Source organism: Vanellus vanellus, assembly GCF_965231255.1.
Source record: "Vanellus vanellus genome assembly, chromosome: 10".
In the NCBI taxonomy this organism is placed as follows: Eukaryota; Metazoa; Chordata; class Aves; order Charadriiformes; family Charadriidae; genus Vanellus; species Vanellus vanellus.
In genome coordinates, this window is record NC_138915.1 from 2,570,778 (window position 1) to 2,697,444 (window position 126,667).

Sequence of the window (126,667 nt, forward strand, 5' to 3'; positions counted from 1 at the left end):
AAAGGGTAAAACCGAGAGAAGTACCACCTGCCGCGCCGACAGGCGGGCGGGAAGCGCCCTCCTTCCCTCAGCAGCCCGGGGAAGGGCGGGGGGCAGTGAGGAGCAGCACTAACCCCCGCGGTGCGCGGGAAGAGGCGCGCACACCTAAGGCGAGGCGGCGGCGGCAGCAGCGGCGGCCTCCTGTCAGCGGGGCCGGCCACAAATCCTCCTTCGCTTGCACCGCCTCCGGAGAAACAGCGACAGGGGACACCCGCATCCTCCCGGCGGGCAGGCGGAAAAAGCTGAGGAACTGCCCCCTCCCACCCGCGTCTCCTCAGCGGGCGGGCGGGAAAACTGAGGAACTACCCCCACCGCACAGCGCGCGCTCCCCTCAACGCTCTACACAGACGCACGCGCCGCGCGCCAGCACCACTGCGCTTGCGCATTGGCCTCCCGCCGCCGCGGGCGGATCGGGGCTCCGCCCCTATCTCCCGGCGCGCAGTGCGCAGGCGCGCGGTGAGGAGGCGCGGGGGGGAGGGGTTGAGATGAGTGTACTACTCCCCAATATGGCGGACTTCGACACTATCTATGAGCTGGAGGAGGAGGAGGAGGAGGAGGAGTCGTCCGAGCCTGTGGTGCGGAGCCAGGAGCTGCCCCGGCCCCGCGATGCGCCGGATCCCGTAGCGGTACGGGGCGCCGGGCACATCACCGTGTAAGGAGTGGGGGCTGGCGGCGGGCAGGAGGCAGCGTGACAGGCCGGTGTGGTGTGGTGTGGTGTGGTGTGGCGGGGCGGGGGCGGTGGAGGCCGGGCGGGAGCTCCGCGCTGCCGGCGGGCACCGTGCTGCAGGGGACAGGGGTTGCCCCGCTGGCGGTGCCGGGAAGGGGTGAGGACCCCCAGGAGGCCGGAGCACCGTCCCTTTTTGCCCCGAGCATCCCCTCCCCCGCGGAGGCAGCTGCCCGCCTTACCGCGATCCGCACCTCTGCTCCCCCCTCCCCGTCCCCCCCCGCCTGTTTTGTGAGAGGAGTTTTGCTTTTAACGTGTTCAAAACGGGAAACTTGGCGTTTTCCAGTAGCTCGAGGCAAGCCAAAGTCATGAATGAACAGCTGAAGTTCCGCTGGCTGCTCGGTGCAGGCGCAGCAGCTAATCAGCCCTGACAGTCCTGGGTGTACTTCTTTTTCCAAACAATCTGTTAGATAAAAAAATTAAAAAGGAAACGCCACACGGTGTGCGAGGATGAGCAGCCTGTTCAGACGATTTCCCTGTGACCCTGCTCTGCCCCAGCCGAGCCGCGGAGCCCCCACGCTGCACTGCAGAGGAGGCACATGGCGGTGCTGGAGTTTATCTGCTCCAAACTAAGTTGTGAGTTTGGTTTAGGTTTAAGTGTTCTTGTCATTGGAACACAGCAAGAGCCAGAATGTTTGCTAGTCAGTTAAAAAGTTGGAGCAGAAGATGAGCAGACTGTGTGACCTTACAGGTAATATTTACTTGTAGGGATTTTCTTAATATTCCTAGTCCTGTAAGTAGAGGAATCAATATAACAAAGTGCATCCATAACAAGTTGTTGGTTGTTACATTCATTTTCATGTCAGGGAGGGACATACTGAAATTTTTGTATTGCAGAGATCCATCAAGCTTGTGTTGCTTTGGGTCTATCTCTGGATTGCATAAAAGAATGCACATTTCTCTCTGTAAATAGGCGTCGCGTGATCTAGCTATGTGCAGCAAAATCACTGGGTGGGGAAGGCTCTCTCATCCTAAGAGAACTAATGTTGGATTTGATACTGTGTCTGTCATGTAAGTCTAAATCAGGTTTGAATTGAGCTAGTGCCAGTGGAGAGTTGCTCTGCTGCACCGCAGTCTACTTGCTTGTGTTGATGGAATTTCCTTCAGTCCTGACCCCAAATAGCATGTGGCCTGACTAAAAGAGGCATGTAACACAAGCAAAATGATCAGAATACCACCTACCCATCTTATTAGTTACCTGGTTTTAAGCACTAAACTGGAAAAAAATGTTACACATTTATTTACTTTGTCTGCTGTGATGCTTTTTGTGTATTAGTGATGTTCCTTAAAGTTCCTTCTTGGCTCCAGCATCTTTTGGGGATGGGCAGGAGCATCTCCAAGAACGCTGTCAACTAGTGATGTCTACATCAAAAGAAAGCAATACTTGTAAGTGATGTGGAAATCATGAGCTAGTGTATGTGCCCTTGTAACTACCTGAACTGAATTTCCATCCACCTTATTTTCCCTTTCTTCTATTCCTCCCAGCTTTCTTCCTGTAACAAGTATACCTACCTGAATGGTAGCAGGCAGCTTTCATCAATTCATGACATATTTTTAAATCTCCTTATATTAATAAAAGCAGTTAGTGGATGTTACCAATAAAATGTGAATAAACCCTGGACACAGTAGTATGTCATTATAAATGACATATTTATTAAATGGGAAATATTTTGCTTCCTAAAGAGTTTCTGGTTAGTATGTATCAGCCCTGAAATTCTGTCACTTTTTGATCACACAGATGCTGCTGCTTTTGAAATCAATTGGCTTCAGAAGCAGCCTGCTCTAGTTACTGAAGTGAGATACGTCATCAAGTAAAACTTGTGTTTGTTTTCTGAATCTGTCTGGAACATTGCTAATAACTTCTATCCTGACAAGTCAGACACTCTATTAAAAAAAAAAAAAAAAAAAGAGTTATTTTTAAGAAGCCATTGTTTTCCTTGGATTTTTGTTTCAGATGCCTTCTGTTCCTCATCTGACACTGGCCTTCTTGGATACTTTTGGTGTATAGAGAAGGGATAATTCTCTACTTCCAGGGTCATCTTCTGGTCCAGCTTTTTATGTACAGTAAAATTCCCAAGTTAGTAGATTCAAACTGTGTATTAGTTTCTTGCATGAGAGTTTTTGTCTGATGACCTTGTCAGTGAGCTGCTGACCCTAACAGAGTTCTACTGCAGTATCCAACAGTGCTAAATATAAATTCCAAGAATCTTCTGAGGGTTTTTAGCAGCGTCTTGCTTTTTCCCCTGGCTGTTTTGCTAACCCTTTTACCCCTGTGCATGGTAAGAGTGATCACGTAAAGTATATTTGTTTTATTTTACTCACAGAGAGAGAGAAAGTATGTGAAAGAGGTTAGCAAAATTTACGCTCATCAACGCTCTTTCACTCTAGAAGATTCTTTGAAAAAATGAACTATCAGTCATATTTATTGTTTTCAGAAAGCTTTTGAATTTTAGCAGAGAAATTACTAGGACCTAGTAAATGCCTTTTCTTTGCTTCTGAAATTCCATGTTAATGAATTATAAACCCATTGTTCACTGTTTCTTGCATAGTCAGTGTGACTCTGGTTGGTGTATCAACATAAACATTTTTAGTGAAGACTGAGTCATATGCCTACCAAAGCAACTGCAATAACTTTCAAAACAGAGCTGTAAACAAACTGACTTGATTATAAGTTTTTATTTACTGGATGTAATTTTTCCATCTCATTAAGTCCATGTAGATAAATAGTAATGAAATAGCCATTAAGCATATTTTTGCCCTTAGTATACAGCTTGTGATTTCTGCTTAAGTCTTCAAACCTCCTAGTTTGGGATACAACTTAACTATTGTTATTCCATTATATTTTCTGTAGGAGTGCCGCAGGGACCCACAGTCCAAGCGCTAATGAAAAGCACATTGTCATCAGTTGGGGAAGGCAGGGAAGAGCCGTGTGCTCTCAGTTGTGATAAGATGACATTTGATTATTGTCTGATACTACTCCATCTTCCGCATATTTAAAATAGCAGATTCCACATATTTGAAATAGCAAATGACCGTAGCCTTCCACTAGTTACTAAAAGCTTAGTTTTCTAAAACATCATCCATGAGTAAAGATGCTCTTCAGTAGTTCTATTGGCTTCATAGGAAAAGGTCCTAGACTAGGAAGAGAAATGTTAGGTGTTCAAGGAGATTTCTGCTCAGGGCTCTTGATGAATATCTTATTTATTCTTTAATGCTGGACAAAGCTTAGATAATACCTCATAAAGAATAGTATGTAGGGTCTGAGTTTGTCTGTTCAAGGTAGGTTAAATGTAGCCTGGGTTAGGTGTGGGGAAGGGAGCCGTGCTGAGAGGAGGTTGGAGAGCCTGTTGTACGAGCATTGACTGAATGGGTTTAGCTTGAGAGTCTAGTAAGACTGATTACTATGTATAAATACAGTAGTGGGATAAAGGAGAATGAAGTGCTATGTAAGTCAAAAGAAAAAAGGTAAAGCACCTGTAGATATGTCTGTTCTAGATATGAGAAAGTGTTCCACATCTTCCTGTTGTGTTCTGGGGACAGGAAATCTCACTTCCTTATGCTTTGTGAACTAACAGAAAGAATTTGTTAACATGATACCTGTTGCAGGTGGGGTCTGCAACTGATGATTCAGGGCGTTCGTTTCAGTCTTTAATTTGAGGGATTTATGAATATATCTTATTACAGCTCCCTATGAGAAGATGTCTTCTCCCCACTTTACAAATGGGGGAAAATAAGATGATGGGACTTTCTGATGCCAGGCATTAAGGCAGGGAAAGAGACAGAAGAACTAGAAAGTGAGTTCATCCTAGTTCTGTTCCAGTGTTGTTGCCTACAGTAAAGCGTGCCTTGCTTTTAGAGATATTTGTCATCCAGCGAGAAAATTGCAACCAAAGTATATGGGTGACTTACCTGAATTTCTAAATGTTAGACTTTGAGCAGCTTTCAGTGAGGAGTCTGAGAACTAGCCCAGTCACCACCAACGGATGTTTTAAATGATTTAAAGGACAGGTAGTGCGATTTATTTTACATAATGATTTTTAATATACTGAATTTTAGAAGACTTCATTGGCCAAATCATGCTAGATCATTAGTCTGTTGTAGAAGGTCTAATGAAGTTACTTATCTCTTAATCAAGACTTTAGGTCTTAAGAATATTTAATGTAAAAAAGTTGTAACACTGCAGTGATTTTTGCAAAGTTGCTTGCAAACCTGTAGAACTATATAACATTCTGCTTTAACATTTCTTAAAAAAATGGATGTGTTTTTATTTGGTTCTTGAACTCCCACCCAGCCCTGTCTAATAGGAGTTCAATGTTTCTGAACAATGGGTTAAATAATCATGAGGATAGTCTGTAAAACTTCTAGAGATGCTTTAGTAAAACTGTGCTAAAGGCCATCAGTGATGCTGACTAAATGTGGTGTTATAATGTAGCACAGTCCTGTTTTCAGGATGGTCAAAACCTTTTATATTCTTTTAGCCATTTGCAGGTGTTACTGTAAAAGATTTCTGTAAATGAGGTTTCCTGGATGTGCAATAACTGAATGGAATGTTCTGGCAACTGATAAGTTTTAGGATTTAAATATGTTTCATGATGTTATCAGGCTTCAAATTTGAAGTAATAAAATATATTGTGGTCTTTTATTCTTAATAGATCTAAATCAGAAAGCGCTAATTTATGTTATTCTTTATGGGGATCAGTGGTGCAGTAGAAATTTTAATGAGTATGTGTGACCAGTGAGATAAAAGAAACTACCTATGTCTTAGATTACAAATTGTTGAGGGTCAGAAGGGTATTCTGGGGAAATGTTAGTATATGTTTGCAATTTTTTTTTTTCTTTTGCTGTTTCCTAGGCATCTGTAGTGGCCACTGTAAGAGTCAGTGTTCTGGGCTAGGTGGACGTTTGGCGTGATTTAGTGAAATTAGTTTGTTGTATGGGTAGAGTAAATAATTCTGCAGTATTACCTGAACTGTTCCACAGTTCACTTCTTATATTGTCTGATTGCTACAACTTTGTGATCAATTCAGATAGTTTCATTGCTGATATACAGAAAAGTTCATATTCCTCAGAACAAGCTTGTGTGTGTGCTTCTTATTGTTAGTCTTTTCTGGATTTTTTTAAAGACTGAAGAGACGACCTCATTGCTCTTCAAGCTTCCTTAAAAATAAATATATAGTGTAACAAAAGTTGGAAGATTTCAGCTTAAAAAGAAAAGCTACAAATACAAAATGTGGAGGCTCAATTGCCAGATTACATTCACAGAGAAGGGAAATGTGCTTATGTTAGTAACCTTTGCATTTGCCTAGAATCTTACTGTTTTTACTGCTTGTTTTTGTAGCACTAATTTACCATCATGGCTTTCCAGTTCACTTGACTATGCGGTAGCCCGTGCTGTGCTGATGTTCAGTTCACTCACGTTCACTTCTAGAAACTTTTCAGTGAAAATATGTTGAATGGAACAAACACAAATAGGTGGCAATTGGTTGTAATGCTTAGGATAGCTTAAGAGGCAAAGATTGAGAAACACTTAAGATCTACTCTTTGGGAGTTTTTTTAATGTTTTACACAACTACTGCTCCAGTACGCTACTCTTTACAAGAGTCAAGGCTCTGATTTACATTAGCCATTAAAGAATTTGATTGCACTTCACCAGTATTCTTGACAACCATTTTAGTTAGCTTACTGGATTTCTAAAGACAGCACAAGTTCTTTTATTATGCTTCTCTCTTCTTTAAGGTTTATTTTACATTTTTGTGTACTTCTAAACAAGTTACATTGCCAAGTTTGGATATCTGAATTGTTATGCTGTATGTATTATATAGTGATAGGAGACTGATGACATTTCAGCAATACCAGTATTTGTCCAGGTGACCAGTAAGGAGTACTGCAGGTGTCGATTTGACTGAAAGCAAATACTCTCTCTCCAAAGAGTTTGTTTCTACAATAAATATTACAATACCAAATGTGTTTGTGCTCCTTTTTCTGGCTGTGATCCTTGTTTTTGGTTTGTTTGTTTGGTTTTTTTTTTTTTTTTTTGAACAAAAATACTCCGGAGATGGTTTAGCAGAGCTGACAGTGAACTTGATGTACAGTATATTTAACTTTAGAGACTTAACATTAAGCTCTGTTCAAATGTAAAGGTTGTAGCTGAGAGGCCAGCTGCTGTTGTATTTTGTTAAATTACTGAATTGCAAAGGTTAAAGATTTCAATTAAGGTAGAGGGGATGGAAGATCAGAGTTCTTGTTCTGTGGAAGCTAGCAGGTTTAGCATCGGAGCTTAGTTAACTTCTTGCCTACTTACATGCTTTAAATAACATCAAAAAGTCAAGTCAGCCTGCACTGTCAGTATCCTGCTGATCTACAACACCCACTTTTTGGAAATTTCAGTTGGTTCAGTAGTTTTGGAGCTGGTGGTAACACAGGTTTAGTAGCAAAGTCTAGCTCCCTGGAGGTTTCACTGGTTAGAATGAAGACTTGCCTCTTGCTCAAAAACAAGAACACTTCAATGAAGAATAGTCACAGCGATACCTAAGACTTAATTTTCTTGAAGTTCATAGTTGTTTTAAAACTGTTCTTTGTGTCGGCTCTTACGTGTTTTGCATGAGATAGTTTAACTTAGCCCAATGCAATTTTTTAAAACTATAGGGTTATAAATTTCTAAGATGATGATGAAGGGGTTCCTTGTAACTAGCTTTATCTGTTGCATGTGAATAAATTGCATGAGTAAGAAAAATAGCAGTAAAAGGGTTATTGAGCCTAGTAAAACTGGAATTTAATAGCTGGAGGTTTGTTTTTTTTTTCTTAAAGCAAAGATTGAAACTTCCTGCTATCCAGTCATAAAATAATTTTTGTGCTTTTAGACACTCGAAGGTATTGAAGTAAGGCAACAAGCTAGATTTCTCTGTCTTGTAACTGACCATATGAATGATACACAAGACCTTATATAAACTTAGATTGAAAGCTAATGAAATAATGTAAATATAAGGGCAAAAGAAATTAATAGTTTCTTTTTTTTTTTAAAAGTACAAAATCTATTACATTTTCTTATTAAGGGAAAAAAAATAAGTTAGGTGGAATATATTTTGTTTGTCTCTTTTGTTTTCAAGGTTTGGCTTGAGCAACAAGTTTGATACAGAATTTCCTTCTGTTCTGACAGGGAAGGTAAGTGTGAGATTAAACTGTTCTTTTAAACGGAAAGATGAGTGCATCCAGTGGGTTCTGTGTTACAAGTACCTGCTGGTGAATCCACCGAGCAGTGCAGGCCAGCGCTGCACTGCGGGCTGTTGAATTAACTCTGCCCTGTGTCGACGAGCTGGTTGGCGACCAGTCCCTACAGTGTACTTGAAACAAGAAAAAATTATTTGTGGTGGTTGCTATAATTATTGATGTTCTAAACACAGCAAAGCTCAACATGGCATTGTACTGGTTTCATGCAGGCAATCACAATAAAGAGTCACTTAACCTTGCTTTATCTGGAGTTTATGCTACCTCCTGTGTGAATTAATTTATTTCAAATACTAGACCTCTGTTTTTAGTATGTCTGTCAAGCCTTGAGTTTCTCTGGAAGAGAATCTGTTTTATCTGAAGCTTTAAGGAAGAAAACAATATAGTGTTAAATCTACAAATTAGGTAGGCTTTTAGTATATTTTCAGATATATAGTAATTTTTCATTTCTGAAAAGTAGCGGTGACAAGTCTCTTGCTCTCTCTGGAGTCCTGTCATCTTACTAAATGCAAGTTTCATAACTATTCCTTTGTAGCTAGTAATTAACGAAATCTTGTAACAAAATTCTTGGTTATGGTTTTAAATTATTTTCATAATTGTATTTTTTTAGACTTAAATTTTTAATTCTTTTTGATTTTTTTTTTCTTTCTGCTATTTCACTCTCTGGTGCTTTTCTTTTGCTTCATTTTATATCCCCCTTGTGTATCTTTTCCAGAATTTGTGAGAAAAAAGTTTATTACTTTCTCTAGTGTCATACCATACAGTTACACTACCTCTGCAGCCTCTTGCAGTAGCTGTTGAGTGATATTAACAAGATACAAAAATGCAGCTGGGTGGTGTCTCCTGGTTCTGCCAAATCCATCTGGGGTTTTTCTCCTTCATATTCACCCCAGAGTAAATGAATAAAATACTTGTGTTGAATTTGTTCAGCTTTTTTGTGCGAATGAAAAGCAGGTTGCTATTTGGATTTTTTGATCGTTTAAAAGACAGCCTGGGAACTCTGGCCTTGCTTCAGAATCTCACTGAGCTCCAAAGGAAAAGTCTTACTGATTCCGTAGTGTCTAATGTGAGGGCTGGTGATAACACCATTTGCATTGTGCTGCTTCACATGTCTGAAGTTTATTCTTTTCTGCGAAGCTCTTTCCAGTCTCTGAAAAGCCCCAGCATGCCTTTTGGAAATAACAATTCTTACGTTCTTTAAGTCAAGTTGTAGTTTGTTATAAATAAGCTTATAGAAAATACCTAGCAGGAAATGTTAAAAATTAATTTGGTTATATAATTTCATCTCTTTCTATCTCTCTAAAATATGTATTAGAAAAACAAAACAAACCCAACCTCCCACACCTACACTTTTTAATACAAGCATCAATGCCTGACATGTTTGCCACTTGATTGTCTTCCTCCTGTTAAATACGCAGTGAACAAAGATTAATTTAAATTTCGGTTGACTGCTTGGACTCAATTTAGCAAAGAGAGTAAAGAGGAAATTCTTCTACTTGGCATTTACCCTTCTTGTTCCATAGATCTAATTAGTGACGACATAAATCACAGTGGAGATTTGCTGTATATAGGTATGCTTCTTCTGGTAAGAATCTTGATATCCTGTTATCTTTTTCTCATATGTGGATTTGAGGGGCTTTTTGAGTAAGAAGACCTTGAAAATATGTGTGAGGGGAAAACACCAATCAAATGAGATAGTAAACACATTTTTCTTACTGCCTGCCACATGCTGCCATGGAAGACGTTAAAAACAAGCTGTGGGTTTTTTGGTTTTTAATACTTTCAAAATTGCAAGAAATAAATAAACTGCTTCTTCCTGTTGTTATGGCAGTCAGTCACGTTTATCCTTATTGAAAATGAAAACTCTCTTTTTTTTTCAGTAAGAAGGTTTTCTTCAAATACCCTGAATAAATAATTCACAATAATAAGCACTGTAGTCAATTGATACACTTTAAAATCTTCTACTGTTCTTAAAATACAAATTTTTACTTTTTATGAAATCACAATTTATGAATAGCATAGTGACTGTTTATATTAACAGTTAGTGATTAAAATGTTTGCTATGAACTTGCATTAGTACATAGCCAGTACAAGGCAATGTCATACTTTATTCAGAATGTCTGTGTTACATTGAGTTTAATGGCTTTGTTGTCCACTGTGAATTGATATTAATAACATATCCCATCTGCTAATGGAGTGTAAAAGATGAAACCATTAGGTGGGGTTGATGGATTTCTCTATGGTATTGCTTTTCTTCTTAATAAATAAAAAGGATGAAAATCTACCCAATGCATGATAAAAGTCCTAAATAGGTAAAACTATCTAGCTACACCTTTCTCCCAGAAGTACTAACTTGTTGGCTTTATGCCACTGTGTAGTCTTAGGAATTTACTGAAGCTTTCTGACCCTCATTTTGCCCATCTACATAATGATGATTCCATTAATTTTCTTTTTTAAAAATCTGAAATACCCCTCCTTCACCCACCTCCCTCTACCCCCTCGTCTCCCAGTTTTTACAGAGTCTGGATAGTTACTGTAAATTAGCCTAGAGTTAATTTACATGCATGTAATTACATCTTAAACATTTAATTGAGACATCTTTGTTGCTTTTTTGGGGGAGACGTGAATGTGTATATTTGAGGATAAAACATAGACAAGAAAACAATAAAGAAAAGGAAAATTAGGTCAGATGTTGGGCCTAGCTAATTCAGCTAGGTTGACTTAATGTTTATCTTACAGGATGAGCCACAAGATTCACTAGTTTTGTAAATACTGAGCTGGGCTTTCAAACCGCATTCTTTTCAACGGAATATTGTGAGAAAAGATTTCATTACATTTAATCAGAGGCGATATTTAACTTTTAATAATGTGATTGGACTTTGGCCTAAATTTAAATTCTGGCTAAATTTGAGTTCTGTGTGCTTCAGTTTTATAGGATTATTAATTCTTTTAAAACAAGCATTTAAAAGCTTTTAACAAAATACTGTTCGTGATCTATGACACAATAGCACATGCTGCTCCAGGTGACAAGAAAATGATGGAGGCAGTGAACCTTAAGGAAGAAAGTGGAGTTTCCTGCCCTGATCTGAAAGCAATAAGGGTCCTATACAGGGATTACTGTGCGGTGCAGGGAAATGTAAGCCATAAAATGTACTCTTGGTATTGTGATCCCATTGCAACATGTGATTGATAGGGTTTGTGATCATGATGATTGAAGGAGAAAGATCAGGCCTGCTGGGCTCTCCTTGCTCTCTTCCTGTGTTTGTAGATTCTCTTGCATCCTGTTGTAAAATATTATGACACCCCCTCCTTTCCTTTTATGTTTTTTTTTTTTCCCCCTCACTTAAAGACCTTAAAGGAACTAATGTCTCTTTACAAGGTGTACTGCACAGCCAGGAGCTATGTACTTACCTCATTCTTTTCAAGACCCAGACAGAAACTCTCCGAGAAACTTTCAAAATTACTCAAAACTAGACTTTCTTAGGGAGCTTTCTTTGTGCAGGAGGCACTGTTAATTCTGTTTGAAATACATCAGGCATTTCATATTGACTTTTCAATATCTGTACCTGCAAGAAAGGTGAGATTTAAAATTATGCCAGAAAATCATCAAAATTCTTTGACTGTTTCGTCTGGATACTATTTTATTATCAAATTAGAACAGTTATTTTATTTACAGATATTTCATTCTTTGTCACTGTCTGACAATGCTGAACTGTTACTGAGCTGTAAACAGAGCAACGGAACTGTGTTTTGCTTCTCTTTATCACAGAATGAGGCTTATCTTGGTCACCATTTCCTTTAGTTTCAAATGAAGATGTCATTGACTGGCAGTAATATTTATTGTAATTACATCTCCTAAAGGGAGAAATATATCCATCTTAAGTAGTTTCATCTTATGTTGCAGCTAAGAGATTCAGCTTTATGTGGAATTATTTGGTGCACTAGCAGGTAGTAGTGGTGCTTTCATAGTACTGTATTAAGGTGAGCATCATACCGAAATTTCTGAAGTAGAAATGTTCTCTGTTTCTTGGTGGCATCCGAAGTTGGTGTCTAGTTTAGTCATTTGCAGTGCTGTGTTCTACAGGAAGGCAGTAATTCAAAATCATTCTTATAAAACAGCATCGAACTGTTAACCTGATGTGAACAGGGACTCCCTTAAAAGTAGCACAGAAATAGGGAATCTCGCCATCCTGGTGCTTTCTTACCAGCTTCCAAATGTTTCTGCCAGCTGCGATCTGGGAATCTGGTTGACTTCTTTTCATGTTGGATGTTAGCACTGATGATGAGGTTTCTTCATGTTAAACTGAATTCTAGACCGAGTGATTCCATTGTCTTTGGCAGGTTTGTACAGCTGTATTTTGGGGTTGGGGGGTGGTGTTGTCAAGGTCCAGTAAACTTTGTGTCTAACAGAAAAGGAAACAGTCTCTCTTCTTTGTGGGATTCATTGCAAAAGTACTAATGGGGTCAAGAAGAAAAAACACTTTTTTTTTCGTCTTTCAAATAATTTTTTTGTCTTTCAAATAAACAGGTGGAAAGATACGTGTACAAATTTCAAAAGACTTATCAAAGAAAGTGCCATTTGGATATATCAAAATGTTAGGAACGTGTGAATTTCCTTAAGAGTTGAGATTGCTAATTTGTTAATGTACGTAATCCCAATTTACTTTGAAGCATGTCCGACTGCAGAAGCGGTACGATGTTACTTGTAGGGCATACAACCAACCCAGGTGTACTTTACTACAAAACATTCTCCCACATTGAAGATGAAATGGGCTTGCTCACGTGCATCTGATAGCTGTTATATCCTAAATACAAGAGCTGGCATTGGCACAGAGATCTGTAAAACCTTCTGTTTCAGACACATGCAAGTACAGGCTGGTTTGCCACATTACAATGTGACTTTTTTTCTTTTCATTGCGAATGTGCAATATGTGGGATCTCTGTTTCTTTTTGTCGTTTTCTTTCTTTCTTTCTTTTTTTTTTTTTTTTTAAACTAAGGTGTGTATTGTAAAAATATATTTAAATGTTGATGTTCTGGTCAGTCAGAAGAAAATTTTTTTACTTGCTCCATTTGTATATGTAAAAAGCATTACAAGACAGTCTATTTAATATAGTGGGGAGCATGTATAATTGCAAAAGAAATACTTTTTGTGTACTTATTAATTGCAGCTATAAAATAATCACGATGTTAAATTATGCTCTTACATTGCTAGCTGTTGGCCTGGCTTGTGTACAAGCCCAGATGACCTCTGACTCTGTACTGTGTGGTGATCTGAATGGCCAGGAAACAGATGTTGTATTTATTTACTCACTTTCCTGCCATGTTTTAATGAATTTAGCTCTTGTGAATAGGCGGAGGTAGCAGAATCGGGTCCTCTCCGTTTCCTGTCCCGTAGTTTTGCTCCTTTGGTGAAAGGAGTCTTTGTCATTAAATTAATGCTTTTGTTATTGTTGCCACTCTTGTTTGCAGAATCAAATGAAGAGAGTTGGGCTTGCTGGGTTGGAAGGATTAGGTAGTAGTTGCGCAGCTTTGTATACAGACTGATTCTGGGGGGGTTTCTTCAACATGGCAAGGAGTTAGGAGTTTTTTTTTTTTTTTTTTTGAGGAGTTGTGCCTGACTGCTCAAGTCTTTTGAAGTTGGATCTGATTATTCTGCTCTGTGCGTTCGAGTGCTGGATTGTGTTGCAGTTAAGAGTGCCATCTTGGAGTCAATACCACAAATCCATATTTGACTTGTCAGATAGAAATTATTTAGATTCTGTAGAGAGATGAGGGATTTGGGGCATGTAAATAGGTAAGTGCTCTCACACTTCTGTAAGAACCATGCTGCTATTGGAGAAAGGAGCTTATTTCTGATTGAAAATGTGGTTTTCCACTGTGACTCTGCAGTGGCAATATATAGAAAACAGTATTTTGAGTAAGCTTTGCTGAATATTCCTTAATTTAAATAAGTTCTTTTTGAACAGCTAGGCTTTATTCCTAACCCTGTACAAGATGCGTTTCTTTGCCTGGCATATAATCCAGTTTATGTCTCTCCAGGCTTCCCTGGTGTAGGATGCTGCCACAAGTGCAGTTGTGGCCTCGTGTCAATATGGCCCACTTCAGGAATTCATTTGTGGGCAGAAGTCCACCTTCACCCAGGCACGGTGTAGACTTGCATTGCTATGAAATTAATTTGGACAGTATTATACTTTTTTTCTATGTGACACACAAGTGTTTTTACTACGAAGCTGCCCCACATTACCTTGGAAACCAGTTATCTGTCATTCTTCCTTTTTTTTTTTTTTTTTTTTGGTCAGCGTAGCCAGTGCATAGGTTGCACAGCTGTGTTGCACTTCTAGTTTTGTTTGGGACCACTATGTTATCATGAGAATCAATTTATTAATGGTCCAATAAATAAGGCTGTTCATGTAAGTGATGTTTAGCTTTTTAATGCAAGTTTTGCAAAGCATGTACCATAAATGAATTTGTTACAGGAAAGTGACTTTTTGTGCTCACAGTGCTTTAGAAGATGGGGTTAAGTTGTATACCGGTATTACGTTTCATTTACATTTTAACCTGCAAAGGCAATTATTGAGAAAATACACCTGTAATGGCTTTCCACTGAAGTTCAGCAGTTCTATTGCAGGTTGCCCCAGAAGAATTCAAGACCAGCATCAGTCGTGTGAACGCCTGTTTAAGAAAGAATCTCCCCGTCAACGTAAAATGGCTGCTCTGTGGCTGTCTGTGCTGCTGCTGCACGCTGGGCTGTAGCCTGTGGCCTGTAGTCTGTCTTAACAAAAGAGTAAGTACATGTTTTATTCTTTTTACTCTATTTATTTTGCAATTACTGGTAACATTAAATAACGTTTAATAGTATCATCCCTATTTCAAAACCCTTTTTTTATCTCGCTTGCATTCAGACGGTTATTCTGCTTTCCATTCCATAGAAAATCAACAAAATATGTTTGTTAATGCAGTAAATGGTACCAAATTACCAATTGAATTAATAGCCTTAGGAATAGGTGATCCCATCTCAGTTTGAAGAACAGGATGGAGTATATGATAACCTAAATTTCCAGGATTTCTAAAGGTCTAAGAATTGAATTAAATGAGTGCAGAACTGGACATTGACCTTCAAAGACTGCCTGAACTGGAGTGAAAATTACTTTTCCTCTTCACACATACCCCTCACACCCCAGAATAAATATTTTTTTTTTAATTAAAAATCACTATTTTGTCTGTAACAGTTACTATAACATTTCTGAGCTGTGGTTTATTTGACATATCCTACTGTGCTGCTTCTGTTAAGAAAAAACACAAATTTGTTTTCTATTAGGGAAGTTTAAAGACTTCCATTTATTTATTTTCAACAGAAAGTTGACAATTCTTGTAATTGGGTCCAAAGTAATAATTCTGAAAAGCACTTTAGCAATATCAAGTAAACATGATCTGAATTACCTGTATGGTTTACATTTAGAATTGATTTATCACAGCAGTAAATGTTTAGGAAATACATAAATAGGTATAGCGTAATGATGTTTTTTGCAGCTACGTAGTTTGTAAGACTTAAAGCCATAAAATCTTATTATCCACGAATGTAATTAGTATGTAGGTGCACTAGAAAAAAAAAACTTCAATTATAGGAAAAGATCTTAAGTAAAAATCTGTTAAAAAGTAATACTTCTGGCTTTTGAGAGTTTTTGATCTTTAATAAAACAAACTGAAAGGAAACCCAAGCAATAGGCATTGCTTTTAAGAGAAAATGAAGCAGAAGTGTTTTGCCAAACTTTCCAACTTGCTCAAAAAAATAAGTTGCATTGACTAGCATTGAGGTTTTGGTCAAAAAAAAAAATTAAATGCACTAAAGGCATAATATGTTAACTTGTTGAACTGGTAATCCCTGAAGCCTGTATCACTAAAAAGTTACAGAACTTGTTTTAGCTGCTTTTGACGGCCTTTATAAATGTTCTTATTGCAGAGGAATATGCTTGAGATATTTATAATACAGTTTTGACTTACTTTTTAGACTAGAAGATCAATTCAGAAGTTATTAGAATGGGAAAATAACAGACTATATCATAAGGTAAGAAAAGTTGTAGTGCTTGTTTTTTTCAGCTTTAAGAATAGCAAGTTGGTTGGGTTGGTTTTTCTTTTTCGTAATTGGCATGTAGGAATTTTACAGCCTTGTTATAATTCCACACTTTATGCTGATCTTAACCGTGTGTCTGAAGTGTTCTGGATCATAATAATTTGATACTGCTAATGGTTGTTACGCAACTCATCAAAACAGTGCTGTGGTATGCATTAATCCTTTGATAATTATTTTCTTAGCTTGGTTTGCACTGGAAGCTGAGTAAAAGGAAATGTGAAACTAGCAATATGATGGAATACGTAAGTATTACTTCTGTAACTTATTTGGTGTTCAACATAACTGTGATTTTACAGAGAAAATCCTTAACTCACTAGACTGTCACCTATCCAAAAAAATCTCTCGCAAAAACGTGCGGTTGTGTTTGACATACACTCGTGCAGGCCACTGTCAACAAGTGCAGCCATGGCATATATTGGGACTTAGAAATTGTCACCACTAAACATATTTTCTCTTTGTAACAACTCTGCGCCTGCACTGCAGATACGCTGGGTTTGGCCTGTGATTTGTAATGATGGAGACCCACTGGGACTTTCCCACACCAGCCCATAGTTCTTTTAATGCTTATCCACCTTTTCATTGGTACTCATAATTACATTGATTCAAAGTCTTTGTGCAGAAATATTGCATTTTTAGTAGTGTGGGTTTTGTCTGGATTTTTTTTTCCTTTTTTGCTAGCTCTGAATATCATGAAGTTTTAACCAAGATACACATTCCATTTAGGAAGGCGGAATTCAAACTATTTCTGCGGTCCTACTACTCCCCCATCCACTTTCATGTATAGCCGTGAAGATTGTGTAAGCTTGGAGAAAAGAGATAGTCACCCCAAAAAAGACAAGCATGCAGAAACCCTGTATTTAGAAATTACTGAAATCTCTGCTTTGTTACTCTGGGAAATATTCCCTTCCTACAGAGTATCTCAGATATGTTTAGTCTTATGTACTAGCTAATGTTGCATGGAAATTGTGCTGAAGGTTTGAACTTTTTTGGTTACTGTCGTCTTTTCTTGTTTTTTTTTCCCTTCTTCAACAGGTAATATTAATAGAGTTCTTACCAAAATATCCCATATTTCGACCTGACTGAGGAACAGCATTTGGTCTTTCATGTTACCTGTCATTTTCTACCCTTAGTGCCTTGTAGATGATTTTGGAAAGAAGATGGTCTACTTTGCTGTGACTTAAAAATGTTCTTCAGTAGAATATCTTCCTTGCTATGTTACTTTCTTTTGTTAAGAAGAGAACAATTTGCACATTTTTTTTATGTTAAATGAGGCTTCTATGTTGCACTCTGAATTTTTAACATTGACAATAACTGATATAGTTGCCACTAGGGATCTAACATCAGTGCTGCTTAAACTTCTTCTGAGCATGCTGCCTTATTAATTTCTGTATTTGCTGTCCTTATACCTGCCTCCTAATGCTGTGTCATACTATATTTCATTCTAAATGTCACAATCCTATAAACCCTCAGTAGAAATGTCCAGGTAAGCATCTAGTAGTAATGATTTTAGTATAACTTGCTTGCATAGGACTTGCAATCAACAGCACTGGTTTTGTCCTGCACTTTGCAAAATCATCATTTACGTTAGGGGGTTAATTATTTTACCCACTATGGATTTGTAAATATTGACTCTTTGCATAATGTAAAGTGTGGTATGCCAAGGTTTACAGAATGTAATATAGCTCTTATTCTATTGCCAACAGTCCGACATCGTTTTATTCATTACATTTGCTAGTATCCCTCGGATTGTATAGACCCATTCACATGCTGTTTTTATGGTAAAGCCATAATCAGTTTGTACATACTATCAGATGTGTAGGGCTCAGTTGCACTTTGTTTAGTAAATGGATGAAAAATACATAGCATTTCTGGTTTGGGGTTGGTTTTTTTTTTGGTGGGTTTTGGTTTTTATTTTAAGTATTTCAGGTGTTGTTTGTAGCACCTGAAATAGGAAGCTTAAATACTGTCCATCTTTGAAAAAGTTACATTGTGGAATAGATGGCGGCTGCTATTAGCAAAATATCCTAAAGACTCTTTCTAAGTTAGGAATATACGGATGTCAAGTTTTGTTTTGTTTTGAAGTAATGAAAAAAATGTTTCTTAATTGGAGACTTTCTACTACGGAAAAAAAAATTGGAACAGCCAAATCAAAGCTGAGGTAATGCTTTTGTTATTTTTGTAGTGTGACAGTACTTCAACATCTTATCAGTTAAGTGACACGGCATCCTTTCCAGTGGGAATAAATTTTATCTAAATCAGAGTAGTGTTTCAAAATACGCTGATGGGAAGAAGTGGATCAGTTGAAAGGGTTCATGCATATGTTTTGGCGTTCAGGCACAGTCTGAATAGCCACACATGCCTTGTGGATTTCGTGGGTATTTTTGGATTCTTCCCTGTTTGCCTGATCTCAAGAAGGGAAGTAATTGTAGAAAAACTTCCTGTAATGGTTGGCCTAAGCAAGACTACTTGATAATAGTAAGCAAATGAAAATTGATGCAGGTTCCCTTCCTTTCCTCACTAAAAATAAGAAATCAGAGAACAACCAGCAGATGACTGAGTATCATCAGCAAGTTGTGATGAATATCATCAGAAGTGTCCAGGCATTTCTTTGCAGCAACTTGACTCCTTGCAACATCATCCCAAGTTGCTTTTTAGTTTCAGGGCAACTCGGGATTTCCTCTGAATGTATTTGTATCTTTTCAGTATGCAATATTGTATTAAAATATAGTATTTGTAAGACCATTGCATTCTAATCACTGTAGTAGGTCAGATTCCTTGTATGCAGTGTTTACAGAAGGCCAGTTTTATGCAAGTTGTTACTTCGAATCAAATTTCGTGCTATTCTTACTGTACCGCTGAGGAGTGTCAGACTCCAGCGCTCGCAGTAGTTTCCAATCGCAGACTGATGCATCATATTCTGAAATCCATATATGTAGTGCAGAGGTTTCACTTGACTGGTAGATTGGTGACAATTAAGTGTGTAATTGCATTTGTAACATAATGAATAAAAAACTACTGTGGCGTTTGAATCTAACATAAGCTACACCTTGCAACTCAGATTTCTATCACAGAACCAAGCAAAGAGTTCTCTCCAATTTATTTTTTTTAGGATGAGTGTTAACTGAAAGCAGAGAAAGTACTTAATGGCAGAAAAATGCAGTGTAAACCAAAACTGCAATAGCACACCCAATTCTATGTATTTCCCTTACAAATAAGATTCTGGAGTAAATGAAGGGAGCATAGCTTAATTAACAAAACAATAGAAGTTTCTTACTGTTATGCCAGAACTTTGTTAGTAATTTTCTTTTTTTGTGTAAGAAACTCAAGAAATCTCAGCATGTTCTTATCTTCTTCTTCATGTCGCTGTATTTTCAAAATGTTCTTTTCCAACTGAGCAAAGAGGCAAGCCGAGTGAGAGTTCTCATAATTGCCAGCGGTGAACACTGAGCAGTCTTCAGTCTCACTGCTAACAGAAATCCTCTTCAGTCTGTGCTGACTTCATTGTATTCAGTTCAGAATTTCTCAACCTGATTTGTCTCGTTTCCGTGAAGTGCTGTGCCAAGCTGAGGGAGTACCCCGAGCTCTGGGAGCCCTCAGTCCCTCTGGGCTGCTCCCTGCCCGCCCCATGCTGCGATACAACCAGCGATCCAAGGCAAAACAAGATCTCGGCTTTGCTTCCCCACCCTTATCCCTTTGTCCCCCTCCCATGGCATGGGCTGCTCTGCCCGCAGCAGATTGTCTGCCCCTGGGTTTCTCCTGGGCACCGCGAGGCACTTAAGCACAGAGTATTAAAGTTTACATTTTAAGTGTATAAATTCTATACATTTTACTTTCTCCTTAATTGTTGATTGTGTAGTCTTCAAACCACGAAAGGGTCTCTTCTTTTTCTGTTTTAATAGACATTTAAATATGTGGCCATAAAGCAACTAGTAAAGAGTATGAGCGCCAAACCTGTCATTTCAGTAAGCTCCATGTTTTAATAAGTAGATAAATTTGCATTAAAATGCAAAACCAGCACACAGTATTATATTTGCATCTGAAAGACACAGGTTCCATAGCTCATTTAAAGATGAAGGCAGCTGTAAGTACTGCTGTGAACTCTGTGCACTTCTGTTCTGCCTACAGGTTCTTTTTTGCCTGGGCTATCCTTTGCTTTAATACTAAAAAAAAATATCAGCAGATACTTATATCTCACAAGACTGAAAATCTCATTTTTGACCATAAGTCGGCATGAATTGGTGGGTATTTGTTAATTGGAGAAAGAACGTGTAGCAATATAACAGAGATTAATGTTGGCAAAGTGTAGTGGAAGTGGTAAAGAAAGTGCCTTGACTGGTTCATTACAAGAGAAAACGTGCAGAGAGTAAGAAGAAAAGGGAACTAGTAACTAACAGCAGTGTGAGTTTGCAGCAGATTTTTAAGAGCAGTTACCGTCTACCAAATCAGTGTTTAATTTTTCATATAGAGATGTTGACACTAACTTTCCTTTCTAGCTTTTATCTAGGAAATATTTGGGGTTGTATCTAGTAAGTTTTGTATCTGAGGAATATTGAAGAATACTGGCAGAGCAGCAAAGCTCTTCCCTACTGATTCCCCACCTGCATCTGTGAAGTTGTTTTACCGTAGGAGGAGGAAAAAAAAGTGTTCCAAGACCTGCCCAGGCAAGTCTAGGAAGTGTGGATTCAGTTGTAGATGGGCGACTTCAAAACAGAAAATATTTTTGCTCGATCTGGTGTGGTCTTGATAAATAATTAAAAAAAAAAAAGTTCCTCTGCTTTCTTTGATAGGTACAAAACTCCATATGCAAAACCACAAATATATGTTTATTGTTGTCCCGCTATGACAGTTTACTACATTTACTTGTCAACACCCTACCATTGGAGCAATAAAAATGTCAAGCTATTAATATTCAATGTAAATAATGTATCATTTTAGTAAGTAATGTTATGTGATTCTTCTGCCATTTTTTTTTTGTTTTCTGCTTTTGGTGTTCTCACGGTGTTGTTACATTACTTGTACTGCTTAAGAAAAGTGGTTTTGTTTAAGCTGTATGAAACTTTGTGTTCTTAACATTTTTATTCTGTTTACAAGTGAACAGCCACTTTTTTAATAGGACCTCACACCTTGAGAGTTTTCTCCTTTTTTTTGGTTGTTTTTTTTTTATTTTTTATTAAAATAAAATTCTAACTGAGCTTGCTTTCTACAATTTACTGCACTGGCTTGTGCCATTAAAAGAAGCTGGAAGTCAGATATGCTTAATCACTTTGAGACATTTTTCTGTAATTAAATTTAAAGATGAAAACCTTTCAATAGTGCGATGTGTTTATGGGGTAAAAAAAAAGTCTTTTCTATCTCTCTGTGTAGCAGCGTGCTGATCAGCTGCGAATGGAAGGGCAAGAGTGTGTTTTCTTTATGTACGGGTTTTCTTTAGAGAGACATTTCTGATCCTGCCAGATCAGGTCCTTGCACTGGGAGTCTGGGTACGGGTTGGCTGGTTTAAAGAACAAGACTTGGAAAGCTTAGGAAGGCTTTCCAAAAAAGAAAGCTGTGGAACGATCATCACATTTAGTCTTGCAGAGAATATGTTTGGTTGGCTTACAGACCCTCTGTTGTAAGGACTTCTGTAGGAATCTCTTGCAGCAGCGTTCCTCTTGGAAAAGCAGAGGGTTTTCTCCTCTGCTACTGGAGTTGCACCTCACAGGGAGCCTAACCCGAGCGTGGATAGTGTGTGCGTTCATGAAATAAATCGTTGCCTTATGTAGAGGATTGTGAACATAGGACTACGCAGCCTTTTGTGTGTGTGCTAACAGGCCAGCTTTGTAGCTGTGAAAGCAGGACTTAAAATTAAAGCCTTCGGCTCATCCCCGAGGGGAAAATACTGCATTCCTGAAATGGGCACGTGCAATGTTTTTGTTGAAAGTCGGTGTCCTCAGTTGTTTTGGACAAACAGAGGAGCATCTGGGTGGATGTGCTGTTTAAGCATGGAACTGTTGCTGAATATTGTTTGAGAAATTTAGAGAACGTTACGGTGGTTTTAGGCCAACTACAGGAACATTGGGCTGAGTCATGATGTTAATCCCCTGTTAGGATTTATTAGCTGTAATTGCCTAGACTACTAGCAACGGTCCATTTTAAGAATATTTGGGATTTGGCCCCCGACTACTACTAGTTTTAGAACTGTTTGGTAGTGAAGCTTACCATAATGTCTGTGCCAGTGCATTTATGATGCTATACATCTGTCTTGTCAGTATTGTTCTTCAGCATAAATAGCTGAAGTGTTCCAGCTGGGTTTATTTTTCTAGTTAAGCTTATAGAGACTTAAACCCTTTAGTCTTCATTTGCTAGACAAAACGAAACATTAGTCTCCTCTCAAAAGCAAAGTTCTCTGGTTCTGATCTTCCTGCTCGCATTTATTCCAGTTTGAATTAATTTTCCTTGAATTGGGGTGACCAGAAAGAATCAGATATCCCAGATAACGGCTAACGCACCGTGCATTTCAATGTAGATAGTTCCCTCGCTTCTGTGAAAATAATGCGATCCATTAAATTTGAAGGATCGCATTTGTCTCCTTCATGGCTGTATCATATTTCTGATTCACAGCCATTCTGTGATAAATTTGGGACCTCTCTTCAGTCACTTCTACTTTATACAAGCTCCCAACAGACACTCTCATTATTAGTCCCATCAGTCCAGACTCATCATTTGACACTTTATACTGTTGAATTTCTCAATACTTCTAATTAGAGTGGTCCTCCCAATCCTCCAACTCTTCTCGTATATGTGCACCCATTCCTCCTGTAAAACAAATTTTGTCACTGACTGATTCCATCTGCAAAGTTAACAAAAATGGTTTTACTAAAAATATTAGTTCCAAGATCGATGCCTGAATTCTGCTTGAAGTTTCCTAAAAGCCCTTTTACTTAGTCCCTTACCTGATTTAAATCTTTATTATTTCTCCATCCAACCAAACCAGTGATTTCCTTGTTGTAGTTTATCTGGTACAGTAACCTGTTTGGGCTTTGTTGATTTACACCTGTTTATTTTGTAAATATGTGAACAGGGCAGATTTGGGTCTAGGCTAAACCACTGAATTTTCTGCATTTTCTGTAATCACTGGATCTGTTTAGAGGATTATCCTTTTAATATATTCACATTTTCTTTCACATCCTTTATGTAAATGTATGATCATAGTAGCCTTCTTTTGAAGAGTAAATTTAAGATTTCTGCAGGAAATAGATTTATGTATTTAAGTTCACTGATAACAAATACAACCTGAGATTTCAGCTAGAAAAAAAAACACTTTTTAAGAACACTCCAGGTCACATGGGATGTCCAAAATGGTAATAAAATGCACTCAACACGCCTAGTGGTTGTGATGGGTGCCCAATTTGAGATGTTTGAAGCCATATGACCTGCAGAATGTGATCTGTTAGAATTTTCTGCAAACAGCACAATGGCTGAGTGCATACAATGGCTCTGAGTGCCCAAATAATAATGGGGATGGCCAGGAGAAACCATGGCAATACGGTGCAGCTCAACAGTGCAGGGCAGCTCATAAACTTAATTCCATGCTAGTTCCCTACATACCTGAATGTTTCATCCTTCAAAGACAAATTTAGTTTCACTTTAAAATGACACTCTGTTGGAAATCTGTAGCCACAGAGGGTCAGTCCACATCTTAATCTGAGCTAGATTATGAAGTGCAAAGTTGTAAATGGAAAACTAAGACGTCAGTTATCCTAACTGCTGTTTCCATCAAAGTACAGATAAGTTCCTTTCAAATCTAATTTAATCCCCTTTGGGTTTTATTTTTTTTTAGATAATTCTCAAGTGTTTGTAAGGTTCAAGTGCTGTTATGAGACCATCTGAAAAAAAAAACAAACAACTAAACACACCAACAACTATTGTGAAATCTGTTAATAGGCAACGAGTAATTGGCCACTGCTGAGGCTTTTCCTATGAGTGGCAATTTTCCATCTCAGTGTGAGTTTATATGAAACCATTGGTAGTGTATAACCAGGGCATCTCAGGGGTCGACTCTCAATATACTTTGGGGGTCCTGTGGAACAGTTGGAAGATTTTAATTCCTATTCCAGTTGCTACAGTGAGCTTTTGTTCAGCATTTCTTCCCACCTGTAGCAGAAAGCAGGGAACAACGTGGAGGAATGGATCGTAACCACACTTGAACCACAAAGAGAAGAGACTCTTCCAAGGTAACTTTTTTATAAGGTATTTTTTGTCATTGTTGATTGCATAGGAAAGGTACTTGCTTTGTGATTTTTTTTTTTTATAATTTCTGGTAGCATTGCATCGAGTAGTGCTGAAAAATCACATTGCTCTAATTTTTCATGTAGTACTGGTGGAATTAAGAGCTTTGAAGCTCAGAGAGTACTAACTGGTACAGCTACTCTAAAGCAGAAGCTACCAGATGGCTTTGAATTGCAGAAGAGTAAGCATCAGGCGCTACGTCTTCAGGGTGTAAAAATGTTAGATTCACTTACAAGCTGCAAAGCCAGAGATGGGTCATGTAAATCCCACCCAAAAAGCACTGAACTCTTCTATAGCGCCACCAACTGTTTTGTGAACACTGAGAGAACAGCTGTTAGGATTTGGGTAAACGAACATTATGTAGCAGCATTATTTGCCTCCAGTCACTTCCAAAAACCTCTTTGGAAATCCTGCGGGATTCCTCCAGCCCTGGGGGAGCTCCTCGGTGGGAGGCACATGAGCGTCGGGCAGGAGAGCCACAACGGCTGTTAGTGTTCATCCACTCCCTGCACCGAGCTAATTTCAGCAACAAACTGCACAACCTCAGTCTTACCTGACTCACTGTGAAAGGTTGAAGAAAGTTTTGATATTTTAGAAATGTGACATCCACTTTGCCAGATGGCGCCATCGTAAGAGGCGGGCACTCGGCTCCGCTTGGGAAGGGGGCGTTAAGCCAAGCCTGTGGCGCGCCTCGGGTCCTGCCTGGGCTGCGCACCACACAGATCACGGAATCACAGTTTCAGAGTTGGAAGGGACCTCTAGAGATCACCCAGCCCCACTCCCCTGCCAAAGCAGGGCTGCCCGGAACACATCCCTCAGGACTGCATCCAGGCGGGGCTTGAACATCTCCAGGGAAGGGACTCCCCCCCCCTCCCTGGGCAGCCTCTGCCGGTGCTCTGTCACCCGAACCGTAAAGAACTGTTTCCGTGTATTTGAACGGAACTTCCCGTGTTCCAACTTGTGCCCATTGCCCCTCGTCCTGTCACTGGGAACCACTGAAAAGAGCCTGGCTCCATCCTCCTTCAGCCCACCCTTGAGATACTTGTACGCCATAATAAGGTCTCCCCTCAGCCTTCTCTTCTCCAGGCTAAAGAGTCCCAGCGCTCTCAGCCTTTCCTCATAAGGCAGATGCTCCAATCCCTCAGTCATCTTAGTTGCCCTTCGCTGGACTCGCTCCAGCAGTTCCCTGTCCCTCTTGAACTGGGGAGCCCAGAACTGGACACAGTATTCCAGTTGTGGCCTCACCAGTGCAGAGTAGAGGGGGAGAATGACCTCCCTCGCCCTACTGGCCATACTCTTCCCTGTGCAGCCCAGGATTCCATTGGCCTTTTTGGCGACAAGGGCACATTGCTGGGCCATGGATAATTTACTGTCTACCAGGACCCCCAGATCCTTCTCCTCAGAGCTACTTCCCAGCAGGTCCGCCCCTAACCTATACTGGTGCTGTCAGCGACACCTGCGACAGAAACACGACAGACTTACTGCTTTGGTTGTCGGCGACAGTGGAGCCCGGCGCGGGCGGTTCACGTGCCGGTGGGCTCTCAGGACACGCACGGCTGGAGCCTGACCGGGAGATGGAAGTCGGCATATGCCGCCGGCAACCATCTCGTCTGGCTGCGGGGCAGCGACTGGGGCAGCCTCCGCCGCCGGTGGTCCCGGTCCCGGTCCCGCCGGGGGTGCGGTGCAGCGGCGGCCCCCCCGAAGGGGCCCGTAACCGCGCTCCCGCCCTTCCCGCCGCTCCCCTGGCGCATGCGCCTTCAGCGCCGCGCATGCGCAGCCGCCGGCCCGTCCTGCGCCGCGTCGGTGGCCCTGGGCCCGGTGCCTTTTGTAACGGCGGGGCGGGTGGCGCTAAGGCCCGGCGGCGGCTTCCGCGCCCAGGCCGGGGGGTCTCGCCCTCCTCCGCGCCTCCCTTCCCATCCCCCTCTCCCCTCTCCCCGCCCGCTGCAGCCAAAGAAAGAGCAATGGCGGCGCGTTAGTCAGGCGTCCTCGGCGCGGCCCGGCGGCTGCGGACCTCCCCGCCCCGTGCCCACCGCAGCGGATGCGCGCCTCGCCTCAGGCCCCGGCGGGAGCTTAGCGGGGCCCCGGCGGCCGCCGCCGCTTCTTCTCCTCCTCCTTCTCCTCCTCCTCCTGCTGCCGCCGGCGCGGGGGAGGGCGGGCAGCTCGGGGCGCCGCGCTCCCCTCAGCCCCGCGGCGCGGCGGCCATGGCCACCGAGCTGGAGCCGCCGGCGGCTGGCGCCGTGCCGGGCGCGGCGCCGCTGGAGGCGGAGGAGGACGAGGAGCACTGGCTCTACGGGGGTAGGTACCACCTCAGGCCTCGTCCCGGGCCGGGCCCGGTGGGGGGTGGGGGGGAAGGCGAAACACCCCGCCGCCCCCCTTACCCCCCGTAGCATCTTCCCGCCGGTCCCGCCTCACGGGCTGGGAGCGCGGGTGTCCCCTCGTCCCCTCCCGCCGCGGGGTGCGGGGCCTCTGCCCGGTGCGGGGTGCCGCAGGGAGGGGGCCGCCGCTTTAGCTGCCTGAGGGGGGGTTATTGGGGGGGTGGGGACGGGTTATTGTCCTTTCAACAACACCACCGTGAGGCAAAGAGGTTAACGGGATGCTTTGTTACAATTTCGCTTTCCTCATCACCCAAATCTTACTAACCTGACTGATGCAGGTGAACCCCTGGGCCAACAGGGGACTGGGGGTTGTGCCTAGGAAAAAGTGTAGGGCTCTATTTAAACCTCTTTGTCCTCCATGTAGTCTTTCCAATTGAATACTTTTATGTTTCTTCTTCACTGGTACCTTAACAGCTGATTTCAGTTCCTTTGCCTTTACTCCTTCTGCTCTGAGGCTTTGGATGTGTATTTTGAATTTTGTTCCATGTCAGTGGTGTGAGACTTCAATTCTGCAGACAGGTTTTGTTTGTTGGTTTATGTTGGATTTTTTTTTTTTAAAGTTATTCTATTTCTAGTTGGACTTTGATGAAAAGAGAACATGGGGGTTATAGTGCCTTGGCAATACTATGTATTTTTGTAGCTGTGACACGTTTTGTGCTTAAATTTAGCTCTTTTTTTCTTCCACTTGAATAATTTTCTTTTTCTTTATTATTACTGTTTTTGCAGATGACACCACTGGTAAGCAAGAAGATGGACCAATTTCTGGGTGAGTCCAGAGACTGTTTATTCATTACAAAAATACATGCTGCAAAGATCAAGCCACATTGAGCACATGAATGCTGTAGACCAATGCTGTTGCCAGAAACAGCAGCTGATCCTTTTCCCATCCCATGGGGTCATCCCCAGCCGCTGTGCTTGGGCTGGCCCAGCATTTATGGGTTTAGAAGGTGAACTAGATTGGTCAAATGATTTGACTTAAAACTAACTTTTAACTGTTTTTTCCCCTCTCCCCAATTATATTAAATCAGATCTGTTTCCCAGTTTAATTCCCTGGGACAAATGGTGCCTTGAGGATTGGCCTTTGTGCTGGCCTGGCAGTGGTAAAACTGTGGCCTGTGCTTTAGCCTGGAAAAGCCAGAAACCTTGAGCCTAGGTTAAATTCTTGACATGATCAAATCAACAAATTATATGAGATCTGTGAAGTACATGGTTTGGGTAAGACTTACGGATAAAAGCATTGGGGATAACTTCATGATCAGTTTTGCTTTCTGTGTATGGAACGCATTGTCTGTCCTTGATTATAATTCCCCAATATTTGTAGCAGTGTGTTTTGCACCAGCAGAATTTTCTATCAGCGGAAACACTGTCTGTTTGCCATTCTTAAATGTAACGTGGTTTTCAGAAGACTTGATCTTCACTGGACTTCTGTGTGCTCAGCACCTTCAAAAGTTCAGTTTAATGCTTATTGTCCTTTAAGTTCATTGTGAATTCAGCATCTGGAATTTCCGAGATTGTTAGGAAACTGTCCTACTTCTGTAATAAGTATCCTGTGCTTAGGGAATATGAAAACTTGTTGAAAACCAAGTTTTAGGCAGACTTGGTGAATTGTTACCTAAAAACATCAAATATGAACTTTTCGTTTAGATAGAAATTTACTGCTAACCTGCATAAATCTCTTGTTCCTTGTCGCTTTCATCTGAAGGTAGTGTTACTTTACAAGCAGGATTAAAAATCTGAATTTCCAGCAACAGTCTCAAATAACCACAAGATGCGTGAAGGAAAAGTATTAGTGGCCATGCTAGCTCTCCTTTTTTTCTTTCTTTCTTTTTTCCCCCTTCTTGGTTTTGTTCCTTTTCTTTGTTGCACAATGAGAATCTTGCTGAATGAAGAGCTGTGGGGTGTTTTAAGAAAAATGACTCTTTGTTTGCTATGTTGTCGACGCCTGCAGCTCCAGGGATACATTGCTGCCATGTCTGGAGTATTTGTCTCTACCCATGAAACAGATGTCAGTGTTGGGCAGGATGCAGTATCTGTTAACATTCTCTAGCCTAAAGGATGCATTGAATACCAGCAGGCTGTGCGGGATGCTGTTAATGTCAACAACACACAGGGTTATAGTGGCATTCTGCGGAAATTAAAATAGCTGTGACATTGTTTTGCATGCAGATGATGGCTGTAGACCTGTCAGGTTGTTCATTCCTGGGAAGCAAACAGGTTAGGGAAAGACTGTTACTTAGCAAATGTTTATTTGAACTCAGATTCATAAATTTTAATGCACACCCACAGATACTTCATGTGACTTGAAGCTGAAGGTAATACTTGTCACTCTTCCTTAATTCAGTCATCTTGGATTCTTAAGAAAATTCTGGGCTTGAGGTCAATGTTAAGAGTTGCTTGGATTTGGGAAAAAAATGCAAAAAGTTTTGGAGCTGTCTGTAAGATTTTCTCCAGTTCTACATCTTTTGGTCCTTATGTAATAGCCTATGTTTGCAATTTCGAAATACTTTTAGAGGCTGATTTTTCCCTTAGACATCCTGCTACTTCTTATAACTTAAAGCGTCTTCAGCTGTCACCTCTGGAACTTGGTGCAAATGGGACCTGTGCTTCCCTGGTTAGCTGCTGAACCTTCATCCCTTCTTTTTGATCTTGTCTTGATCATTGAATTTCTTTATATGTGGGGCTTTTCTAATGTGGGAGTTTCAGTAACTGCTCAAATTGTTCTGTGTTCTTTTTTATGCTCAATAGCTCCTTTATGAGTTGTGTTAGTGTGATCTTTTGATTTTCTTGTTTGGTGGCTCCTTTCCTGCTGCCTCTGAAACGGCTTTAATCTGACCAGTGTTTGGGTTCTGTTAGGTGTTACGTATGTGTCTTTTTGAAGATAATCTTGTGTATGTTTATTATCCGACACGGGGTTTTAAATTAATAGCAACGTCTCCACAAGATACTGATGGAGAATTTGGTTTCCTGGGTTATTCTAATTGTCTCTTTTGAAAAGCCAGAATTATTCTGCAGTTCTACTAGGTTTTACCTATGACATCAAAGAAAAATGATCTCTCTTTGCATTTTCGTTTTATAACACTTGGCATTCTGTTTTCTAGCATGTGTATACCAATTTGACTTTCTTGCTTGGCCAATGCAATAAACAATGTTGACATATGTATGAACTCTTTAATTGAAGGTAAATCTGAACCTGACCATTGCTGCATTAGTACAAATTCGTAATGAACAAGAAGATTGGGTGGATAATTTATCTGTCTTTTCTTCTTTGAATTTTAACTACTTGTTAATGTAAACTATTTGTAGAAACAGTAAAATCGCTTTTTCCTTAATTTCTACAGGAGGGATGCCCTTACTGGTAACTAAATATAGGTATAATTATTAGCATCCTTAAGGACAAGGTGAAGTTTTGCTTATTATGTTTTATTCCTATCAGTTGTGATTGTGCTGAACCAAAGGTGAAAGTTATTACAGCTGCCACTTCTGTATTAGCTGTTGAGTGGTGTTTGGCCTGGCAGCCGTGCTGTCTGTCAGGCACTTGTTGGAAGCGCTAAACTGATTCTTTCCAACACAAGCAAAGCCAAGCAAGGTTGATTGATATTTTTTTGTTGTTGTGTAGTTAAGCTAACTGCCAGCAGAATAAACACACTACATGAATAAAGCCATTATATGAAAGTCACCTGAATGGATGCTTTAGAAATGTTTATAGGTGAACCTCTAGATTGGGCTTATCCGCTTTCTTTTATCTGTCACGTTTACTAGACACGCAGAGTCTTCTCATCCTTTGCAAGATGCTCCTCAGGAGAACCGGCCTGTCGGCAATGAAGACCGAGAGATGTCGCAACATGTATGTGTTCCGCTGCAAATGGTAGACATAGTTATTTTTGTGCTTCTCAATACTCATGGATAAAAAGATGTAAGTGTAAAGATGCTGGTACTGCCTAGTAAGTTACATTTGTAGTGTAAGAGTGTGCTGATAGTCAATTCCCAGTGCTAACTACAGCAACAGGCTTCTCTTTTCAGCCTGCCTTGTGCAGCGGGTAGTGAACCCTCATCTAAGTACTGCTTATGCCCACTGAAGAGGCAGACGAGGGCCTCTGATGCTGTAGCCTGTCAGGAAAAGCAGAACATGGTGTTACCTCCAGCTCAATACTTAGTATGACTTCTGAAGGGTCAGTGAAATACAGGAAACGCTGGGATAGAAAGCCCCGAAGTGCTGGGAATCAGTTTTGATTCAGTCTCAGACCTTGCAGAATGCGATCCAGTGGCTCAGTGCTGAAAGCGTAGGAGCAGGCTTGCTTTTCCACCCCCTTTTCCTCTAGTCTTTTTGACGGGTTTATTTTCTGCCACTGTGGTATGTCAAGAGGGTTCACACAGAGTTCTGACATACCCATGTGTCGTGGAAAAGGAGGGAGGGTTAGAAACACCTTCCTCATACCATTTTGTAGTGGTGACGTGTTAGTTCAGCTCATGCACCTTGTGGAGCTGCACTGCTGGATCTCTGGAAGACTTCCTTTGCTTTTTTGCCCCAGCAGTGGTGCTGTGCTGGAGCTGAATCACCAGCTGTAAAGTTCTTATGTGAAGTTAAGTGACTTGGGGACTGATTGGGCTAAATAAGCCAAGCTGAGCTCCTCAGCACCTTCCTACCACAGAAGCTGTGGTGAGAGAATATTAGCTCCAAGGTTCTCGGATGAAGCCTGATGAATGTATTTTGGTGGTTTTTATTTGTGATGGACTCATGAAGCAGATGTGTCAGAAAAGCCCTAGCTCTTTCAAAAAGAGTAGGAAAGAGGAACTGTGGGACATGATGAAATTCTTAGAACGGAGTTAAACCTTCCCCACCTTCAGGAATCTTATCCTGATTCTCATGTAGGGTCACTTCTTCAAAGGACACAACAGTTTCATTGTGCGTACCTCTCCATTTGTGTTGAAGTCTGGTTACTTTCATGGCTTTTGCCTCCAGAGACAACTTTGTATAGCTGTGGAGAGCAGTAGAACGTTATGTCTTTACATCAGCATCATTGTTTCTAACAGTCCTTCATCATACAAGCTTTGTGAGATTTGTCTTACTGTCTGGGGTAGTTTATCAGTTTTATGTATTAATGAGCTCCTGTGTGCTTTTATTGTTGCTAGGCCCTTCCAAGTGGTGAAGATGATGAAGATGACAGTGATAGCGACAGTGATGATGATGACGTGAAAGTTACTATTGGCAACATTAAAACGGGAGCACCATCGTACATGTATGTATTGCGGATTATGGTGTCGATGTTTGGTCAGAGGTAGCTCTAGCACGTTGATTGGGATTGAAAGTGAGGATGAGAGCTGGTCTGTCTTCTGGGAGACATGGGAGTAATGGCTAGAAGACTGGAATGGGGTTAGAAGATGATGGGCAGCTTTGTCCTGCAATTGCTTGTTGGAGAATCCATCTATAAAATAGGAATGATAATCTATGGGTCTGCTGTTGGAAAATTAACCAAATAATTACTGTGCTTCATCAGGCAAATCAAAGGTGGGACATTACATTTAATTCATCATCTGTGAAAACACCAAGAACCAATATCTGTATTGATAAGAATTTGCATAAACTGTGAATTAACTAATTTCCAGCTGTCTTGCTTTCTCATGATTCAGAAATGGTGAGGTTGGATTTGCAAATCAGGAAATTATGTCACTGACTTAAAAGTCTACCTAATTTGCATTGAATAAAAATAATAAGACAGCGTTTTTGCTTGCTGCTAGCAGCCTTCCTCTTAAGGAAGCGACTTATGTGTGCTTTGCAGCATATTCAAATTTTTCCAGTTTATGGATAATTTCCTCCTTCTCTTGTTGTAGAGGTGGTTTCAGCCTGATGAATTACTCTGCATAGCAATGCTCCATCCGTTGGCAGCTCACTAGATTTTGCAGACATCCGTTTCGAAATCTGCGTCTTCTACCTTTCCCTTCTCATTCTGTGGGCAGCTGTGTGGGCAGCTATGATTTCCATGTCGTTCAGTTCCATTTAATCACTAAGTACGTTCCTGGGCAGAATGGTAACTACCACTCTTTGAAGTAACCTTTCCCTTCATGTGCAAGACAATCCTCTTGTGTTCTGTTGTTGGCCAGTAAATACATTTGCTGCGTTTCTGTAGGGTTAAAGAAACTTATGTGGCAAATGAATCTCACTTTGAAGATGTTGAGACTTGGTGCTAAAAATTGTAGAGAGGCATGAATAAACCCAAGTGAACTAAGCATCTTCTGATGGATGTCAGGGCCTGAATATATTTTGCATGAAAATCTTCAACCAAGTAACTTGTTCAAATACCAACGTAGTGATTCTTTTCCATATAGGGGAACTCCTATGAATCTAAACTTAAAAACGGGTAGAGGCTATGGAGCATCTGCTTCAGGTATTGCTGTTATTTTTATCCTTCACCTTTTGCAGTATTTGACTTAATGTGGCACTGACGGCTGGAGCAGCTGCAAATCTTGGTCTCTGGAAGGATATAAAATTAGTGCATCTTATTTAAACTAGGAATAGTAAGTGCATTTCCTAAAGATAAGCGCTCCTAAGACAGTCTGAGGGTCCAGGGTGCAATGGAACGATTTAATTACCTGTCACGTACATTGGTTATTACATTGCTTATTACTTTTATGGTAAGAAAATAAGAGTATTTCTAAACTATATTGTTGCACTGGAGCCAACCATTCTAAATTGCCTGGAGAAGAACTTTAACACTGTGGTCGGTATACTGAGCTACTTGCAGTGTAAGATACTAAAAGAAACAAACTCTGGCCTTGAATATCGACTATGCATATTTCTGCAGCTGAAATTTTCCCCATCATTCAGTTTAGTTTATACTGTATATTGAGACTTGAATTCTGTCCTTCCTCATATGTGAGACTGTTTTCATGGGTTTCATATGCTTCTTTCCATTAATTTCTTTATGCAAATGACTTATCTCCTGATTCAGAAAATAAGAACAAATTTCCCTTGAAGATTCTGTACCTGACTGATTTTTCTGACTCCAGTTAGTACACGGTCTACTTAAGACTGATCCTGAAAAAATCTCTTGTTATGAGAAAATGTGTGCATCTTCAGAGGGAAAAATACTTTGCCTGGGGAGAAAAATATTTTTTTTTTATTTGGGGTAAATCTCATGCATGCTCTAATAATTTACTCCATTTGTCTGTAGTACTGATCTGGGTTGAATTTGCTTCTCTGCTGTTCGACTGCAAGTGCAGTGTACCCTGGCTATTTATTTATAGAGTGACTGAAGTAATTTTTAGCAAAAAGTTGGTTGTGGTTACCTACATGCTGTAAAGCCAGCAATGATTTCACAGTAGTGCTTTATTTTTGACTGGAGTAATTTGCTCAGCAAATTAGTGGATTAAAGGCATTGCATTAAAAGTAGTAACAGTTTCTCTCTCTCCAAAGCCAAGTTGCAGCCCAAAGGTATTGACTTAGATGCCGCAGGGAATATAAATGGATTGCCTGTTATAGAAGTGGATTTAGATTCATTTGAAGACAAACCATGGAGGAAACCAGGTGGGGCCTCACAGTTTTTTGTGGTAAATATTTTCTGCAGTTTTAGTTGTCTCTCTCTAATTTCACGTGTAACTTCTGTCCATGTATTGCTGCCAGGGAACAGGGAAGTCAGAACAATGCGTGTTGCTCAGTCTCTGGTGCCTGTTTAGGCAATCACTGACATTTACTGATTGATCAAGCCATGCTTCTCCAATAGAATTGGGTTGCATTTACTCTATCTAACTTCCCTAAAGGGAACATCTTATTTTTAATGTTCTATTTTATTAATTTCCTAGTTCCAGAAAATATTGCACTGATATCAATACGATAATATTTCTTGGCTTTAAAGTCAATTGGGTAGGATGGAGATTTGGTTGTTGATGCTGTGTGGTCCCCTCTGCACGTGCAGCAGCTTGCTCATTCTGTCTCACCATGACCAAGCTCAGTCATCGCCACGCACCCTTCTCATTCGGGTCCTGGGGCTGTCCACACTTCTGCAGGAAACTTCCCCTTGCAGAGGGCAGCGGTGGTGAGAATTGCCACGTGAGCACATGTTGGGATAGGAAAGCTGTCCTTTTGTGTTGAATTCTCCTGCTCCAAACAATTGAATAAAAGGAAGGAAACCACTGTCTACTCTGGCAGGAAAAGCGAGGATTTTTCTTTTGGAAAAACTGCATTGCTTAATTCTTAGCTAGATTCTGCCCCTAGGTGCATAACTATGAGTGAGCGGTCCCCACTTATTTCTTCTGGACAGTATTATCTAGACTGTCCAGACAAATAGTACTTTGCACAGCAGGTTTTAATGTGTACATGGTCACAGCAGGTTTTAATGTGTACATGGTCTCTCTCATCTTCCTGATTAGTATTAGGGAGATTTCTACTCGGAAGCAGCTCTTGCATGACAGCTGTAGGATGCTACAAATAAACTGTTTTTCATCTGAATTTGATACAAAAGTAAATGAAGGAACCAAAGAGGTCCAAATTTTTGCTGTGCTACTCATAAAACATGCTATGATGAAATGTTAACCAAAGCAAAAAATCCACTTGCCTCTTCTCAGAAATAATTCGTCTCCCCACCAGCTCCTGTACTTTATTTATCTTTCAGAAATTTTGCTGTGCTAAGTAGTGCTTTTATAAAGTTGTCTGTGGTGTGTTTTTGGTATCTCTTGCCCATCTGAAATGAAGGGTATCAGAGTAGATAGCAGTGCTAATAGCTACATTGACGTGCCATGGTATCACACCAGCACTAAAGCGCTCTGTGACGAGTAGTAGCTGGTACAGACATAGTAGAAAACATGGCCTTTATTCTGCGGGGGATTTCCCATTGATTGTGAAATGAGAAAGAGGGGGACTGGGAAGAAAATAAGTTAGAAGGAAAAGAATGAAGTGAAGTTCAGAGATAAAGCGTGAAAATCATTGTGGTGACATTCCTGGACCAAAATGAAGCCAGTTAGTCTTAAAACAGCGTTGAGGTACGACCACAGGGAAGACGCCTGCAGAGTTTATTTTAGATGTTAAGTTTATTTTAGATGGCAGGTAGCTTATTACTCAACAGTCTTTCAGGTGTATATCCTTTACAGTTAATTGTTCAGCAAGTTGGTATCTCTTTAAGTGAGGGAGAGGAAGAAGACATACGATGTGGAAGAACTGATAGAGGGCTGAAATATAGGCTGATAAAATAGATATGTAAATGTCACGTTGCTGAGTCTGTGTTGGTGAAATTTGCATATTTGGGTGGTACAACAGGAAGGGCGGCCTACCTAGAAGATAAACTTAAACCTCGCTGTATAGATCCAAGCTCAGCATGGTCAAAGTGTTTTGCGTAGCCCTTATGTATCAGCTCCTTGTTTTAGAATTGGTCTCTCTAGGAACACCTTTGCAAGGGGGATGTTGGAGGGCCGCCATCCAAGGGAGAAGCTTTGTATCGCTTCCTGCCGTGAGGTGTGCTCTGCAGAGTTGGTTGCAGCTATGTCTGTCCCTCTGCATCTACGTTTTCTTGGCAAGCAGTTTGTGGCCACCTCTCTTACTCAGAAGTGCTCATGCTGGGTTGGCACATTTCGCAGAAGACTTTCAAAGTAAGATAACAATCTTGGAAAGCTATAGTTAAGATCCTGACTGAGCTGTAATTACTTGTGTAGTTTGAGACGTATCAATAAAAAACTTCCACTTTAGCTCTGTTTCACAAAATGGGCGAGTCCCAGAATCTCTTCTCAAAACACTAAAGGCAGTGATGATCAGGAGTGGAACGTCTTGGCTTAGCTCTGCCAAGAAAAAGCTTCCGTGGCACCATCCCATTTTTGTGGTAGTAGCTGGAACTGTCATTCCTGCGCTCGCCCCAGCACTCAACTCATTCGGACGGTTGCAAGAAACCATTCTGAAAAAAATGCGGTTGGTGAATAAATGGTTGGAGGCATCTCTTTCAGTAGCCTGCATGTGTGCTGTATTCTACGTCCCAAATGGTCCCACTGCTGTTCAGGCTGTAGTCGCCGTCCCACCGAAAGATGCAGCCATCTCCCCTGTGGCACATAGAGGCTTTCTGATGAAATGAAATGGAGAGTAAGCTGTGCTCTTTAGGAGATTTCTGTTTTCTTAACTCTTCATTTAAGCAGTTGAAGGACAATTTGAGAATGCAAGTCTGCTAGAATCCCTGTGTTAACTTCTACTCCCTTTCCCAGGTGCTGATCTTTCTGATTACTTTAATTACGGCTTCAACGAAGAAACATGGAAAGCTTATTGTGAAAAGCAGCGACGGCTTCAGCTTGGACTGGATCCTGCTCCTCCCATCAGCACTGAAAATAAAATCACGGTAGGTGACGTGTTACTCTTGCATATGGCTACAATAAAACTGGGACTTGTTTTTGTAATCACAGAGATGAGAGTGTAAGAGCAGAAGATATCTTAATACCTAACTGTTCTGTGTTCCTTTCAGTGATGAGAAATACAAAAATGTGTCTCTAAAGGTTAGATCTCTCTACTAAAAATCTTTATTCTGTGGAACGAACCATTCCAGCTGCCTGGCAGGTTTGAACCACTGCAGAAGCAAGACTTGAGTGAATTTCCAGTTGGCTTTGAGGCTGCTCAGCTTATAGTACTCAGGGGTGCCTGTTTGGAAGATCCTGTGGGTGTGAGAAGTGCAGAGAGAGGAGTTGGGTATCCATGGCTGTTTTGCTTCTTGCCGTTGACTGTTGCAGTTGTGTGGCTGCTTTTTGTGTTTGGAGACTGCTTTGGCCATCAACCTTTGCAGAAGTCCATCAGGTGGCCAAGAGCTGTTAATCAGAACTTTGGCCAAAGAGTCAATACAGCAAGTATTACTATTTCCAGTTTGGACTTAAGGACTAGGTGAAAAAGGATGCGAGGTCATTAAACTTTTGGGAGTTAAACGGGAGACAGCGGACAGCAGGCTGAGGCTGAAATAGCCAGCTAGTTTACGGAAATGTCTGCCACCTTGACTGAAGGATAGGTTGCTTGTTTGCAGGAGCACTGTGATTCTTCCTCAGGGGAGCCCTTTTCCTTTGCAGAGGGTTAATCTTCAATGCTACATTCAGTTGAAAGTAAGGGCATTAAACCTTTGTGTTATATATCACCTTCCATAGGTTCAGCAAGGAAGAACAGGAAATGCTGAAAAAGAAGTGGAAAACAACATCATCAAAACAGAATTCAAAACAGACTTCTTGGCTCTGGTGGGAGGACGGATGAAGGCTGGGCCTCCTCCTAATAGGTAAGAAATGATGCAGACATAAAGCCTGGGTGCACTGTGTTCTTTATAGGGGTGGCTGGAATCTACCTGCGCCATATCTGAATCTCCTCAAGCCCGAAACAGAAAAAGCTTTTAAACTTTACAGGAAGCTACTGTGGTCACTCATTAACTATCATCTTCATTTACCTCTCCTTGGTGATATCTTCAGTATAGTGCTGTGCAGGGAGGGAAACCTGTGTCCCAGCTGAAAGGATTAATAAAAACAAGGCAAACACCTCAGTGTTGAGAGCTTACATTGCTGGCTGCTTGTGCTTACTTGGCTTATTCTTACTCCCACGATGTTAATCTTTGCATCCTTAACTTGAAGTGGATTATATGTTTGGCAGCTGATAAGAGGAGCTATTGGTTTCTGAACCTGTATGCTACGCTGCTTGATGCCTGCTAATTAGTTCTTTTCTCCAATGAGAGAGAGTATCCACAACACTGGACAAAGCAAAACAATTGAGTCATTTTGATTGGCAGCCTCTGCTGGGAAAACCGCTTTGACCTTATGAGGTTGATATTTTTTTATCAAAAGCTTCAGAAAAACAAAGCTATGTGAAACCAGAAGAGCCAGAGCTTTGGGATCTGGGTGTTTCTGTTGCTTTATTCACATTACATCTTTTGCACACCTGTCATGCAGAAATCAGTCTTTCACTCCAACTTTCCACTTTGTCTGAGAAGAGAGCCAACTATATGTTTCAAGTATAAGCTTTAAAGCTCTACTTTGTCTGTTTGCATTTAAGCACTTTGCTGGCATTTCTGTCCCCCTTCGTAGTGCCATCAAATCAGGTTTGATTCCAGCTGTTATGCGTATTTCATGAGATTTTTTTAAAATTTACACCACTGCAAATGAGGTGATGTTCTGGCAGCAGAGCTTTTTGTCAGGACCAGAACAAGTATCTTCGTACATTGCAGCAGCATTAAAACCATGGGCTTAGCAATGAGTTGTGAGCAGATTTCACTGAGAAGACTTTTTCTTGCCAACTAGTCATCATTTTTATATCCACTTTGACTGAATTTCCTACTAAGATAGAAAATTCTGCAGTCTAATTTGAAAAAGTGCTGACATTTTTCTGTCCTAACTGCAGGAAAACATGTCTAAGGCCATATTTACACAAACCAACTGTTGCATGAATATATGAGGAGGGATTCTTAAACTTCAGTTGCGGGTGCTTCTCTCTTGCAAACCTTTACTTGTGATGACCTTACAACAAGGTCCTATAAAATCATTCTTCCCCTAAGAGTGACCTGGATATAGAGATATAAAAGAACATGGAAAATTGTAGGTTCTGTGACTGATTTCCACTGGTGCATAGACAGCACTGTTTCTTGGCTGCATCAGTTTTGGTTTGTTTTTTTTTTTTTCTATGGATCTAGCCTTGATTTCATTGAAGGCAGTGGCAAAACTTTTGGCTTTAACAGAAACAGTAGACCCCAGGGAGGTGGATTAGAAAGTGTCCGAGAATCCGATTTGTAAATAATTTCAGTGGTATCAGCAACGCTTGGAAGATTGGACAGAAAGTAAGAGAAATCTGGGCTCATAACATTAAGGGCTCCTCCTGATAAATATTCTCCACTTTCTCTGAGCCTGATCTGGGAATGATTATTCAAATCTAGAGAGTGAGTAAAGGATTTCAGCTCTGAACCAGTGTGCAATCTGTGTTATTACACCTGTCTGTGGTGAGTTGTTGGATCGTGTTTCTGGGTGTTCAGAGAGACCTAACTCACCCCTGCATGCAAAGCTCACGTTGAAATGAAAAAGGACTTCTCATTCACCTCTTGATCAATATGAGTGCTGCCTCTAGAGATTTTTCCCTGGTGGAAAAGAGTGTATGAGAGAAGTCTGTCTATTAGCAGGGAAAACTGCTCTTGCTAATGTCTTTGAGCCTAAAAAGATGCGTCTACTTTGTACCAGGAAGCTGGGTGGGACAATTGATGTGATCGGTGGCCAGGCAGGCACAATTAGGAGAGTAGAAGGAAGACGACGTGATAAACATGCCTCTGAGGAAAACCCAATTCAGGTAAATGTTTTGTGCGTCTTGACAAATTTCTGATTTTATTGTACTTCCGGTGAACCCTGAGCAAATGTCTGTGTGTTCCTCACCTCCCATGTCCCTGTTTCTGTCCGCAAAGCAGTAGGTAGTATATCAGCTCTGTCGAGGCATATGCATGTATCATTTCCCTTCTGCAGGTTGAATTAACTTCTGTGTTAAAAGCTTTGTCTTGCTAGGAGCTAGGGGCTGTCCTTTGAAGACTAGCCTTCCCGTCTGAATGGTAAGGCCCAAGTTCCTTTTCTCATCAGCTCTCCCAAAGTATTCCTTGCCATGCGTAGCTGGGACGCTCTTATACGAAGATTCCCACCCCTTTACTGTCGGGTGGGAATCTCCGGTTCTGCAGTGGAGGACATCCACTTGGGGCTGGTGTTTCTTTTTACTTTGAAGTAACATTTAGTCTAAGCATTGTTAGATGCAGCCCACACTTCAGACTAGGGATGGGCTGAGCCTGTGTTACTGGATCTTGTCCCGTAAAAGAAATAAGAGCCTGGGGTTTAAAACTGGGCTCAGTTCTGATCTTGCATGTCCAGTCTATGACCATAATGTTCCGGTTTGCTTCTAGATAGGAAGGTGCAATGTGTAGGGTTTGAGGACCATCTGCTGAGAACTATTCTCTCTTAACCACCTTCTTCCTACCAACCACTCCTAACTCACAAAAAAAAAAAAAACCAACAAAATATGGAACCTCTTCCCTGTCTAGGTGCAATTCCTGGTTTTGTTTTTACGTGTTTTTTGTTGTCTGCTTAGTTTTGTAGTGGTCAGTTTTCCAAATTTTGCCAACAATGGCCCAAAAAAAAAGAGTTTGCCTAAGAGAAAGAATTTACTGGGAAATGGTTGTTGTTCCTTCCACTTACAAGCACTGATACCTGTATTTCCAGGTCATTCTGGTATCTCTGCATACTGATCATTACTTCAGCAACAGTGGGTATGTGACCTGCTTTTGTCAGACAGATGTGAATCCTGTCTTCCTTTGACCTACATGGGCACAATCCAGAGCAGAATTTGGCCTCTTGCTGCCCTCAGGAAAGTTAAACTGGGTTCAAAGAAAAAGGAAGCACTACTGTGTCACCCTCAAATATGGCAGCTTTTAATCTGAAGCCGGTATCACCGGCAGTTCCCATGAACAAAAGGTGTTTATAACACTGAAATGTCAGCTGTCTTGCACAGTTGCCTGCACAGCTAGAATCTAATCTCGCTGCTCTTCTGTGTGAGAGAAGATACCTTGCTAAGCACATTGATCTCATTGAAGATATCCCTGCTCGTTGCAGGGGAGGTTGGACTCAATGACCTTTAAAGGTCCCTTCCAACCCAAACTATTCTATGATTGCTTTGAGCAACCTTCCTTCCTCCCCAAACGATGGTATCCCCCGGGTACACCATAGCCCGGTCTTTCCAGGTATCACAGTGCTGCCTGTTTTGGTGATGTGCTCCCTCTGTGCCAGCACAGTGAGGTCCTCGCTGCAGGAGCAAAGAGGTTAAAATGCTCTCTTCTCGTTCCTCTGCCTTCTAAGGTCCTTGGAGACCACGGAAGTAAGCCACAACCCCCACAGCAGCCCCAGCAGCCATCACAGCCCCAACAGCCACCTCAGCAACAGCCGTTTGCACCACCAGCAGGCCCACCGCCTCCCCCGCTCGCTGGGCCACCTCCACCACACTTCCTCCACCCTCCTCCACCAGTTACTTCTGTTCCACCTCCCCTGCATCCTCCAGGTATGTGTTCGCACAGCAATACATGGGAGTCTGAGGCTGCAAGTTAGGACGTCCCAGGCTTGGAGCAAATCAAAGGTTTAATCGTTAAATGCTATGGGACAATCAAGCAATTGGGTAACAGGTCCTCAGTGTCAGTGTCTGTTCAGTGTCTCCATCAGCCTATTTAACATTTGTCCATGAATACTTTAAAAATGGCAGCTGTTTTTTGGAGAAAAAAGAAAAAAAAGGCTTTGTTTCTGTGAGAGAGCCTTTGGGTACTATTGATCCACTTGCTTTATTGATAAATGGAAAGAAATGGGTTCTTGTTTATCAGTGGAGGAAGCTAAGAACACAAGCATTGCTATCCCGTGGCAGATCAGCAGGGTGTTTAGTTCAGGATCCTGTCTGGCTACGACTGATTGAAAATGTTTTAAGGGTGATGCTGGAATGGGCAATTCTGCAACAGAAGCTCTAACAAACAACTTTCCTCCTAATCTGGGTCAGTTCTTGTTTGGTTTATGCCTTAAATACCAAGACCTGTATCTTTGTGTTTGTTTCTGTGCGTTTTATTGTACCAGCTGCCACTGCAGGATGATTCTTACTGCTCCTACAAGAGTCCAGTGTCCAGTGCAGACATTAAAGCAGTGCTTCATTTTAAAAGGAAAATACAAAAAATATAAATGAGGTCTTTACCGTGGGTTTCTAGTCCGTTGGGTGTGGTCAGTCCTCAGCATTGGCAAGGTTGTGTGCTGTGATCAATAACCAGATGGGTTTGTGTTGTGCTGAGAGCGCTTGACACTTGAGAAGACACTGAGATAAGTCTTGGGTCCGCAGAAATGGCCTTTGCCTCTGCAGTTACAGACTGAGTCCTGAAATCTATTGAGATAGCAGAGGTAAAATTTCTATTTTTTTTCTACTTTATCTTGAGCACCACAATACAGAACAGTTTCACTGTCTCTTTTGTGCATGTCATAACTCAGGTTCCACAAAGTTTCTTAATGCATCTGCAACACGGAGGCCAGTAGTACCCTTTCAGAGCATCGGGCAAAATGGGGCAACACTGGTAGAGAGAGCAAAGAACTTTGTAACTGAAGAGGCCAAATACGCATACTCATGCAGCGTTTTCCAGGGGGCATAGGGTCGTTTTTCTGTTGACCCTTTTCAGTGCAAGTTCACAGACATGCTGGCCGTGGCCTAAGGCACATTTTTCTGTCTTCACTTCCTACTAAGTCTGCGCATCTTCTGATCTGACGTGAGCCATGTCTGTGCCCGTGTTCGTTCTGGCTTAAATAATGCATCGAGGTTGAAGCGAAGGCCACACTCTGGGCAAAAAGTTTTTTTAAAAAAAAAAAAAAAAACACAACAAACCAACCAACAACAAAAAAGCAAAAGGACTCACTGGTGTCTGCAGCAGGTTCTCCTCTCCAGCTCCTTCAGCTCTTCTAAAGGCCAAATCCATTGTTTGTTTGTTGACACTTGGAAAAATGAATTCTCTAGTGTGAGCAGCAACATTTAAAATTATAATCTAAAGGTAAAGAGATCATCATTGTGGGAGAATTATATAGTTGGTATGCTAGTTACCTAGTTTTCCCCAATTTTTCTGCTGATCTGTTTGCTCAAATATGTGAAATTATTCAAAAGTCTGCTTTGGGGTTTAGCTTGAGGTACAGACATGACAATGTTTTACCTGTTGTCCTCACTCATTTTCCTTCCCTGTTTATTTCCATAGGTCTGCCGCCACCCGGTCCTATTCCAGGTAGGTGTTAACTTGCTCTTAGTAACAGCAGTGATTCTGAACACAGAGATGGCCCTATCTGAGCATTTGGATTAAGTAACATGAGATAGGATGACACCAAGACCCATTTTAGAGCATGATTAATTTAAGGTAAATAAACGCCAATGCAGTCTCGAACTCCAGCTGCTTATCTTGTAGTCTGGACCTAAATAATAACCTGTAGGGCTTCTTAATACTATCTTTTGTCTCTGAAGACCAATCTAGAAAGTGAAATGGAGATCTTCAGATGGCAAAAACCACTTACTTAGATTCAAAATGGTTTAGTTCTTGTTATGGCATTTGCATAGCAAAAGTCTGAGTGACAAATTGGTGCTTTGCGTAGGAATTTGGAGTGTGAGACTGAGCAGAACAAATGCCATTTCCATCAGAAGCTGTTGCTCCCCAGTGTGCAGTGAAGATGGTGAATACTAATAAAGAAATATAACAACCAATCTTATGCATAAGTTCAGGACCCCACTAATTCAGAGCTACCGTAAAACTGAGTTTCCTCTAGCTGTAATTTTTTTTCTTCTACTGGAAATTTTGCCTAGTCCGGGGAAAACAAATGTAGCTGTTTGTGTAGTAGACCATTTGGAGCGATATTTCTGACCAGATGCCCAACATCTGAAGATCCAAGGCTGATGGTGACTGTGTATATGCAGTCAGGCCACTGCCTCTGTCTTCTACTGTACGCTTGAATCATGTATTTGCCACATGTCTGCACCCAGAGCACTTTGGACTTGATGTGCTTGTCCTCACCATGTGCCAGACATGTTGGACTTGATTCACAGCTTTTGTGTCCATGCTTTTGTGTTCACGCTCTGCCCTGGGCTTCCCAAATGGAAGTATGGAAAACCTACGCTAGCTGGGCTGTCCCTCAGACTGAGAAAATTCCTGCTGTGCTTGTTAAAATGTCACTTTTCATGCTCCTCTCAATGTACAAGAATATCGCAGAGCTGGTTTTCGTTGTTGTACCAGAAGGAACCTGCTCATAGCAAGCTTGGATTTAGAAGAACTATGTTGTAGTGAAACTAGATGCAAACTGGTCTTGACTGCAGACATTGCAGGGCCCAGTTGCTAGTCAGGTGTGTTTAGATTGAAGTTGTTTGGAAGGAACAAGGTGGACAAAATGACCAGGCTCTTGCAAAGAACTTCCACTCCAGGTAACTGGGTTGGAAAGGGAGATGAGGGAGAATACCTGCTAATTATGATAATGATGATGATCCACCACCATTCGAGTTAGGTGCTTATAACAGTAGTATTTTGCAGTACTTGGGCTTGGTGGGCAAGTGTGACTGAAGTGCTGTAGGCATTGCGTTTTATTGGAAGATCTTAGGAAAAGGAGGGGGGGGGAAAAAAGCATCTAATAGTGACATGTCCCCCAACTTGTTTGCAGCGTAGACGTCCACTAGCTGAGCTGCACACTTCAGGCTACCTCCTTCTGCAGTGAGATGCTTCTAGGGAGGGGTTCTCCTGACCCATTTCAGGTGTTCACAGTAAAAGCTGATGAATTATCCCCCAGTTTCATTGACTATGCTGGCTTGATCACCATTGACTTGAAAAGGAACCTGAAGATGCTAGCTTCGATCTAAATGACTGCAGTTAGTCAGATGATTCCTGTCCCCTATAGCAGTACAGTTTGCTCCTTGTTTTGGTTTAAACAGAGGAATTTTTATGCAAAGTCAAGCCAATGGGTGGTTAGTGTGTTCTTGCTGGCACTGGTAACTGCCTGTAGAAAAAATGGTTGCTTTTAGTTATCCTGGATACAAGTTAAAGAAGTTCCCTTACCAGCAGTCAGCACCTCCTCACTTTCAGATTGGTCAAGGTTGAGGACTTTGGCCTCCAAGGCTTATGTCACTTCTGGAAGTAGCCTTCATAAACTTCTTAATTCTGCTTTCTTGAAGATACTGCCTTGTAATTTTTGTATAATAACTCTTCACGTGTTTGACATTGAGCCCATTTTTAAACTGTCAGACCTGTCAGACAACTCTCTGCATCGTTGCTGCTGTGTCTTCTCATGATTTTTAAATGTGTATGTGCTCAGAAAATTGGCTTAATTTAAAAACAAAAGCAGGTGAATTCTATGTCACATGCTTTGTAAGAGACAAAGGTACTCATTTTAATCAATGGAGCAATAAAACTTTTGTATAGTTGCAGTGTCTGCATCCCCAGAATCACTCTTCTGTGTTCCATAGGACTGTAAGGGTTAATGTTTACTCCTTAACAAATCTTCTGTGTAAGATGAATAAGCCAAAACAGAAGGTGGTTCATCCTTTGTTTTTCCTTCCCTACCCCTACAGAACTAACATAGCTGTAGGGTTTTAATTTTCGTAGGAGATACAACCCTGAAGGAAAAATATTCCATTTCCAACAGGGCCTTGTTTAGAGTAAAAAGATGCTTTAACTGCTTTTAACTGTAACCAGCAATGAAGCCTTGTTCCTCGTGGAAAGCTGCGAGATCTTTGTGATGACTTTATGCTTCTGTGTCTAGGGTTGTTCCCGCCTCCTCTGGCACCACCACCAGCTCTCCTCATTCCAACCTTGGATGGGTAAGACCACACCTGGGCTGAGCCATGGGTACAGCTCCTCTGTAGTGAGGAATGGAGGAGAGGTCTGAAATCAGTGCTAGTAATTCTTAGTCTGGTCTTGGATCGTGGTGGGGGGTGAGAGCAGAGGCCAGAGGGAATCCTCTTGTGTTTTGTCAAAATCTTGGTTTGTCATATTCATGACACAGGAAGGAGTCAATAAAATCTAGGCGTGTGCTTAGGTCTAGTGCAGAGTAGTCAATAGCATGTTGTTACTCCAGATGTTTTCTATAAAGATTCTGCAGGTACTTTGTAAGTGCTGGTTATGTCCCAGGAAGACTGCCTGATTTACAGAAGGGGTTACAGCCATTTCGGAAGCTGTGGCAAAGCAATCGCACCTGTGTGCATTTCTGAGCGTTTGCAATGCAAAGTGAAAAAGATTCGCTGAAACTGTGGGTTTCTCATGAGGATCTCCCACAGACCTTCAGACAAAGATTGGGTAAACTTGCAGCACGGACACAGCTGTAAGGGGTCACTGATGTCAGTAACTTGCATCCTTTTCTCTCTCTCTCCAAAGCCAGCCAGCCAGCTACAATAACAGGCAGCCTCCTCCGTTTGGCTACAACTCCGCAGGTGAGCACCGAAGATAACAGTCAAACCGCTTATATCTCTGTTCTCTGGTATTTGGGAGTTTAGGCTTTCCTTAAGCTGATGGACATCGTGCTTGCTTTAACTTTAGGGTCTTTGTGCCCCAAACTATCCCAGTGACTAGACACGCATGCTGAGTTTGGCTACACCATAAAGTGTTCAGAAAGATGAATGTTTTGCAGCAACGGTGAATGCAGTTTTGTAGTTGAGCACTAAGCCTCAGATCACTGTTTGCAGTGCAGATACCCAGCAACAGAGAAGCTTCCCTGTGTGCCCCAGCAGCATGTTCCTGTGCTTGTTTGCACTCATACTTGCTCACACTCACTCATGTTCTCTTGATGTTCCCCCACCCTCAAGGACAAGCACAACCATCATCTTCCATCTCCTCCCTGAGCTTTTGGATGCCCTCCTCCCCCACTTTGTCATCTTCCTTGCCTACAGGCACATGCAGGAATTTGTCTCCTTTTGTTTTGGAATGGAAGAGGCAGTGCCAGAATTCCAGCAGGTTTCCTTCCCTGTTGCCGCTCTGCCAGCAGTGCCTATGTCCTCTCCCATTTCCTTAGTGGATTGAAACTTGTCTCAGTGGAGACCTTAGAGTCCACCTATAGAGCATGCCCTATACAGCAGAACCTATAGAGGGCAAGAGCTGGGGCAGTGCATAGCCCTTGCAGTAACGTGCCAGGGAGATTTTGCAGCGACGTCTGTAAATGTCTGGTCTCGCTTGCGTCTTCCTCAGGGAAGAGGTGTTCTTGTGTTCTTAGCAAACTGCTGAAAGTATAAAGGGAGAGTTGAGGACAGGAGGGAGCTGCTCTCCTTGGATGCAGCTGTACCTCCAGAGGGTGTCTTTGGAAAGGGAGGAACAGAGAGGATGCTGTTAATGCTTCAGATGAACAAGGATTCTGCTTTCTCACTGCAGATTCAGGTTTCATCAGCTACCCACCCATCTCCACGTCCCACACGCCCTGGGTGACGACGGTGGACAAAGGCACAAGCAGTTCCAGCAGCAGCCATTGGGAATACTCAGGCTCGAGGCGCGAGAGAGAGCGGGAGCGGGAAAGGGAAAGGGAGAGGGAGAGAGACAGAGACCGCACTCCGACCACTAGTGAATACAACAAGTGAGTGCTGGTTTTCAGCAGCTTCTGCTCACAGCTATTCAGTAGGGAGCTCTGGCCTTGCCCGGGAGCGCAAGAAGGTGTTTGGTCAAGGTCAGTTTAATTTTCTGAAATGTCTGGGGAAACGATACTTTGGATCAATAACTAGAGGACAAACTAGGAGCTGATGTCACTGACTGATTTCCTGTGTCTGTTTTTTCTGTTTAAATCCAGCAGAACCAGTTACACTTGCTCTCCCACCTGTAATGTGAGGCCAGTAAGTGAAATAGCCCCTCTCTGTTTACTAGGTATTTCACAGCTCAGTGCAAAACGTTGGCCATAGAAGCTGCTGCTTCTTGTCTTCTAAATGCAACTGTCAGATCAAAGGAGAAACCACCCATGCTTTGCTCAGCTCTCCTGTAGAGGCTTTCAGGGCAAGGAGTGCCATTCACCAGGAGTCAGCCATGAAATGTAAATCCTTAACCAAGCGTTTCTGCGAGCAGTGCTGGAGACAACCACCTTGGTGGGAACTGATGTGATCTCAGGCGACAGCAATGCTGGGAGCCCTTGGGAAAGGAGGCTTTCAACCTCCCAGCGTTGATCTAGAGAGCTAAAGTGAAGGCTAGGCTGCAAAGACGCTTTCTAAACCCATCACTTTTTTCTTCTGTCACAGGCAGCGTCAGTGTTTTGCAGGCTTCAGGCTCAGAAATACCAATAGTCATTCAAAACATGATCAGAATGCGCATTCCTGGCAGAGGGGTGCTGTCTGCCCGGAACTCCCCAGCCCAGGGGGTGTGCAAACAGGGCAACATCTTCCTAACCTTTTGTTTTTTTCCTCTTCCCTTTTTTTTTTTTTTTTCTCCTCCCTTACAAGCTTGTGGGCACTGTGGGTGGAAGGGGGAGGAACAGAACAGAAGACAAATTTGCTACGGTTTGAAGGGCTCAGACTCCCACGCTTCCTGAGCAGGTTCCTGCTGCAGCCAAGTCCTGTGACCAGCACTCCTGAGCACATTGTTAGCGTTTCTGGGCGCTTTCGAGCGTGCTGACCTCTGAGATCATGCGTGCCAAAGCAGGGCAAGTAGTCGTGCTCAGCGGAGTCCTTTGGAGCGCTCCCAGATGATGATATTGGACATTTGTCTAGCTTGTTTCCATGAGTGTTAGGACAATATTTCAGACTTCCTTTCTCTCAGAGTCTGAATATTGTTTTTCACAGTGGAACTTGTTAACCCTTTAGATTTTTGGCTTTCAGGAGTTGAACAGGGACAATGAGACATAGAGGGGAGTGTGGGATGTGTCTGAATTTGGGGTACATCACACCCCTCCTGTATGCGGACTGAACGAGGTGCCTTGAGCAGAGAGCTGGGTGTAGGCAGAACGACCGTGTCATCTGTATTTGCAATATGAATTTTTGAACTCGTAGAGAAGAAAATAGTCCCTTAGTGTAACTCACACAAAAGAATTAAAGGTTATCTGGGACAATAGTGTTATGAGGTAAAATCCAGCACTAGGGGAGGCAAAATGATGAGAGGAGCGTGTTTCTTTTGGTTTTGAACAAGGTAGCTGGATGTCTTGGACATACTCCAGAAGGATTGTGAGGGCAGAAATCCCTGAGACGTTGGCCACGTGCCTGCTGCTAAGGTACTCCCTTGGCAAATCCAGAGAACAAATTTTGTAAACCCTTTGCCTTGAGAGGCCAGGAGAAAGCCGTGATATTCAGCTGTCTGGGCTCGTGAGCTATGCCATAGGCAAATGGAGATGTTATTTCACTGTGGTTGGAAACTGGGATTGGGTTGCAGCTTGGGTCCAATAAGCAGCAGCAGTAGCTTATTGTTACAGGTTTTTTCAGGAGCATCACAAATGCCTCAGCCTGTTGGTAGAGTTAGAGGTGATAGATTTTGTTGATGAGGATGGGGTTCTACAGTCAAGTAAACATGGCTCCTGACTTTCAGGTCCATGAGTGGTGTGTTCATCTGCCTCACTTCTCCTTTCTCTTCTCAAGTGATGATGAACGATACCGCTACTACAGCCGAGAGCGCAGCTATGACTTTGAGCGTGACTACCGCCGGAGTCGAGATCGCAGCAGGGAGCGAGAGGATCGTCACCGAGAGCGCAGGCACAGAGACAAAGAGGAGAGCAGCAAGCATAAGTCTTCAAGACGGTAAGAGCTGTGTAGGGTTGAACTGGGCTGTTGATGGGGACACCCCTTAGCTGCAGACAAGAAGGTTGATGTTCTCAGGGTGAACTGTCGCCCCAGGTCATACTGGCTTCCTGTGACCTGACTGTAACAGGGAGAGGAGTCCTTAGTGTTTGTATGCTCTCAGTGGGGCAGCTGGCAGGATGTCGAATCACTGCCAGAGAAATGGCAGCACTGATTAACAAAGGACAGGTTAACCTGTGCTAAACATCACCTCAGAGCGGCATAGCTCATGCTGCTCAGAAAGTGCACACAAAGGAAAATGCAAAACCATAACAGAAGCAGCAAGTTTCAGTATTCTGTGCTCTGTGCAGAGGAGAAGAGCTTTCTTCAGCCTGTAATCTGAAATTCCCTCTTGGAGCAAGAGGTTGAGCACTGCATGATCAGAGCTCTGTGCCCAGTCCTGCCAATAGTGAGGTTGGTGATGATCTGGATGAAGGTGAAACACTTTCGGAGCAGAGCAGGATGTCCTAAAATTCCAGCTTTTCTGGAGAAAGTGTATTCACCACAGATGATCTTCCTGTGAGAGCATTCTTCTAGCAAAGTAACAGGTCTGGCCTCTGGTCTGAGGCAGTGCTCTGTTGCTGTGCCAGTTTACATCCTGGTAATGACTTGAGCAGACTTGTGCTTTTTTTTTTTGTTTTGGTGCTTCAACTTACTTCCTTCTTTCAGATGAAATTCATGTCAGCTTTGTAGGTAATTACCTTTATTTTGAAATCAGAAAAACTCCTACATAGTGACTGGAGGCAAAAGGCTCTTCTCATCCTTAAGGAGATGAATACATTTTCAAGAAGGGACTGATTGCTGAAGGGTTGGGAACAAAGTGATGGGAAGAAAGACCAGGACTGTAATCAGAATTGAACACAAAACAAATAGAAGCCGAGCTGATACCAGACTAACAAGCCAATAGCTTTAAGGGTTATTTCTCAACTTCCTCTACTCGGAATTAAAATCTAGTGTCAGATACCCAACTGCACAAACAGGATGGAATTCACCAAAGCAGTGTCAGAATTTGCTGGAGAGCTCAATTTACAGAACTGGGCTACAGCACGAGGTGGGAACAAGGTGACTTTTCCTCTGCTCCTGAAAGCCCACGCAGATGCTCTGTGTCTTGCTCAAAGGGGCAGGCTGGGAAGTGTTTGTTAAAGCAAATGGAGGAATACTTTTTGTTTAAGGCCACTTGGAGTGCATATCGGAGTCCCTGCTTGAGGCGCTTTGAGATTTGAGCCTGTTCAAGGCATTTGCAGGAAGATGAAAGAGTTTCATTGTAGTTTCCAGTTTACTGCAAATTGGCCAGTCTGAAGGAAATCACTGACGCTCGTTTAAATATTAAAGGACTGTCGCATTGTTCAGCAGAAACCACTTCCACATTGCTGTCCACAAGGTGGCTGAAGAAGTGTTGAGGAGAGGCAGCAGCCTTATTTTTTTTTCTTTTGTGTTTTGGTTTTTTTTTTCCTTTTAATAACTATGAAACCATTTATTATACAAGTCAGAAAATTACTTGAAGCCAGGAGCTTTTTAGCCAGGGCTTCAGTGGTTCAGCCAGTTTAGGTGTCTCTACTGCTAAACTGGTATTCCAGCTGTGGTAAGAATTTGTCTCTACACCCGGCTCTGTCCCCACTCGCGGAGCTGTGTGTCTGTACTGTGTGACCATACATCCTCCTGTGATAAATTTAATCTGCTTTTTCCCCCCGTACTCTGTGCTGTGTTTTAATTCTGCCACCTTCACAGCACAGTCAGCTCGAGAGAGCTCACTTGGTTTTCAGTCTGTGAGGAGAAACAATTGTGTGTTTGAGAAACAGCAGAAAATCTCCCAGGAGGGGCCAAGAACCAGACTGGGCAAAACCAGAGCTCCCCACTTCCCGCTTTCCCTGATGGGAGACAGAGGCGGATCTCAGGGTGTGGGGTTGCGTCGGGCACGCTGTGCATACGCGGTGCAGCTGCCGGGGTCAGTGGTGCAGGGCTCAGAGGCATCTGCAACCTACTCAGAACTACTTCTGGCTGGGATTTCTCCCGTGTCACAGAAGTCCTGTCTAAACGTCCACAGCTGTCCAGCTGCATCTGGATGACCGTTCTGGGTGAGGAGACAGAGGAGTTCTAAAGCATAAAGCTAGTGAAGTGCCAGGTCATTTATGAGCAAGCAAAAGTAGAAATGGGATCTGCCTTCTGTTAGGAAACCCACATTTCCCTAGCTATGTTGATGCCTTTCTGGCCTCTAGTCCAGGGATTTCCCCAAGGTGTTCAGAGGCATGGAAGTTTCAAACACCTCTCAGATTTAGGACTCCTTCATAGTAAAGCTTTTGAGATGTGTCAGAATTGTTAGAGCTCCCTTAGGAGTGGGAAGGACGCAGAAATGTTGCTTATAAAAACTATCCAAAAATTATTCAGAGGTCTGTGTAGTCTGCCACCTGCCTAGAACTGTGTGCGGATGCAGCTTGTGGTGTAAAGCAATCACCTCCAGCAGTTTGCATAACCTGCCCTTGGTTCAGCCACGTGTGATATCAGATCGTCCCAAATAAACACCACGAAGCCTTTCAATGGCACCAATGGCACCGTGATGCCCACAGCACTTCTGATCTGTCTCCTGTTTATTCTAGATCAAAGCGCTCTGTCCCCGCGCATGCTGTAGAGTCACTGCCTGTGGGTCTCTTCTGTGGCAGAGCCGTGCTGATGCACGCTCTGATCGAACTTCCTTCTCCCCTTTCTTCCCCACCACAGCAAGCAGCACGAGAGCGAGGAGGGAGAGAGTCATCGGCGTCACAAGCACAAAAAGAACAAGCGTAGCAAAGAGGAGAAGGAGGCCAGTGAGGACGGTGCCCAGGAGGGAGAGGAACAGGATGCCAAGGAGTGACCCGGGCCCACCGTCAGCCCTCGGGAGGAACGTACTCCTGTTGAACCAGCATGGCATTGGTGATGTTTTGTTGGGGGGTGGGTGGGTTGATTTTTTTATTTTTATTTTTTCCAAGGGATGAGAGGCTGACTCTGGGTGAGCAGTGAGGCACGTGGCAGTGGTTTGAGAGCTGAGGCTGCACATGCAGTTAAACTTTTTTTTTTTTTTTTTTATACAAGACAAAATACAGCAGTACTAGTATACAAAGCACTGAGCTACTCTACTCATAAACATCCCTAGGGAGAACTTTGTTGTATCAGATCCTATGGTTTCTGATGGAAGATGGCTTCAGCTGAAACTAACACATTTAGGTAATAGTTTTTGTCTATTTTTTTTCGTCATCATCATTCCTTTTTGAGAAATAGGACAGTAAGTGCGACTTGAAAATTATTGTCCAAAGAAAAGTGTGATTTAGATCGCGAGAGCCAGCTTAGAGTCTGGCTTCTAGTAGTGAAAAGTCTCATCCCCAATAAATTTCTTTATAGCTACAAAGATATCTTCTGATTTCTCTGTTGCCAGCCAGGCAGCGTGTGAGGAGGAACTGCTTTTACTGGTGGGTCACAAGATTCTGCTTTGGTCTGACAGCTTTGAGAAGCCGTCGTGTGTGTTTGCACAGGGTGTGCAAAGACTCCAAACCTAGTTTTTTCTTATCCACCACAAAAATAGTTCTGTCGTATATTACACCTATAAGTGGCAAACCAACAGAAGACCCTTAGTAAGAGCATGAGTTTCTCTTTAATTCGTTTTGACTTTTTTTTTTTTTATTTTTAAACTAAAGAGTTGAGCTGAGTAATCCAGCCCAGTTAGAGAACATGAAGTCCCACCTAGCAGTTTGCCCTCGTGGGGTTGGCTTATTTCTATTTGGTTATCACCAACACTCCTGTGCAATGCATTCCTTCCCCCTAGATCTCACAATAAATTCAGCCAAATTCCAAAGTTTGTTTGGACTTAGTGTTGGTTGGGGAGGGTGGCAACAGAGATGTTTCAGGGGTGGAGGGAAGAACAGGGGAAATAATTTTGAGGGGTTTTGGTATGTCTAGTAATTAGGATACTGCACTCCTGTTTGTGTGAGTCCATGAGTGTCTCATTTTTAAGTATCTTCAACTACTTTGACTTGTTATTTAAAACTGTCTTAAATATTTGCCCTAAAATCTTATGGTTCTGAAATGTTATGGGGTTTTTTTATTGTAATTTTGCAAGTCTGAGTGTCCTGTGAAGCTTCCAACCTTAGACACTTGAGCCAGTATAGCACTACGATAACATTTTATATGCTATGATGGTGCATTTGAAAGTCATTAACTGCAAAACCTGTGGGGAGAAGAAAAAAAGAGTGGGGAGTTTGATTGTTTTTTGTTTTTAATGCAGTGCTTTAAATGTGCTTTGGATTCATGGGAGAGGTGTGTGTGGTGGGGAGGTGTATGCTGAACCGGAGTTAAAGGGCAGGGCCTGGAAGCAGGATTCAAAGTATTCCTCCTTCTGCAGCTGTGGCAGAGTTCTGGTAGAACACCACAGTTTGGGACCATCTATCATCAGTCGCCAGTGTGGATGTGGGTTGAGAGCAGTGGTGCTTCGCTGGGGGACAAGCTGCAGGAATCCCAGCTCCGGGCATCGCACAGGTGGAATGAGGGGAAACCTCCTGGCATGCTTCTCCTGGGGTCTGGGTGGTGGGTTCCAGCTGTGATTGCCCGAGAGCTTTCAGGATCTTGGGTTGAACTTGCTTTTATCCAGTTGTGGCATGGTGTGGGCGGAGGAGAAATCAAACCAAAACTGGCGAGAAGGATTCAAGAGTAGTTGGTACGTGTCCCTGGAGACACAAATTTCTGCAGTGCAATGGCAAATGTGCCCACCCTCCACTGCCAGAGCACAGGCTCACGCACATGACGTGGGAGTGTCAGGTGGGAGAGGGGCCAAGCATCCTTGCCTGTGCCTCCGTAACGAGCCTGGATTCGGTAACTATGAAATCTGGTTTTGTTTGTTTTTTTTTTCCAGAACAGGAACTCAGATTGCTAGGGCAGCTAGCACCAGAGGAAAGGCCAGGCAGCGCCCCCTAGACCATTCTGAACTGGTTTTTGGCTATCTTGAACTGGGGGGGAATGCTGGCAGTAGTTTTACGCTAAGGTAAGTCTAGGGTTTGGCCCCCCATCAGTCCTGCTGCTTCCATTTTTGCACACTCAGGTGGATGTGGTGCCTCTCCAAGGGGGGATAGAGCTATTCTACATTCACCCCACTAGTCTCTTGCTTTGGTTGTGGAGGTGACAGAAGCTACTCCACCTGTAAATAGGCATAATTAATGGTGATCACATCCAGTCTGCACTCCTCTGCACCTGGGTGCATTGATGGTGGTGGCGGAGAGGGGACAGAGAATCTTGTACTGATGAGTCAGCACTGCAAATTCCTCTTGTGGTTCTTGAACGTTTTTATGGACAGCCCCAAGTCCCTCACTGATGGTAGCAGGCTTATGCTGCCAGAAGTTCTGGTGAATTTAAGGGAATTTAGCTGTGAATTTAAGGGAAAGAGTTTGAAATGGTTTTATTTTACTGAAATAAATAGAGGTGAAATGTTTGCCTTTAATGTGTTAGAGAAGTCTAAAGGTGAGGCTTTGGAAATAATCTTTACTTGTGTCAGGTAACTACTGCAGGTTTCATGGTTGTCTTCCCTGGGGAATACTGAATGGTGACTAATGATTCTCGCAAGAGGCCGGTTCTTGAGCTGGTGGCATCAGTACTTGTACTGGACCAAAGCTGGAGATGTGCGTGACTGAGTGCAGGATGCCCCAGGTGCCGAGTATCGCTGAGGGTGAACTTCACAGCCCGAGCTGAGCGCTTACACAAGTCTTGTTACCCAAGCACCAGCCAGCTTCAGGTGGAGAGGAGGTGTAAGGTGTCTTGGGGAACCTCTGGCAGGTCCTTCAGCTCCTGACACTGTGAAACGGGCACAGCATTAAGGAGGAGAGAGGCTAACTTCCTTACGGTTGTGCAGCATACAGTTAATGGCAACGATGCCTTTCTCCCAGCCCATCAGATGCTGCCATTCCAGTCAGGGAATGTTTTGTGCTGCCTGCACTGCGGTGGTAGAAATCACACCAAAAGCTAACTAAGTCCCCAGCCTGGACACGCAGTTCCTCTGGGAGCAATGGTGGCAGCTCCAGCATTGCTGTAGTCGCTGAGCTGTGCAGCACGCTGAATCAGGGAGTTAAGCCTCATTGAATAAAGCTTTATTTATTCCCTGGATTAGCGTTTCAGTCCAGTCAATTCTGAGCCCCTCACGGGGCTGCACTCACGGGCTGCAGCCAGCCTCGCAGACAGGGGAAGGCTATGGGGAATTTACTCTTGTTCAGTTTTTTTCACCAGTCACAGCCATAGCTCCTTTCCTGGGAGAAGCAGAAGACATTTACCCTCTTTCCTGCCTCACAAAGTCAGTTTCTCAGAGAAGTGTCTGTTGTTGAGATGACCTATTCTGGTGGCATTAGCCGATACACTAGAAGGAAAGGTTAAAAAAACCACCCATAATACATGTTTTTCAGTCATATTACAATAATTTATAAAGGCATAAAAAGAAATTCCACATCTATTAACAAGCTGATCTTGGAGACAATACTTAAATTACTAGGACCTTTTGGTGAAGTTGAAGGCACCTTGAAACGAGATGGAGTAATAGTAAAAATCACACTGCCTTCTGCAGCATCCTCTTCACTTAAACCGTCTGACCGCCAGCTGCATGGCTTTTTCCCACTGTACTTTATACAAGCAACATTTGGTACTACTCACTGGGAATTGCCCTCTCTCTATCTACATAAATATTTACTGTTCCATACCAGGCACAGATTCTGCACATTGATTGGAAAGAGACAAAAATTCCTTCAGGTTTTCCTGTTCCTTTGTGTCAGAGAGAGGTCGAGTGACTAGTTTTCCACAGGCACCTTTCTGACTTCTGAATTATTTGGCTCTCAGCATTCAGTAGGAAAAACAGGGGGGTAAAAAGGCCCCAGAGCCCAGCTGGCCACGCACTTGTTTCCGCTGTCAAAGTCCACAGCGGTATTTATCAACCAAAGAGGCCACACCGTGTGCCAGGGAAACTTTTGTGAGGATTGAATCCTAAGCCATTTCTGTATAATAGGCTCTGCTAACAGGCCCTGCTATCTACTGCCTTAAGCTAACAGCCAAAGGAAGTGAAGTCACTCTATGTACACGACTAAGTCACCTAGTGAGGAACAGTTCTACTCAGCAGCAATTAATAGCTAATTAAGAAGTAGCCAGCCCTAAGAAAAGCACTGCTGAAGACAATGATGGGCACTTACCTGCAGCCAGTTTACTTCAACAAGGAATTAAACATTCATTCCAGGTAGCATTTTGGCAGGGGGGAGAAACTTGTTGGATTCTTATAATCTGAGCTGGCCCCATAAAAGCTACAGCAGAGGCAGCGTAAGAGGGAAGATCTCAGCGCAACGTGGTTTGAGGAAGACTCGTCATTTCTCCTGCTCATTAACAGCCTTCTAAAAAAGGAGGGAATTACTTCGTATGGAGTCTCCAGGCAGGAATTTAGCAAGGTGTCATAGGTCAGACCAACCTGCCATGGCTTCAGTTCTTTTATTCTGAATTGTAACTACGCAGTGGATTTGAACTGAAGCCAAACCGGGCACGCTGTCCTGGAGGTGGCTTACTTCATACAGTTGGTACCATGTGGCTGAGGCAGCCACCATCAAAGGAAAAAAGTCCCTCCTCATGTTTAGATGGAACTGTGTTCGAGTTTGTGCCCATTACCTCTTGTTCTATCTCTGGGCACCACTGAAAAAAGACTGGTCCCATCCACCTGGCACCCTCCTTTTAAGTATTTATAAGCAGTGATAAGATCCCCCCTCAGTCTCCTTTTCTCTAGACTAAAAAGACCCAAGTCCCTCAGCCTTTTCAAGTGTCAGGTACCTCCTCTTCCCCCTGCCTTAACTCTGCATCTGATCACTGGGAAACTGATAAAAATAAGCCAGCATCCTGGGACAGAGGTTCTTGTAACTAGCCTGTTTGCCTAAACCATCTGCCTTCTGTGGGAAAACCTGGTCATTTTATCAAGTCATAAAACTGGGGAAACCAAGCTGAGGAAGGGGATGAAAATTAAACAAATTCCTTGTCTCTGGCTACTGAGACAGATGCACTCAAGTCCTGAACCAAACTAGCGGTAGTTTGATTCAGGCTCCAAAGGAGGTTAAGGCCTAAGTCATATGTGGCCCGAGAACTTCTCTAGTTCCAATATATGCTGTGAAAACCCCCAAAGGAGCAGTGACACAGTGAGCATCGATGCATATGAACTTGGAACACCGATCATGCGATTAGCACGTGAGCAGTGGGTGGCTTTTCCACAACTCACTTATCAAGAAACAAAGAAAGTTGTGTGTGTACAAGGAGTCTCATGCATACCTTTTCCACAACAGCATGTAATTTGACTACAAGCCAACCGCTTTATCCCATAAATATGACAGCCTGAGTGAGCCGCCTTTGAGCTCTCCCTGCCGAGCAGCTGGCTGCGCGGCAGTGATCTCCCCTTGAGCTGGGACGCCTCTCAAGGTTGCTCCTTGAGGCAGAGAGACTTTTTACCAATGGCAGGTCTTTGGTAAGTGACCAGTATTGTGCATAACTTTGTATTACCATAACTGATTTGTGTCTTGGTAACGTTGAATCATTGTTACATCCTTTGTATGGTAAGTGGGAGAGTGAACCTTGCCCTTGCACTTTTACAACATCATATTTTCAGTGAAACCACTTTTGCTGATACCACTGACAGAGGTTCTTTAAGCAGTCTAAATCACCGATTCACGACAAATCAGCATAGTCAGCAGGATCCTAAATCAGGATTAGTGACAAATAGGCATGTTCGGCAGCATCCTAAGTCAGGATTCGCAACAGCTGCCTGGTGATAGGACCTTCATACAAGCCAACACAGCTTCACCACACTAACCTAGCAGCTCTTCAGCTGTCAGCTGAGAGTTACAGTTGGTTTTTCAACATTCTTTAGGTTTCAGTAACCTAAAAATATCAAGACTAGGGGCTATAGGAACTGCTTAATTAGGTCCACATCCTTATAGTTTTATTAGTGGCTTCTAAAAGCTCGTATAAAATGACTCAGTGTCCAAGAATGGCAGTCAGATCAGTAGCAGAACTGTATTAGACCAGCAGGGGAAATTGGACAGTCATGCCTGTTTTAACCTGTTCAAAATAATAAATGGCAAACAGAGCTAAAATTGAGGAAAGCGCCTCAAAGGCAATTTGTAGAGGAACACTGGAAGAAGAGCTTTCTCTGCAACACCAATTCTAGAGAGCTTTAATGAGCCCAGGAAGCTACAACAACTGTTCAGATTAACCATTACTTTGAATCCAATGACCTGATTTGTGGATAACTTCAGCACTGTAAAGAAATGTTCTCCGAAAAGGAAGCTAAAAGTCTTCCATGGCAATACACTGTGTAGCAAGAGTTCAGCATTCCCTTGTTTTATCTGTTCCATGTTTAGCTTTGTGTGATGGCCAACTGATACCTGATGCTGTTGTGCGTTTTACTTGAGCTTTCACACGAGGCTTCCCGGCCAGGACACCACAGTAAGCGTGACTTTGTTCCTTTGCTCCTTCAGCATTGGGATTAGTTCCGAGTTGCTCATTCCTATTGCGGGCACTCCATTTACTGCTACTATTTCATCTCCACACCTAATCAGAAGACAGGAAACATGCTTGTCAGGACTTAATTATTGTTAACACTGCACCCCAGGACCCCCAAGGTCATCTCGCCCACCCTCAGCCAAGATGGTCAACTCTTTGTTGAAGCAACTTTTTCACTAGATGAAATATTAGGGGCAAGGAATGGATGCAAGCAGAGTAAGTGGTTGCTGTCAGAGGCTGGCTTCTGAGTCAAAGAGGGCAAGGGAAAAGGAGGACATGGCTGGCACTTCAGTGACACAGCAGTGAAGGTCACCAGTGGGAAAAGTTACAGAAAACACATTTGTGCTGATAAACACACTCATCACCAAGGTTGCTCCTACAGCTACTTCACTAGCAATCATGGAGGTGAAGTGCTCACGACGCTGCAGTGTGCTGTCACGCTGTAGCTCAATACAATAGAGGTTTCAGAGTCCTGCCTGATCTGCCCACCTCTATGGCACGCCCGGCTATCTATCTTCTGCGTGGTTGTACCATTCAGCTGCGATGATGTGAGGCACAGAAGCCAACCAGCTGCCTTCCCTGTGTCTAATGGGGAGAGTGCATTGCTGCCCTAGCCCTCAAACAGGAGCCCAGCTGACCCCAGTCCACCCCCTAAGGCCATGACCAGGTGTGTTCTCTACGCTGTTTTCAGGGGAGCAAAGCTCAGCTCCCTATACCGAAACTACGTCCCCTGCAAGACCACAGCCTCACTTATTTTTTACAGTCCTGCACTTGAGGCCTGTGGCACGCTTGCCGAGGAGCCAGTTCTGTGGGTTCCCAGAGAGAACACTGCAAGAAAGTTCTGTGGGGTCATCTGGCTCCGCTATTCACACCTCCAGTCGCTTCAATCGCTAACAAACAGGTCAGCAAAGCTCGTTTTACGTTTCCTGCATAAGAGGGCTTTTGTTGCTGCCATTGGGATACTTTTCCTAATCCAGGGGATTTTATACTCTGGAGCCTCCAAGATTCATCTCAAACATCCCCTTTCTACTTTTATCTTATTAGTCAATTAAAACCTTTACAGCGTTGTAAAATGTAACTGTTAATTCCTTTTAGTTGCACCTTTATAAAGAAATTAAAACATTCATTAATATAGGACTTGGTTTGTTACACTTTGTTACGACTTTGATAACAGTATTAACTGCACAAATGAGTGTCTAAGAATTAGAAGTCATTAACTTTTAGCTCACTCGTTAAAAGGGTAAAAGGCAGCCCCTCGGTAAAACAGTGCATGCTGACGTAAGTACCAATAGTTTCTGACACAGACACCAGAGACCCGCAAGGCAGCTTATACGTACTTCAGTTTCCTGTCTCGGAAGGCGGGAGTCCCCGGCACTATGGTTTTGATGAAGAATGGCTGGTTTCCTTTGCTTTCCTCAAAGCCTCCAACAATGCTGAAGCCCCAGCTTTCCAGGTTACCTTTGCTAAGGACAATATCTTGACAGCAGTGAAGGTGGCTGTGAAGACAGGCACAGTCAAAACCAGAGAAAGCTGATGAGTATGTTTCAAGGAAAACTACCTAACCAGAAAATTATGTTTTCCCTTGTGGAAAGTGCAGCTATGTAACAGCCTCATGTTTATTTTCTTTATTTAAGAACTTGAGGTAACCCCTTTGCAGGGCACATTACAGGGATAATTCTCAAATCTGAAGATGCCAGTCCATTAGAAATCTTTTCTCAGTATTGTCAGTGCTAGTTTAAGAGTTAACAGAAAATTACCATTCTCTAAAGGGGTTTGTGACCTGAAGGATTCGTTAATAACTTTATTAATTCTACTAACGAACATGCACAGTACTGGTGACAAAACCAAATTAATCATGAACAGCGGTTACATGCAGTGCAATATATGAGAATCAGCTTTTTTTATTCCATCTGTATGCTACATGCTTGGTACAATGAAGGCATTCAGCAGCTCTGTATCACTGATGGAAAGCAAACATTTGAGGTATGGCAACCTTTTGTCTACTAACTACCATGTCGGAATACAAAAGGTCTTTCCTGCAGGACCTACACCCAGGATTGCTGTGTACAGTAAGATATCAGACTCCTCGGGGAGAGATCACAGACCACTGTTTTTGAATGCCAGCCACTGAGGTGTCTTCTCCTTAAGCCTGGGGTACGCTGCAGTGCTCGGGCTGCCTTGGAGAATGTGATCTATAAGCGCTAACAACACTTGCTCCTTGAGTTTATAGCACAAGACATGCAAAGCCTCTGCAAGGCGTCTGAAAAGGCGTGGCAGGAGCACAGGCAAGCAGCTCATGTTCTCTGGCTTACAGTCAGGTTATATTCTGGAACCGAGGTGTTGCCAGAGCTACTCTGTGTGAAACTGCCACTGATCACCCCACTGAGGTATTCCAGCAGCTAAACTTTTCCTAATAAACGTTTTTGCCTCGAGGGCTTTGCTTGAGCAGCTTGCAGCTGAGTTTCAGATTTCAAAAGCCTTCTCAGTTAGCTTCTCACTAGGAGAAAGATCCAATTATCTGCTTTCAAACTGTAATTTACTTTTGTGTGAGTTCACACACAAACACTGGAAGACCCAGCTCTAGCTTACTGATGGTTTTCATCTACTGGTACCACACAAGTGTAAAAACACAGCTATGAGAAATGTATGTGGCAGCTAGTGTAAATAAATTGCCCAGAGAGCAAGAGTGGTAGCACTACGTCACCATACAACATAAATAAAAGCATTAGACACATTCTCCGAGACTTGGAAAAGGCTGGCTGCTAGAAATCAGTTTTCCATATAAAAAGGGGTTTTAGGAAGAGAAACATTAATTTACTATAGTGGAAAATGACTGTGGGAAAAGAACTTCAGACTCCGCAGAAAGTAAAGGTGTGAGTTTTATTCTGACAAACACCCTGCTGAGTTTGCAGTTCTGCAAACTTTCAGAGTTTGTGGAGTGTGTCGCTCCAGTGGGGCCATGGCAGGGAGCACCTAACTGTTGCAGCGAAAGCTCAGACTTCGCGGAGACTGGCTTCAGCTACACCTCAAGGAAGAAGGCAGAAGGAAAACTCCTTTCTACCCCCGGAGAATTACCCATAATTTTTTTTTAATTTTTTTACTGTGCACAGCGATCACTTTCAAGAGTCAAAGCTTTTACAGATAAAAGGTAAATCAGTCTGTAAACTTGGTATTTCTAGTATCTTTAGGATTCAGTGTGCAGTGAATTAGGACACATACCCGCTTCAAATCAGCATTTTGATATGGTATTTTATATTATCAGTAGCTGGTATTGATTTAACATAATACTATGAAGAAATCAAGTAAAGCTCCTATCCTGTCTTCTGTGACACATGGATGCAACTACTTATTGCTGCTGAACGTTTATCGTTGCCACTCTAACTAACCTGGAACACTCACCGCCACTGATTACTAACAAAGCAAAGAATGGAGGAGGAGTAAATTTAGGACAGTAGAGGTACCCACAGTTGTATTACAAAAATGCAAGAAAGATACCAGCCACCTGGTTCAGTATAGCTGATACCTCAGCTGCCTGAGGTTACATGGAATAGTATTACTACACTGTCCCTCTTATAGACATATTTGTATCTTTATTGGAAGTGTGCAGCACTGGCCATGGTGAGAGGTGGAAGATGCTCCAAGCTTACATACCAAGTGCTGCGCTGTGAAAGTAGCCTAAGGAGCACAAGGAAGCACTTTTAGGAAGAATGTGACCAAGATGCTCATGTTATTCCCTCTGTTACCCAGGGTCCCAAGAAAGGTACAGGACCAGGGCTGTCCGTCTCTCTCCTAAAACATTTCCACAACAGTAATCTGGCACATAACCCAAGTTCTGCAAGATGGACTACAGGGGCTCCAAGTTTCAGAAACCACATCACCAAGTGTGCTGAGATGACAGACAGTATTTGACATTAACAGAAAACCATAGATACAAGAATCAAGGCTAGAATTAAACACTGTGGGCTAAAGTGTTGTAACGACTAAATACACTTCCCTAGCCTTGAGCACTAACTTCAGCTCCAGTCTTTCAGCATAAAGTTCAACTTCAAACTAGAAAGAAATACACGGGTTTCCTCTAAGTAGCAAAGGATATTTCTGCTGGGTTGTAGTAGTAATTGGAAAAAAGAAGCTGAAGAAACCCGAAATCACACACGCGATCAGCAATAAACTTTAAATTTTCACACTGTACTGCAAAATGTTTTAGCATACTGAGGCTATGCCTACTCTAGCAGGGCAGCCCAAAAGGAACAGATCTGAGTGAAACAACTGGTGCAAGGACACAAGGTCTAGTTTTGGTACAGTACGGGGGATTTTCTGTAATCTAGTGTTAGTGTGGTACACACAGGGTCTGTTTGTGCCAGAGTGCAATAGGCATTCCTCTGCAGCACTCCTGGTTTAGTCCCATTCAAAAGGAACCCTGTTTGTGTGGGTCAAGACCCCTCTGCAATGTGAGCCAAAATACAGCAAGCAGGGACAACTGGGATCCTCACTTCAACTGCACATTCCTGAGCCAAACTGAAATGGTTGTGTAGAGGCACCCTGACCCAGGTGACGAACAAGGGTGCCTTTTCTTTCAGTTTACAGATTCTGAAGCAATAATTAAAAAGAATCTGATTGTGCCAACCATGATGTCAAATATAAATACCTCGCTTAGCTGAAAGGCAGATTCCTAGTGGCTTTAGGGAAACCGTTCATTCTGTGGATGACCAGCTAGTTGCTACCAGGTCTTACTGTGAGCAGATGGGAAAAATGAGTGAGGAAGAACAAAATTTACTGCCATTTTTATTACTGGAAACAAGAAGGAAGATTTTATCAGATCCTGAAATGAAATAACCTTGCTTTGTGCCTCCTAACCACCCTCCAAGAACGGCAGACAAATTCAGGTTCCTCAACTCGGGTCAGAGTAAGAAAGGAAGGCTGAAGAGCAGAAAGAGCATCTGAAATCATTGCTCCTTGCTTCAGTAGCAAGTCAAATGAAGAGGAGCCAACATTAATACCAGCAGCAAAAGAATTTCCAGTAACGTATTAAATAGGAGATTAATGTCAGTGTACTCTTGAAATGAAGGCAGGCGACCAGTGAGCAAAGAGTGGACTCCAGTCCCTGTAGCGGAAAGTGTGGTGAAGCTGCAAGCCACCAGACATCCAAGCAAACTGGAAAAGGAAGAAGGGAGAAAGTACAGCCAGGTTTTGCCTTGCTATACTTCACTCCAGGAGCACCCATGAGGAACAAACACGAGCCAGCATCTGAGGGTTTGTACTCAAGTCTGGGCTACCCAGGTGCGGCTCAGGCTAGTTCATACTGGGCCTGCACAGAGCAGACAGGCTGATTCCCTGGGAGAGCAGAGGGAACCGGTAGGACGGTGCTGAATACAGGCCAAGTTACTGTTGCTCGAGACACAAAAGCTACTTTCCTTGGGCTGTTTTGCTTAGCATTTACTGGCTGCTAAGTAACATGAGGGTAACGTAGCAGAGGCTTTGTTAGTATTTCTTCTTTCAGGTGCCCCAAGAAACAAGGCTGTAAAAAATTCGAGCTTCCCACAGAAGGGTTTGGCTTTATTGTTCCACGTGCATATCCTGCACGATCCTTCTCCAGTCAGCTGGAATGAGAACAGACCCTGCCTTTCACAGCTGAATGTATTTTGATGAAACTACAAAAGTAAGCAAACCAGAAGTTCACCTTTCCAGGAAGGAGAGAGAAATTCAAGCTTTCAAAACCCCAACCCTGTCATCTGGAACTTAGCACAGATATTAGCAGCAACGTGGTAAGTCTATGGTCCAAAGCTTTACAGCAGGAAAACTCAACTATTCAGAATCATTTCTGCTTCATGCAAAGACGACACAATTACAACAACAAAAAAGAATTAGACAGAAAGAATGGCTGTCCCTAACTGAGATGATCAGATTAGAAACTATAAAACAGCACAGGTATCTGTTGGCTTATGTTATGCAATCCAGAAAGACCAGAGTGATTTCGGTTAAAGATACAGTCCCTGCTAAAATATCAATGTTGACTATATGTCAACTCAGTGGCTCAAATGCCAGAATCTATACTTATCATTTTCTGTGTTAGTTGTCTCAGAAAAAAACATTTTCAGGAACTTCTGAAATGCAGCTACTGTCCAACAGAAGTAGGGGAACAATGGGTCACACCATAAAAACCAGTGGAAGTTTCTTATGCATTCCATATACTGTGATCTCATTGACAAATAAGGCTTTCCACTGCCTTAGAGCTAAATGGGAATACCAGTGATGCTTCCAAGTCAACTAACAAAGCAATTAATTCCTAGTGTTTGAGTGAAAGTCAACTCTGTGATTGAGCAGATCTCTATACAGTCACCAAACAAACGTACCTAGGCAATCCAAGCCATGTGATCCAGAGGGGAGACCAGCTGAATCCTTGCTCCTTGATGTCCAGAGATGGCTCTGTCGAGTTCAATGAAATGATTTCCAAGGCTTTCAGTATGACTGAGTGGGAAGCTGCATTAGATTTTAGTGCTGAGACAGCTTCATAGTAGTTCAGGTGCGTCAAATCAATGCCATTTATGCTCAAAAGTACATCTCCTGTTGATTAAAGAACACAGGATTATTAGAGACCTTTTGCTATGGAGCCCATTTCTGCCTCAAGGTCTCATGTGGAACCCTATTTCCAGCCTCACTTTAGTGTCCAAGTCCAGCTTTCACTGAGAAAAAAACCCCACAGCTCCTAAAGGATAAAGTATCTGAGAACCTCCTTACCTCGCTTGATTCTGCCATCCCTGAAGAGGCATCCGATAGGCTGCACACTCGTTACATATATAGGGAGCTTGTTTTTGTTATCCCTTCCACCTCCAATTGTTATTCCTAAAGATTCCTTTGGTTCCTTTTTTATTGCAACTGTCTTTTCATGACTTGCATATCCCTGAGGTAAATCCTACAGAGGAATGACAATACAAAATGCAGCTTCATTAATGCAATTAACATGAGAAGCCCAGATCTGGAAGAAAATAACAAAACTTCTTATATCTTTAATCCAGAACATTTCAGCAATGTTGCTGGATGTCAAAGTCAGCTTCTCATGTGCTTGCTCTGGGTAGAAATACTACCCTGTGTGTCCAAAAGTGATACCACCATAACTGAGGCACTGCTCTCCTAACGATCCCACGTTCATTTGCTGTAGAGAGATGCTCCCTCTGAGGAAAACAATTTTGCACTGAGGAACAAGCTATGAACTCATTTCAAGGCCATTCATACCAAGCAATCAACCTCTGACTACTACTAAATGTTTAGGTTGCAGTGAAAGCACATATTACAACATGTGCTGCAGAAACAATATTAGGATGTAAATCAAGGAACCACACTCCAGCCATTTATGACAGCCACTTACTAAACTCCGGAGACATTTAAACACAGAAGACTAAGCAGTTATAGCAAGTTTTCGCACTCAAATGGAAGTTCTAAACATAGAGCAAATCTCAGCACAACAAACAGACTGGCAATTTTCCTCTTGCTCATGCTGTTTCTTATAATATGCAAACAGACGGCAGATGCAACACTGAAGTCACAGGAGCACTACAATGTAATTTGTGTAGTTTCTACTTCTGTACCATAAAGCCCTCTAGCTCCAAACCAGAAGCATAATTTAGTGTCATCATGCAATGCCCTGAATATGTTGCGCTTGATTGATGTCAAGAAGCAAGTCCCAAGCATCTCACGGATGGTAAATTTCCCATTGCCCTTTCCATACAAGAAATGATTAAACACTGGATCTGCATCAATGTTAGAGACGTTTGAAGATATTTTGACGTGTTTTTCCCTAAAAAACTGTTTCCCGGTAGATGACAAATGTACAGTTCTCCAGTACCAAAAGCCACAAACCTGCTGCTTTGCAATAGCTCAAGAAGAAATGGAGCTACTGATCACTCTTATATGGTAAATCGCCATCACAGAGCAAACATAATAGATCTGCTAGACCAAGAATAACCAGCCCTTCTTCCGTTATTTACAAAACTCACCTTCTGGTAGTTAGATTTTCGTCTATAGTGATTCTGGTCTAGTCGTCTCCGATGGTGCACCGGGCTTCCTCCATTACTGCTGCTGCTGCTGCTGCTGCTATTTGATGTGCTGCCATCTTCTACCAGGTCCGCCAGCTGTACGCCTGGCTGCCTCAAGACGACAAAGTTCACTCGTGATTCAGTGGTCTGCCAGGAGAAACAAAGAGAGTGTAAATAAAATGGATAGAAACATAAATGAGAAATTCGGGATGGCTCCTGTCATTTTCTTGGGGAGAGAGAAGGGTTGGCATCAGTTTCTACAGAGTCTGAAACAGGGCTATGCAATATGATGCAATGTTTTTTGTGAAGAACCACAAAATCCTTAGGTGAAAAGAAAAAAGGAATTAGCAAATGTTAGTCAGAAGGAACAGGAGTAGAGGCAGGCTTCAGTCATGCCTTCTTCCCCCACAAATGCCAAACAAGAGAAAATGGAAAGAGATGATTAATTCCTCTACTTAAATAACCAAAAAAGCATATTGTGTTGTGATACAAAATGAACAGAGCTAGAACGCTGACTGGTCCACACGATGGATGACTGTGATAAGAGTACTGGATGCTTTTTTCTTTTATTGTAAAGAAACTTGTTAAAGCTCTTCCCCTCCCAGCTTATGTACCATGTCTATTATTCAACATCTCCCACCCATTTGTTTCCCAGAGTACCTGAAGACATGACCTTTTGTCTAAGATTGCTGCCAATTAAACACTTAACCAGCTGCCACGTCTGGCCTTGGCAGAAATACAGGGAAAGTATTCACTATTGTTACTGCTCTTCTAATTTGGTTTGTTCTTTCAGATAATTTGACAAAACCTTATTGTGAAGGACTCCATTGGGGTAAGGCATATGTGCTTTACTTGGGGCACTTCCTGCAATGGATGAGAGAAGTATGGTTGCCACTCTCACTTCTTGACATGGAACCCTGTTTCCCTGGTGCCACAGCACCCTGGCAGCAGTGAATTCCCTGGCCTCGAAAGAGGGACTGCATCAACTGGTTTGGTTTTTTTCTTTCTTTTTAAACTAGTACAGGAGAGTTTTTATTTTCTGACATCTAAAAGCCTCTTGCCTCCAAAGTCCCTTCAGATAGAGCAATTTTTTTCCAGACAAGTTGGCACACATCCATGTCTTTATTAAATATATTGTAAACATCACGTCCTAAAATGGGGATTTGCCCTCCCATTCAGCCAGGAGTACCAGACTATGTATGCACGGCTGCGCGCATATATATATAGCTGTAAATGGTAATTTACAGGTAGAAGGACTCTTTTCTGCAAATGGTTTGCAATGAAAATTAAAATTACATTTAACCAAGAATTTGAATTAGACCTCAGAAGAACAGATAATGTTTGGATGACTGTCACGAGTTTTGCACAAATGTCACTTCAAAAGGAATTCAACCCCCAAACCTAACGAAGCCAGTTCTGAGTCTTTGGTTACTGATTTCAGTAGGATCAAGAAGGAGTTCCTCATATGGGATTTATGTTTGCACACTACAACAGAAATAGAGCAGCACTTGTAGGATGTAAACAAAATTCTAAGAGGCCATGGAATGGAAGCACATATATACCACAGAAAAGGATTTCAGTACTGGAACTCTGCTCTTTCTCTTCTCCCATGCCACTGCACTCCTCTGCTGATTATCAGGAAGAGAACTGGCTCTCCCTCACTGCTGACCTCAGATCCTTTCCGGGATATAAACAGTATGCGATGAGATGTATTGTGTCAGGATCTTTAGACAAAAACAGAAACTGGAGGTCATTGCCTAGGGAGATAAAGAATTTAAACTGATCTACGTGAGATCTGCTGCACACATAGCAATCCTTACTTAATCCTTAACCAAAATTCCTTGCCCACTCCTTTCACCAAAACATTTGTCGTGCCACAACAGGAGCGCATTCCTATTGTGCAGGGAAAGACCACCTCTCTTCTACCCATTTAATATTTTAGAATGTTTTTAGCCTGAAGTGCCTTCCTTCCCAAATACAGGTAAAATGGGGAGAGGGCTTCAAATCAGTCAAAAGGGTTCTGTTCTATTGCCAGCCTATCGCATCTCACAACAAACACCTTCAGTTTGACTGTTTGAAGCACGAGAGTCTCTCCTAATCTCTCCTTGTCCCTGCTGCGTGCATCTACACAGCGCATACAAATATTCACTCTTCAAGAAAGGCTCCAAACACCACACCACAAAGGAGATCCAATTGCCTTAGCTGAACTGAAGTGCCATGAGCAACTGCCTTGCTTCAGACTTGTCAGAGATGACTCACGATGGATTCCCACTCTTCATGTTTATCTTCATTTGGAAGCAGTGCTTCCCACACATCTGCAGGGAAGTCACTTTCCCAAAGATATATTTCAGGGAATGCAGTTTGCTCTAGCGTGGTCTGTTAGCCCTTGGGTCAGAACAGAAGCCCTGCCATCAACGCAGACAGCTGCAGAGTCATTAGCCACACAACCTCACCATGTCATAAATTACCTGGATTATCTGCGCAGCAGCCTCAGGTGTTCCTTGCCTCAAATCCTGGCCATTTATTGACAGGACTCTGTCATTCCTACTTAGTTTTCCATTTTTGGCTGCCAAACCTCCCTCTAACAGATCTAGAATAAAAATCCCTGCCTCATCCGTCTTCCTGATGAGTTTGATTCCCAAGGGTTCAGATCGGTCTCTTTTTATCAAGGTAACATGGATCACTTCCCGGTTTGTAGCAGAAGTGGAATCCTGCTGTGCAGTCTTATTGGAAAAGCCCTTCTCCTGCAGGACCATGAGGTGGAGAACAGGACCTGGGTGGCGCAGGAAGGAGACAGCTTGGCAGTGAGTCACACTGCTGATGTTGACGCCATTCACCTAGAAAGACAAACAAACCAGAGTCACTAATCAGAACCCACATAATTTAGGCACTGGCCACAGTGCAGAACATCACAAAGGTGGAGACAACTCCCTGTGCAATGCTGTGACTGAAGCAGCTGCTTCTGATGCACATCAGAGAGCAGAGTTTTCTAAAAAAAAAAAAAAAAAGGAATGCAGAAGAAAGCAGATTAAATTAGATCATAGTTGATGGTGAATAGCTGAGGACAGGGACAAGACAGGACAATTCACATAACTAACAAATCTAAAACTGCAAAATATTAAATCTTTACATCCATCCCATGGCAATGCAGAACTGCCTTCCCTTAACTTCCAGCATTCAATACACACTTCGAGGAGAAGACTCAAATTGGAGACTACCCATCCTCACTCTTAAAAGAGTTGTCCATAGCCTACAAGCTTCTGGAATCATCAGTCTAATCACGCTTTTACCAAGTTAACTTTGAAAAGCTAGTTTTTGCTTTGTCTGTTGTCGCATAAGACTCTGTGCAGTCTTCTTTTAGGATGTTAATAGGGCTGCTAAGCGTGGGGACCTGTCCTATTTACAACCCAGTGAAGAATGAGACATGTACAATACAACTGGATAGAACAATGGAGAACTTCTGTGTTAAGAAACCAACTTGGAGATTGTATCAGCCATTTGTGCATGTGGGGCTGCCAGTCCTTACTGAAGTCCGCAGTCCAACAGGATAATTAGGTCTCTCTAGCTTGTCAAATGATTGGGCAGCCATAGCCACAAGGTGCTAACAGTTCTTGCTGCATCTAGGCTTTACTGCTGCATACAAGCTTCTGTCCCCTTGATTAGCCCACTGCCATGACAGGTGATTAATCTGGAAACTAAATCTGGCTATAGGTCAGCATGGTATGAGGTTGGTACACTTTATTACTCACGTTACATATCTGATGCTTACTTCAAGTCGTAAGGTCTTAAACTTTGGACCTGCCCATTGAGAATATGCAGCTTAAGCAACATAATAGAGCAAGCAATTATAAAACTTCCTAACTAGAGCACAGTTGTTTGGAGATAAATGGTGCTATTGGGTGAAATTTATCAGAGAGAAATCTTTTTAATTTATCCAAAATGGTCTGAATTTCAAAAAGCTATCAAATATGCAAGGTAAACATGAGTATGACTGGAAGTAACCTCAAAAGTTTGCTTCTCAGCCCTGAAAGAGACTCAATGCTACCGATACACAAGCCTGATCAGTGCTTTTAAACCCTCAGCTGTAGAGATTTCCCAGTTTTTCTAGGCAACTCTCCTCCCCTCATGTCAAGGGAAGCAATGGGACTACCAGTGGGGTTTTACATACCTCAAGAATATGGTCCCCAGGTGCTATTCTTCCATCTGCAGCAATGACAGAATCCCGCAAGACTTCCTGAACAACAATGTTTCCTAGTGGGGTGTCTTTACCCCCAACTATCCTCATCCCCAGCTCTTCCTCTGGGTCTTCTCGGTGAATTTCAATTGTGGTTGTTTCAGCTACAAGACTAGTTCTCTGAGGAAGGTCTGATTGTGGAAATTGAAGAGAAAAAACAACACATTAATAAAATTTTCCTTCACATAGCACCACAAGATTTGTAACACTGGCGGGTTGTATCCAAAGAGCATCTGGAGGGAAAGCAGCTATCAGGAGAAGGAACAATAGGTCAGATTAAAAACTTAAAAAGCCCCTGTTTCTTTACAGTTTCTCCAGAATGTTTCCCATCCTCTCCTAGCTTATGGCAAATTTAAACTCTTTCATTATTATTTCTTGACTTTTGTTAAAGGGCATTCAGCATGTTTCACTTACCATTTAGAGATTTATTTTTCTACTGGCCTACTAGAAGAACACACATAACAAATGCCAATTTCCACGATGCCCATTAGAAAAGGGGACTGCTGAGCTGTAATTACTGGTCTGCCATTGCGGTGACTTTACCACAAGTAGCTCACTGCAACTTCCCTCCTCTAATTTCCCTTCCTCCTCTTTTCCCATCCCCCCTGTAAAACAGGAGTAATGTTTACCTATTTACAGAGTACTGAAGACTAAGCAATGTTTCTCAGACACTTTGAAGATGAAAGTTGTTGTTAACAAGTGGTATTAAATCTACCAGCACTGCAACATTTAGGCAGGCTCAACACTAATGAAGCCAAGCGCACTGCCTGTCAGGGTGAACTGCAGTTGTCACACAAGAGATGCAAAACCTGGCCCAAGTGTACTTCAGGAAACAGCCAACAGAGAATTAAACTGACCTCTGTATTAACACTGGCACAGGCACAGCAGTTGCCAGCTCCAGCACCTGCCAGCTTGGAAACTAACTCTGAAACAAGGCACAGAGATTTCTGTGCTGCTGCCTTCTAACAGGGGTTGAGACAACAGGTTCTATACTAAAGTGGAAAAGGTTACTTTTATCTGCAAGAGTTTAATAACTGACTATTAATCCAAAAACTAATTTATGCTATAAAAATGCACTTGCTGCACACCATTAGGGAGTTACGGACCACTCCAGGAAATTGACTATATATTTCACTTTCTTAACAAGAACATTTCCTAACTACTAATTATTTGGTTTCTGCAAGTGCTTTAAGTGCTCCATGTTCACATTGACAGGGACTGCCTTTCTTTCTGCAAAGAATACTGCAAATATTCACTGCAATCTAACAGATTCTCTGAATTGTTTTGCACAAACAGTTTTGTGCTTGTGAGCAGATCCTGCCACACTTGATGCACACGAATGCATCTCCCTTCTGCTCAAGGACAAGCTGAGGAGAGAGCGTACTCCAATGGCTACTGGTGGCTAAATAGCATTGAGGATATCCAAGAATGTTGGGAACACTTTAAAATTTGAATTGTCTGAGATAATTACATAATTTTTATATTATAAATGGTAATTACATAATTACATTTCTCTATCAAACTCTCACCTTCTTCAGTCTCCTCAAAAGCTGGATTAACCAGTCCAGGCTCTGCAGTCCCGAGCGATACCACTGCAGCTGCAGAGCTTTCTGCCACAAGCAACGATCCCCCACTTGGTACCTCTGGATCCTTGGGCGTGTTTGTCTCCGCCTTGGTAGTGGGATCTTCCTTCCCTTTGGAAATGGGATTCTTTTTCTGCTGTAGTTCAGATTTGTATTTCTTGAAACCAGGACACCTAGAGAAAGATTGTCAGTGGCTGTAAGTGGCTAGTCTCTACCCGTGTGGCTAACCTAGCACATGCAAGCTCTGACTGACAAAGGTATGCGAAGAAGCATGTTCAAGATCTCATCAGCTGCAAAGCTTATATCACCGATGCTAAAATTCATTCTCATTTGACTTTCAGCTTCTACTTGTACTAGTATCAGCTTAAGAGCAGGCTTGTTATTTTATTACTTTGAAAATTAAGCAAATTATTTTAAAAAGCAGAATGTAATAGGAACGGGAGTCTCCCTTGCTAAATATTTACCTGGCAAACACTTGATGATGAAAACAATACCTCTTAAAAAATAAGCAAATACTTAGCTGTGACCTTTTAGAGATGATTATGAACTGTATCTTTATGCAAAGGAAGTGGCTCAAGTTTCAAGCTCAGCCTTGAATTAGGCTTTGTTTTTAACAAACCAGTAACATGCAAGAGCAGAAAGCAAGACTTGCTTTGTTTTTTGGTTTGTTTTGTTTTTTTGTTTTTTTTTTTTTTTTTCTGAATGAGACCTGACCCTCAGACAGCACTCCAGCTCCAGTCCACGCAGGTGACAGCTCTACCTGAATGTAAGCAGTTTAGAGGAGTTTATAATCCCACTGACTGCTCCTCACACAGAGGCTCAAGAATTAATTCTACATTCAACAAAATGCACTCTGTATGCAGCTACACCACAGCCAGCCTATCTCAGCAAAAAAAGAGCAAAGAAAAACAAGCTCTTTTATCAAGAGTACCTATAAAAAAGGTGGCAGGTGAGGAGGGTGATGACTGCAAAAGCATCACTTTCAGAGACATGAGTAGTGCTGAGTGTTTACCAGAGTCACTTTTCAAATTAAACTTGACTATTTACATTCTGGCTAAACAAGTCTCATCCTGGTATTACTTCCTCTGGCTTATTCCTAGTCATTTATTCTCCAAGCAGTAAGATGACCATGAAACTTAAAGACAGAAGCTGATTGAACCACTTGTGCACATGTCCATCTTAAGATGTCGGGAAACAAATTCATTTTGCAAAAGGCAGAGAAATCCCCCAAGAAAACAAGTTTCTAGATGCTTCTTATTTCCTTAAGTCTATTGCTATCAGTTAATCTCACTTAAAACTGAAAAACAGGAACACGCAAATCCCAGTGTAATTTTTCTCTTTTTTTTTTTTTCCCCTCATTTTTTGTAACTATGCTCACAACCCATCTGAAATAGCCTCTATTTTAAGAACACACCCTCCCCAAAGAAGATACAAAGAACCATGAAATATATAACAGAATGATACGGTTTCCAGACAGGTCTCTAACATAAACATTTAAGGGTGCCTCCCTCTTCTGTGTTTAACTCCCGCGCCAAATGGATTAACAAGTGACAGAAGTTTACTGATACGAGGGTAGATTTACAGAGCAGAGAGGAAGGCCCAGCCCTGGTATGGGCCATGGCCCCAGCTACACAACAGCTGCACAGATAGGCAGCCCTGTCCCTGCAGTATAAGCATTCAGCCCTGCCTGAGAACAAGAAAGCACTACAAAGAGTTATTACAAGAAAAAGGGGATTATAAACTTTCACAGATTGAGGGAAAGGGGCACACAGTCATCATCCAACACTTCCCTTGGCTCTAACAAAAGCTCTCAGCTCATGGGTACCAAAGACAAGCAAGAACCAAAAGGATACATTCTTGGCTGGAACTGCAAAGGTATCCTAAATATAACTGTTCCCTGTCCACTGGTTGACTTGTTTTTAAAATATGCCATTGCCACAAAAAGCTACAACACAGCTGATAGGAACCAAACCTGTTGCATTTCTCATTGCCCACTGAAAAAATGCACACTGCCAACGAAGGTCTGCTTCCACCTGCAGTAGGGCTTGTACTTAGCTCCCTTTCTTGCAATCATTAACTAGGTAGGAACAAGTGTTCTTCAAGGACCATGGCAAGAGCTCTTTGTCACCTGCACTTCTTTTAAAGTCACAGTATTCTGCCTGTCACCAGCTTAACCAGCAGTGGAAGCACCAAAACACATCTCTGCTGACAAGTGCAAGAAAAAAAAAAGTCTCCCTTCCCCTGCACAAGGGGGAAAAAAAGAAAAAAGTAGTATTTTTCATTTGCTGCTTCTCCTCAGCAAAAGAATGAGAGAAGAGAATGGAATTATAAGTAGGTGATTCAGCAACTGCATAATGTGCAGCTTGGAGGGACTTACATTATTTGGATCAAAGACTTATGTATTGCACATCTTAATTGGACCAATTAAACTGGCAACACTACATGATCCCTTGCTTCCAGAGTGTTGACTTTGTGCCTGTCTTTCTTCTCTGTGCAAGTGAAACAAGAATAAGCATGTTTATAATAATTTTCAGGGTCAAGCGCCCCAGATCAGGACATACAAATTTATATATATTTGACAGGTTTTGTTACTTGCATGCAAGCAGGCAAGCACCTCGCCCTTGGCCTCTGTAGCATATGTGAGCTGGACTCCCTAACACACACGCATAATTACCCTGTCTTCACCCACCCACCTTTCTGGCCTCACCCTCTGTCATCTCTGGTATCCCATCTTGCTCCAGTTTAAGAACTGTTCTGAGAATGGATGTTTCTGGTCAGAAGCACAACAGACAGACATTATACAGCATTATACAAGGAGCAATAATATAATGTAAATGGGAACTCACCTGTTCTGCAGATGAGCTTCTAGTTCACACCGCTGCATTGTCTGCTGACATTCTGCCTTGAAAGGACAGAAGACTATCAGCTTATCCAACAGGTTTCGTACTAGAAGGCTGGACTTGTGGCACTGCTGGAAAGAGAGCTTTTTCCGATCCATGGGACAAAAGTTATACTCCTGCATAAAGTTTTCAAGGCACTTGAAACAGTACGTATGTCCACAGGGGGTGTCCATAGGTTGGAGGAGAGGCTGAAGGCAGATATGGCAGATGAGTTCATCATCTACTTCATCCTGGAAGTTGTAGAGATGATTGTCCAGCAAGAGGTGGAACTGACCACATTCGCAACAGAGTTCACTAGCTTGGGACGCGTGTTCTTCTGCTACAGGATCAGCCATGGTAGCCAGCACCAGGCACTCTTAACCCAGCAGCAAGGAAACTTGTCACGTAGTAGCTGTCTGACAGAGGGCCTCTAATGAAAGGAAGAGAAAGAGAGGTTTCCAGCCAGCCGTCCACTCTAGATCTAGCCAATTAAAAATTAAATTGCATGCCTGCCTTAATTTCCTCCCCGTATCTTCACCCCCACCTACCCCCCTTAGTGTTCTTCCTTCCAGAGTGACCCTGTGAATGATCAACACAGGGATCAGAGAATGCATGGACCTCATTCAGCAAAATGTTTAAACACATGGATAAATTGAAGCTTAAATTACTTTACACGCACTAGTGACACAGACTAGATAAACCCCTGCCAAACATATGAACTAGAAAAGCTGAGACAAAAGCTGCATGTTTTTGAGGGAGAACAACCCAGAGAGGGAAGGGAAGGCAAAGAAGGGATAACCAAGACAGTGATTTTCAAACTGACAATTTTTCTCGCTGGCTTTCCAGATTACACTGGATTACACTGAACGTTTTAAGGATATATATGGTGAAACATCAGTTTGGGGACTTGTAGTTGTTCAGATTTGTGGTTTGTGTTTTGAGGGGGGATGAGGGAAAAGAAGAGGAAGAAATTTCAAAAGAAACTTAAATCTAAACCACATTTCCTTCCTTTTAAGCCCACTCCCTTCAAAAAAGTTTGTTTTAACAAACAATGCATTGTTCCCCACTCATCCATGCCTAAGTTCACCCATGGAAACAAATTTCCTATAAAAAGACTAAAGCTTCCTAAGTGGAAAAACCGTAAAGAATTGTCCACACCACAGTTTGTTGTAACGTAACACAAAGGCTTGAGCTTCAGCTTCTTACAGTTAGGGAGAATAAGGTAAGTGGCAAACTGCACTCCTTGTAGCTGCTGCTCTACTGATTTAATAGAGATGTCTCCAGTCACATCCATTTTGAATCTTGCTTACTGTAATTAAGTATAAAATTCACCTGAGTTTGCTAGCAGATTACTCTACAGGCACAGAGACTGCTGCAGAAAGAATTTTTTTTTAACCTGGCAGTTATTTTAATGAAGTGGGAAATGTGGTACTAGATGAAGCTAACACTCTGTATTATACCAGGGGGGCTTTGTTGTTGTGGTGAGTTTTTTTGGGGGGAGTTTTGGGTTGTTGGTTTTTTTTTTTTTAAAAAACTTTACGTAAAAACTCCCGGTCTTATAAAACAAAAAAATTGCAGAACTGTGATCAAATGGAAAAATTCTGAAAGACGACACGGAAAATATCTGAAAACAATTGCTTTATCTGGAACAGGTAAAAGCCTAAGCAAGAGTGAACACTGGTCTGCACCAGTGCCTGGAGGACATGGCTGGCATGCAGCAGCAACTTTGGAGGAAGGTGAGCAAGAACAATAAGATAGCAAGAACAGCAAGAAAAAAATTAGTCATGGGTTTCTAATAAAAATCATACATCACTCCATTTCAATTAATCGTCAAGCATAAGTCAGCTATTTAATTAAAGGGATAACGTATCACTAACAGAATCAAGGCATTTTACAGGCGAATTTTTACCTAGCCATAGAGACTTGTTCACTTCAAAAGATTAAAACATTACTGTCACGGTTCCAGGTGGGTACAGGGCATGAGTTGTTTGCTTCTCCTCCTGCTGCTACAGTGCCAGAAAGCATCTTCCCCCTGAGGAAAATACTTAGGCTGGATGTACAGACCTAGCTCTTCTGTTTGCATTTACTCCTTAACTCTTGCGTGACTGACTCAGTGCTCCCCCAAAAGAGAAAGCACAGTTCACAGACACCACAGCAAAGCAAACTTATCCATGCCCTCCTCTCTCAGAAATACCCCTGTTCTTTGGTACTTACCTCCATCTGAAACAGTCATCTCTACTGTTTGCCTTGTAAGAATTCTTCATCTGATCTTAAATTATCTTACAGGTGAAAAGGAAACATTTCAACATCAGACAATCACTTAACATCACCTACCAATTCTAATCAATCAGCTCAGCACCAGCAGTTAACAAAACACCAAGCGTCCAAGGCAAACATCTACCAATAAGAAATACTTGTGCTTCGGGTTGTAGTATTTGCATAAAACTTTGGCAAGTGATTAAACAAATCTACTTTCTCAGCGAAAACAAACCCCACGGTAATTTTGCTGATAAACTACTTTTATATGGGGGGTTTTCAGATTATTTACCAAATTTATTCTCTGCTCTCTGTGTTTAAAGGTTATACAAGATGAATCCCAATTATGAGTCACTTCAAAATTCGTGGAAGATAAAAGTATCACCACAACCTTGCTGCTTTTTTCTTCCCTGTAACCCTAAGCTGTTCTGCTCTCTCAATTCTAGATCCTCGAAAACAAGGTGTGAAGATTTCATTCAAAAGTGCCAAAGTAAATTTTACTTTCACACCACTGTCCTTTCAATAAGGAGGACACTCCTGCAGACACCAGGGAACCTAAGCCTGACACCTCCGTGATGAAACCCAGCACACACCCTTCGGCAAGGCAGGAGTTAGTGAGCAGCACAGGGAGGACAGCAGGTTCAAACAAGCCTGCCGCTTGTTCAGTGATTCAGTCAGAAAGCAGATGTTCTGTAAGAGGAAAATTGTTAACATCTTATTCAGCAAAGATGACTACTTCAGCACAACAAGACAGATTTTAAGTGTCTAGAAAATGCACTGGTTTAACATAACAGGCATGGTTTCCCTCAGCTTAAATAGAGCGATTTCAAGAGAGGCCATCTAGGATTCTAGCTTTGGGGGTAAAGTTTGATGTATACTCAATCTTTTGCAGGTTCCATCAAATTTCAGTTACTCCTTCCAACTCTGAAGGTCAGACCAACAACCCCCTTCATTCTGGTGTTGCTCTTTTTGTTATACCACTCCCCCTCTCCAGCTTACTTCCAACAATACCACCTTGAGTGGCACATTCCCTGCTCCTGCCTTGCTCCATAGTACTGGGATGTCTCCCTAGGCCTCACACGTGTTTTAGCTTACACACAATGCACAAAATATGAGGGAATCATAAAACAAGGACCTAGCTTGGTCCCAAGTTACTGCTTATTGACTACATGAAAAGGTTAAAGCCTTACGTGTACATATGTTGCTGCTCCAATGGACTCTACTGTTCTAAAAGTATAAGGCAAGGAATGCCTCTGGAGTCTGAATTATTTAGAAAGTAATACACCCCATTCCTATACATGACAAAGAATTGAAGGAAATAAACCTGCAGAAATCTCTTTATATTTCCCTGTTTCTTACCCTGTGCAGGCTAGAGAAAAGATCTCTTTAGAATCACCTTTCTCTTTACTCTATTTAAAATAAAATAAAATAAAACCACTGTTGACTTTTTTTTTTTTAAGTGGGATTTCTTGCACTGTAACACTGACTCAAAGAACAGACTTTTTTTTTTTAAAGGAAGACTTATCAGGTTGTCTAATCTATTTCCCTGCCAAAGCAAGACTATTCCTGACAATATTAGCACATTGCCTATTCTTGTTTTAAGTCTGCTAGGGCACAGAGCCTCAGATATACACCCCCTCTACAATGCTGTTAATAGCTCTCATAGAGAGTATGTCAAGAACCACACCGACACATAAACACTCCGCACCATTCCTGATGGACAAATTCTGTTCAGTTCTGCAAAGCATTCTGGACTTATAAACAGAACTGACAAATTACTTCTATGGCTTTTAAAAAAAAATCCTTTGAAAAAAACATAATTATCTAAGAAATCTTTCCAACCTTGTGTCTCAATTTGCATTACAGTGACTGAAAAGCAACAGTGGCTGCGTTACCCAGCTACCCCAAGAGCAACATCCCTGCTTTCAGTCTTATCATTTGAAGTCTCTGCATTTCCAAATGCAACTCTTGCTCCTTGTTTTTAAGGCATTTCACTCTGTCATTGTTAGTGTGGAGCACAAATCACTGCACAATTCAGTCCAGGCCTGTCTGCTCATACAATTCCAGCATTTGATACAAGTCACTTTCAGTCATGAACACATTTACCTTAGTGACATCTCTGTGAGGTATACCATTGTTGCTATTCCCATTTAAAGACTGAGAAATGACAGCAGGAGAGGCTAAAATACAGACCCACAGAGGCACCAACTCATTGCAATTAACACTTTAGTAAGTCTCTGAATATGATCTCAAGTGACCTACCTAAGATCACACAGGAAACTCCTGGGGGAAAAAAAAAAAAAAAAAAGAAAATCAAGACTGTTTCTATTAACCAACTGATTTATAAAACCACAAGTATGGTGAGTGAGCCACAGCACATTCCATATTACAAAAGAAAGATGCAGCCACAGTGTTTTGCAGACACAAAACAGAAGTATAAAACTTTTCCTGACAGATTAGGATGACTAGAAGAATGTCTCCTAGTGCTTTAGTTAAAAAATAATTTAAAAAAAAGTCTGTCAAATAACTAATTCTCAATATTGAAAAACTACTTGTACCATGGCAAATATTTTGGAAATACAATGGGTTTATGTTTTTATGCACCTGTAGGTTAGCGTATGTTGATACAGCTATATGCTGATATAGACCGTGCTATTGAAAACCCCTATGGGGGGTTTTTAGACTGGGGTTGGCTTTGAGATTGCAGGGTGCATGCCCCAAGTATACTGCTATGTAATAGTTCACTGTAATAATTATGCCAGTTATTATATTTATAGCTACATTTCCCTGGGAGACTGGAAATGCAACATTCCATCTAAAGGCTAAACAATTAATTAATTTTTTTGGGGTGGACAAAACAAAGCCAGCACATTCTGGATTAAGATGATTGAGGGCACACACCAGCAGGGCACTAACCCAAACCCCATCTGCTTATACAAAAGCAAGTTCAAGATGGATTTTAATGTAACAAACCCAGTGGTCTAGCAACAAACCATAAGAAAAAGTGGCAGAACTTTTACTAAATTTTCTTCAATCAGTTTTCACTGTTAAAAAGTTTTGTTCTTCACAGAATGGCAATTTTTTTTCCATTCTAGAGACAGAGAGAAGTACATTGTGAAAGTGTTCTGTAACAGGTTTTTTTTCCTGAATTTCATCGCTACTTTGAAATCGTACGTGAAATGGGAGAGGTTTTATATGAAATGCACTTCTGTCCTGACTGAATACTTAGAGTGTGCTGCTCTTGTGTTTCACAACCATGAGTAAACTGTCCTTAGTTTACAGCAGTGGCACTGAAAACAGTGTTGAAATATCAGAGGATTTTTATAAGCAATACTTAAAGTAGGTCAACTTTTACAAATACCAAAATACCAAACCCAAGAATAATTTCAGGTGGTGATACAATGTCCTGTTTTCTTTCTTTATCATTTTCTGATATTCCTGAAGATTAGGCCACTGAATGTAAAAGTAGGAAATCAAGGCTTCTGTAAATGGCAAACTTATACAGCTAAAGAAGAAGCAACCCTTTCACTAATTAACCTTGCCTTCAAGCCAAAGGGGTTCTAATAAACCACCTCCAAAAGTAACTGCTCGGCACATATATGAACACTTCAGTTGAGAAACTCTAAATTAAAGCTGCTTTACTGTACTCAATGTAAAGGAAGATTGACAATTTAAAAAGTTTTCCTTGTCGCCATTATTTATGCCCATTCATTAACCACTAATTTGAAAATAAGTTGTATTCTAATTCCCTCATGTTTCTGTGCTCATTGGACAATTTTGTATTTAATCTGCTTGAACTTCTAGGCAAGAATCTGCTTTCTCAAACAGAAAACAGAAAACCAATTGTATTTTCATTAATTATAATCACAATCATTATCCTGTTAGACTATAAAAGACTTCTTATTCCAGGAAACTCAATTCTGGGAGATGTGCTAAAAGGCTTGGTTGACTAGAGCAAGATTATCCCAAGGAGTTTTCTCCTGAGCAACTTTTGCAACATCAGCTCTCCAGCATGGCCCATGGATTTCCATTTTTAACACAACGCACTTCAAGACAGATTTTTTTTTTTAAACTGCTTTGTTAGTATATTTGAAAGTTCAACGTAAGAAAAGATCTCTAAGCTTTGTATTACTTATTTTAGAAATCTTACTAGCAATCAACAGCATAAATTGCAAATGTATACGCCTCATTCTAGGAGGAAGAAAAGCTGACATGATAAATTAAGAAGCTGGTGCTTATAATTCGTTTCTCTTGCTACCATATGCTCTTAACATTTCCTTCTCGGCTCAGTTAATGATACCACAGAACAGTAACTGTCACACCATGGACCCAGCATGCTAAAGTACCTGGACTACACAAATCTAATTTCAACAATTAATCCCAATTCTTTCTACAGAGCAGGACATTCTGGTGTTATCATTCAATTAATGTTATCTGGGTAACATGAACCAATAAATTTCCTCTCCCCTCCCTTTTTTTTAAGGAATTAAATAGTGGTGTAAAATGCTTTCCACCTACACCTTTCTTCCAAGGGGATTAAACAATGACTATTTTAACATACTGCTCTGAAAAATGGATAAATTAAACATCATCAAACAGAAGTGAAGACAAGTACTGCAGAAAAAGCTGTTTTATTTCTCTTTCTTCCTGCCTTCTCACCTTTGCTAGATGCCTCCACTATATCCACCATCCTTTTTATACCCCATCTTCCACACAAACATGCAAGTTGTTCATTTTATGCTCACAGGAATTCTTCTGTTGTACCACTCACTTAAATCAATTTGCTTCTTTGCAGAATTTGACCCAAAGACTCCAATGGAAACTTCACCACTGGCAGCATGTGTGGATTTTCTTTGTGTGTTCTTTATTTTTTTCTATCATGTCTAATCATCTCTCTCTAGGAAATTAAATACCCCTACCTTCACCCTCACCTCACCTCCATTTTGAATTTGGCAGCTATCTGTAATTCCATCCCTTAAAATCAGTTTGATGTTTGTGGGAGAAGCTTTCTATAGACAAAGAAAGAAGGAATCCAATGCTATAATTTAAGGATAAAGGACCTAATCTGTATTTAATAACCAAAGCTTCTCTTGCAATTAAAGCAAAAAGCCCAAAACCAAAACAAAGACTGATTAGGAGATTTGATGTTAAGATTTATGTTCATCTAAATATCTGGTAGCACACCTACTTTCCAAAGAGTCAGGTTTGCTTTTGAGGACAGGAGGTACGGATCACACGCCTATTGGCTATATATGAATACCAGATGCTCTTACCACATCGTCTGTGTGTCTACCTGTAAATTCCTTGTCTATAGAAAGAAAATAGCACCATAGAATAGTGGTGCTATAGCAGCATAGAATCTGAAATGCACATGTAATGTGCAGAGGCTTGTCTTGGGTACAAGCCTTCATAACCAGCCAGCCCTGATAGCTATTACTGTTGCAGTAGCCCGACAAAAGAAAACCTGAACTTCATTACCCGTTTGTGAGCTGGGTGTTGTATTTGTAATATAGGTCAGAAAAAAGCAGATGCTTTCTTACCACAGGATTTCTGAAGCGTACAAGGAGAAGCAGACAATGTGTTATATAACTGTATGTTTTTAAAAGTCACTGTTTGAATATCCTCACCGGGGCAGTCATCATCATATATATTTAAAAGTAATGTGAGAAGGGGGGAGGGGGCAAGAGAGAGACTGTTGCTTTTGGTAGATATATGGTATTTTTATAGCTCTAAGCCTTGCTCATCTTGTGAGAAACTCCTACAAAGCTTTATCTCTATCACACTCTATCAAGTGTTACTTTAAAATCAAATGAAATTAATTTCACTTTAAAAAAACTAATCAGCCTTAAGCATGAAAGCATTCATCTTCTAGGTTAGGTAAAAACAAACAAACAACACTTTTGCAAATACGTTTTTCTACATAACTTTACCATAAGCGATCCAGTAACATGAAAGCAGAGTTTTGCACCTGGTGATGAAATATTTCCTATCAACACACAGATGGTTACAGTTGTTAATATCAGATTAGGGCTTTACTGCAGGATAAAGTAGCACAGAACTTTTCATTTCCCACACCAAGTCAAATTCTGGTCTCAGTTACACTAGCACTAATTTTTTTTATGGTGTTCTGTTTTAAGTTAAAAAGTTTGGCCCAATCTGTGACAGCATCCCTTTACATCAACAGGCACTTGGACTCTAAACTCTGCAAAATAAAATCAATGATCAGTGACAAACATGCAGCATGGCTGAGAGCACTGTTCTAGAGGGACCATCAAATTTCCCCCAGTCCTGGCTCTTTTTTCTCAATGGCTCCGGACTGCCCCAGCCTGTGCTTGATGCCATCAGCAACAGCAGGGCGTATCACCCTGCTCAGTATACAACACCCCAGACTTCCTTTCACAGGCTAAGAGGGCATTTTATCGAAACCAGTGCAAAGTACTTTCTAGCCCAAGCTTGTTCCCACTAACTAAAAAGCTGAATTAAAAGATAATTAAGTCTGTAATTCCCCTTTACATCCCACCTTACCACCAGATCACGGTAAGGTAAAAGGGATAGAAAGAAAACAAGTTATCTTCATTTAAACAAAAAAAAAAACCAACCCACGCCTAATTCCCTAGACCACGTCTTCTCAAACTGCAGCTCCTCAGGGTGGAGTGCAGCTAAGTGTGAAGTTGCCTTAAACTCCCGCCAGTGCCTGTGGGCAGGCAGATCTGCTGCTGCTGCAACCAGTAGCTGAAATGCCCTTCACCACAGATGGCAGCCCATAAGTAAATAATCACTACAGTAGAAGTAAAAAATAATAATTAAAAAAGGAACTAAAAAAAAATTTTGGATTAAGAATTTCATTCCCCTAGAGTTTTACAGAATACTATTATGGCTCATTTTTAAAAGACTTGACACATTCCGCTGCTTAGGACATCTGTATTTCAGGTTTATGAGCTAAAGTACAGTTGCACATGTAATTTAAGATGCCTTTTCATCATAGAACTTCTCCTGGTGTATCTTGTTGTCTTTAGACTTAAAACAAACAACCGTCACAGCTAGGGGGGAAACAAACTGCAAGGGTTTTTTTTTTTTTTTCTTTTTCCATCCCCCCCAAATCTTATGTTGATTTAAAGCTGTGTCCAAGCCCAGCTGGTATCAGAAACAGGTCTTTCAGAACCATTTTTATCTTGCCTTACTGGGCACATATTTACAGTATACATAAATTGATAATTACGTTATATTTTCCCTTGTTCTAAAAATAATTTTGAAATGGGCGTGGCTGTCTCACCAGTTAAAAGAGCTGGGACAACAGACCAAAGTCCTTCCACTATCCACAAATCAATGCAACTGCCACGTTCGTCGTTAGCCACCCGTGAACGACCTTAAGTCCGGGTATAGTAGCAATGGGGAGGCAATATCCTTTCTCGGTTCAGTTTTCAGCCTGTTGAGATTACTAGTAAAGCAGCCAAGTAGCCCCAGGTGTTAACTTCACAGGGAACTTAATTTTTTTTTTATCCTAAGTACAAAAAGGCCCAGAAGACCCATTATGTTTATTTTTATGTATCCTACTTGAGATAATCATAGAACAATTTCTGTTCACTACCAGTTGAGATCACGTAAAAAAGGATATCCTGAGATCTAAGGTTCCCAGGGCGGGGACTACTTTATTTATTTATTTATTTATTGTCTATTTAGAGACCTGTAACAGTGCTTACTAGATGAGAAGAATTTATCTGTTATTTATTAGTCCAGGGGTGGGAGGTTAATAAGCCTGAGAACTTCACAAATCGGACTGCTCATGATTTACCGAACTTCCAACAACTGCAACAAAATTGACGTTACAGGTGAGCTCAGAGGAGCAGGTCAAGTTTTATCTCAACCCCTTTTTAACTGTCAGAAAGTCTGTTTTTAAAGAGAGAGTCTGCTACAGCTGTTTACAAAACTTGCATGAGTCAAGGCCCAGGCAAAGGGTAGACAAAGCTAGACAACAGGTTTTTTTAAATGCATAATCCCTTCCAGTACTGCTTTTCCAGAATATTCCAAATAAGGAACACTACAGACTTTTCCAGAATATTCCAAATAAGGAACACTTCTGTGTCCCTGTCTATGGCAGGGGGGTTGGAACTCAATGATCTTCAAAATCCTTTCCAACCTAAACCATTCTATGATTCAAACAAAATGTGCACAGAGACCCTCTAAACTCGGGGAACCATGATATATACATAAACCCAGCCCTCACCTGTAGGCTGCTGATTGTCTCTCCAAATTCCTCCAACTTTATTCTATTTCCCTCCTTCCAGCCTTGAGTGTTTTTTCCTGGACCAGCACAGTAATTCCTACTACTCATATTCATCTAAATCCTCTCTAACACTTTAGATGGTTTGTGAGATACTAGCTCATGGGCAGTTCCTTATCCAAAGTATTAAAAAAATTGCCAGATATTTTCAGATTTTCAAACTCAATTCATGTCAAGAAATTTCTAAGCCAAGAGCAACATTTTATGTGTTATAAATCAGGGATGAGGGACTATCAAATACAATTTCTAACAACTGTATGAACAGCACCACTAAAGTAAGCTGAGAAGGAAAAGCTAAACAAGAGGGTTTTGTATTAAACCAGCAAAACATACTCAGGCCTGTGAGTAAGACAACAGCTGCAACTACTCCGGCAAGATACACACGATCAGAATGAAATGATGCAGCTTAATTTTCCAAGTGAAATCAATATAGCAGTTGCAGCAGGAATTTTTTTTTAATGCACAAAACAAGAAATATATGGCAATGCACAAGGAAGAGTAACAGAGGGTGCTTCATGAACTACAGATATTTTATTCCGCAGTTATATTTATTCTTTCAAGTTTATTCCTACTATACTATTTGGCTTAAGACTCTACAATCTCATAAACATGTAAATTCATCTGTTGCCCATACTTAGGGAAATACAGCACTACCATGGTTTACGAAACCATTAATTACAATTTCTAATTGAAGTTACTGGAATCGCCATTCAGGTAGCACTAATGTTATCCAGAATAATCCTCAGCCTGTTTCATCAGGTATCTTTGAACCTCATGAGGTTTTTTGGAGGTCATTTAGCTGCCAGGTCCCTTCTGGAGCTGTTTCTTTCACCTTTTACAGCTCTCATTCCCCAGGTCATATGGTTGGTTTTATTTCTTAACTCTTGCTCACTTCCCTCACTGTTCATTTGGTTAGAAACTTTAAAAGAAACTTTGTCTTTCAACAGACAAGGTTCCTTTTTGCTGCAGACCACACGTCCCTCTCTCCCACTTCATTTCATTGGAGTTTTATGCTAGTGCACCTCCGTTATTTAAATGAGTTACGTACGCATCAAGCTTGCATACTAGAGCAGACACATAAATAGGGTGAATGAAGGTATGAATTTACAGCACAGCTGAGTTTCCAACAGCTAGCAAACTCCATAAAAGGTTGGCCTTCTGTTTATCATTTCTCTGCTCCATCCTCAGCTATATGACCCCTTTGTTTTTCCTTGCACAAGCACTGGTGCTGTTCTGACTTCATGAGCTGGTTCAGGGAGCAAAGCCCCTTGGGGGAGGGAATAAATACTACCACTGCCTTAGCCCCTTTCAGCAGCAGACACATGACATCTGCTTAGTTATATTGTAAAAGAAGAGTTTGAGTGTGTAACTTAAGAGAAGGAAGTTTTGTTTTGAAGGAGCCATGTGCGCAATCTGCTTTCTCTTTGCTGGAGAACTGCCAAAAGAGCTCTGGCCTTCAAGCATCAAGGACAAACATCAGCGCCATCCCTGAAAGGCACAGCACACAACTGGCATTGCTGCAGGAGGATAACTACAGTTCTTTAAACTACATCACACCACCCAAACCTTGGGCTGCTGGGATTAGACCGGACAACTCTGGTGCCGTGTGACAGTGATAGAAACATCCCTGGGCTGCCTGTTATCTCCATAGGCTTGTATGCTGTGACCCTGCCCCGACGTACCCTTTGCACAGCAGAGACCTCCCCTAACACTTACTATCTGCACTTGAGCCAGAGTCCGGTTTCCTATGGAGCCTTTATACAGTTCTGGTCCTTTCACCTTGGCTAAAAAACTGGAGCGGAAAGTGAAAATATGACCCTTGTTGGTTTGGTAAGCAACAGGGAAATACGCATTTGGCATTCCTTACTTTACCAAGGTAAGGTAGGACCCAAAAAAATCTCTCAAGGAATTGAAAGTGCTGTTTCGAGCATGGCTTAAAGCAAACTAAGCCTGCACTGCCACCGAAAGGGGCAGTCCCGCTCTCCCTGCCACCTCCGATGCTGGCATCAGCTGCCTGCTGCCTGTTCTCTTCCTTCTCCATCAGATAACCAGGCTAATGTCAGAAGGAGAGAGACGTCAAGCGCACACAACCAAGCAGCGAGGCAGAGTGGGATCACGCCTTTAGCAGCACACAGCCTCACCCCGCTTTAAACCCCTCATGAAAAATTTCTAAAATAAAATAAAAGCATTCCAGTTATACAGAATCCCTTAAAAAACTTCTTTCCAAACCTCTTACAAACCTCTCCAGAGCATTACCTCATATTTAACATCACCTGCATTTCTTACCTTTGAGGCATTTCCAAACTGTCCACGTCGCCACGCTGCTCGCCTTTGCCTGTTATCTCAACATCTATTTATAGGCTTTTTCTGCATTAATTAGCACCGCAGCACCAGAAACTTGCCAACTTAGGACCTCTCCATCTCCTAGCAAAGAAATTTCGCCCCGCAGCCTCCCTCCGACCCATGCGAGCAGCCGAAATGCCGAATTTAGGGTGTCCTGCACAGGCCCCAGTACTGTTTGCCTGCACGACCGACCTCTGAGGAGTTAAACCCTTGGGGCAGGCAGTCAGTCAGCCTCCACCTGCACTGCCCAGCCCCAGCCCTACTTACTGCCCCGTGTAACAATACAAAACGCCCCAGCCCGGCTCGGTCATGGCTGAGAATCCCTCAGCTGAGGGAACCGGACTGCCGCCCTCAGCCGCTTCCACAACTGATCCCCGACTCCCCCCCCCCCCCCCCTTTCCCGCCGCCTCCCGCCCCTCAGCCCGGCAGCGGCCGCCTCAGCCATGGCGGGAACCCGGCGCCCCTCACTCCCCGTCCCCGCACCGCTCACCTGTAGGCGGCCAGGGCCGGGAAAGGGGCTCGCTCGCCCCCGGGAAGGGGAGGGAGGAGGCGAGGGAAGCCCAGCGCCAACTCGGCCTGCGACGGCGGCAAATACGCGGGTTCCTCCACCAAGTTTCCGGGCGGGGATGAAAGTCGAAACCTACGTGAGAGGAGGAGGCAGCGCAGCCGCCCAGGTGTCGCCCGGCACAGCTCAGCCCGGCCCGGCCCTCCCCTCACCACCGCCGCGCTCCCCTCCTCCTTCTCGGGCCGGCCCGGGCCGCCCACACCCCCAGCGGCCCCGTTCCCGCCCTGACAGAGGGCGCCGCGGCGTCCCGGGGCACCTTCGTTCCCCTCAAGGGCCGCCCGCCCCGGGTCGCCTCGGCGAGCGGCGGGCGCCGGGGTGGGCTCTGCCCCGCCGCCGGGGTGGCGGTGCCGGAGGAGAGGTGCCGGGGGCTCACCTGCGGAAAAGACACCCACCGCCACCCCTCGGACGCTCGGCCCGGGTCCCTCGGCCCTGCGCCTCTCCGGGACGGTCTCTCCGCCTGTTTGGGGGTCTCCCCGTTTGCTTTCTGAGGTGATTCTGCTCGCCCCCTCTCCTCCTACCCGTGTCCTTAGAACTCTGCATTACCAAAAAAAAATTATATATATAAGGATAAAGGGCAAAACCTGATGGTGTTATGAGGCCGAGGAGCAAATTGTAGTTCAGCCAGCTGGAAAAACAAACAAACAAACAAACAAACAAACAAACAAAACCCAGAATGTGAAGGGAAATTATTTTTTGCGTTTACGTTCTGCCTGCTCTTCTGGTCCATAACCAGAAATACTGACAATTCAGAAGTATCACCCTCTACAACTACCTGAAAGGAGGGTGTAGAGAGGTGGGGGTGACCTCTTCTCCCTGGTGACAAGTGACAGGACGAGAGGAAATGGATTCAAGTTATGCCAGGTGAGGTTTAGATTGGATATTAGGAAATTATTTTTCACTGAAAGGGTTATTAAACATTGGAAGAGGCTGCCCAGGGAGGGGGTGGATTCGCCATCCCTGGAGGTGTTTAAAAAAAGGGTAGATGTGGTACCTGGGGATATGGTTTAGTGGTGGGTTTGTCAGGGTAGGTTAATGGTTGGACTTGATCTTAAAGGTCCCTTCCAACCTCAACAATTCTATGATTCTACAATTCAGCTTGTGATCGTCTTTTTATTTGTTGGCAGGGTAAATCGCAAGAGTCCGGAGAATCGGCGAGGTGGCCACAGCACCGTGGGAGGAAGCTCTGGCGCTGTGGGGCTATGGGGTACTTTGTGCTGCTTTGTGGCCGGTAAGAGCCGGGGAAGGGACGGCACTAGAGACCACAGAGTGCTAATTTCTCTGTTGTTACTATAAACTGTAAATAGGTCCAGCTTGTAGTGTTCATATTTAGGCAGATCCCTGTAACTCTCATGCTTCAAACCAGTTGGGGTCCAAAAGTTGTCAAGCTATGTTAGCACTAATCCAAGCTAGGAATTCCTTCCAAAGGAAGAGACCTTCCTGGATGTGTATCACGCCTCTCTTTGTGCCAGGTCACATTTGGGTCCACACAGTGAACTAGAACTGTTTCAGGAAAACAAACAAACAAACAAAAAACCCTAACAAAACAAAACAAAACTAAAAAAAAAACCAACCAAAACCAACACTCAAAAACCCAACCCATAGTATTTTCTGGGTTATAATTTCTTTCTCTGGTTCATTGCACAGCCTTGGAAATACTCTTACTGCAGTCAAGAGTGTCATGAAGTCATAAAGAAGATGACATTTCTGCCAATAAAGAAAAAAAGTAGAACATTGAACTGTAGTTTTAGAAGAGGATCTATAAGGAAGGAAACCTTTGTACATTAACATGGGTAATATGTATTGCAAGTGGAACTAGCACACTCCTGTCTGCATTTGATCATTCAGGCATGCCCAGTAGTTGCTGAAGTAGACCTAAATGGAGAGAGGAGTAAGTGCTTTCAATGCACTGAAAACACCTTCTCTGCTTTACTAGGGCTAGGGATCTGTGTTATTCAAGTAAGACTATTCAAGAAATGTGGGTAAAGAGAGAAGAGATTGTCTTTTATTTCAGACGTGGACTGATTTGGCCCCATTTACCCATCCTGTGTTAAATTTCTTATGTAATCTTTTTGGTTCTTTGATACCTCACAAAATCCTTCTGTTCCCTGTTTTTGTCTGTTGAAGCCTTTCAGTGAGGGGCGGTGGGCTACGCTTGTTAGTGTATGAGAGGATCTTTGTGTTGCAAAGGTGAGTCCATGGGAGATGCACCATGTACTGAAAAAGCATCAAGGCCTTTTCTTCTTTTCATTTAGATCATCATTGAAAATCCAATGGATCCACGGCACACCAGCAATGCATCTTTGCTCAAGAAGACCCATGTTACTACAGGACATGAAGTGTAAGATATTTTTGTAGGGCTTGGCTGAGATCTGTGATCTAGATCTGCAAAATCATTGATTTTGGTTAGACTAAATTAATTGCTTGATAGGATTTTCTCTGAGATGGCTGAGAAAGATGGATGGTATCATATCCTCAGACCGTTCTGAATAGAAAAACATTTTAGCAATAAAGTGTTTGCTTGGTCTGAGACTGTGCAGTTAAGCTCTTGTTTGGGGAAGGAACAGCAGTCAGCGGCAGGCCAGAGCTGTGTGACGGCTAGAAGGACACTGCCAGCTCAGACACAAGCGCTAGAGCCTGGTGCAAAGACATCAGGCTGTGTCTGCACTGACAGCAAACCTCACACCAGAACCTGTACTCATTAAGCCAGAACTCATCTATATTGAATACTGGCTTACACATAAACAGGCAAAGGCCTAAGCTAAGCTCTGTGGAGCTGGAGCACTCTGGAGAGTAGAAATTTAAACCTTAGCACAGAACCAGTCTCTCCTTCGTGCAGCCTGCAGCTCAGTCGGTGAGGACAGGAAATGTGTGGGTGAACTTGGGGTATTAGGAAGACAAACCCCAGGGAAATTTCAAATGGATGCAAATCTTTAAAATTAGGAATTCTGTCTAGTTAGCACTCGCTGGAGATTTTTATCATGTATGTTGACCTGTTTTTCTGAGTGGACAGTGTGCCCATGTATAATTAAGATATGGTGAAAGTTTATTGTATAAGTGTGCTGGAATTTTGGTTTGGCTTTGCAATAAAGGAATTGCACTGAGTCATGGTTACTAAATGGACTCGTGGAGGATACAGGTCTCTTCTGCAGAGCTAACACAAATGTGAGGAACTGAAATTAATTTCTTTCCTAGTCTAGGCAAAAGCAGCCACATCGTAAATAAGGCTGTGGCTTAATGACATGAGGTCTTTGCTGTACTACTGGTTCCTACCCGTTCCTTGTTCCTGCCCTTCCAACACAGCACACTAAGCCTTAGCTGCATCTGCAGCTCCTTCTGCGGCTGAACTGTGAAACACATCAGGATACTGATCCATCTGAAAAATAAACCAGGTGAAAATCTCTATAAATATATTTTATTTAAAATATATAAACATTTAAAATAGATGCATTTATTTTTTTAAAGCAAGATAGATCAGTTCCCCAATCTAGTTTATAATTCAATCCTGATGAAGAAGGATCCCAAACCACAGTTGTATATTCAGTCTGCAAAGCATAAATGGATTGCTCCACTGTATTGTTGTGCTAGCAGTTAATGTGTTATGTAAATCTGAATAGCAGCTCATGCAGTTTCAGATGTAAACATTTTGCCCAAAAAATATTGCAACATTTGGGAGAGAAATAGTTTCTTGGGTAAAACTCAAATTACAACTTTGGTTACCTTTATGTTGAAGAGAATCTCAGGCTCTTGTCTCTTTACTGGCACCTCTTGCAAACCCCACAATCTGTTAGTCTTCACTCTGTTTTGATTTTGAGACACCAAAGTTCTGCAGAACTCGAGGACTTTTTATTTACTAGCAGTTCTGCTAAATTACTTGTGTAGCTTTTGATAACCAAGATGACTCTCTCTAAAAAAAAAACAACAACAACAACAAACCAGCAATCTCAGTTTGAGCTTTTATCTGCTTTAACTGCTGATAATTTCCTGAGTGTGACAGTGTAATTCATACAGTAACCACTGTGATGCTATATGGAGAAAGACTATGGGCCACATACCCGTGCAATGCATATGTCAGAATTAAAACGTCGCTTTCTAACAAACAGAAGTAGATATATCAACTAAATATACTTGCATGTTTACAAAATATTAATAATTTCTTAATTTCACATGAAGATTTAGAAAGCCTTAAAAACAAATCTGAAGAAGAAAACAGAAAATAAATAAACAAACAACAGGAAAAATAACAGTAGGAGAATTGAATGTGGAAGCAAAATCACATCACACAAAGGTTTACAGATTATTTTAATCCCATTAATGTTGAGTACAACTTGGTAACCATGTGTGTTTCTATCGTCCTCTTGTGGGAAGGTGCAAAGAATATATGACTGCACAGTATTAATTTGGGACTCAACTTTGATGTTTCATCACAAACAAACCTAAATTCCCAACCCACACACAAGAATGTAAACACAATTAAAAAACAAATCCCACAAACAAGGAGAGAGAGTCATCCCAGGAATTTATGATTAAATGGCCTGGAATCTCCCTTTTGTGGAAAGCAGAGCAATGGAAGTAGGCATGCATGAAGACGCAGTGGATTCTGATAAATCCCAGGCCCTAAACACATTGTTTGGATTCATTCTGCCAGATTCTGTAGTACTTTTGTCCCTTTTGCAGTATTTTGTTATATTTGCTGCAAATTATTGCTACATATGCATTGGATACAGTATATTCATAGGAAGTAGCCAGAGTCCACGTTTTCAAAATTTATAAATGGGAACAAACAGAATATCAAGAAATATAGCTTAAGAATCTCGTATGTATTAGTAATGACTTAGGACTATTTTACATTATCTTTCCTTGTGGTGTTTTGTTAACAGTGGTCAGTTATTAACAGTGCTGGAGTACTTTATTTGATGGATCTGTAGAATGTTTTCATCAGCAGTAAACAGATTGATTCTCTGCTTATAGAGAAGTGTATGTTGGCAGATATAAAGAGGGCATCTACCTTTTCTTAGGACAGGAATAACCTATCTGGCTTTTTACAGTGCAGCAGATATGATAACATAAGGAAAATAAATAAGGTACATGAAGTAAATTGCTTTCCTGATCTGCTGTTGTGAATAATATTGATGTCTATTTCATAATTTTTAAATGATACAGTTGAAATGTTGCAGCTGCTTTGTAACCAACACACATTTCTTTTTATCACAATGCTTCTGTTGCAGTGTTTCAAATGAGACCTCAGAAAGATAACACCTACCAAGAAAGATATTGTAGCAATAGATAAAATAACATTTCATTAGGCCAATTTCAGGTCCCACTGAATTTTCTGTTACTATTTTACAGGATTGGATTTGATCTTTTTTTGATGCTGAGCCCAAATGCCCTGACTCCCCTCCCTTATTAACTTCTTGAAGAAAAGAGATAAGGTACCATCAAGCTTCTAGCAATTCTTTTTATAAAGCAAGTATGATGTTCGATTTACTTTATAGCCCATAATTGCAACACTGTTCTCTTAGTTAAAACTGATAACAGATACTAAGTAGACTTGATCCAATTCAGGAATATTACCACATAGTTTTGTGCCTGGGAGGTACTGCTGCTCTCTGATGCAGAGTATTAGCTAAATAATGTGTTTCTGCAGGGTTTAGAATTTAACCTCCAGCCACTTTTGTTCTGTTAACTGTTCAAAAACAAAGACTGACTTTCTGCTGTCCATGTTTATGAACACTGTTTCTTAGACAGTTGTGTCAGAGGAAAAGGCTGTGTATGTCAAGGGGTATTATCCTGTCCCTAACAGGAAACTCTTCCCCTAACAGTCCCAAGTGAGATTGCAGCAGCTTGCTGTGGTCTTCCTGGAGAAGCAGGCGTCATAGGAAGTCTGCAGCACTACTTCTACTGTCCCTAAACTCCCTGCCATGAGGCTTTAGCAGCAGCAATGAGTATGTCTGGGTTAGGGAATATAAAGTGCGGTGTGGTATTTCTGGAGTATGTTAAGGTCTTGTTCATTAATCATTTCAAGGTGCACCTTGAACAGAGCACCTTTATTTCTCCAGCATAAGTGCAAAATACTTGGTAGATATGAGTTTGGGGATTTTAACCACTTTCATGTTGAATTGTCTGCTAGTGGGTACTCTTTGGATAACCATAGGGCCAGTCCCCTTCCAGTCTTACGAGATGCGCTGTCTGCTTCAGCAAGGTTACTTCTAGGACAAAGGCTGTGTGTATTCTGCTTGGACATATGATATTCTTTTCCAAATATAGTTGTATTACTAGCAAGCTAAACCAGAAATCCCCTTGGTTCATGCCACCACAAAATCTTTCAAATATTTTTCAAGAGCCATGTCTTTCAAAGTGCCTATTTTTGGTTATATTTTATCTGGCTGTACAAATGTAACCTGCACCTGGATTCAAGAAATTACTGCATCAAATCCTGCATGTCAAACCAGCCATCATCAGTGGGACAATAGCTATGCAAAGAATGTAAAAGAATAAAAACGAAGATCCTAAAGCTCACAAAAACTGGCAGGTTACATTCATCAGTTCTCTATCAACAGCTTGCTGCAAGCTGTTCAGCACAGCAGGTGCCAAAGCAATTTAAGTATGTACGTAGAAAATATCTCCATAGGGATTACTGCATTGTTGCCTGATTTGCACTCACTTCTGGAATGGAAGATGAGACTCGGTGTCCATCTATTTAATAGTATATAGCACCATCCTACAAGAGAGTGAAGAAGCATCTCAACATCAGGATGTTAGAGAGGGAAAATGTACTGAGACACATTGGAAAGTCTTTTCTTCCTCGAGCTCTTAGTTACTAAAATTCCCCTAGAATACCTTTGGTATTTACAACAATCAATTTTTAATAACAGCAACAGACACTCAAAAGGACTGAAAAGAAGAATGTGGGATGGCTGCAAGTCTCATCAAGATCTCGCACAGATCTGGACCCATGCTACTTACACATACTTGTTCTTCAAAACTCTGTTCAAGCAAAGTGACATATTTCTAGTGAGACTGTTCAGCCTACACCAAGAAAAAGACATGTCCTGAGGAAAAACAAGATCCATCCAAAGTAATTGCTATCTGCTGCAGCTGGAGCTCTGTTTCCAGAAAATAGCTAAATATAAACATTCCTAACTGAATGGGTGGGAAGCCAAGACTGCCTTGCAGCAAAGATACCCACTAAATAGGATTACCTATTAACAAGCTAATCCACCAGAATTCATTCCGCCACAGCACTGAGAAAGAGATCAGAGAAATAAGCAATATAGCTGCTTAAAGTACAATTATACCATTAATCAGACTTTTCTGAAAATGCCATTGTGGCATCTGGTATGAGTTATTTCTCGCATTCCTAGACCAAGCTACTCCATATCCAAATCATGAGGTTACATTTTTTTAGCTGAAAGTTAGGAACTCTGCAGACCCTCCCAGGGGACATGCAACTCTAGCTGTTTTCTTCCGCTTGTTGCAGTGCCACTAGAGATAATGTGAGAAGGAGAGCTTATGGTCAGCACACGCAATTTCGGTGGTTGCATCCCAGACGCTGGCTTGGAAAGGACACCACAACCCTGACTATAGGGCTTTCCATAATCTTTGTACTTGTAGAACACTTCTTGGTTTTTAGGTGAACTCTAGAATAGAAATCTGAAGTGTCACAACAATAATACAGCTGTGAAAATAGCACAAACCTTTCCCAGGAATACTTTATTTTTTAAAATAATTCTGCCACAACTTGGAACAGTTACAAGTCTGTTTGTTTGCAGATCCAGTTTTTAAGTCCTACATGCTTCTGTAACATATACTTTAGGGTCTTTTCTGGAGAAACATAATTCTGCAGAGTTGCCACCTCAATTTCTGGACCAGATGCCTCAGATTTTCTGAGAGTTTTCATGGATGTAGTACATGAATTTCTTGTCCCTAATTATGAATCTTTGCAGTAATGGAAGTCTTCTGTTGTGCTTTCACATTAAGCTGAATTCTGATGCAGGTGGTAAGTTCAGTAAAAATAAGGTACCTCCATTTGACACAGGATATTCCAATGCTAATTCTCTTCCAGCCAGTTCTCTCCCTGAACACTCAAGCCATGATTTGCAGAAACCAACTTTTCTGTGTTTCTGTACACAAGAATATTGACCAGTATTTTATAGGCTCATCTTGCCAAACAATGTAAGCAGCCCTGAGAGACTGTTCTGACCAGTTTTAGCAGCCTGCCTTGAATTTAAGCTATGCATGACTTAGGAAGAAGGACCTTGTTAAATACATTCCAGTGGTGAGTAAACATAAGAAAACACACGTCTTCCATAGAATGTTAGCAAAAAAGCTACTAAGTCAGGGTTTGGGTTTCTTTGTTGTTGTTGGGTTGTTTTTTGTTTTTTTTTTTGTTTGTTTGTTTGGTTGGTTGGTTTGGTTTGGTTTTTTTTAGTGTGAATAATTTTCTTGGCAAAGACTCTGCAGTCTGAACATAATAGAAGAGTTTTAGGTAAGGCATGACTCCCTTCAGCTCAGTCATCCGTACTTGTATGAGCTTCAAAATACGGAAAGAAATAAAAATATATTTACCAGAAAAAATGAAATATTTTGACTTTGACAAGAAGCAGTTACTTTAAGAAATAGAATATATCTGTGACTGCAGTCAGATATTTTAAATAGACCTTCACTGAAAGAGCTTTCGTTTGTGTTTTGACCACCATGTTCCTCTGATGGACCTAACTCTGAAAGGAGGTTGCTCTGTGCCAATTTACGATATCAGTCCTTCTCTCCTGAATTAGATTCGTTAGTGTATACACTAAAACAAATCTTGCTACCTGTACTCAAGAAATACCTTTAATAATAATTTTAATAAAAACTCAAGAGATGTCAGGTGAAGCGGAACACAGATCTATCATATAATATTCATTGAAGTACACATATTTTACCCAAATTAAAACTGCTCTTTTGGTCATAGCCCACTTTGAGATTCATGTTTGTTTGAAATCTGGAGCCCTGCTCTGAATTCATAAGAAAAGTAATAGCTACAGTGTTGGTCCTTCTCAGAGAAGATGCATTTAAGAACCAGCTGGTCTGGGAATATTGTCTGGTATATATCCCAGTGTGTCTTCTGACATGAAGGGAATTGATATTAAATCCATTCAACTATCAAGACCAGAAATCAGCACTCACTTCTACTGCTATCCTTTTTACATTTTTTGGCAGACTCAATGGTCAAAGTAATGATCCTTGTATATTAATAAAAAATAAAATAAAAAAAAAAGGCAAAACTGTACATGCTGCATCCCTGCTTGAGTGCGGGACATCCATATTATTTATCTGTATACTCAGGTTTAGCTAGTTAAGAAGAACTTCTTCAACTCTAGGACTGTAATATATCTCAAAAAATGAATTACCAGAAACAATATTTTCAACTGGCTGCTCCATCTCATGGCTACAGGTATCCTCTCCTTTGGTTAACGATGCTTTTCTTTTGGTTTTGCAGCTTGCATGACATCTTTTGATTTCTGGTATAACTACATCCCTCATCTTCCATGGAAGTTCCCCTCTACTGATGAGTCCACTAGCAAGTTTGTCTTCTTTACTCATAATACTCAGTCCTTCTTAATTTTTTTTACCTAATCATCAAAAAGCAGTTTGCAGATATTAATTTGCAGATTCACCTCCTGGCAGTCTCCCAGTTTACAATTCATATTACTGATGTAGAAACTGAGGCACGTACAAGTTTAGTCACTATAATGCTACAAAGAAAGTCTGTGTTCAATAAAACTTAAGAGGCTGCTTTTATTCTTATTTACATCAGCTTGTATATTTCCTTATTCTTTTGATAATTGTGAAAATTGGGCCAGCAGTCATCTTGCTTTCTACAAAAAGGAAGGCTTCCTCATTTGCTGCTGGGGAGAGGAAGGCTTATGTGAGGAATTTTTTGAAGAGTTTGCCAGATAAGGCCCCAAGTCAAAGACAGGCATGCTATATTTGTCTCTGATATGACTCTAAGTTGCAGTAGGGATGTCATAGTAGCAGTTAATTTGGGGCTTAGGGTTCAAAATAAGGTAAAAGGCAACTTGGTACTCAGCAATTTTGTATTATTAAATATTGGTTATGAAAGTTCACTTCTTAAAAGGCTATGCTGTAAATATATCACAAGAAAATACCTTTTTCAAGATGTTGCTTCCATGTATCTGAGCACAGACCAGTGTGTGTCTCCCATGTTTTTGCAATCCAAAGTAAAAACAAAGGTGTGGAGGAGGAATCCAAGTGGTATTTGGTTCAATTCAGATAATAATAAAATAAAAAAAGGGACAGCTATATTAATTATGGTTAGTTGTCTATGCACAAACAAAAATGCTCATACTTAGATACTTCCCCCCTCTTCTTTCCAGTACTGGATGTTCAACAAAGTTCTGCTACTTTTAAATTAGAATTTGCTAAATTGTTCAATACAATGTTACCTCTGCAACTGGTATGTTCCCGGCTTGACTAAAACAAAATACTGCAAGTAAGTCCAGGTAGTAAGTTTAGGAGCAGGTTAGATACCTGTCCTTATAGGACAGCAAGCTAAGTTAGAAAAAGAGTCAGACCACAACAAGTTAAGACGAGATTACTCTAAATGTAGCAGCTAAATTCCAAGTTTGTCTTAAAGTTATAGATCAAGTGATAGTTGAAGCATGAATTGTTCTTATTGCTCTGCTCTCAAACTTCCTTGACAATAAAAAAATCTCAGTGCTTAATTTCCTTTTTCCCTGAGGAATGGCTGTCTTTTTGCTGAATATCCTGGCTACTCCTAGCTCAGTATCTACCCTTGTGGTGGAAGCTAGGGTCTCATGGAGAATAAGCCCTGCCCAAAATCCAGGTTTTATAGTGGTCTCACTGCTTCAGCTAAAAGATTTGTGAGTTGTTTTTGTTTTGTTTTGTTTTGTTTTGTTTTTTCATGTCAATTAAAGCATACAAGCATATGCAGGTAAAGTGTGTTTATATTCTGTTGTTTATTTTCCAATCCTGCATTGGTGTGAGTACGTATATACTGATAATATTACTTACACTTGGACTTGTGTTCCCTTAGCTGTAACATTGTAGCTACAGAAGTGTAACAAATAGGTTGATGATAGTTTCATCAATCTAGTTGTTTTGTTATAGTTATGACCTTCTGCTTGTCCTAGAAGACTGAGGGTTAAAGAGCAGCTTTTTGGAAACAAACTATAGATCATTGTCTTTGGCAACATTTTCAAAGTTTGATTTATGTTCTTTTTCTTGCTACATTACTCACAGCTGCTCCTAATGAAGCTCTTCAGTGACAGGAGAGCGGTAAGCAGCTACGGGCATTCTTTCATTCACTTCAGTACTTTGCTTATTCTTGAAGGTCCCCTACTGTCCTCCAGGGCTATCCCTCCAGCCCTCAGGAGCATTATAGTGCTGGGATGTTCAAAGTATGAGTACCCTCTGCTGGCATGTTTTTGTACTGGGCTCTGTCCCATAGCTCTTCTGTCTGCTGGTATTAATGCATAGCACATTACCCAGTTATCCTTATCTCCATATATTAGTTTTGGAAATTTAATTCAGTAAAAAAATTTTTGTCTTTACTTAAAATATTCACGATGAAAAGCTATTTTCTTCATTTCTCCTCATTATATATAAAAAAAAGTATTTTATTGCACTTATTCAAAAGTGTGGTGATGTCTTACTATATTATGAAAGATGCCATTCAAAATAACATCAGTGTTCAGACACAGAACAATGTTAGGAATAGATGTGCCTTTGGAGGCATTTTTGTACTTTAGCAAGTTTTACTATTCTATCTTTTTTTTTTTTTTTTTTTTTTTTTTTTATCATAGTGTGGTCACATAGGTCATTGTAAGTAATTTCTTTCCCTGCTTGGCATTTAGATCCTTGACATAAATATTTTCCCCAACAATCAGCACTTGGACAAAACACATTATAATTTGTTTTTAAGTACTGATACACCTGATACCACGTGTGTTACATGAAATGCTGATAGTCTGCAGGGGTCACAGATCAACAGTGAGAGTCCTGAGGACGAATCTGGCAACAGAAATAAAAGGGGCAGGGGGATAAGCATTGTCTTACTTTCTACCAGGAAAGTAAATAGCAAAGAAGAATTGTTCTTCTGGAGAAAAGATTGGGAAGAAAAAATTGTCATGGGCTAGAGGTAATACTTGGTTGGTGGATCCAGGGTCTCTTTAGTCCCTCTTAGCTGGAATTCAGAGAGGAGACCCCGGGATCTAAGCCCTTTGACGAGTCTTGAATACAATGGAAAGTTAGCATAGCTGGAAGAAAGGAGTAGCTGCAAGTCAAAACTTGAAAACCCCTGCAGAGCACGGGAGAAGGAGACAGAGATTGTGCTGACTGTAATTTGCCCCATATCTGGTTCTGACCATCCCCTCTCATAAACGGTTCACTACATCTTTAGGAAAGAAAAGCCCACGTTCCCTTGGGCTCCTAATTGTCCTGCTGTGTTTAACTTGCCTGCTGTCTATGGATCTGTGGCATATAGGAACCAACTGCCTTCTCTGGGGCCTCTCACGGATGTTTTGAAGGCTGCTTTATAACTGGACAGCTGTTGTAAGTTCATGGAAACCCACATAAAACCGTGACAGTTCCTTTTAAAGCTACTTTAGTGACAATTGTTGAAAGCAAAACCTGGCACCTCTGGTAAAACATCAGACCCGTCTAGAACAATAAGGCTACTGCTGAGCAAGCAACACAGAAGAGATTCTGACATAACAATTTAGGCTGTACACAAAATAGTAAATTTAAGATGTTGTTGGTTTGGTTTTTGTTTTTTTTTTTGTTTTTTTGGTTTTTTTTCCTGTGTTCATCCCAAATAGTCCTTTGGAGGTCTGAAACCAAAGCAAGGCAGTGCTTGAGAAGTGCTGGTCCTTTGGGACTCATTCCATAGCTTCATCACCGCACCCATCAATTGGGTAACAACTGAACCGAAGAGAAAAACAACACAGCTTGATTTCCTTTCCTGTCCTTGACACCTGGGAGATCTCTGATGACTAGGATGGCCCTGCTTGGATGTGTCACCTTATGAGACAGCAGTTTGTGAGCACAGCACCCTCCAGAGGGACTGGCATCAAAGAGGAATTCAGTTCTGAATGTCTGTATTTCTACTGGTTAGTATTGGCTATGAACACTGAGCCATAGCTTTGCAACTTATACTGCAGCCCAAAATTGCATTGTACTCCCATTTCTGACAATAACAACCATTTCAAAATGCTTTGACATCTATTTTTCTGGAGAAATGAGATCTGCTTTCTTTTCCTGATAGCTCTGTCAAACTGTGAAATGTAGCTGTGAAACACCTGGTGGTTTACAAATCCCACACAGTAGTAAGAGTTTGCATGTCCACAGCTGTGTGATTATTGCAGATAGAGAAGTCTGTCAAACTAATAAAATTGGATTTCTTATTTCTCTTCCCTGGAGGGAAGTTGTACTGTTTGTTGTACAGCTCTGCCTTGCTGCTCTGATACATATTTAGAGCCAGACATCAAGTACAGCTTGCCTCAACACCTTTCTTCTTTCAGGGGTGATCCTGGATTAAAAATCTTAGTCATTAAAGTTGCAGGTTTCTGACTTAAGATCAGTGGGCTTCTTTTCTAGGATCTTCTGATTGGAATGATTTGTTTTCAAGAGGCTTTATCTGTCCTTAATTTTACTTTGTAAACTGCATGGTCAGATCCAGCTGAGATCAAAAGGTTCCCATCAGATTAAGGGAGGTAGGTAAATAGCTATTTGAGACCCCTTTCAGAATTCAGAGACACAGACAAAGCTGTGCCATTAGCAAAGCAGACAGTCGGTAGGATTTCTCTTCTCCAGCCCTAACTATTGCCCCTTTCACACTTCCATGTGGTCACCAAACAGGGGCCTTGTACCACATTATGATGCTAATATCTGATCCACTATCCTGCTGTCATTTATGTTGGACAATTACAGCCTACATGGAGTATGTTCACCTGAAGTACAGAAAATAGAAATGTGAAATATCCGTTAAGATATTGGTCCCATAACGCATTTGTTAGCAGTTTGTCAGAAGAGGGTAGAAAAAAAATTTGGTGCATCTTGGCTCGACACTTTCTAAAACCTTCTTTCATCTCTCTCTTCCTTCTCATCCCCCCAAAGACAACCCTCACATCAAAGTGCTTTGACTGCAAAGATTTGCAAACTGGAAATACAATTCCATGATTTTCACATCTCCGTCTCCAAAAGTCTCATCCAGATCACCTAAGCTGTTTCCTAAGCATGTGCAGCCCCTTTAAAGTAAATGAGTACTGCAGCTGTTCAGCAAATTTACAGATTTGGATCAACCTGCACTTTTCTGTTCTTGTTCACAATGTGGTGTCAACAGTACAGTCAATATTTATCATTCATTTTCAGCTATCAAAAAGAAGTCACAATATTTGCCCATTTTTTTAAAGTGAATCGAAATCTTTCAGTGCAACATACTAAATAGCTTGTTTTGCTGGGTATGTGGTAATTGAAATAAGTATAACTGCACTGCAAATTGTCCAAGAGACTCACATGATCGCCCTTACATTAAACAAGTATGCAACTGAGGCTTCAACCGGCAGACAGAAAGCGTGTGTGTGTATCTGGGAGAGGGTGGGGTGGAATATTCATGCCATTGAAAAGACTCATGTTACTTAACAACTACATTAACCTCATGTCACAAGTCATGACCTTGTGCTGACCCTGGCTAGCAAAGCAGCACAGCTCTGAAGTACAAAACATGAAAGTGGGAGAAGTAAGTTAGCAGAGGAGAAAAGATCAGCTCTTCATGGAAGAGGCTTCCAAACCTATTCAGACAAAATGCCAAACAATAGCTGCAGAGGGGCTGTGCATAGGCCATCTCCACCCAGTCACTCACTCACTCACTCACTGTTGAAGTATTTTCATGGTGAGCCTTTCATAGCCAGCTGCAGACTGACAAGACCTTTAAACTGTGAGATTCCTTTTAATGTAAGGCACCCTGATAAAGCAAAGGGAAGCAGCCTGAGAGCATACAGACAGGAGCCTTTAGATCTCTTGTTTCTATCCTTCCCCTTTGCTTTGCAGTAGAGCCCTGTTTGCACAAGTGACTGCATTCAGAGATGAGCCTGGAAGCTTATCCTACCTGAATTTTTAAAATTTGGGGACAGGAAAAACTTCCCTAACCAAAGACTTTTTTCCTTAGCTTTTTTGCCCCTGGAGTCTTTTTGGTAGTAGTGATGGGATTCACAAGCCCTGCTCTGCAATGTCACTATCAGGAAACGGCAAAGCGAAATTTTAAGTGAGAAGGAAGGAGGTGGGATATGACTGGAGATCAGAGCACGGGCGGGAGGGCAACAGGAGTTTGTCCTGCAGAGCAAGAACTGTTGCAAAAGTTGTGTGGTAGCTGTAAGGGTCTTTAAGGGCAGGCTGTCAGTCTAAGTGAGGGCTGCAGAGAGAGAGTCAGTGGCATGATGAAAAATTTCTCTTGGCGAAGTGCTCTGGGGAGAAATATAAACTCACAGAAGCTCAGGCAAAGTGTTGTTCCCCCCCCCCCCCCCTTATTTTCTAACAGTAGCAACAGAAGCGGTGACACCACAGGATTGACAGAGGTGGCTGAGGAATTATTCACAATGTTTTCCTGACCACATATTTTGATCTGCAGGCACCTTACTGCTCGAGGAACTGCTAACCCATCTGACCACTGGTTCATTTACTCATTTGCCATCTCCAGCAGATGTCAGGACAGGGTGTTTCAGAGGAATTTCTATAAAGCATAAAGAGCCTTTCCAAAATAACCTACTTCAAAAAGAGGCTTTTGGTGCAAGCAGAGATTGGCTTACGTTCTGAAGGTTGAGGTTTATGAAAATTGGTGTTTCTCTTTGATTTTCCAGTGGTAAATAATTATAGGTTTGACATCCTCAAGCTTTTAAGTATGATGAGTCAGGCACCCAACTACAAGAAGTTTCATAAAATTCTCACTAACCTAAAAATAATAAACACTGGGTTATTTTTGCTTTCTTCCTGGATTTGCGTCCTTCAGGGTTACAGTTTTGGGGTTTTCTTCAGCTTTTTAAGGCGTATTCCTTATTACGAAGGCTGAGGACTGTGTACATGCACAGCAAATTCCAGGAGTGGGGTCATTCAGAGAGGCTGGACAACTCTCAAGAATTGCAACAAAGTCCTGACAACCAACAGAGGAGGTCTGGCACAAAATCCTATACAGTAACCTTGTGCCAGGCCAGGAAGTTCCCAAATGTATATAGTCATATATTCTCAAAGGGGCCGTATCTTTTGTTTGATCTACAGGGGCCAGGACCAGATAGACCTTCCCGTTTGACAACAGCCAGGCCAGGCCAGCTGTGCCCCGGCCCCCTCCCACTTCCCTCTGCGGATCCTGCATTCAGCTCAAGGCTGCTGGCCCAGCTCTCTGTTTACATGTTTCCAAATTCAAGGAGGAAAAGTGAATATCAAACAGACCTGCGCTCTTTTGAAGTGGCTAAAGGATGCTATCAGGTCTGGAGGGGGAGTGTTGTGCCTTTGAGGCTTGTTTGTCTTTCCCTGGTCCTTCTGTGCAGGCCTTTAACCAACCATTCCAATCTTCAAAGCCGCCCTAACCCCAACGGCGCAGCTTCTCTGGAGCTGGCACCATTACCAGGGCTAGGGTGTTATGTGCTGAACCACTTTTCTGTGTGGTTTTCAGACATGGAGGTTTCTTTATTCTTTTGAAATAAATAATTGGACTGAAATTAGTTACTGTCCGACAGGAAGCAAATAAGGGATTTGTTTTGTTTTTCAAGTAGGTGGTTTCGTCCCTCAGCAGTGAGCTTCCTTCTTTTATGTCAGCTGCAGTGATTGCCGTTTGGAGAGCTTTTCTCATACTCACACATTAGTAAGCGATGGTCCTAAAATGCATCCCACTCCTTTTCTCGCCTTTAGCACTTCAGTTAACCAAAAGTTGCTGTGGCGTTAGGGCTGTATCCTCAAATTATTGTCAGCGCCTGCCCTCTGCTGGTAAGTAGTTGGAATTGCTACTTGAACACAAATCGCGTTGAAAGGAGAAACGCAAAGAACCCGGTTTTTTTTTGCCTTTTATTTTAGGACCATCTCACTCTGCCAAACCTCTTTTATTGTGAAAAATATTTCCTTTTATAAATGAAAAAAAGTGCTTTTCCTAATTAGAAAGTAGCAAGGAAAATCAGATTTTGAAACTCCAAATTCTTGAAGTAGTTACAGTTTTGAATACCAGTATTAGAAAAAAAAAAAATAATTCAGTTCATTACTGAGAGCTTCTTTTATCCAGGATCTCATTCATCGAGTCTGCTTATAGGTTTTCCAAGAACTGGACTGAAAGTACCTCAGACAAAGAATCATAGAAGAATTTAGTTTGGAAAAGACCCTTAAGGTCATTGAGTCCAACCATTAACCTGACACTGTCAAGTCCCCCACTAAACCATGTCTCTAAGTGCCACATTTACACGTCTTTTAAATACCTCCAGGCATGATGATTCAATCACTTCTCTGGGCAGCCTGTTGTCATGCATATAACACAAAGTTGTGCTCTGGCTACACGCAACCAGCAAAAGGTTGCAATACCTTTAGTTTGATTCCACATACTGCTGTGCTGTGCTATCTGCAAAATGAAAAAAAAAAAAAAAAAGTTAAGTTAAAATTCATTTTAAAAAGTAGTCTGAAAACCAAAATAATCATCAATGTCTCTCAAGAAAAAAAAAAAAAAAAAGACAAGAAAAAATCTGTACATTTTTCTGTTTCATTTTTCCTGTTTGTTTTTCAATTCAAAAATATCAGTTCTGTTTACATGAATCTTCTTAGGTGTTTTTGTTTTCTAGACAGCTGCAGAACTGCTATTTTTGTTTGTAGGTCAATTAGTTATGCCCTCAATGGAAAGTAGCAGAAATTTTGCATTCTTTAGTATTCTAGTCAGTGAGTCCAGGTAACCGTGAAAGGCAGCAGAGTTGAAGTTCTAGAAAGAGATAGATTCTTTACTATCTTATTGCAATCGACTTTTTGGTTCTCATATCTGATAGGCCTGGTGAAGCAGGCTTTTGGCTCTCATTGTGCTCTGGCTTTTCGAGCTTGCCTGATTTGTGGAGTAGCAGAAACCTGCTTTAGATCTGGCAACTCAAAATGACCCCCTGAAAGCCATTGTCAGCCAAAACGATCTATTTATCTCAGTTACTGTGGCAAGACAAAAATTGTCATGCTTTGCCAAATCCCTTTACTTTGGAAGTTGCATGTGAATGTTGTTCCTTCATAGAAGAGGAATCACCCTCCTTGAGAAAACACCCCTCTAATGAATCCTCTGGCATTTGGCTCTTTAGAGCTAGCAGAGCAGCGTATATGGCCTAGAATACAGGCTGGAACAACAGGTCTCTGCCTTCTAGAAGATCTTTCTTCTTTGCTTGCCAGATGCCTTGGACACCTCTGCAATATTTATAGTATAGCAACAGGGGGGAAAGCATCTTTCTGTCCTCTGCTACAATCAGTTTCCACATCCCTTTCCTTATGTAGTAAGTTCCCCCTGTTGTTAAAAGTCTATGTTGGCTACCATTCAGATGATTTTCACGTAGGAACAATTTTTAAAAGGTTTAGACACCTGGCGATTGCATGAGGTGTCTACAACAGACGTAGTCTGTGAGATTCAGATATTAAAATGGCCAGAAATCTTTAAGAGATCTTTATGTTCCGGTATATTTTGGTCCATGATGCTTAAGACAAATGGTTGGAAGCAGGCTGAGATGGCCTGCTCCATCCTCCCAGGACTGCATGGGCTGCCCTATATTGAATCCCATAAAAAAAAAAATCTTCTGCAGATTGCTAGATTTTGTACTTGCCTAGTTGTAAAGAATGGGCAGAGATTAGGGAGTAATCTTTAATTAGATGCCTTTTAAGGGTGCAAAAATGTTGTGTGATTTTTTTTCCTTGTAAGTATTGTCTTATGCCAAAATATTCTCCTTCCCTATCTCCTGTAATTTGTCATAAAATTGTTATCCTAGTCTTAGGGACATGGTGATAATTTCCATGACAACGCAGAAAGATTCCAGAAACAAAGATTTCTGACTAAATACATGAAAAGCACAACTGCAAGAATTCTGCTTACCCACTGTAAATAACAGGCAGAAAAGTTAAGGTTAATGACCTCATCCTTTGAAACTGAAATTTTCTTAACATCATATTGATTTACTTCCTGTTGGATTTTTTTTTAAATTGTATGAACAAGCGTTGCTCCAAATGATAGCAATATGCCCTTACTATGCGGGTCCACAAAGCCTAGCTATGCGTCATAACCTTAAATTGGTCCTGATTCCACATAAAAATACACAGAACAAATACCCACAGAACTGAGGCTTTATGAAAAGACGGCTAGGAATAATTGAAACACTTCTAATCCAACAGTTTGATCCAAAAGTAAAACTGTGCTTAGATTTTAGCCTGCAGTTTAAATCTCTCCATAGTAAGCCAAGTCCTAATGCATCACATTTGGAAATATTCAAAAGTAAAGAGACTTTGACCCTGAGCTATCATTTCCTGTATTGGCTGATCTACCTTTGATGGAGTACCCAGTTGTCCTGACATCAAATAGGTTTTCCCCCATATTTATAGTAGTTTTCTGGGATTTTAACCATCATTCTCTATTATGTGAATGCCAACACTGTGCTTGGTGCATTCTGAGACAGGGATCAAGACAAACCCTGGCTTCAGTGGGTAGTAGCTTGAAAAGAGAGTAAGTCACTGTGCATTGCCCAGGGGTGGCATCAGGGTCAATTACACGCAAAGCAGTTATTCTTTGTACTGTACTTCCAGTGTTGGGTAAGGAGCCAACTTTTTAATAAATTCGTTTATGGGTTTGGAAAAGCGCTCGCTGAAAGTGATCTTGATTATTCTCTGGGTCCTGCACCCACACATTGCAGTGACTAACAGTTTCTAATTTGTGCTAACAGCTTCTCAGAGCAAAATGGAAATGCTTGGCCCTTCAATACTGCGTTGCTCTTTTATTGTGGTTCCTCTTTATATATCAACAAGCAATGCAATTTAACCTGCTGTGCGTTCTTCCTCGGAGAGAATCAGCTGTTCCTACCTTTCTGCTGGCTTGATAAATTTGCATGGAAAATAATGCAAATGAATTGTTGACTTTTTGCCTTACTTAATTGCAAAGCTGGTTACTGTTCTGTGTAAACAAGCTGATGGTGTTTTGTTTGCTGACAGAAAAAATAGAATCGGGACAGTTTATATTTGGCAATGCTTATTTTTTGTGGGTAGCTTCTGGCCTAATCCTGATGGAGACATTTGGTTTCTATTGTATGCTCCAAAATAACAAGACTTTAGATAAAAAATCTGAATCTTCTTGGTGTGAAGTATTTGATTCAGCTCTAATCTCCTGATTCTTCTTCTGTTATATTAATAAAATGTGAGGTAGCAAATGAAAACAAATTAATTGCATATTGGCATCCAGCAGCTTTGATTCTCTGTTTTGCAAAACTACTTACATTGCTAAAAGGCTATAAAATGCCACAATGCTGTATAGGTGAAATTTCATTTGTTTCGCCTTTCTTTATAGAGGTATAAATTATTATAGAAGGTGGAGGAAAGGGGACTTCTGCATGCTAGGTTTTTCTGTGTCAAGTCTTGCCCCCTAAGAAAGTCCAGAAAGTGCATAACTTTGTATATGGCAGCATCCAGGGACACCATCCTTCTGTCTACAGCAAAGCAAAATAATAATGCTCGGGTTTGGGGCTTGAGGGGAAAAAATACCTGAAAAGGGTTGGAGGCACATGCTGCACTATGAGAAGTACTGGCCTTTGCCAAGTAATGTCCGGTTCTCCTAAATCAGTTCCTTGTTTGTTTTCATAGTGTGCCTCAGGTTGTTTTGCTATATGGCCTCTAATAAGACTTTTCAGAGTTTCTTTGGAGGTGTCTGCCACATTCCAGGGCATTATGCAACAAGAGACACACTCATTTTCCCTGCAGGCTTTGTGTATGTGTGAGAATGCTGGTACCATGTGTGAACTCATGAGATTAGCATCTCCTGGCTGTTGCAGTCATGCGCAGGATTGTTAACTGCGCATCCCTCCACTTATGTGCTTCAGGAACTGATTCAAAGACAAACACCTCTGCAGTAGTTTTATAAAAAACCCAACCTTTCCCCTCACCTAGGTGCTTTCATTCTTTGACAGCATTTGTCCTGATGAGTTTTGTGTGAAGGTCTCCTAAACCCTGGGAACACTAAATTCACATCTAGTAGATCTCTGGAAAAAAAAAAAACTTTTCAAGATCTTCAGCTCTCATTGAAGTGACATTAGGACTAAAGCCACTATCTTTTCAGACCCCTGACACAGCTAGCTCCCTGTCATACTCCGTTTTCATACACATTTATCCAGTGATCCCTGAAGTGACAGAAGTGGCTTGTGTAGGTGCCTGAGCTGGCTGTGATACTAACCCATCCCCTGTTCCCACATTAAGCTGTAGTCCAAATTGGTTGGTCCTTTAAGCTTGCACCAGCTAGCCTGTTGGAGAGGGGAATTGAAGCTCTAGTGCTACACACAGTGGGGATGCAGCAGCTCAAGCTGCAATAGCTCATCAGCTGCTAATTCAGTAGGGCTGTTAATCCAATCTTTCTGTACAGCTAATCAAATCCTGCTGTGTATCTTGAGTGTTTTTCGATGGTGACTGCTCGTTTTCAAGCTAACTGTTGCTGTGAAAACAAGCATTTGAATTCTGGCAATTCCTGCAGGTGAGGTAACAGGTAGAGTTATTCTTTCGCCCTTCAAGGTGCGACCATCTCATGTGGCTAGACAAATTTTAATCCATCTTTTCTTAGGACAGATTCTTAAATTGGATCAGCTTCTCAGATTTTTACTGATCCAGAGGACATCGGCTTAACCTCGTGACTCCTTTTCATTCCCTAATAGCTTGTGGTATTTTAGTGATAGGGAACTGTGGAGAGCTACATAAGCCTTGTCATTCTGGGCCAAAAATATTTTCACAAGAAGTGACTCCTGCCAAAGAATTGGTTCTCTTAAGTCGCAGACTTTGGCCTCAAAGTGTTCTGGAATGCCATGAGCTCTAAATGCAAGAGGAAAAACATATTTGCAGGCAGAATTTTCACTTGATTATATCAGTGGGGACACCAAGTAGTATAAATAAATGAATTTCAAGAACAGGCTGTATTTAGCTCTAATTAAAGAAAGATTTCAAAATTTGCCAAATTAAGTAGATACTATATTAACTCTCAGTGTTTGTTATAACCATGGACAAACTAGTCCATTTGGAAGCTAAATTGTTTCATGGAGACTCATAAAAAGGTAGTGTGTTCTACATGTCATTTTACCATAGAAGATTTTGGATGAGCAAAATGCTACTTGTGCCGAAATTGAGGGCTCAAATGATGCTCTGCAGTCTGTGGTGGCTTTCTACACTGGGTAGGAATTGCCCCTCAGTGACTGTAGTTACAGAGCTCCCAGAAGCACTGTGCTTAATGCAATGAGAAACTTGTAGGAACTGCTGTAGGAAGTTACACTTACAACTGACTTTGCTCCTGTTGTCTCAAACAAAAGCGACCTTTAACCATGGGGTGATTTGATAGAAAAGAAAAAAAGACAAATATGATGTAAACAAAATGGGCTCCAGTAGTTGTACCCCTCATCAGGCACTGGCACTGCCACTGTGACAACTCGTAGGTACACCCTTGACTGAGCAGTTTTCAGTTTGGTGCACCGTAAGAGACACCAGGGGCTTTGGGTGCCCAATCTTGGACCATCCATTGGTATGGCTGTTATTTGTCTCATTTATGTTAATCGAAGAGGTAGAGCTAAGCCTTAAAATATGTGGGCTAACGTGATCATAAGATCACAACACAATAGCTACTTCAGTTGAAAATTTAATCAAAAAATCGTAAAACCTTCATAAAAGGAATTAACAAGGCTTCTCATTACACCTTTGCAGTAGAAGTTCATGCGATGCACAGCAAAGGCTGTTGCAAGAAGATGTCTCTCTTAACATGAGGGGAGAGAGTTCATCTCTCCACACTAGATATTTCCCAGGTATTTGCCACACCAGATAGTTGTCCAGACTCTCCTTATAGGATCTTTTATACAAGGTTTTTATATGTATTGTGTAAGGTTGATAAATATGGTGTCCCCATATAAGAGAAAAATAGGTTCTTCTCTGAAACATAGTTTATCTCACCTTGGCAGAGATATTTCTAGACTTCTAGGATAAGACAAAGTGTGCCTTCAAGTACTTGTTTCTCATAGTTGTAGAGAGAAGTTAGAAATCTAGCCCTTAGATATGTCTACTGTGTAGATATCCAATAAAGGTTTTTGAAGGAAAGGTACTATCACTGGCTCTGAAATTTTCCAGTGTTAGGTTCTAAAGCAAGACTTTTCTCAAGTCCTGTTGGTTTCCCTTGCTGTCTGCAGTGGAACTATTTTACCTGAAGTGATGCTTGCTTTATTTCACCACTTCATGGGTGATCTTCTATGTGTCATCGCTGAGAGCCACAGACAAAGGGTGTCACCTTCCAAGGCCTTCAGAGAGCAGTTAATTAGGTGCTGGGTGCCGAGGACTGCAGTTTAAAGGCAACTCCTGTCCTGTAGGATAACAGAACTGTTAGTGTGGAAGTACAGGAGTGGTCCATGACAGGTCCATGCCATACACACCTGATTGACTTGGCCCGAGGTGAGAGGAGTAAGGGGGTCCCAGTGCCGACACACGTTAGGCACACACACTGTTGTATTCCAGCGTGGGTTATTCAGCCCAGAACAGAAGACAGAAATGGTAAATGAGTGGTTTGCAAATAAGCCAGGCTAAACAGAGCCTAACTTCCTGCACTAGAATGTACAAAACCACTGTGGAGAGCCTTGATGATGGAAAGCCGGGATTTAAAAATAAATCTCTCTTACGTTTGGAAACATGCAGGCTCACATTGTTTGTAAGCAGGAACATCTTTGATTGGTTACCAGTAGGTGTCATTGCAGGTTTGCGGACAATGGGAATTCCTTGGGGGCCCAGCACTTGTGACATGCACCCAGGCCGCGGCCATGCTTCTTGCATAGACGTGCACTAACGGAAACCTCTGCATCATCCCAACTGTATGCTGCAGCTTCAGGGTGGTGCAGAAGAAAATACCGGTTTATTCCTCATCTATCATTTTGAGTTGAATTTTTCTCCATTAGGATCAGTCATCCTGATTACAACAATTTCTTTTTAGCCATAGTGGCCAGTTCCTCTTTTCTGTGTATTTAAAACTCTTGGAGTCAATCTGCCCAGGATGGGAAACTTTAATATTAAAGAGAAGAATGGTATGGGGACGAATGCTGCGCAACAGTTCAGCATAAAAGATTAGGATATGCCCTCCTCCCGCTTACTTTACGACTTGTTCTTCCAAGAAGAAAGTCTCTCAAGCCTTGTTCTCCTGCCTTGCACATTGTGTGGTTGATCTGTCTTGAGAGATATGAGTGAAAAGTTCTCATAAAGAATAGTGGAGAAATTTGCCCTATATTGCAAAGGTACGAAGTGGAGAGAAATGGCCAAGATTTTTTATTTGTGTAGAGAAATGTGGTGTATTTTGCGACACATTTTATTGTATTCTGTGACTGAGTTGGAGGAGAGTACTTAATTTTGGCTCTGTATGTGCCAGGTCACTGGACACCTCCTTGGACACAGATAACACTTCCAACTACTTTAAAGCTGTCTTGTACAGTCCCTAAGGGGCAAACCTCCTCTTAAAATCAGATGAAGTGTTTGTTCTGTGCTGGAAAGCTCTTCCAGAACTTCACCTGCTCCCATGGATAGAAACCAGCTTCTAATTTCTAGACTACTGGGAATTCATGGCCACTTTCTTCAGTAATTCCTGCTCAGTGTTGTTCCTTAGCTAACAATTTTTTCTTCACCGCTCTAATGGGTGTGTAGCTAATAACTTTGTCTCTTCCGAGTCTAGTTTCCACAAGCCTAAATAGGGCACCTTTGTGAAGGCCAGTTTCTACAATGAAAATGCAATTTCCCTGAGATTCCCAAGTCACCACTGACTAGGCAAATCTCAGATTTCAAAGAAGTCCAGATGTATTTGACTGTCTAGAGACCTGATCTTGAAAAGTGACCTTTTTATTGTTGCCACATTGTTCTTTGGGTGGATCAGTTTTCTGACTCCGTTCCCAGGTGACTGCAGAAATGTTTGTGTCAGCACGATGGAGAGAAGCGGCCTTGGGGGCAAGAACAAGAAGGTGGAGAGGCTCAAGCAGGGGCACAGGGACTGTGTATGTAGTCCTACCACCAAACATCCAGTGACATCTGAGCTAATATTTCTCTGTGCAGTGTGCTATGCCATGTGGACATAAAAACACATTTGTAGCCCACTCCAGGATTTTTGGAGGTCAGAGATACAAAATATGATCACAGCTTCAGCCTCCTCTGATATGACAGGTTTCCTACCCTCAGTAATTCCTCTGCCTGCATCTGTCCTGTAACAAATATGAGTGACCAGGACTGTGTGCAGAACTCAGGGGAAGGTGTCAGGCAGCCCGTGTACAGTGCTGCTCATGAGCCCAGCTTTTGCTGTCATTATTTTGCCCGACACATCCTCAGATCACGTTTCCTGCTTCACAGCTGCAACACACTGATATCCATACGTGCTACTGTAATATACTTCAGCCTTTCTCTTCCTGTGTTGCTTCTGACTGATTAGAGGAGAAATTCTTGTTCTCACTCCCTAGGCGTTTGCTCTTGCATCCTATTACTATGATTCAGTTCCCCAGAAGAATGCCATTCTTCCTGTAGGGCACTCTGATCCTCCTGTATGTTGACGGTGCCTCCCAGATTTACATCATCAACAAGTTTTACTCGCATGTTCTGATGGTTTGTGCTAGGGTCATTCGTAAAAATATTCAACAAGATTAGTTCCAAGTCTGATTCTTCAGAAATTCTGCTATTTGGCCCAACCAGTCCAATCCTTTTGTGTCCATTCTGTTATCATTTCTCTTTTAAATAGCTTTCTGTCTACAGCGAAATCCTTATACCAAGCATTGTTTTCTGTGGTTTAACTACTAATTTCCCAGCTGATATTTTGCCAAATTCTACACTGGTGTCCACATAGCCTAGATCAATTTTATGTCCATGGACATCTGGTGAACAGCCATCCTCTTTCATTAAATCCACAGATGCTTATTTGGATGCCTGAGTAGGAGCAGCTAAAGCACATAGTTTGGGATGTTGGTAGTGGAAAATGTTGGCCCTAAAGTCTGGTATAAAGCATACCCCTCCACACAGCCCTTCTGTCACTCAAAAGCGGTACAATATAAAACTGAGTTTTCAATGACACATAACTGCCTGCATAGAGTATATAGAGAGGATGTTAAAGAAATGAGGTACAAATGAAGAATGGAGAATAATAATTTATTATATACTATATTAACTGGCTTAGTAGAATGCAAAAATAACTTGCTGTTATCCTTCCTTTAAAACCTAATCTAACCTAGACTGCCAGTTCCCAGGCTTGTGGGGCTAGAGACTGCTGTTAGCCATAAAGAAATGACTGCAGATTGCCATGCACCTGCCTGGCATTTTCAGTTGAAAATTTGAAAATATAGTGTGGTTCTGCAGGGCAACTGCAGGTCTTTTATCATGACCTTGAAAACCATCAGTGACTGGGGAACCACACCTGTAGTGCTAGACAATGTTCAAACTCCTTTTCCCTGCTTCTTAGAATTGAGGTTAAAGTATCTTCCTTAAAAGAGGCCAGAATTTGAAGGCAAAAATGCTATTCAACAAGCTGATCCACTGAAATCAAATGGAAAATCTCATGCATACAGAAGTACCAGTATTAGAAAACCAGGTTTACAGTGGCAAGGCTCTTTTTTTGCTCTACATTTGCTTGAAATATGCTGGTACTAAATTTACATTTTGTTTCTAAAATTTTTTTAATTTATAAAACTCACATAATAGAGCGATGCCAAGTGGATCCTTATAGTTCATTTTATTTCCCGCTCCTTACTTTACAGGTACTGATGATATTTTTACTGGGGCATCTGGACTCACTGGAACATTGAAAGGTAAATTAGACATTGATAGTCAGAAGAGCACGCAAAGATCTTGATGCTTATGTAGCTGTCATGATCATTAGAAACAACAGTAAAGCATAGGGAGGGAAACACACTAAAGAAGGAAAATAAGCATAAAACTGAATTTAAATAGTATGACCCAAATTTTCCATGACTGGTTTCCTCAGTATCTTTTTAATTGCTTTTATGCCCTGCTCAATAACTGGTCTAGAGAGTCCTGTTTATTTTTATGTGATAGTTCTTTCTTAGACCTGGATTTCTGGGCATGCACCGCAGTGGCATAGCTACTGCCACCCCTGATGCTATAATAAATGAACATGCTTTGGTGAGCTTAGATGTTTACAGAACACTGTGTCTGTCACATCTCCAATTCACAGCATAGTAAGTGTGCAGCAATTATAAAGGCTGCTCATACCATAGAGCGTTTATTAAACACTGCTTGAACTTTAAAGGCAGGGAGATGATAATGCTGATGAATTCAGGCTTTGTTTTGCTCGCTGAATTCTTGTGGTAAGGTTATTTACTTTTTTGTGCTGTTTAAAAGCAGTGGGGAGGTAATTCTTTTTCTGTGTGTTTCTCCAATAATGTCGAGCAGCGCTGTATGATTATATGGGTTGTGCTTTGTTAATTATGGCCACTTAGAAAAAAAAATCCCATTGCATTGTTTCTGTGCTGAGTGGGTGAGCACACGAGCATTTCCAGAACAAATACCCAGCTGTATAACTCTAAGGGCATGTCCACATCACACAATAGAGTGTGGGGCGGTGAGTCCTCAGTTAATGCCGACCAAACCAGCTCTAAAACTGGAAGCAGAGCGGCTGTGTTAGCATAGTGCTACATTTTTGCAGTTAAGCGGGGATTATTAGCTAGAATGCAGCTTTGTCCTAACAGAGCTGTGCTGCTTTCAGATCTCGGTCTGGTATGGCTACAGAGGCAATTGCTGTGCTGTCTGGATGTACGGGCATGGCCAGTCGTAGCTCACAACCTTCTGTACCATGCTAGAAGGTACTGATGGATCTACAAATAATCTATTTGGTTGTTGCTGTAATATCACATTTGTTTTATGATAGTCCAGTAGCCCACAGGTGCATTAGGACTCCCACGTGCATCGAAGTAGTCTGATGCTGAACAACAGGGTAACTGATATCCTAAAGACATCAAACCTAGTCGCTAGGAACTCTTGTGCCAGGATGAATCTCAGTGGGCTATTCCTGGAAAGTGAATGCAAAATATGCATGAGGAGTTTAAAGCAAATCAGAGGGCCACTAAATATGCAGAGCTTTTGTTTACACAACTCTCAAAACTTTTTCCGTATGACTTAATGGAGACAACCAGTAGACACAAAGGCTAACCCTGCAAAGCTTTCTCTGCAATTGCAGAGGTAACCTGGGCTTTGAAAAGATGGCTGTCCTACTCTGTCTGCATATATGGAACTACCTCCCTAGCCCCAGAAATGGTTTTTGCTGTGGGTGATTTTTAGGCTGGATTGAATCCTCAGCTAATAAAAACTGACAGCTGGATTTCCTTTGATCCACAAGACTCTCATGGTGCTATGGCAATTTACACCACTCGAAAATGTGGCTTAGGCACATATTAAAAAAAAAATCCCAGCTGCTTGATGTGGAGCCTGCACAGAGCATTTGCAACAGGAAACCCTGTGTCAAAACAGTTATGTTCCAGATCCGTCCCTTGGAGAATATTCACAAGGTGAAGAGGAGGCAGGCTGCCAAGCCTGACCTTGTTTTAATTCAGCTCCCTGTGAGACATCAATCTGGGTTTCTACTTCTGGGATTCACTTTCCTTAGAAACAGTTGTTCATTCCTAAGTTTACCCAGAAGCTCCAGAGCTCTTGTAGCTTTTGTTTGTGATTAGAGAGCAAAGTTTAATCCCCACTTCCTGCTCTATTAATAACAAACCATCAGCTCTTCTCCACACAAGGGTGCAGCAATAGAATATTGAAAACAGTATGACACCTGGCTTACACACAGGAGTTTTAATCAATAGATCTCAAAACATTTTACAAAGGAAGGAAGTATAATTTTAATTTTATGGGAACTGAAGCATAGGGGTGGGACAACCTGAGCAACACCCTGCCGTGTTCTTGGTCCGTTAGGTTACGTTAAGTCTCGCACTAGCAGGAAAACATGCCCGAGAGACAGGGAGTGTGATGATAGGAACTGGTAGTGTCACACAAAGGATGTTTGAAAAAACATATAGTATCATTAAAGAAGAGACTTAAATTAAGCCTCTTCTTTCAGTTCTTCTTTCAGATCTTTCAGTTCAGTTCAAAGGCTGAAATTGAATGCTGAAAACTGGTATGTCTGATCCAGGGAATTTTCACGTGGACTGTTTTAGAAATAAAATGTTTGGAGTCGTGGGCAGGAGTTCGACTTTTTTTTCTAAATCCTAAGAAATTGTTCTCATGTGGAACTCCTAAAAAGAGTTCTAGAGTCCTCCTCCTTGGAGGAGCCTGCATCTTTATCCTGAAAGCATTAGGACCCACGTTTGCCTGATAGTCTTAAAATAGGATTTGTACCTATCAGCCCACGGAAATGCTTGCTGAGCAGCTTTTCTGCCTGTATCATTCACCAGTCAAAATCTACTGTTAGTAGCTCTGTTATTTAAATCTTTCTGAATCCTGGTGACAAACTGGCCTGAGGATTTCCTGCCATGAAAGGAGTTTGTTTTCTTCATGCAGCTTAGGGGCGAGTGGTGTTGAGCAAGAGGATTTGTCAGCTGATTCCCTTCAGACATTTGTTATCATTTGGTGGGAAGATGCAGAATTTACTATTCTCAGCAGCAGGCTGATCTACCAAATCTCTTTGTGTTACTGCCATCATTTGGGAAGGGGGGTGTCCTTATCTTTGCTACTTGTGAAGAGTGTATTTGGCATAAATTGTAGGGTTTACTGCATCGGTGTGTAAGGGTCCAGTTAGTGTAGACCAGGGGCTGCAAAGGTGACCCATGGGGGAGACGACCATGAAGTGCCATGTGCCTGTCACTAGCTCTGACACGCATGCAACACCCCATTGCGTGGCAAAACATCAGCCCGCCAAAGGAGCCCGTGATGTCCTTGCTCAGACGTATTTCAGAAAGGGAAGGGAGGAATCGGGTGGACTGAGTGTAACCCAGGGTGAAAACAGGAAGGTTGAGACTGTTGTGTTTGGCTTAAGGGGGAAAGGTAACAAACTATGTTTGCTTAAGTGTTTGTGTAATTGTTTGTTTTCTTTTTTTCTCAACCCCTGTATCAGTAATTGGCAAGAAATTAGATAAGTAAAAATCCCCCAAAAGGAAACTTTTGCCCGCGACAGAGGAGATGGGAATTACAAGGGAAAGAGACAGACATGTGGTGCACTGATGCATAGAAATATATTTTGACATTGGGATAGTCATGACTAAGTGATTACTTTGTCCTTGTAGAAAGGCCTGCAAATGACATCAAACTAGGCCAGCCTCTATTTGTGTGATCTGAGATCAGGTTGGTCCAAAAAATCAAATTAATTTCAAATCCGATGAGGTTTTAAATTGAAGTTTGCCATGTTGGGTAGAGCTCTTTGGTGTATGAAAAGATCCACACAGGGAGGAAAAATAAATAAAGCAAGCAGTACCCCCAAAGGAGTCCCACCTCCTGAATTTGCAGGGTGCAGGAAAGACTGAAGCTGCAGTTTGTGTCTGGACAGAGATACTGTGAGAAACTCAAGGCGCGTTTTGCAATGTAGCGTGGGAACTGTGCCCAGAGCAGAAGCAGCACACATGGGAGAAGCAGAGGCAGCCTGGAGCAGGAAGTCCTTAAAGCCATACACGCTTTGCCTATGGCTCCACCACAGCTCTTGAGCTGCTTGAGAAACTATCCTTTTTATTTCTCAGGGTTTCTGTGCGTTTCTCTGGGTTTACTAGCTCACCGCTCCACGCTCCCCATTTTTTCTCCCCATCTCTCCCACACTTTGACCTCACACCATGAAACTGTCAGAGTGAGGAAACAGTTTGAGCTGAAACATTCATTCCACATTACGTGATTCTAGATTAAAGGCAGGAAACATTTAACCCTTTGACAGCCTTCTCCCCTCATCCTGTGAAGCTTGGGTTTTAAAGCTCCCTGAAAACCATCTGTAAATAGGTGGTAAGCGCCGATGCTTTTTAGATGCATATTCTTGTCTTACCAGTGGCTCTTACCAGTAGCCACAGCACAGAGATTGAAGGGTGCCTGGGCTTTGCAAACTGAATGTGCCCTCTCAGCCCTGTTAGTGATTCTTGGTTCTTCCAGTGTTGAGATGTATTTGCAGTGTGGGGAAAATGTGCATTGCCAAACATGAAGAGATGAACCTTTGGCTCCATTTGTTTTGCTTCATTCCCCAGCGTGAAGTCTGTAAGTGCAAATGGCTAAAATTAAAAATACAAAAATAGATAAAACGAGGAATCTCAATGATTACCACTCAGGATTTAGAAACAAAACTTCTTGCTTTCTTTAAAGTTGCCTAATAAATAGTGCTAGCAGAATAGCACTTACATACAAAACGTATCATTTCACAGCCCTGACACAAATATGTATCCTGGCTTTTAAAAGCTGCTCTTTTGGCAGATGATGGCTCTCCTGAGAGCCAGTTTCTGCTCTCCAGCACACATTGATGAACACTAGTCAGATATATTTGATATTTGGTACTAGGTCTTGGACTCTGGACTTCCTAGGTGGTCTTGGCAGTTAAAAGGGTGGATAAGAATGGCATCTCAAACCCTCTGTTCATTGCTGGAGCTGTACCAGTGTCTACACTGAGACCAGCAATACTACTGTAGTCCTTTAGGTGAGGAAGTGACTTTGGCATAGGCATAATGTAACCACGTGGGCTGGAATGTGACGAAGACGTGGGGTTTTCACCACAACTCTGAAAGGATGTAGATGGGAAATGCTAATGGCCCTCCAAGGCCTGGATTCTGGTTTTCCATTTCAGCAGAGTACCTCCAGATGTGTAGTTTACAGAAGCATCATTGTGGTTCTGCCTCAGAGAACCCATGGTTTCTCAGTAAAGCCTGTTTGTGCACTTGGGAGGTTCTTCTCACAAATGTCGACCTCCCCCACCATGCCCAAATGGAGGGATCGCAGCACAGACTGTTGAGCTGGAATCGCCATCACTGCTTTCTCTATATTCAGCACTGCCACCAGCCACCTTTATCAGTGCTTGAGGGAGAGTCAGTCTCTCTTACTGAAAATCAAATGCACGCAGGAGCATAATTTAAAGATTTTATGCCTCTCTTTCTTTTCCCTATCCCACTGCTCTTTACTGACAGTCATGGAACTGCTGAGGTGTGTAACAGTATACCTTGTTCTGCTAGTTAAATAATGGAGAGTCTTGTTCATTTGAGATGATAAACACCTTTGCTTATAGAGCCTAAGTTCTAGTCCCCAACAAATGTAAAACCAGCTCAGACACCCATGACCTTAATAAAAAATAGGAAGGCAAGAGAATAGGCTGTCGCACATCAGTGTGATATTCCAAAGTTGTTTCTCTTTTTCATCGTGGCATAGGGAAATATTGAGAGTTTTGAAGTGAAATGCAATGCAGAACCCTGTGAAGAGTGGTGGCTCTTGGAATCATCTGGAAACCTGGATCACAGTCAAAAAGTGACATAATTCAGCATGCTCTGTGAAAGTTCAAAGGCTACATCAGAAAAAGCCCAACCCCTGCTTATCTGGTGAGCTTTCTGACCAGCAGAGAAGGTACAGTGCGTCTCCAGATTCAGCAAACAAAACTAATATTTTTTCAAAATGACCAGTTACTGGTTGCTAGTGTTCTGCATTATTGCCCAGAGAGAAGAAAAACATTATCCTTAGGAACAGTCTCCACAATCATCCATAATAACAGCACGAGGCATGCATACTTTCACCCATCACATTTAGAAAATGTGCAGCTTCCCCTGGACCTGCTACAGAGGAGACAGTAAGTGTCTGTGTGACGAGACCCAGAGGCTGTGTCTTGAAACCCATTTGGATAAAAAGGAAAATGTAAAAAATGTATCTTCTAAAGAAAAGAAGATTGGTATGACAGCTCCTGAATGAATTGGATCCTAGGATTTACAGAGCCTATCAACTCCTCTCTCTGCTTCATATTTGGTGATTTTTCCATCTGTAGGAACCCGTGCTGAAACACTATCATTTAGGATAAACTTTGTCCACTTTGTCATAAATAAAATTATTGTCACCAAAGGAAGTTGACAGATGAAGAGCGACTAGAACTGGGTTTGCTGCATCGCTCTCCATGTTCCTATTTATTCCAAAATCTTCAATAATGGGCAAAATTCTGACAGAGCAGAAAATCACCAGCTGATTTTCTGCAAGTGGACTGAGCTCGTCTACCACTTGCACAGCTGCTTAGAAAAGAGAAGTTGCTTGATTAAACCAAAGAGATTTCAGAAAAGAGGAGCAAAACTTTACAAGAACAAAGCAGGTTTAACCAAGCAATGACTCTGCAGCACAAATGAGCTCAACATTGCAAGCACAAAACAAGGGAAGGAAATATCGGGCTAAGCCAGTCAGAGCACTTGGGGAGAAATGGCATGAATTCAAAGGTTTGTCTAAATACAGAGTTGTACTGACTTCATTTAGATGTGCTTTAAAATGCTTTAGGTAAATAAGGTCAAAAGGCTAAGTAGACACTCTTCTTTTGCTATAAACCATGTTTGGAGTTAAAACATTTGGTAATAAATTTTAAACTAAACAGCAAAAAATGTATTTCTAAGCCTAAGGAAGAACAATTGCAGAAGGTTTTGTTTGCTAAATCAAAGGAAAACAAAGGCATGAATGGAGAGGGACAAGGAAGGGCAGAGCCAGTGAGAACAGGGATGACAAAATTATCAAAGGAAGAGTCTTGCTTTGTCTCCAGAGGTGATAGATTGGATCCTCTTTTCTAGCACCATTGTCCTGCTTTTGAGGTTTTTAGAGTGAAACTGGGGATCTTTTTTAACTTTTTCTCCTTTTTAACAAAGGAGACAGGGACAGCTCATAAGAACTCTGAAAATACATGAACGACTAAATACCAGCAAATGTCATTATGTTCTGCTGCTTCGGGTCATGTGCTGGCTCTGCAAACATAGCTGCAGCTCTAGCAGAGTCAGTGTGATTTTGCCCCAGTCTTCGAGCTTGCCAGTGGGCAGAGGGAAATCCAGCAGTAACAATAAGCTGGCAGCCTTCCAGTTTGCCTCGTAAAACAATCAGACAACTGTTTTCTGGTACAGGCTAAGTTTCTTTCGATGTCTTTCCTCTTCATTTGTACACCTGCACATAAATCCTGTGAGTAGTCAGGTACCCTGGAGACAAATATTTCTGTCTGAGCTGTTCCTTGAAATCAAGATCTGAATTTTCTGGTTTGTTCCTATGCTTCAAGTGTAAACGTGGGATCCAAGCAACTTTGAGTTTAAGGAATCTGGAATCAAGTTCTCAATTCAGATGTTAAGATTTAAGTCATCCCTACTGCAAATGCAGGCAATTCCTTTATTTCTCATTGGTGATTCTCTCCTGGGGATGCTAAAGTGCATGGCAAATATGTGTCAATATCCTTCCTCTTATTTACGGACACAGTACCTTTGATTAAGACATCTGGCCAAGATCATCAAGCAAGTCACTGGAAACGTTAAAAATGGAGCCTGATTTTCCCATCTCCCAAGTCACACTGTATTTCCATGGGGAACCACTGGAAACGTGTGAGAAATGCAACTGACAGAAATACTGCAGAAAATAACCATTTACAAATATCTTCAATAACTCATGAGCCAGTCTTGGTATTACTATAATTGTGCACAGTGCCAGCACATCAGTAATACTTTGCTCAGTCAGGTCCTAACATAGCTTATAATTTAAGTAACTTTTTCCAACTTTTAATTACATTCTTGTGTAATACAACTCACTCTGCTTTGTGCATACCTTGAGGGAGGTGGTATGGTCTGGTAGTTGTTGTAAAGAGTTGGGAATTAATTACAAAGGGGACAGTTTTTTAGTTCCTCTCAAGTACTGGCTCAGCTGTGTAACCTTGGGGCAAATCACTCAACTGCTTTGTGCCCAAGTAAACCCAGCTGTAAACCATCTTGAAAACCAGATGGTGCACAAGATTTAAACCACTCAGGAGAATGAAGAGGGATGGAACAAAAGTGAATTCTACAGCTTGTTGCTATTGCTTCTGATGGAGTTAATCTGGGCTTAACCAGTATAGCCAAGAATTTGCCTTTAGATCCAAAAAAACCCCTTCGCTCTCAAATCTTTTTTTCCTTTCCTCTCTTGACTTTGTGTCAAGTACCTTCTCTCTAGAGGCTTCATTTTAAACCTTCAGTAGAATACATGTTTTTCCCTGGCAGCCTAAAGATTCTGATTCAGGATCAAGTTCTACGTGGCTAATCTTTGATATTTTACATGAGTATTTTTAGGCACTTAATTCTATAGTGTTCTTTTCTGCCTGCTTTTCATGCTCCCATTCTCCTTCCTCAGCCTTGCTTAGCTTCAGTGGCACAGTGGCGTGTTCTGGTGTCTATAAGTACTGCACTGTTAATAAAAATGTTGAGTTCTATTGTCTTCTGTAGATGGTATGTCCTGGCTTAAAACCAGTATCAAAGCTATTACAGGATTCGTCTTGCTGGTCAATGAACAAAGGAAATACTATACTCAAGTTTCTGTAGCAGAATAAATGTTTGCCACATGTTAGTATTTAGAAGACTTAAATGGTTCAATATTTTTTGGCCTTAGCTAAAATGTAGACCTTTTTTCCCCACCGGTGCCACAGGAATGTGGAAATACTTATGTAGGAATACAAAAGTAGGAATACTTGTGTATTACTTCTAAAGCAGGGTGTATTAGGTTATAAGAAGGGGAAAAATACATTTTTAGTCTAGTATAAACAAGGAACATTTAAAGGTGTGAGACATAAAGGAGCCATTTTGTACCCTATTCAGGAAAGACTTTGCATGTTTTTATTAACCGCTATTGAAAATAAAACATTGACAAGTTTGATTATTTGTTGAGCTTTCTTCTCAAATAAGAAAGGATTAGAGCTGAAAGAGTAAGTTACAAAAAAATTTAACAAGCTAGAGCACCTAATTGTCTTAGGCTCTTATGAAAACAAATGTTGTCAGCAAATTGTCTTCAGCAATTTTAGCCCTTGTTATACAGTACTGGCAAAATATTTTATTGCTACTCAAAATTGATGATCATTTTTCCAATGTAAACAATTTTCAGTTTGTGTCTCGCAAACTTTTTGCTCTATTTCATGTTGTTGAATCTTTAGATTCAATATTTGAGCTATGCTATTAGTAATTTAAAATATTGAAATTCTGTGCTGATAAATGCCATACCAAAATGCCTGCAATGAATAACAACACTGCTCAAACACCAAACTGTTAATTAACCATAAGCTAGAACAGAAATCCACTGATACTGCTTGAGTCCCTGTTTGGATGATCTAACTTTCCTTTTCCCCTCCTACTACCACCTGAAACTAATTTTTAAAAAGGTGAAGTTCTTTTGTGTGAATAAAAGAATTTTAAATTAATCAGAACACAAGACATTCTCAGATGACCAGATGTGGAAAACAATAAATAAAAGAGAAAGTGAGCTGTAGATAGAGCAAATCCAGGTGATAAGGAAAATCAGGACTAGAATTGTCTAATATAGGGACAAGAAAAATATAAAAGACATTTTCAAGCCCTGAGCTACATAAATACACATCAGAGTCAATTTACATTTTTGCTGCTCATAATGAGTAAAAGGTTGATTTAGCTCAGTATTGCCAGCTGAAACCGCAGCTGGGAGTATTTTTCTGTATCCATCAAACTAGGGTTTTCCCTTCTGTGTTCCTGAGTGTAAATCATTGAGCTTTACTTCATTTCATGGTCTTGTGAATTGCTCATGTGGTCTGTTTAAAGAAATGATTGTTGCATTATGACTTTTACATGGTCCA

At 41.6% G+C, this 126,667-nt stretch overlaps 3 protein-coding genes across 3 annotated transcripts; 2 read left to right on the forward strand and 1 right to left on the reverse strand.

Annotated features, from left to right (window-relative positions):
* Window positions 1–524: 524 nt before the first annotated feature.
* On the forward strand, window positions 525–17,202 carry CHIC1 (cysteine rich hydrophobic domain 1; the record flags this gene model as incomplete). Its single annotated transcript, XM_082488322.1, has 6 exons — window positions 525–691; window positions 7,870–7,924; window positions 14,617–14,772; window positions 15,997–16,053; window positions 16,302–16,361; window positions 17,152–17,202. 6 exons carry the CDS (start codon window positions 525–527, stop codon window positions 17,200–17,202), a joined length of 546 nt encoding a protein of 181 aa, XP_082344448.1.
* A 9,386-nt stretch (window positions 17,203–26,588) lies between these two features.
* Window positions 26,589–53,797, forward strand: LOC309675775 (uncharacterized protein; the record flags this gene model as incomplete). The annotated part of the gene is made up of 16 exons (XM_082488158.1): window positions 26,589–26,682; window positions 27,489–27,528; window positions 30,522–30,606; window positions 31,893–31,999; window positions 33,087–33,145; window positions 34,174–34,284; window positions 36,939–37,069; window positions 37,857–37,981; window positions 39,918–40,023; window positions 41,568–41,766; window positions 43,475–43,501; window positions 46,011–46,068; window positions 46,622–46,677; window positions 47,609–47,807; window positions 49,783–49,941; window positions 52,696–53,797. The coding sequence occupies 16 exons, from the start codon at window positions 26,589–26,591 to the stop codon at window positions 52,826–52,828; spliced, it is 1,689 nt and encodes a 562-aa protein (XP_082344284.1). The 3' UTR covers window positions 52,829–53,797.
* Window positions 53,798–59,399: 5,602 nt separating this feature from the next.
* On the reverse strand, window positions 59,400–76,590 carry LOC309675944 (ligand of Numb protein X 2-like). The gene is made up of 9 exons (XM_082488372.1): window positions 76,199–76,590; window positions 73,299–73,525; window positions 71,704–71,900; window positions 70,004–70,372; window positions 67,497–67,682; window positions 66,241–66,415; window positions 65,856–66,066; window positions 60,843–61,001; window positions 59,400–59,553 (listed from the first exon to the last, which is right to left on the reverse strand). Exons 1-9 carry the CDS (start codon window positions 76,585–76,587, stop codon window positions 59,418–59,420), a joined length of 2,049 nt encoding a protein of 682 aa, XP_082344498.1. The 5' UTR covers window positions 76,588–76,590; the 3' UTR covers window positions 59,400–59,417.
* Window positions 76,591–126,667: the final 50,077 nt, after the last annotated feature.

Excerpts from the sequence above, each read along its gene's own strand:
- LOC309675944 (XM_082488372.1), bottom strand. The coding sequence starts at position 76,587 with ATGGCTGATCCTGTAGCAGAAGAACACGCGTCCCAAGCTAGTGAACTC. Across the intron at positions 61,002-65,855 it reads ACATGGCTTGGATTGCCTAG|CCACCTTCACTGCTGTCAAG; the intron begins GTACGTTTGTTT and ends CTGTCTTCACAG. Across the intron at positions 59,554-60,842 it reads TTCCGAGACAGGAAACTGAA|GTGTGGAGATGAAATAGTAG; the intron begins GTACGTATAAGC and ends TCTTCTGATTAG.